This window comes from Macaca fascicularis, chromosome 4 (assembly GCF_037993035.2).
Source record: "Macaca fascicularis isolate 582-1 chromosome 4, T2T-MFA8v1.1".
Classification (NCBI taxonomy): domain Eukaryota; kingdom Metazoa; phylum Chordata; class Mammalia; order Primates; family Cercopithecidae; genus Macaca; species Macaca fascicularis.
This window is the reverse complement of record NC_088378.1, coordinates 17,386,843-17,531,021: the sequence shown is the minus strand read 5'-3', so window position 1 is coordinate 17,531,021 and position 144,179 is coordinate 17,386,843. Positions and strand designations below refer to the sequence as shown.

At 38.0% G+C, this 144,179-nt stretch overlaps 1 long non-coding RNA gene across 4 annotated transcripts; it reads left to right on the top strand.

Annotated features, from left to right (window-relative positions):
* Positions 1–58,759: 58,759 nt before the first annotated feature.
* On the top strand, positions 58,760–141,645 carry LOC102138858 (uncharacterized). Of its 4 annotated transcripts, XR_010586201.2 has the most exons (6): positions 58,760–58,913; positions 59,067–59,177; positions 102,593–102,752; positions 126,547–126,686; positions 138,984–139,033; positions 141,444–141,645. It is a non-coding gene; the product is annotated as an uncharacterized lncRNA (long non-coding RNA). The 4 variants fall into 4 exon arrangements; XR_010586202.2 differs by lacking the exon at positions 102,593–102,752; XR_012434397.1 differs by lacking the exon at positions 138,984–139,033.
* Positions 141,646–144,179: the final 2,534 nt, after the last annotated feature.

Sequence of the window (144,179 nt, the reverse complement as noted above, 5' to 3'; positions counted from 1 at the left end):
GTAACATTAATAATGGGATCCTGGTTTCTTCTTGAAATATTTGTTTGAATGGCAGTATCATAAACTAGAGAATATAGGAATGGGAACAAGCTTAAGGGAGAAATTAATGATTTCAGCCTTGGACACACTGAATTTGAAGTATTACTGTTTATTCTGGTGTAGTTAGTCAGACTGTAGTTTAACATACAAATCAGCATCTCTAGTGGGAGGTTTGGACCAAAGATTTGAACTTGGAAGCCATTAGTAACTATGTGGTTCTTGAACTACAGGTGTACATAAAACTACACTGAGAGAGAACATAGGGATTGATAAGATAAAGCAGTGTGCATGGGTAATATGGGATGACTGTGCAAAGAAAACAGGTAAGAGCTAGACTCATCAAAATATAAGAAAAACCAGGAAGATGTGGTGAAATAGAGACCAAGTTAGGAGAGTTTTAAGAAGCAGAGGGTGATCAAAGTGGGGGGATAGGCTGAACTTCTGAGAAATTTGGAGATGGGCATGAGAAATTTAAGTGATAAGACAGAGAGTCAAGACAAAAGAGAAGGATTATTAAAAAGATGTTTATTGGGAGAGTCTTGTATATACTTAAGTATCCTTGGGGAGAGAAGACACAGAGTAAGGAACCAGACACTGATCCAATCCTTCAGTGCCTCCTATATACTGTTTGATCTGGTGGAACTTCACAGAGGACAGAAACTCAGAAAACTAGACCTTGACAGAGCAGAATCAGGTTGATCCGGTTTTACCTACCATAGATACTCACCCATAAAATATGTTGTCTTTCTGGTTAGCGTGTTGCTTGGGGGTGAGTTAGGTAATTAAATGGATTAGTGGAAGAGGTATGATCTAACTCTTTCAAGTCTATAGAATACATTGCTAGGGTCTTGGGAAACAAAGATCAGGTCGAGATTTAGGAAGGAGAGGCTGGGCACGGTGGCTCATGCCTGTAATCCCAGCACTTTGGGAGGCCGAGATGGGTGGATCACGAGGTCAGGAGTTCAAGACCAGCCTGGACAAGATGGTGAAACCCCATTTCTACTAATAATACAAAAAAATTTAGCAACGTGTGGTGGCAGCTGTAATCCCAGCTACTCGGGAGGCTGAGGCAGGAGAATCGCTTGAACTTGGTTGGCAGCGGTTGCAGTGAGCTGAGATTGCTCCACTGCACTCTAACCTGGACAACAGAGTGAAACTCTGTTTCCAAAAAAAAAAAAAAAAAAAAAGGGATTTAGGAAGGAGAATAGGCAAAGATATTGATAAAATATTAAGAGCCATGTTTATCATGAATGAATTAATTTAAAACTTGAATATGTTTTCTAAAACAACACATTGTGTTAAAATTTTTGAATTAAGCAAGCTAGTCTTGCCCTTTACTAACATGAATAATTGAGGGCTACTTCTTTTACTCCATATGCTTTCCTCTGATTCTCAAAATAAATGTTCAAGCATATGACTTTCTCTGAGCACTACTTTCTTTCCTTTATGGAAAGAAAAGGACGTTGATATTTAAAAAAATAATAAATCTGGACACATTTAGGTGTCAAGCCCAAGCAAGTAGAGAACAAAGGACATTGGGTAATGGAGAACCCATGTTTAGATAGAGCCTTAAGATGATTTAAAAACAATGGGGCCACATTTTTCTTTGTGCCTAAGACTATATTTAATGGTTTTTTTTTTGTTATACTGTTGAGGCAGGACTTTAAGACTTTAAGGGTACTCTTTCTGTGTTACTTTTTTGCAGGAATATTGTTCTTTACTTGTGGCAGATGTGTTTCTGAAAATTGGTAAATCAGATCTTATTTAAAAGCAGTAAAAGAGTGATTTAAAGAAATCCTATATTAAATCTATTTGTAAATTCAAGAGACATTTTTAAAAGGGTCTGCTTAGGATGTATTCATTTTGGCAAATCAGGTTTTATCAAATGGGAGTGGAGATGCATCTATAGCAGACAAACTCCTGCCATATTCAGAAATAAGAGAACTTTATCAGAGTTGCTTCCGGTCCAACTCTGATTATCAGTAATAGGTCCTGAAGATCAGAGCTGAGGTCTGCCAAACTGTTGGAAGATAAAGAAACCAAGATGCTTCCAGGCCATTTGTGAGGTGAATTAAACTTGGGCAAATATAGTTGAAGTATAGATGAGCCTCGAATATAATGGCCTGGAGGTAGACAATAAACAACTAGCACATGGTCAGCCTGAAGCCTAGTCATAAGAAGGACTTTTGGGCAAATGTTTAGGATAATCACATAATATAAGGGCAGAATAGAAAATAGGGATAGGCTTTGCAAACATCAGGATACCTGAAAAAATAACTGATAGAGTTCTTTGATTTCTACAATCTCTAAATTTCACTTTCAATGTGTAACTTAGCGAAGTTGGTCATCATATACTTTAATAGATTTATTGCTAAATTTAATGAGCATAGTTGTACTTCATTTGTCTGTTATTACCTCTATCCACTCTTCTCTCAATTTTTTCAGTTGATCTCCTTTTCTCTATTTTTATTCTTTGCATTAGTATTGCCCCCTGTCAGACATCATTATGACATGCTTCTTTTTTGAATATGACTTATTTCCTCCTCTGACCTAAAATATACACTTTAAAAGAAATTACACACATCTTTTTTATACATTCATATGTATAAAAATATGTACATATTTTTTAGCAATACACTGATCTAGGTGCTCATTTTGAGTTCATTTTGAGTTTCCTGTTTTTAAAGAATAACAGAGTATTTTTCCCATGCCTTAAAATTAATGAAGGTCTTTCTCATCCACTAGTCTATTTGTTTTCACAACTATCCCAAGAGGAGTTCATGTGAATTTTGATTTTCAGAGGAGAAAATGGATGCTCTAGAAGGTCATACAACACTGAGCAAGTAGACCATCAACCCATAGGTCCTTTGAATATTCTCTTAGGAAATCTTATGACTAGGATATACTCTCAAGTACGTTTAGCAAATTCCCATGGTTAGTTTGAGATAGCCAGGAAATTGGGAAAAGAAAGTGACTAAAGGAAGAATAAAAGCAACAGTAGCAGTACTAGCAGTAGCACCTTAGGCAACTAATCAGATCCCTGGAAAAATCCCTGTTGATTACAAGACATCAACCATTTCCCAGTCTTTACCAGGAGATATTTTTAAAGAGTCAGACATCATCAAAGCATGATAAATAAATAAAGAGTCTGACATTGCAAAGAGGAGAATAAACGTCCTGAGTGTGTTTAGACTTAGGCAGGGCAAACGTGGTTCAGCCTGGCTTGTGTGGCATTTGGCAGCTTTAAGTCTTCTGATTTAATTAACTATAAGGCTTGCAATTGTGCTTGCACACACACACACACACATATAAGCACAGATATACAGATGGTTCCAAACTTACAATAGTTCAACTTACAAGTTTTTACTTTATGATGGTGTGAATGCAACACATATTCAGGAGGAAAAATACTTCAAGTGCCCGTACAAGCATTCTGTTTTCACTTTCAGTACAGTATTCAATAAATTAAGTAAGATACTCAACACTTAATTATAACATAGGCTTTGTGTTAGATGATTGTGCCCAACTTTAGGCTAATGTAAGGGTTCTGAGCACATTTAAAATAGGCTAGGCTAAGCTACGATGTGTTGTAGGGTAGGTTTATGAAACGCATTTTCAACTTATGATATTTGCAACTTACAATGGGTTTATCAGAGAATAATCCCATTGTGAGTTGAGGCGCATCTGTATATAAACACGGGTATATAGATGAACACATCTATTTAGTGAAAATAAGACTTAGAGATAATATTGGTTATTTGTAGTCCATTAATTAAGATTATCTAACAATTACATTTTATATACCTAATTCTCTTCTTCCAAATACTTGATATAAATATTAATTCCTTACACTGGATTAATGTAGGTTAAATATTGGTAAAATCATGCACTAATTGTATTGCTTGAATGCAGTCAATATGAAAATAGCAGAGTAAAAGAAAACCTAGGATGTACTTTCCTGGTACATGAAGATTTCCAGTGGAGAAGGAGTGGTATCTGTTTAATTAATTATGAAACAAATTCTCAGGAAATTATTCTCTCTTTAACTCCCACTGCCTTGTAACTGTTGATTTTGGCCCCAGTTGAGTTGGTTATGAAATACTTGATATTTACCTCTAGGCTGAAAGTAAACAGCCCATGGCAGCCATGTACTCATTAGTCAACACCCATGAAATAATTGAGGGGTGCTGAGGGGCAGTGGGAGCTCTCTTGATTACATCTCCAGGTGTAAAATCTCTTTAGCTCTAATTCTAGTGCTGATCTGAAACATGGTTCCGGCTCAAGCAAAACTGAGCTTCATGTCTAGGCACCTCCTCTGGGAAACATCATTAGTGTGACTAGTATCTCTGCTCAGCCCCCATTGCCAGCCGTGGAGTTCCAGGCAGGATGACAACACTTTTATCTCCCTAACTTACAGGGGCTGCAAGGAGAGCGTCAACAGACGTATAAAATCACAAAGTACCCTTCAAGGATGAGGGATTCTGAAAATTAGCAATCAGGTAATAAAACATCAAGATAAAATTAATAACTTTTCCTTCAAGCATGCACAACAATAGCAGCCTACATAGAAAAATTCCATTTGGATGAAAGATTCCAGGCTTATATTGTAATTCTTTTATTCTGATCTCTGAAAAGGAAACTCTGTCTTGGGCTTCCAGTTATTTAACCTGAATACAGGAACTAATAAGTTATGTTTGCCACAGGGCTAGACTAGATTGGCTGATGGACTTTCCGGAACCCCTGAGAAGGATAATAAAATACCACTACACACCCTCCTGTACATGGTGTAACTGGAACTCTCATTTTTATTGCTGGAGGAAAATGATAGACCACTTTGAAAGCTATTTGGCAGTTTCTAATAAAAAGACACCGTATGACTATTTCATTCCACTTTTAGATACACTTCTATCAAAAGACTTCTATGATAATAATCATAGCAACTTTATTCATAGTAGCCCCTAAATGGAAACAACCAAATTAGTCAGAGAGGATATGAAGACAGCTCTGCTTCAGTGTCTTGAGGGCCATTTTACTTCATGTTTCTTTTGTTCCTTTTTACAATCAGCAATGGTTTTGTATTCAAATATATAATTTCAATACATCAGGAGACAGCACCTTTAGCAAGGTAGTGTCCTCTACAGCCAGTTGAAGTAGTGATGAGCACAGAGTATGCACATGGACATGGTGGCTGTTCAGTATAAGCCTGGCAAAAGTTATATTAGGCCTGCTGGCTGAAGACTTTTTCTAGAACCCATGTGAAACCCTTTCTGGGGCTATCCTCCAAATGTATCTTTGGGGCAGGGAGTTCATTTCTAAAATTCTACATGAAAAAATGAAAGGATGAATCAGGGACATTGAGTATAAAAATTATTGTTACTTCAGATGTTCTCAAGATTGGTGAGTCTGGGTGCTTTGGACTATATTAAAAATAAGTTGGCATGTGTGTAATTTTATATATATATAATATGTATAATGTGTATATATTATATATATGTAATATATGTGTATATATTATATATATGTAATGTATGTGTATATATTATATATATGTATATATGTGTATATATTATATATGTGTATATATTATATATATATGTGTGTGTATATATATAATGTGTGTGTGTACGTGCTACTGGGCCCCAAAGCCAAGGTTTAATGAGTTTGACTAGGTGTGACAATCAATTTTATTGCTATAACCTGCAAGTAGTTAGCAAAAAACTTTCAGTTTCCAGGCTTTCTAAATAGGAGAGGTGAGGTTGCCAGGAATTTTGTAAATTCCTATAGAAAGTCCAGCACTGGCTGCCAAGAGATTGAGTCTCCATGGCATCAAACGGCTATGCTCAGTAGGAGGGTGTCCCGAAGTAGAGGAAGACTTTTTTTTATAAAGGCTTTGTGATATTCTCTGAGATATCTAGAATGCCTGTACTGAAAGGTTCCCACCCATGGAGTGGCCTAATAGCACCTTGTCAAGATAAAAACATAAAACCAGAAGCCTTCAAAAAGCCTATTTTCCCATCACTGGAATGTCTGGCAAATAAGAGGTGACATGTACCCATCAGTTCAATTAAGCTTTCCAAAGGAAAAGGGCAGAGGATTTACCTAAAAATGGGTTTTCTGGCCACCAGCTAATAAAGCATATCCAATAAATGAAAATTTAGCTTGGCATCAGTCTGAAAACATGAGTGACAATTTCTAGGGCATCAGATTCAAAACATAAACATTACTTATAATAGGAGATATAGGGAGGCAAGCACTATTTGTTTCCATTTCCATTTAGAATATATTCCTGATTTACAAAAGCTATTTTTTTATTGTATATTCTTTCTCAACATAAAAGTAAATTTTATCAAGACAATTAAAAACATAAAAGAAGATAGTATAATATGGTGGACAGATCATGAATATTGGAGCCAAACAGATCCAGATTTGAATTTTGCCCTCACCCATTGCTAGCAATTCTTAATCAGCATGGGGTAGGTTAGGATGTACAGCTGCTAGATCCCAGTAGGTGACACCAAATGTTTATTTCTCACTCATATTACATGTCTTATTAGGTTGGCTATGGCTCTTCTCTATGTCTTCTTTATTCCAGATCCCAAAACGAAGAAGCAGCTTATCTCTTTTTGTGGTTGAGGGCATTGTTGGCCTCATAGGAGAGGAAGAAAAGGGGCTTGTGGTGGACAATGTGATTCTGTTCATCACATTGTGTTGATTGTAATAAGGTAGATTAAATTAATGTGTCTTGACCACCTCTTCCATTCTTCAGATTGTCCTCACTGAGAACTCAGCACAAATTTCCCTTATAATCCCCTATTCCCTTAGAGTATATTATGTGTGTGGACAATGTGTTTCTTTTCATCACTCTAAACAAGCTGCATGGCTAAGCCTGAGTCAATGGGTGAGGATTGTATAGGCTTTACATATGGAGAGACCCATAGAAAAGGACAGAGAATATTCTAAATATAATATATTTCAGTAATCTTAGTAAAGTTGCTTCTTTAAATCTCAACATTCTTGAACTGTAAAACAAAGCTAATACTCTCTGATTCATAGAGCAGTCCGCGAGTAAACAGACGTAAATTATCTGAATTGAATACGCTCTGAACAAATTTAGCTCTTTTTTATTATGTGGGGGGTGTGTATGTGTGTGTGTGTGTGGCAGTAGTGATAAGGGTTATGATATTGCATAACTAGGATTGCAATGAACATAGGATTTTTTAAAATACGTGGTTTCTTCTTTTAATAGTATGTTTTACTTTTCTCTCTAGTAAACATCATTTTTTGAAGTATGCGTAATATCCTTCTATCATATATCATATATTCATACATATGAAGTTTCTATAGTTGGACATTTCATGAATTACTTAGTCGTCTCCTCCTGATTATTTATGTTGTTCCATTATAGGTTTTTTTTTTGTTTGTTTGTTTGTTTTTTGTTGTTTTGCAATTAATGTAACACAGTACTGAACATCGTTGCATGTATATCCTTTGCATGTGGCATTATTTATTAAGGCTAAGGTTCTAAAAGAATAATTAGGTCAAAGAATATGTTTCTTTTTAAAGTACTGGATACATATTACCAGTTTTTTATTTTTTCAGAAAGTTTTGACAATTTTTGACAAACATTTCTTATTTCCTTTTTTTTTTAGCTCGTTGCCAGGCTAGAGTACAGTGGTGCAATCTCGGCTCACTGCAACTCCGTCCCCCAGGTTCAAGCAATTCTCCTGCCTCAGCTTCCTGGGTAGCTGGGACTACAGGCACACACCACCATGCCCAGCTAATTTTTGTATTTTTAGTAGAGGCTGGGTTTCACCATGTTGGCCAGGATGGTCTCGATCTCTTGACCTCATGATCTGCCCACCTCGGCCTCCCAAAGTGCTGGGATTACAAGCGTGAGCCACTGTGCTCAGCCACATTTCTTATTTCTTCCCTTATGCGTAATAGTAGCGGATGGGGTTACGAGTAGGTATGGATGAGGTACTGAAGACGTGATATAAACATGAATTAAACCTTAAAGAAGATCTGACCTAGAGAAGAAAAATGACAGACAATTAATAAAGGGCATTGTGGCAAGAATAGAGGATAAACTAAAGCTAAGAGCAGCTAAGGTCAAATTACTAAATGGAAACAGTAGCATTCTAAAATCCTAGCCCAGAGGAATGATGCCTGCCTTTGTGTGGTAGTTGGTTTGGAGGGCAGGAAACAGACTAGTCCATGGCTTTAGGCATGTGTGGGCCTTTCCCAAGATCACAGAGCTAGTTCAGGACCTAGTATTTGAGTCTTTTGATCTCATAGTAAATGCACTTTGCACCACACACCACAGTGCTTCTCAAGTGAAGGCGGCATATTCATGGACGTTACCGAGTCAAAATACCACACTGGGCATGGTGCAATGAAGTGATGAAATGCGTGACACAGGCACGTGCTTCCTGAGGCAATGGCTGTCTACCTAGGCACCCAGAGTCAGATCAGGTGGATTTCAAAACAATTACTGAAAATTAGTTCTTTCTTAGTCCCTATGACTTCCTGCCAGTTGGTTCACTGTCTTCTGCTAACCTTCTCCAAATCATCCCTCTGGGGGTTCTAGTAGGCTATTGAATTCTCAAAACTGATACTTTTCTTGATGTTGCTTCCCACTGCCCTCCAACAAGTGTTTTGGATATCCCTTCTCATGCCCAGTGCACATTTGGCATTTATTAGTGTTTTTAAATGAGCATTACCATGCACCAGCACTATTCTAGCTCCTGGAATAGAGCTGTGAGCATACAGGCAGGAATCTCTTCACAGGGAGTTTACATTTTAGTGAGGGAAGACAGATAAAAATCAGTAAAATTAATAAACACAGTAATTTCAGAGAGAGGTATATATTATAAAGAAAGTATAGCAGGATGATGTGATAGTGATGGGAGATGGGCCATATTTAGGTTGATAGACAAGGAAGGACTTTTTGAGGCTGTATCTTTTTTTGATGCTGTGAAAATATTTGCTGAATTAACTTATTACATAAGCCTATTAAATAAACCTATAAAATATGGAAACAGAGGCAAAACGATATAATAGCTGGTTTGTTGATTCTACACTATGATACTAATACAAAATAATGCAATATATAATAAGAATATGCAATACGTAACCTGTATCAATGAGCTGCTTCTCCTTAGCGGTGCGTGGTTCCATGTATCATACAAAATTGCAATGAGTATGGCACATTAATGCAGAATTTCCATCTATTCCTGCACACAATTAGTATTAGTGTGTGATATTGCCTCCTATGATTTTTTTCTTTTTCTTTTTCTTTTTTAAAATTTGTATAAATTTAAGGAGTACAAGCAGGGTTTTGTTACATGGATATATTGTGCAGTGGTGAAGCTTGGCCTTTTGGTGTAATCGTCACCTAAATAGTGTACATTGTACCCATGAAGTAATTTCTAATCCCTTACCTTGCTTCTACCCAGGTCATACCATTGAGCTGACTGGAACTGCAAGAAGGAACTAACCTTAGGAAAACTGGGGTAGAGTGTTCTGTACAGTAGAAACAACAAGTAGAAAGTTTCTGAATCAGGAACAAAGTTGGTGTGTTTAAGAAATAGCAAGAATGGCCAGGCACGGTGGCTCATGCCTGTACTCCCAGCACTTCGGGAGACAGAGGCAGGTGGATCACCTGAGGTCATGAGTTCCAGATCAGCCTGGCAAACATGGCAAAACCCCATCTCTACTAAAAACACAAAAATTAGCCGGGCATGGTGGCACACACCTGTAATCCCAGCTACTTGGGAGGATGAGACAGGAGAATAACTTGAACCTGGGAGGTGGAGGTTGCAGTGAGCCGAGATCATGCCACTGCACTCTAGCCTGGATGACAGAGCATAACTCTGTCTCAAAAAAAAAAAAAAAGAGGCTGGGCACAGTGGCTCATGCCTGTAATTGCAACGCTTTGGGAGGCTGAGGCAGGTGGATCACGAGAAGTTCAAGACCAGATGGTGAAACCCATCTCTAGTAAAATTACAAAAATTAGCTGGATGTGCTGGTGGGCGCCTTGTAATCCCGGCTACTTGGGAGGCTGAGGCAGGAGAATTGCTTGAACCAGGGCAGCAGAGGTTGCAGTGAGCCAAGATCACACCAGTGCACTCCAGCCTGGGCAACAGAGCAAGACTCTGACTCAAAATAATAATGATAATAATAATAATAATAATAAAAGAAATAGCAAGAAGGCCTCTGTGGCTGGGTACTGATAAGGGACAAAAGATAATCTTAGAAACACAGGGGCCAGATCCTATGGGATCAAGTAGGTTATGATAAAGAGTTTCGATTTTATATTCATTTCAATAGGAAGATAATAGAATGCTAAGAAGATCACCACAAATGTTTTGTTTGAAAACTAACAATAATGGTAGTAATATAGCAACAATTCAAAAATAATAAACAGTGGTTTGGATTTTCTCTCCTCAGCCCTCACTCTCTTCCAAATAAGATGAGAAAGGCATCACGGTGCCAGGGAAGTATAATAATATCTGAAAGGGTGAAACATGTGCAGAGCCCTGAAGCATTGGCAGAGGCTGGCCTCATGGCCAGCAAGAGGCTAAAGGTGCCAATTACCAAAAGAGGGAGCCTAGAGATGGAGCAGACTCCTGGAATATGATGATGGAGGAGACTGACTCATTTTTGGGTATTTTATGAGTGAGTAGTCCATTGGAACATCCAGGTGGATTTTTCAGCAGACCTTTGGTAGGACAGTCTGACATTATTATAAAGAACTTAAGATAGAACTATAGATTTGGGAGCCCTAAACATGCACGGTGCTTGGCGTGCACTTTTTTGTATGTCGTGAATTAAACATGGTTTAGAAACATTGAACAGTCTATTTTTTGAGAGAGTAAAATTCCTATGAGGCAGTATTTTAGAAGATATTTACAATCTGGGTTGTAGTAACCAACAGAGTATATAGTGGCTACTACAACTTGGGAGCATCTCTCTCTTTTTTTTTTTTTTGGAGACAGAGTCTTGCTCTATTGCCCAGGCTGGAGTACAGTGGCGTGATCTCGGGTCACTGCAATCTCCGCCTCCCAGGTTTAAGCAATTCTTATGCCTCAGCCTCCTGAGTAGTTGGGATTACAGGCACGCACCACCATGCCTGGCAAATTTTTGTAGTTTTAGTAGAGATGGTGTTTCACCATATTGGCCAGGCTGGTCTCGAACTACTGACCTCAAGTGATCCATCTGCCTCAGCCTCCCAAAGTGCTGAGATTACAGTGTGAGCCACCGTGCCTGGCCAGGGACCTCTCTTCTTACCAACTGAACATGAGGCTACAAGGTTGACAGGGAAGGTGTACCTTTCTGTTGGTGTGAGCTCAAATTGCAAATCACACTTTTGGAGGCCAGAAAGTTGTTTCTTAACAAAAAATAAATGAGTGAATATTTTGATTACGTGAACTCAGGTCTGAGACTCTAGGAAAAAAAACATTCTGAGGTGAAGAAAAGAAAAATGACAGTGATAGTGAAGTTCAGGGGTCAACCAGCAAACAAGAGCTCACCCATGGAGTTGAACTTCATGCTGCTGACAGTTGGCTGAGCCATTAAAAAGGTGAAGAGGAGATTTTTCTCAGAATGAAACGGATTGTGTGATGTCTTTGTTCTAATACATGAAAACAAGGAGAGCTCAGCTATGAGACAGCAATATGATAAAGACAGCTTTGAAACCTTTTGAACAATTTTCCTTTAAATAATATATGCAATGCTACCTTTCTGAAACATTAATTTTTATACTCTTGAATGATGTCTCTAGAATGGTAAATATGTCCCTACATACTGAAAATAACTTTTACTAAATAAATTGGTTTTAAAACCATTTTGTACCATATTTTGTCTATTTTCTCTCTGTAAACTTGTGATTATCCATGATTTCCTTCTCCCTGTTACACTGGTTAAGCTAAAGCTAACAGTGAATATAGAAATCACAGTTATGGAAATGAATAGAATTAGTCAGGGCAACTCCAAAGAGCAGTGGTTCTTAGCCATGGCTGTGTGCTAGAATCACCAGAGAGATTCTTTTTTTTATTTCGTTTTATTATTTTATTTTAATACTGATGTCTAAGCCCACCCCAGATCAATGGAATCAAAATCTCTGGGAATGGAGACCAGGAATCAGTCATTTAAAAACAATCTCTGAAGTCATTCCAATGTGAAATTAGGACTTGAAACTATAAAGTAAGATCGGAACAGAATTGAGGACACGATCCTGAGAAATGTCCAGGAAAAGAGGGAAGAAGGAACCCAAATGGAACAAATTCCAGTAGATCTTAAGGACTGAGAAGAATCCTCTTTGGTTCTGCATCCTGCCTTCTAGGCCCACTGTGGCGGCATCATCACCTTCAGGGCTCTGCAGAGTGGCCCTGCCCCTTTGGCTTGGTGAGATTCCCCCACCCACAATATTCTCAGTGCTGGACTGTAAGCAGTGTGATGACAGAGATAATCATGTTCCTACAGTAGCCTTCTTCCTCTCATAATTAGTTAACTCAGGGGTCATCTTCTTTGGTAACTACCTGGAACTCTGACATCCTCCAGGGCCCAAGTCTTCCATGAAACAGCTTCCACCTGTCTCTTCTGCCTTGCCCTCCTACCCCCGACCCCACCGATTTGCCACACTCCACCTCAGTCCCCACATGTTTCTCAGCAAATTGAACCTCAGCCCCTCACAGTCAGGCTCACAAAGAAAATGTTGTTCCCAACGGATTAGAAGGATCTCTTAGCAACTCCTGCCCATGGGGTTGTAAATATTAATTACCCGCTTCGGGTCAGAAGGCTCTCACCTTCTTCATATCACCCAAGGAAGATACTGCAACAATGGGGCCTTCAAGAAGCTCCCTCTCCTAAGATGACTCAGACATTTCAATGTTCTCTGTGAAACACTCTCTGCATCTTCTTGTAGGAGACGCAGGGAGAAGGTCCTCAACTTCCTCTCCCTCACCCAAAATATGCAGTTGCATTTGCACTCACTAAAGGCCTTTCCCTCCTCTCTTAGGAGGAGAGTCCTCTCTGAGGCCAATTTCTTTCCCCATATCCTCTTAGCACACTCTCTCCTGTCTTCACAGAAAACCCACTTCATCTATTATTTCCAAATAAACATCTTCTATCTTAAAACAATGCAATAAAAGCAGCTTGGCTGAGTCTTCTCTTCTGGTGGATTCTATTTATTGTCTCCTCTCCTGCTCATGGTCTAGCTTCATTGCCCATAGTCTCTGCTCTTCATCCCCTACATCCTTAATTCATCCCTAAATCTTTATTTATTTATTTTGAGGCAGGATCTCACTATGTCACTCAAGCTGGATGGAGTAGAGTGGTGTGATCTTAGCTCACTGCAGCTTTGAACTCCTGGGCTCAAGTGATCCTCCCACCTCAGTCTCCTGAGCAGCTGGGACAACAGATGTTCCACCATGCCCAGCTAATTTTTTATATATTTTTTGTAGAGATGGAGTTTTGCTGTGTTTCCCAGGCTGGTCTTGAACTCCTGAGCTCAAGCGATTCTTCTGCCTTGGACTACCAAAGTGCTAGGATTACAGGAGTGAGCCACTGCATCCTAAATCATTCCTAAATCATGATTCTAGACCCCAATCTGTCTGCTGCTCATATGATCCTTGGAATTTCTCTTACTGAACTCGCTAATGAATCCCTTGTTGTTATTTTTAGTGAATGTTGTTCAGACCTTACTTCTCCCTCAAGCTCTCCCAGTTTATTCCCCTGTGTGGGTGGTTTTCCTTGATTCTCCCTTATATGATGGTTTTTTTTAGAGTTCTGTTCTTAGGCTACCTCCTTTCTCACTGACACCTTTCCAAGTTGATCTTATTTTCTCTGATATCTTCAAAGGATACCTGTGTGTGGAAGCGTCCCAAATCTGCATCTCCAATTCCCGGCTGTCTTCTCAGTCCAGACTCATACTCCCACTGAACAAACACCTCTCCAGAGCTTCCATAAGCACCTCCAACCTAGCATGGAGAAAACTGAAGTCAGCATCTTCCCCTTCTCTACATCCCTCATGCCTTTACTTCTTCCTGTTGTATTTAGTGACAGTGCCACCATCCACGTAGTTTCCTCCAACTGGAAACCTGCCAGGAATCCATGATTTCTCCCTCCCTCGCATTTTCCTCCTCAAATTGGTTACCTCAAACCTCAAACCCATCTCCCCTTTATTTCTATTGGTAGTCCCCTTTCATAGGTTCTTATTACTAAGTCTCTCTCGATAGAAATAGCCTTCTAACCCTCTTTCTTATCTTCAGATTTTCTCACTTTAACGTATCCCATACTGCTAGTGGAGGGAAATTTCTAAAATTCAGCCTGACTGTACCCTTAGCTTTTAGGTAATAGGCAAAAGCCTTTTCGAAGCAAATAAATCCTCTCCTTATCTGGTCCAGCCTCAATTCTTACCACATTCTTCTCCTCCTTTCACATCCTTCTCTCTTTATTCCCCCAATTCATACTTACTTTTCTTCGAAACATTCAGAGCTACTTGCCCTAAACTGGCAGTGCTTGGTTTTGCATTTGCACTAATACTTTCCTCTGCCATGCACAGGGATTCTCTCTATGCTCCTCTTCATATGCTTCTCCGTTCCTCTGCTACCATGAGGGATGGCTGCCCTCCCTGACGCCCTGGCACTCCGCACTGGCAACGGTTGTAGGTTCCGTCACACACTTACAATTTTTTACATGTCCATCTCTGTCACTGGTATTGAAGATCCTGGAGGAAGAGGCTAAATCTGATTTTTCTCTGTCTCCAAAGCTGGGATGAGGGCAGTGTTGGGCACAGAGGAGGTGTTGTATGAATGTGAGAAAGTGCCACACATTCATATGGGTACTGATAGGGGATGTATTTGACCAGGAGGGGCCTTGAGGTGCTTCTGGGCTCTCCTCTGATTCGGAGGGCTGTGACAACTATGTAGTCTTGGAAAAACTACTTTAAAAATGGTTGTAGTGTTGATCTTGGTTTATATAGAAGATACTGAGAATCTCCCAGTACCAAGTCTTTTAGTACACAGTAGAAGATAAATAAACATTTGACTAAAATTAATGAATGAACAATGTTGTAACTTGAAATATTAGTTCTGTTTTACAATAGCCCTGGCAAGGAGAATGCCTCATTAGAGAATGAAACAGCTGGAGTGCAAAGGATCAAAGGAGGAATATATTTCTTCAAGGTTTTTCTTTTCCTTTTCTTTTCTTCCCCCCCCCACCCCTCTCTCTCTCTCGCTGAGACAGGATCTTGCTCTGTCACCCAGACTGGAGTGCAGTGGTGCAATCATGGCTCATGGCAGCCTCAACTTCCTGGGCTCAAGCGATCCTCCCACATCAACCCCACAAGTAGCTGGGACTACAGATGTGTGCCACTATGTCTGGCTAATTTTTTTTTTTTTTTTAAGAGATGGAGTCTCACTATACTACCCAGGCTGGTCTTTATCCTCCCACCTTGGTCACCCAAAGTGCTGGGATTACAGGTGTGAGCCACCGTGCCCAGGCCCAGGTTTTTGTTATAGTAGAGTTAAAATTTATTTGATGTTTGGAAACTTCCCATCTTACCTGAAGCAATCATTTGCTTAACATTTTTTTTTTTTTTTTCAGGGAAGTTCTCATGTTGATACTAAGTGTATTTTTTTTTTTTTTTGTATGTGTGACTGTTGTTTGTTTTCTTACATTTGTGGAAAGGAAATATTATGTTTACTTCTTACTTCAACTTTCTCAGAACTCCCTACAGTACTCAAGAACATGCAACATGCAGAAGTTAACTATTTCCTGACAAATCCCAGAGCACATGCTCACACAGACAACAGGGAAGTCAGAATGACAAGACAATTTTAGGTAAACATGTCTATGGTTGAGATTTCATTTCCTCAGAACCCAGGCTTTCTGTGTGCTAATTTGATCACATCTAAATGAATGAACTTTTAAAAATTAAAATATTGGCTAATCTAAGATAAATGTTTTGAGAAAAATTAAGACTAAAGCTGATTATTGATTCATAAATTTAACAACTTGATCAAATATAGTAATATATAAAAAATTCTTCACAAAAAGAGAGCAGATGTATTACATATGTATTAGACATAATTGATACTGTGTTATTTACCATTTTTTTTTTAAGACTCTAGAGTTGTTTTGAAGAAAATCAATGACTGAAAACATGCGAAGAAAGCTTTTATTCTTATTGTGACTTGGATGTTACGTGAAAATTGCAGCATTATGACTAGTTCTCTGGAACTGGTAGAATAAAGATGATATGTGCTATATATATTAACCATAATTCTCATTAAGCGAATACTTCTTTTCATAAAACATTCAAATATATTGGTGATTGTGATGTTTCTTTTGCCTCCCATACTTTAGTGTCAAAAAATATGTACTATGCTTTCTGGATACATATTTCCGAACCAAGATCTCTCAGCATGTAGATACACAAAATTATTGATTATTATTAAATAATATTTTCAAAAGAAAACAGACACATCCAAGACTGGAAAGTGGAGAAAGGTAAAGACAATAACATTTCTAAAAATATAAATTCATGAGCCCCATTCAATCCCATAAAAGTGGACCCAGGAAATCTATATTTTTATGAGCTTTCCAGGTAATGCTGAAGCATAACCAGGTTTTGGAAGCACAGGCGAGAACACTTTTTGTCTAGAATTAATTTCAACATCTGCCAGGATCCTTTACAGCACCAGGTATGGGTGCTAACCAATGTCCCTGGCCAGCAACAAGGGAGAAGGGAGCAAGTGTTTCCCTCTTCCTTCCCTCATATGATGGTAAATGAGTCTGCAGTAGGTAGACATTAGCCGGCGTAGCACCTAGCTTGCCCAACTTGGAAATGGCAGCTGGCAGCTGGTGGGAAACATGGAAATTCTTTTAATGCAATTTATTATTTCAGAGTTGAGGAAACATTTATAGAGATATTAAGTTACTTGGCAAGGTCACACAGATAGTTCTGGTAAGATTTGGAAATAGAACTCAGGTCTCCTGAGACCTTATCCAGTGCTTTTCTCATTAAAAAAAAAAAAAAAAAAAAGGCTCTTTGCAATCAAACTTTACCCTAATTTTCCAGCCTCATTTCCTATCACTTAACTCTTAATACATTGTTAACTTTTCCTCAGAACTCCAGGCACTTCATAATATAGTTGTAATGGCAGCCCACAGCCCATTCTTTCTTTTGGTAAAAGGCTTTGACTTTTCCTTATGAAGCCATTTATCTTGGTTTGAGTGACAGTCACCGCAGTCCCTGACCTGATGAACAAGGCATGACCCAAACCAGGATGTGTGAAGACTGAATGAATAGTTCAGGGAGGCCATAGACTCATCCAGGCCAGTGACAGTCAGTCAAGGCATTTTGTTGGAATCACTGCAATAGAGGGAGTTTTTTTTTTTTCTTTTTCCATCATGGTCCTTGTGGGCAGAAGGTAGCCTGTTTTTGCTGGAGGCGAGATTTGGCAGCAGGTGGGGAGACCATGTCAGAGACTAAAGCCATCACAGAAGAAAAAGTCAGGCAGAGAAGAGACACTGATTTCTGATGTCACCACTAGAGTATCTGAATCCAGTTACACCGTGTCCAGAACTATTCCTGAAATTTTCAGGGAATGCATGCAATAAATTGACTTACAGCTTAAGCCAATTTGATTGAAATTTTGTTATTTGCAGATAAGAGAGATATTTAGTAAAATGCTTGATTCTGTCACTTTGTAGCCTCTCTACCATTGCATGATAATACCAATCCTCCATTTTTCCTCTTAGGAAGCTATTTGTTAGAAAAGCAATGAAAGAGTTACTTGACTTGTTATGTTTATCATTCATGCAAACCAATTGCTTGGATATGAATAAACCTTTCCTGACGACCATTATGTTACGCATGTGGGAAATTGATTTTTAACTGCTAAAACACTGGCATAGGCTCCTGAAATGTCACTGAACAAACAAGAATTTTTGCCTTTGTGGAGTTTAACATTTTATGCTGGAGATCGTTGAAAAAACACCATGAAATAGGCCAGGCACGGTGGCTAAAGTCTGTAATCTCAGCACTTTGGGAAGACAAGGCGGGTGGATCACTTGAGGTCAGGAGTTTGAGACCAGCCTGGCCAACATGGTGAAACCCCGTAACTACTAAAATTACAAAAATTAGCCAGAATGGTGGCATGCACCTGTAATCCCAGATCCTTGGAAGATTGAGGCAGGAGAATAGCTTGAACACGGAAGGCAGAGGTTGCAGTGAGCTGAGATCTTACCACTGTGTTCCAGCCTGGGTGACACAGTGAGACTTCATCTAAAAAAAAAAAAAAAAAGAGAGAAACAAACAAACAAAAAACCCCATGAGAAACTAAGCATTAAGTTTATTCTGTGGGTTAGAAGATGAGATGAGCTATGTTACACAAAACAAAACATAACAAAACAAAAACAAAACAGGCAGGTTTCAGGCTCCAGGCAGGTCCCCACAGTCTTAGGCTGCAGTGAACCCAGAATCCAAACCTCCAAACCTGCTTTAGTGGATCCAGAGTTCAACCCTTTCATAGTATACTCTGGTGCCTGAGATTCCCAGGACTGCCTCAACAGATCCAGGATCTAGGCTGGCACTTGTGGTCCCAAGACCCTAACATGTCCCCAAGGACTCAGGCTCCTGGCTGGTTCCTGAGAATCCAGGTGCCAGGCCCCATCTCAGTGCCAGGCAAGTCCTTGTGGAATCAAGCTTAAAGCTTACACCAGCACTAGCTTGGCCCTTATGAATGTGAGCCCTAGGCCCACTCCATAGACCCAGGCTCCTAGCCTGCTCCCATAGATCCAATCAACATGTCTACCTTAGTGGATCCTGGCACCAGGCCAGCTCCCATGTACCCAGGATCCAGGCCCAGTGCTTCAAAATCAGGTTCCAGGTTGGTTTCTGAGGACTCAGGCACCAAGCCTGCCCAGCTGCTGACTAGTCACCAGGCCAGTCTGCCTGAGGACTTAAGCAGCAAGATCTCTCACAGATCCTGTCAGAGGGCACATAGAATCTCAGCCAGCTGACTGTTAAGGCCTTTCCCTGATGAAGCCAATCTATAAGGACTGGAATAGATGGCTACTTCGTCAAATGCATAGACACCAACACATGGCCACAAGGATTATGAGCAATCAGGGAAACTTGACACTATCAAAGAAATAAAATAAACCATCAGTAACTGACCATAGAGAAATAGAGATTTGCAAACCACCTGAAAAAGAATTGAAAACAGTCATCTTAAAGAAGCTCAGTAAGCTACAAGAGAACACAGACGACTAAATAAGATCTGGAAAATAATACATGAACAAACTGAGAAGTTCAACAAAGAGATAGAAACCATAAAAAAGAACCAAATAGACATTAAGGATACAATGACTTAACTAAACCATTCTGTTGAGAGCTTCCATAGCAGATTCAATTACAGAGAAGAAAGTAACGAGAGCTAAAACACAGGTCATTTGAAATTACCCAGTCACAGAGAAAAAATAATTAAAAATAGTGAAGAAAGCCTATAGTAATTATGGAGCAGTATCAAGCGAACCAACATACACATTATGGGATTTCCAGAAGGTGTAGAGAAAGCAGAAGAAAGTTTATTTAAAGAAATAATGGCAGAGAACTTCCAAGATCTGGAGAGGAAAATGAACATTCAGGTCCATGAACTACAAAGACCTCCAAATAGATTAAATATAATATCAAAACTGTATAGTACTGGCATAAAACAGGCATATATTCCAATGGAACATAACAGAGAGATTTGCTGTACAGAGAAGTAAATCCAAACATTTATAGTTAAATGATCTGAGACAAAAGTGCCAATAATACACAATGGGGAAAGGACTCTCTTCAATAAATGATGTTAGGAAAATTGGATATTCACATTCAGGAGAAAGAAATTGAACACTTGTCTTACTGCTCATACAAAAATCACTCAAAATGAATTAAAGACTTAAACATAAGACATGAAATTGTAAAACTACTAGAAAAAAATACAGGGAAAAAAGCTTTTTGATACTGGGCTGGGTAATAAATTTTGAGTATGACTCCCAAAGCACAGATAGCAAAAACAAAAATAGATAAATGGAATTGCTTCAAACTGAAAAGTTTCTGCATAGCAAAGGAAATAATCAACAGAGTGAAGAGCCAACCTATGGAATGGGAAAAATATTTTTAAAACATACATCTAATAAGTTATATGAAAAGCTCAAACAACTCAACAGCAACAAAATAAATAACCTGCAATTTAAAAAATGGACAAATGATCTGAATAGTAATTTCTCAAAAGATACACACAAATGGCCAACAGATATATTTTTAATGCTCAATATCATTAATCATTAGAGAAATGTAAATTAAAACCACAATGGTCTATCACCTCACAACTGTTAGAATGGCTACTACCAAACTTTGGGAGGCCGAGACGGGCGGATCACGAGGTCAGGAGATCGAGACCATCCTGGCTAACATGGTGAAACCCCGTCTCTACTAAAAAATACAAAAAACTAGCCGGGCGAGGTGGCAGGCGCCTGTAGTCCCAGCTACTCGGGAGGCTGAGGCAGGAGAATGGCGGGAACCCGGGAGGCGGAGCTTGCAGTGAGCTGAGATCCGGCCACTGCACTCCAGCCTGGGCGACAGAGCGAGACTCCGTCTCAAAAAAAAAAAAAAAAAAAAAAGAATGACTACTACCAAAAACGTGAACGACTAGTATTGGAGAGGATGTGGAGAAAAGGGAACACTTGTACACTGTTAGTGGGAATGTAAATTAGTACAGCCAGTGTGGAAGCAGTATGGAGTTTTCTCAAAAATTAAAAATTGAACTGTTATATGATCTGCTTCTGGGTACGTATCAAAAAAAAGGAAATCAGTGTATTGAAGAGGTATCTGCACTGTCATGTTTGTTACAGCAATATTCACAATAGCTAAGATACGGAATCAACCTAAATGTCCATTAAAGGGTGAATTAATAAAGAAAATTTAATACACACACAGACACACACACACACACAGAAAAGCTATTGAGCCTTTGGAAAAAAGATAAATTCTGTCATTTGCAACAACAAGGATAAACCTGGAGGACAGTATATTAAATTAAATAAGCCAGGTACAGAAAGATCAATACTACTTGATCTCACTTATTATGTGGAATTTAAGAAAGTCAGACTCATAGAAGCAGAGTAGAATGGTGGTTGCCAGGAGCTGGGGGGTGGTTTGGGCCTGGGGTAGATGTTGGTAAAAGGGTTTAAAGTTTCAGTTAAATAGGACAAATACGTTCTAGAGATCTATTGTACAATACGGTAAGTATAATTAATAGTAATGTATTATATACTTTTAAAATAATTAAAAATAAAGACATTATATATTACATATATATAAAATTCCTATAATAAAACAAAGCCTCTGAGTGCAGTGTTGAGATAGACTAGGGGTAAGGGTAGAAATGGAGGGACCATTTAGAAGGTTACAGTGGATAATGTCTGCAAGTGTTTGGCTCCACTCACCCATTCTAAACTCTCCTCTTTACCAAGGGGCTGGAAGCTTGCAAACTACTATTCCCTGATTCTTTTGCCAGCTAGTTTCCAGAAAGGATCTGCCAATGGAAAAACGTGATAGAACAATATAAATTCAAGGAAGGGAGAAGTCATTTGTCCTGCATCTGGTAGTACCTCCAGTTGTGCTGGTGGTAGGAATAGCAAGTACCTGAGCATCTAGAGGATAGAAAATCACCAAGTGATATGGAGAGAAGTGCAAATGGAGTGTATTTGGACCAGAAGGGGGTTTGTGCATGGGGAGAAAGTAGGAATTCAAGTTTGGAAGTGTTAAGTTTGAGATGACTATTGGATATCCAAGTAGGGATGTCAATAAGTACTGGATAGTCTGGAATTCAGGAGTGATGTTTAGGCTGCAAGTATACATTTCAAATTAGTGATGTTATTTAAAGCCATGAGATTGAGTGAAGTCACCGAAGAAAAAAGAAAATGCCACCACTCAAATCCTGAGGATCCCTGACATTCAAAGCTTAAAGAGAAAAGGAATCCGCAAAAGAGTTTGAAAAGGGTGAACAATGAAGTAAGAAGTAGACCATCAAAGAAGAGGCAGTGATTAACCTTGTCAAATCAGCGGATGAATCAAATATGATGAGGACTGAGAATTGACAGCTGTATTTAGCAATGGAGGTTATGGGTAACCTTGACAAAAACAGTTTTTATAGAGTGAAAGAGAATGTGAGAGTAAAAATCCTGGCAATAGTTTATTAATTCACTAATTTATTAAAAAATACTTAGCATCTGCTTTGTGCCAAGCACTGGGGATTTGAGGTGCATAAGAAAGACACTACCCCTATCCTTTTGTAGCTTAGGATATTTTACTATAATAAGAGGCTGTGATTTCACACAGGGATAAACTTCAAAACACTTATTATGTGTGTGCATGCGCACACACATGCACACACTTGAAAAAATCAAGCAAGAAAGAAAGACATAGGCTAAAGGAAGTTTATTGTGAGGGCTGTAGGATACATTAGAGAAGGCACTGCCTCTATGAGCTAGGACTTGTGAAATGCTATTTATATTTATCTTAAGAGTTGAAGCATCTGGCATCTTTAAAAAGGGATTATTGACTCTCTTCTTGTTTTTATTTGGAGAAGTAGTTGACCAGGTGCCATAATTTGATTTTAATCTGATTTTATCTCTGTAGTGCTTAAATAGTTTAATTGCTGGTTTGATCAGACACCTAGAATATGAATTGCTAGAAAAATAACACGTTGCATTCTTGTAGGCAGAATTGTTTCTATGGTTCTCTCTCCTGAATACAAGTGGTTACTCATGGCTCTCTAGGGACTAGGACTTGCAAAACAGTATTTTTTTCATCTAAATATTGTTTGATGGAAATCATGTAAAGTAATATCTGAAACCCTAATATTTTCTTGGATAAGTTTTGGCATGAAGTTCTGTGCAAATTAAAACAATTGAAATTGAAACAAAATGTAAGTGGTAGATACTCCAATGTGTTTCATTTTAATTTGGTCCCTAAATATTAGAAATAAGAGCCCTCATAAAGTACAGAAAAACTTTTTTCTCATATATGTTTTGAGACAGACACCCAGGCTGGAGTGCAGTGGTATGATCTCGGCTCACTGCAACCTCTGCCTCCAGGTGCAAGCTATTCTCCTACTTCAGCCTTCTGAGTAGCTGGGATTACAGTTGTGCACCACCACGCCTGGCTAATTTTTGTATTTTTACTAGAGATAGGGTTTTGCTATGTTGTTCAGGCTGGTCTCGAACTCCTGACCTCAAGTGATCCACCCGCCTCAGCCTCCCAAAGTGCTGGGATTACATGTGTGAGCCACCATGCCTGGCCTCACAAATATATTTAAAGTGCATCAATATTTTGAGTTTTCTATTTGCAAACAGGTAATCATATAAAGACACTGTTAATGTTATATAACCAAATGCTCTAAGATCATTATGAAGTCACGTTGTAATAAAGCTCTTGTATTTTGTTAATTCAGGCAATGAGGTCATCCTGCAAAGAACTCCCTTGATAAGCATTGACATAACCCATTTTGAACTCAGTCTAGGAGTTTTATTAACTAGTAGATGAATACAACTTACTCCCACATTCACAATCTGAAGCAAAATGATCTGTATTACATATGTGGGCATTTCAAGAAGAGATTTCCTCACTAGAAATTTTTTATCAGGCAATAGGGGAATAAATGAGAAACTATGGCACGATTCCTTAAAAACAAGCAATTAAATATTTTGAAAACTGTCTATAATCAAAATGATTAATTCCATTATGTTACATATCTAGAATAAAATATAAACTCCAAGTGGTAACAACACAAAAATTACTTGATGAAATCAGAAAACCCCAAACTTCATGGCCTTGTTTTGGCTCAGATGACTTGAAATAACTAGAGACATAGCCCCACTTGGTCAAGGTATTTGACGTGTTTTCTTAGATTCCAGTAATTGAGGCTATAGAATTAGTGGCTGAAATGAATATTTCTTAGTTTTTGTTTGTTTGCTTGTTTGAGCTCTGTTGACTTTTCTATTGGGAATTGTTTCATTTTTTTCTATTCTTTTTTTTTTTTTAAATTAAATCCAATCAAACTTACAGCATCCCCCTCTGTTCTTGAATGAAGAAGAAAAGTTGTTTCCAAGAGTATCAGGCATTAATTTGAGCTCATTTCTGTCTTTACAAGTAACTCCAATCCGGACAGTTTATTAGCTAATGAGACGTAACATTATTCCATTTGTCAAGATTAGATTTGTGAGGAAAATTGCAGAAATAGCCTCCTTCTTCACTCTTTGCATCAACATGGTGATTAATTCATGCTTGGCAGGGTGTTCTGCAAAGCCAGAAGCCTTCTCAGGCTGAGAAATGGCTCTGAACTCATATCCATGCGTGCGTACTTTGTTGACAGGATGAAAGTAAACCAGGATTTGAAAAGGTCTTTTCATTATTTAAGTGGGAGAGAATGATTTTCACTAGTTACATTTGACTGCCTAGAAAGCATAGCATATTCATTTTTGATAATAAACACCGTGAGAGCAGTTTCCAAATTTTATTTCTCAAAATCAAGGGGTTCCCACAAAGTGAGATGGGGACAGGGAGAGGGGAGGGTCAGATGCATATTCTGAGAGCTTACTTCCTAATTTCAAGCTTTGTTGTTCTGCTTTCAGCTCTTTTAAATAGCAACATGCTACATTTGAAAACAGCACTATAAAGTGGACTTGCTGCTTTAAAAATTAGTTTGCTACCTGAAAAGTTGTACTGTATAAGGAGCAGCAGGGTGAGGAGAGAATCTGAATCCAGATGTGGTAGAATCTGCTAATTGTTCTAAACTTCTTTTTAGTAATTAACTTTGATCTTCCAGCTCCCCTTCAATTTTAGGTGGCCACAGGCCATCCAGCTAGAAGCTGTATTTCCCAGCCTTCCTTGAGCTGGCCCTGAGTCATATAACTAAGTCCTGATCAGCGAAGTGTGAGCAAAAGTGGTGAGTGTATATTCTGTAATCCTTCTCAAAAAAAGGAAGCTAAAATTGCCCTCCATATCCTTATTGCTGGCACTGTCACCTTAGTCCCTAAGATGGCAGCCATAAGTTGAGGATGTCGGAGCTATCTCACCAGACTGTAACTGCTCCTTTTGAACTGGGATGTGAGTGAAAAATAAAATTCCATGTTGTTGACTCTTCGGATTTTGAGTTTTTGCTTTTTTTTTTTTTTTTTTAAATAGCATCTCAGTTTTTATCCAAACTAATGTAACACAGGCCATGCAAAGGAGTTGTGAGGTCAGTTTTATTGGAAAGGCTGACTTAATGGAATTTAATCTTCAATGTAATTGAGTCTAATCTCATGTTTACCTCGAAATAACATGGTATAAAGGTATATCACCTCGATCAGTGCTGTATAGGCTAAAGTGGACAGATTCCAGTCATTATTGTCCTTATTATTTGACATGGCACGAAGTAGAGCAGGATTATGTGTATAAACACAGCTATACACACAAACGGGCAGAAATTAGAAGTGGAGGTGGCGTCATGACATCCATGCCTAGCAGTTAGTGCACTACCAGGGGAAAGTATGAAAAGAAGAGCCATTTCAGTAAAGCGGCAGCTGGGAGGAATTTTCTCATCCTTTATCATTTTGTACTTTTGCTGTCTCTTTCCTATAAGCACCTTCTGAGGCTTCACAAAGTACCAACAGTTATCCTACCCACACCAGAGGTTTCTCATGCTTAACTGCTTCTCCAGCATCTAACTATGATCTCTTCTCCAAGGTTTTCTCAATGCTTATGATAAACCTATCCTCAGATGTCCTATAATCATCTCAAACTGAACACATTAAAACCCAAGCTCTCTTTCTTCTCATAGAGGTTGCTTGCCCTGCCTATTGTCTGTTTATCAGTATTACATTTTTTTGGACTGCTTCTGAGATTTCCTTTGACTTTTTTTTTCCTCCTTCATCTGTCTAGCCAATGTCAACATTTCCTTATTTTCTTCCTCTAAAGTCATTTTTAGATTTAACCATTGCTCTCTGTTTTTGTGGCCAACCCCTATGCTAATAAAACTAAAACATATTAGATCCTGGATAGAGCTCACAATCTTCTATGTGGTCCAACAAAGGTGGTCACAGGCAAATTCTATTTCCCCTCAGTGTCAAGATCAGAGAAATGCTGTTAGCATTTCATTTTCTTCCTCAAGAATCCATAATGCGTGGCTCCCATTTGACTGTTACCTATAGCTCACAATTGCCTTACTTGACAGACTTTCCATGATAAGATCCTAATGAAATGTGGTCTAGGGCAGTGGTTAAGAACACAGGCTTTAATGTCCTACAGGCCTGGCATTAAATTCTAGCTTTACTACTACAGGCTCTTGTATGGACATTTTAAGTCTCAATACATTATCTGTGAAATGATGCTAATGCTTCCTTGATAAGGCTTTTCGAGGCAAACAAAGCAGGAGGCTATCTGTAACACGTGTAGAAAAGTACACAGCACACAGTAGGCACTCAATTCATGTGCTTACTGTTATCTTCTAGCCAGAATTTCTTCTGCTCCCATCCTCTGTATTACATCCCTTGGTTCTCATGGGCAGCATCCTCCCTCTTCTTTCCTTAGCACTTGTAGTGGCTTCCATTCTTAATTCCCATTTAAGGTCCTACTTCCCTCAAATAGTCTTCTCGGAGTCCCCTTATTTCTCTAAGGCTGAATATGTTTTCGTTTATTGTCTGTAGCTATAAGGGGGCAGATATCATTCTTAGGATTCTTCTCCACTCTCTCCAGCACCTGGCAAGTTTTGGTCACATATAATCTGCTCAACATCTATTAATGGAGGTATTTAAAATAGATGGCTTTGCAAACATTATAACAAGCTTTTCAAATTTACTATTTTAAGAAAAAAATTTTGGAACTCATGTTCTCAAGTGGCTGTGATATTGTTACGACCTCCCTTTTCCCCTTCCTTACACTGTTTCCTATGTGACATGATTCAAGAGTGACTCATCACGTGATGGTGAAACAGCTAATCTAAGATAGGAGGTTGAGTATTACAGGGAGAAGAGGTCAGTGGGGAGAAGAAACCATAAAAAATTGAAAGGAAATAGAGATAAGGAAAAGGACATGAAGACTTACTGAGCAAACATCAGATACTATGCTGAATCCTTGATATCGACATTAAATTCCAATAATAAGCCTGAGAGGCAGTCATTATCACTATATCAAGAAGCCTTCTATAAGTGAAACACAACACACATATGAAAGTGTGTATTAAATATAAAGTCTGTATTGTGAAGGAACAGTTGTTGAGCCACCATTGATCCAGACATGTAGTGCTCCCAGGAGCCTCTGAGAATCTCTTGATTCCATTTCAAGGCCTAATGTTCTCTGGACTACTCAGAACACAGCAGATCTGTGGGAGAGTTGGGTAACTTCCAAGTTTCCTTGCCCAAAGGCTATGAGGTTTCAGGTTAACTGGGTGCTATGGACTGAATTATGTCTCCCCTCTCCTTCCCCATCAGTTCATAAGTTGAAGCCCTAACCCTCACTGTGACTGTATTTGGAGTAGGGATGTAATTAAGGTCATAAGGGTGGGACACCAATCTGATAGGATTAGTGTCCCTAATCCTATCAGAAAGAGCGCGCGCTCTGTCTCTCTCTGCCATTTGAAAACACAGCAAGAAGACAGCCATATACAAGCAAGAAAGAGGGCCCTCAACAGAAACTAAATCCTGTCAGGACCTTGATCTTGGACTTCTACCTCCCAGAACTGTAAGAAATAAATTTCTGTTATTTAAGCCTCCCAGTCTGTGATATTTGGTTATGGCAGTCTGAGCTGACTAATACACTGAGGATGGTTTATCAGAGTCCCCAGCTTTGGTACACCTTGGGATTAAAATTTTCACTTTCTAGCCTCTATGTATGCCAAGAACTCAGCTCAGTTTTGCCACAGTTTTATTTTTAATAAATCAGCACATGACTTCAGAGCAAAAGTAGCTTTGAGTTCTGGCCTTACTCTCTAGGATCTCGTCTTCCAGATTTTCACCCAATAATTCCTCAGTATCTTATTATCTCTTTGATGCTTTTAAGAAAAAAAATTATCATCATTTTAAATATTTTGTCTGACTGCTTGTTCTCCATAGGAGTGTAGATCTGAATTACTTAGACTATAATTATTAGAAGGAAGCTTGTCATTGCATTTTGCAGATGGAGGTGGAGCATTTGGTCATCATTTCTGTGGATAGAGAAACCGAAGCCGCAGATGGAGAAACCGAAGTTCAAAGAGATGTCCATCCAGTAGATCTGATTCCAGTTTGATCTTCTTCTGAATTTTTTTTCTCATTTTATTTTGTTACGTAGACTGACAAATGAATTTGGTGGAATTTGGCTATAAGGTTAAGGTATTGAGTAAAAATGATAGAAATCAATTTCTTTTTTGCCTTCTTAGTTATCTGCCTTTTCTTCATTTTTTAAAAGAGTTCTTATTTTTAGCCGTGGTTCACAACCCTTCCTATAACAGCATTAGTAAATTGAAAAAAAAAGAAAAATTAATGAAGGCTGTTGGCATTACTGACTATACATTGCACACGAAAGAAAACTGGGTTTTTAAAAATCATGTACCCAGGTGGTAAATTATGTAGTTATCTCTAAAGGAGCACTTAGCCAATGTGATCTCATTAATCCTCACAACACAATCTCGATGTCTCTATTTTGTAATAGTTGCAATTTACCAGTAGGAAGTAAATAACTTGACTAGAATCTTGATTTTAGAAACTCTTCGTTTTTGGAACCTCTGACTGTTATGCACATGTCTGGTCTGCCTCTCCATATTGAAAACTTTGTAATTTATCTAGTGTATTACTTTCCTAGGGCTGTCATAACAAAATACCACACATTGGCTGATTTAAAGAACAGAAATTTATATTCTCACAATTCTGGAGCCTATAAGTTCAAGATCAATGCATTGGCAGGACTTCTTTTGTTTTCTAGAATCTTGCTCTGTCACCCAGGCTGGAGTCCAGTGGCACGATCTCGGCTCACTGCAATCTCTCCCTCCCAGGTTCAGGCAATTTTCCTGCCTCAGACTTGTGAGTAGCTAGGATTACAGGTGCGTGCCACCATGCCCGGCTAATTTTTTTTTTTTCCAGTAGAGACGGGGTTTCTTCCTGTTGGCCAGGCTGGTCTTGAACTCCTGACCTCATGATCTGCCTGCCTTGGCCTCCCAAAGTGCTAGGATTACAGGAGTGAGCCACCACACCCTGCCAGCAGTTTATTTTTTCCCCGAGGCCTCTTCTCTTGGCTTGAAGATAGCCACCTTCTAACTGTGTCCTCACATGGTCATCCCTCTCAAGTGTGGTCTGTGTCTTAATCTCTTATTACAAGGTCCTGTCGTACGGTATCATGACCCACCTAATGACCTCATTTTAATTTAGTTACCTCTTTCAAGACTCCTTCTCCAAATACCAAATACAGTCAGACTCTGAGGCACTGGGGGTTAGGGCTTTCACATATGAATTTTCTGGGGGACACAATTCAATCCATACCATTTAGTGTGACATTCAAAAGTAAAACTGTATATGAACACTTTGTAAGAACTAAAGGAAAGGACATAAGCTGTAAACTGGGAGTAAAGGAATGGCACAGGGATGGTGTTAAAGGGTTGGGGTTAGGGTGGTATTTAAAGAGTTGGGCTAGAAATTGCCCTTGGTCTGATGTAAAATGAAATGTAGAAATAGAGGCAACTCACTCATAAAACCAGGCCAATACTACAGCATTTCTTTTGATAAATATAAACAATTATAAGAGTATTCTGCTTCATTTGTGTGGACAATTAACTGTACACTATCACTTTTCAGTAATAAATAAGTGGTTAAATGGCAAGTTGTATTATAGGTTTTTGTGTACTCTGATTTGAAACTGAAAGAATTGGACACTGTAATATTATTTCTTATAACTATATGAAGGAGAATAGACACACAATCCAAGATTAACAGAGTTTCTCTAAGCCCAGACAGTTTCTCACACTCCTAAAAAATAAAAAATATTTTTATTAAAATCACACATCCTTTTGTTTAAAGGGTTGCTTGCATGTCTGGTATCTGCACACCAGAAATGATGCATACTGGAGCTGTGCCTTTACCCTGGAACCCCCTGAACTTTGGATGGAAAAGTTCACAGATACAAAGCATGCAGAAGCAGGAAGCTCAAATTGCCTTTCTGCCCGTCTTGATAGCTGGGGAGTGAATTTGTTTGTTTGGAAAGCTGAGATGATCACAGTGGGGCAACATGTTAACTTCCTCACACTCATACAGCAAGAAAAAACGACTGCTGAACGAGATGAGGGCAACTCTGACAACGTCCATCTGAGAGCTAATTAAAAGGAAAAAACAAAACAAAACAAAACAAACACTAGGATAGCATGAAACATATCAGCCAAACATTTTTCTACAGCCAGAATCCAAGAGAGTCACATGCTTTTCGTATTGGAGGAAGGGAGGAACTATGTCAGAGCAAATGTTCATGAGGAATGAAGAGCAGATCATGGTGATTCATAGTTGCATTGTCAAATTACCTGATAACTTTTACTTTCGCTTCTGTTATCAGGGTTACGAGATAGTTCAGTTTCTAAGGAATGTCTGTGTTACTACAAGACATTTCACAGTTCAGACAAATATCTTCCAGTGGCTACCCAAAGACCCGTCCCCACAGAAAAGACCACTTGGTATCAAGACAAGATTTGGAAATAAGCGGAAATCACTGCATGTTTCCATATTAACGAGAAGCAGCAGCTGAACATTAACAAATGGAAGCACGAAAGGTGGCTGGTGAGACCACTGGGGGCTGTGCAGGCCCCAAACAATTTACTATTAAGTACAAGCTAATGAAGTAGTGCTTTAGATTCTACCAGACACCAGTGATCCATAGGAAGCTAAGAGTGCGAAGTACTCTTTTTCTTTCCTCTTTATAATATGCCAGCTCACATTATAATGGTAATCAGTGATGGGGTTATTAAAGAGAGGTATTATTAATTTCAGCATAAAGCAATATAATTGTAAGAAGTTGCTAAATTACTCATACATATTTTGATTTTAATGTAGTTTTGTGTCTGAATAATATTATCAAGAGCAGAGGGTTAAAGAACAGAGGCTGTGGAATCAAACAACCTGGGTTCAAACTCTTCTTTACTTACCAGCCCTGGTATTGTGGGCAAGTTACTCACCCTTTCTGAGACTCAGTTCTCTCAGCTGTAAAGTGGGAGTAATGTAGTATTCCTCTCATTGTTGTAGTATGATGTTATGTTAAAAGAAAAACTTTAGACAAATTAAATTTAACAGAGTCTAATTGAGCAAAGAACAATTCACGTATTGGGCAGTCCCCTGAACAAGAATAGGCTAAGAGGGCTCTGGGGCTGCCACATGGTCAAAGTGTATTTATGGACAATACATGGAAATGAGGTACAGAAACTGCTGGATTGGCTACAGCTTGGGTTTTCCCTTACTGGAACATGATTTAATCAGTCCGCTGCCTGTGATTGGCCAAAACTCTGTGATTGGTACAAGAATAGGTTACAGTCTGTTCACGTGTCCAGTTGGGTTGCAGTTCACTATGTACAGAGACATTTTTAGGCCAAAGTTAAAATACGTAAGAAGCTTTACGCTAAACTAGATTTAATAGTAATTTAGTGTTGTAAGCAAAGCAGATAGATTAAAATTGGTGTTAAAAAGATGTTGCCCAAGGATTTCTAGTTTCTGTCTTTTCAGTAGCAGTTTTCTGGTACATACAAAATATTCTCTAATTGATGCAAATTGTGACATAGGTATGTTTCGGAAAACTACACATAGTCATGTAAATAATTTTTCCTGGTCCTGTGGTCTGGATTTTGTCTTCCATTGTGTCCTAACCAGAAGCCTTAGCTAAGAGCTGAGAGTTTGTAAAGGGGAACGCTCAGTCACTGGGGCAGAGGGGTATATTTTGGCAGTGGAAATTCTTCAGCCCCTTTCAGCTGGCTCCCTGCAAGTCAATGTGGAAAAGGTGTGACCTCAAGGGTGTGTGGCATTAGGAGTTGATGAAACTGTAAGGTAGGCATGGGCCATCCAATTGAAATTTTAATAGCATTCATTGAAATTTAATGAATTGGCCATTCTTTGATAAGAAAATGGTGAGAATCTATTACAGGGGAGAATTCAAGATTCACATAAAAACTTTAAAGGAATTTGGTGTTTAAGGTGGGGATAGAACAAAAGTATTTCCCCGTAACATTAAAGCAATGCAAGGGAATTTCAGAAAAAGTTCATTCTACAACACCTGGGTCAGTGACCTCATCTCCCACCATGGAGGAGGACTCTTAGCTTTTACAAGACTCATCTTAAAGAATTAAGTAGTGTTTGTGTGATTACATTTTTGTGATGAGAAAGAAAGTTTTTACCTTTGATTGTGCTTTTTAAAAGCTCATCTGTTCAGCTAAATGGTTATTAATTATTAGTCTTTACGCTTGTTAATTATATCCGTTATTGGTGGTTATTATATTGTCTTAGTTTTTCTCATCCTCTTCCTTCTTTCTTATAGCCAAACCAAGAATTAACATTATCCTGGCATTTATGGGAGATATATAACTGGCAATCTTCAGACTACATTAGGCAGCTATGATCTCTTATGAGGTATTTCATGGATTTTAGATAAATAGATAAAGAAGAGTAAATTTTCTATTTTTGAAGTCCAAAACTTTAATTAGACACTACAATCACCTTTTTAAGTTTAATTTTTTTGGGGGTGTGGAGGAAGAAAACAAAAACTGACAAATAAATCTGTCTCTTTGACATAACACCTTGGATTATTATTATTATTATTATTATTATTTTACTTTTATCTTTTTGGATGGAGTCCGGCTCTTTCACCCAGGCTGGAGTGTGGTGGCGTGATCTCAGTTCACTGCAACCTCCACTTCCTGGGTTCAAGCAATTCTGCCTCGACCTCCCAAGTAGCTGGGATTACAGGCCCCCAGTACCACATTCAGCCAATTTTTGTATTTTTAGTAGAGACGGGGTTTCACCATGTTGGCTAGGCTGGTCTTGAACTCTTGACCTCAAGTGATCGGCCCACCTCGGCCTCTCAAAGTGCTGGGATTACAGGCGTCAGCCACTGCACCTGACCCACCCTGGCTTATATTTTAACAACCTAAAAGTTTTCTCATATTTGACCCATGACTTGATTGACCTATTTTTAAACAACTGGGAGTCTTTATTTGTGATTCTTTTTTTTTTAAAAGGTCGATTTTAATGGCTGTGTGTAAATGGACTAGAGCAGGGTTCACAAACTACAGTTCATTGGCCCAGTCTGGCATGTGTCTTGTTTGTGTTCAGTCTAAAAATTAAAAATAGCTTTTATCTTTTAAAGCATTCTAAGAAAAACAAGCAAACAAAGGACAATTGGCTACAGAGATTGTATGTGGTCCACACAGCCTAAAATATTTACTCTCTGGCTTTTGACAGGAAAAGATTGCTGTCTCCTGAGCTGAGGGATTGATTACACATTATATTTTCTGTTAATTCCAATTAATGTACGCTCTTCTCCATGCCCCTGTCCAACTATCCACATCCTTTCCAGGTCTCATTGCTGTCTGATGATCCAGCCCCTTCCTGAACTACGGCTTGTGTTAACAAATAAACAAACACAGTATATCACTACCCATAGAGAAAACCTGTGGTTTTCCTGGTTGTTTCATGGCTTATTACAGCAGCTTTTCAAATTCAATCTCTAACCTTTATGCTAATTAGAATTAACCTACCTTGAACTTGGATAGAATCTTGCTCTCTGGAGCCATAATTAATGCACAATGTTATTCAAGAATAATTCTCATTAGTGTGTAGTAAAGAAAAGCAAGAATACTGAAGTTTGAAATACTAGTTAGTCCTCAAAATACATAAACATGTGCTAGGAAGAAATCCTTCCATAGTGAGAGAGAAGATATGACAGAAACTTGGGAATTAACAGGTTAGAGAAAACGACTTTCGCTTTTAAAATGGAGATAAAGAAGGGTAATTCAGAATGTTGGAAAACTGTAATCTGCTATGTGTTTTACTTTTTCCTTAAGTGGAAATGGACATGTGAAAAACACAATTCTCTTCCTGCAGGAAAACAGAAAACCAAGACCCAATTACTCTCTCTCTCTTTTTCTTTGTGACCAGTAGTAATCTACCCCTTACAGTCCAGAACATGGGCTTCTGCTGACACTCTGACCCCACATATCTGACCTTTGTTTGTATCATTTCATGCAGGAAAATTCCTTTCGTTAACTGAAGAAAGGCAAACAGTCCAGTGCAAAGCAAACGCAGCAATTAAAGACAGTATGATCTAGAGCAAGCTCATGTTGCAACAAGTAAAAAAAAAAAAAAAAAAAAAAAAAAAAAAGTCAAATTAATATTGTAAACTGTTATCAGACTCCTGCATGTCTGTGAGAGGCTTTCTCTTGAGGTTTTCTCTTGACATTTTCTGAGAATTTCCTTGGTTATTTTCAAAAACTAAAAATAATTTTATGAATGTAAACTATTAAGTAATAGGTTTTATTTATGAATGGGTTACATCTCAGTTCATTGCTTTTGCCATGCTGCTAACTGCCCAATTATGTTTCATTTTGACATCAGTCTTAATGTAGAAAATGAAGAAGCAAATAATGCAAGTAAAGTTTTTACATAGACAGGCAGAGTTTGGGCAGGTCCCTTAAAAATTCTCTTAGGACTTTGTGCAAATGTCCAACCAACCACAAAGCCATTCCCGGAATATTTCTTCTTGTCCAGCTCTAGAGGATTCTTGGTTGTCACATGGTCTCGGAGAAACGCACGGCCATGTTTCCTTGCTAAGAGGCCCCTTTCCATGATGCTGGCTGTAGCCCTCCACTGACCTTTTGTGGCGGTGACACCCACTTCCTGGCCGCCAACTAACAACATCCTCGATCCTTCTTTTAAGAAAACAAATCTCAGGGAATGGATAACCAGCCAAAGGAAGTCAGGAAGAAAGCGAGAGATTGTAACAAAATAAAAACATAGAGCAATCTTGGTAACTTCAGAGAGAAGACTATAAAATATACAGCTTCTGGTCTATCCCTTTACTACCAGATAAAAGTTTTAGATATGAACGGATCTTGTTACAGAATGTATGATTAGCAAATAAGCCATTGTTTTTCTTTAATACACATTGCTACAACAGAACTGGCAAAGCACTAGACCTGGAATCGGAGATCTGGATCTGAGCCATTTAGTGGTTGTTGAAATGATGTTCTATGTGTCTGAAGATGTGAGGAATTGTGTCTTTTTTCTCTGCTTCAGGTTCATCCTTCTCATCCTCTTGCCACTATCTCTTCTAGACCCCTTTGCTGCAGGTATTGATGGGAGATTGGAAGTTGTAGGGGTTGGAGGGAGGAGAAGGAGAAGCTGCACCATTCATATGTTGCCATATATTGTCCTGGAGCCACACATATCAGCACATGTGCACATGCACACAAGCACACATAAGCACAACCTCTGGCAGCCCCTTCAGTATTATTGACTTATGACTGTGTTTAGAATAATGCCTGTGGCATAGAATGTTCTTGATGGTTGTTAGCTATTCTTATTATTGTTTTATGAACAAAAGCGTTCCCGCATCAGATTAATTTGGGAAGGCTTTCGTTCCTATGAGATTTACAATAAAAGTGATAAAAAGTGTTTAATTAAAGAAACCTGTTTAACTTTATTTATTCTAGCATTCCAAAACTGTTTATTTCTAAACACACCAGATATTATCTTGTAAAAGTGAGGTCTATAAAAGATGTTTTAGAAAATGCTCACCTAGTCGGACATCTGGAGTTCTCAGACAGTATTACCTGGTATTGCCTCTTTACTTGTTGTGTGACCTCAGTGGGCTTCCAAGCTTCAATGAATCCCCTTTTGGTTTCTCTATTACATTGTTATTGCTGTGGTGGACACACCTTAGGATGACCCCATTGGAATACTAGTTAGTGACCCATGCCCTTATATGATCCCCTTTCCTAACATGTCAATGTGTTTCTAAACAAAGGAATATGGCAAAAGCCATGAGATGTCTCCCACTTGATTAGACGATGTTATGCTGTAAAGGTGATGGGTTGTCACTCCCATGTTTACATTTTGTTATATGAGACTTCATCTTGGCAGATGTATTAGTTCATTTTCACACTGCTGATAAAGACATAGCAGAGACTGGGTAATTTATAAAGGAAAAGAGGTTTAATTGACTCACAGTTCCACATGGCTGAGGAGGCCCACAATTATGGTGGAAGGCAAGGAGGAGCAAAGCCACATTTTACATGATGGCAGGCAAACAGAGAAAATGAGAGCCAAGAAAAAGGGGAAACGCCTTATATACAAACATCAGATCTCGTGAGATTTACTCACTACTACGAGAACAGTATGGGGGAAACTGCCCATGATTCAATTATCTCCCACTGGCTCTCTCTCACAACACGTGGGAATTATAGGAGACACAATTCAAGATGAGATTTGGGTAGAGACACAGCCAAGCCATATCAGCAGATGAGAGTGAGAGAGACAGAGAGAAAGAGAAGAGACAGAGAGACAGACGGAAAGAGAGAGAGGCTCTGCTACTGACCTTAAAGCAAGCTGCTGAGATGTGAATGGTGTGAAGAGACAGCGCGACATGGCAGGATACTGTGGGCAGCTCATAGGACCTGAAGGCATTGGTGATACAGCAGTATGGAAATTACTTCTGTCAATGACCACGTGAGCTTGGAAGAGGACTCCAACTCTGGAAAGGAGCACAGCTCATCTGACACTTGATTGTAGCCTTCTCAGATCCTGATCAGAGGACCCAGCTAAGCCATCCCCAAACTCCACACTCACAGAGTTTGGGGATGGCTTTTTTTTTGAGAAGGCTCTCTTTTCTATTATGTTGTTTTGAGTTACTACATTTGTGGAAACTTTCTATCATTGCATTAGAAAACTATTGCCTACCTAAAAATCTATTCACCCCTCTTTCTTCATTACTAACAAAACCTAGATTTCATTCAGAATGTCAAGCTGACCAGTAAAAGGATTTGTTTTCCTGAATCTTTTTGCTGAAGAGTGGACAAGGTGACACATTTCTAAACAACGAGTTCCAAGTGGAAATCGGATGAGGATTCTTGAAGACTTGCTTTCCTGAGAAGGTAGAAAGATACACTGGTGCTCTCTTTTTCTTCATTTTTTCCCTCTGAATATGGACCTTAGGTAGGAAACTGAAGCTGCTGTGTTATAAAGCAGACTCATAAAGTTGCCAGCCTTGTTAAGCCACTAAACTAACACCAGTCTTCACCTACTTACATAGATCTTGTTACCTTGAACACATAGGAAAGAGTAATTGATGCACACATCAACTATTTGTTATGTTGCACACATATTGATGCACACAGACTATTTGTTATGATGACTATAAGGATGTGCAGAAGTCCTAGTATCATCTGCATGGATTTTAGAGGATTCAGCACTAACTATCCCTTTCCCCTCACCCGAATTCAGAAGCTATTGAGAGACACACATATCCACAAAAGTCAGGCAGTTGGAGAGGAAAATAATCCCCTATTTGTTTAAGCTGCTGTCTGTTGGATTTTCTGCTATGAGAAGCTGAACATGTTCTTTAATGGTTTACATACATGACTGTTGTAAAAAATTCATGGAAAAATACAAAGCACCTGGAAAAATCCCTGTCAGGATGAGTCAGCCATTCTCCTCTCATCCGTGTACACACACACACTTTTACTCTCTTGCTTCCCTGCTTTTTCACAGCACCCCCCCCCCATTCAACCCTCTCTCTCTCTTTATCTTGCCCCATTTCCATTCCTTCCTTGACTTCTTCATGCAACAAATATTTATCTAGCACATGCTAATTCCTGATGCTGTGCTAGGTACTAAGGATACAAATGTAACCAGTGCATGCATATCTTCATCTTCATATTTCAGTCCTTGCCTCATTAGAATGAGGAGTTTAATGATGGATTAACTGCCTACATTTTAGTGTGATTGAGTTCCATTTGTGATATCAATATATTTGAATTTAATGATTATTCATTTTACTTTTTATAAATACCTTCACTTGCAGATAAAGGAATTCCATCCTTGCTTGCATTAGCAAGCAAGTGATGAAGGCTGTGTGGGGGTTGAAGGGTACATGTGAAAGCAGGTGGCTGGCTATGGATGAAGGACGCTGTTACCCTTTTTGTCAATAATTTCTAGAGCCTGGTATATGTTTTCTGACAGTATCTTCCTACCTCCCACCTACCTGGTCTCAGGTCATTCTCTCTCCTCGCTGCCAAGTACACTCCAATTCTGCCCTTTTCCTCTTCTCTTCAGGCATCAAAAGTTTGAAAAACATGGCTTACTATTTTACGCACATCTAATTTTTCTTACTGCATAATACTATTGTTGTACCATGCCCCTCTTCTCTGGGACTGCCACTATTATGGGTCCCCGTCTTATTTCTACCTTGTGTAATAAAGACTCAAATCAGGACGTGTAGCAATAGAATTCATTTTCTTTATTAAGAAGATATTTCTGTGCCCTTAACTAATTATTCAACACATTTTCCATTTTCCATGCAGCCTATATGATTTGGTTTGACCTATTTCAGACTACAAGCCAATTGAAGACAGATAGAGTTTGATGCAATTCACATTGTGTTATGTTTGGGAAGTCAACAACTAGTGACAATTGGTGGCAGTGATGGGCTCTCTCTGAAAGTCACGAGAAGTAGGCCTAAGATCATTTAAGGTCTAACTAAATATGCCTAGTTCTTTCAAGTACTCTCTACAGAATGAAATGGAAGCAAACCCAGAGGAAATAAAGAATGTTTTTAGTTTATTTCTGGGGAACTTAAGATACAGGTATTTGAATGGCCCTACCACTATCATCCTAAAACACATAAGAAAGAGTGACTGATGCACAACATCTGTGTAACATAAGACTATTTGTTATGATGACTACAAGAATGTTCAGGAGTTCCAGTACTACATGAGTGCATGTTAGAGGCTTCAGCACCAACTCTCCCTTTTCCCTTGCCTGAATTCAGAATCTATTGAGAGACATATACATCCACAAAAGTTAGGCAGTTGGAGAGGAAAATATCACTGTTTTCACCAAGACTGTCGGGGGACCTGATGCTTGGTCTCTCAACAAGGTGGGCTTGCTAATACAGTCATGTGCCACATAATAATGTTTCAGTCAATGACAGACAGTGTATATACCATTGGTCCAATAAGATTATAATGGAGCTGAAAAATTTCCATTGCTTTTGACATTGTAGCCATCATAAAGTCATAGTGCAATGCATTGCTCACGTTTGTGCTGATATTGGTGTAAACAAACCTATTGCCTTGCCAATCTTATAAAGGTATATATAACACATACAATTATGTGCAGTCCATAATATTTGGTAATGATAGTAAATGACTATGTTACTGGTTTATGTATTTACTACACATATTTGTTATTGGTATTTTAGAGTATACTCCTTCTAGTTATTTTGTTTTTCAGTGTTAGCTATAAAACAGCTTCAGGTAGATCCTTCAAGAGGTATTCCAGAAGGCATTGTTGTCATAGGAGATAACAGCTCCATGTATGCTATTGTTCCTGAAGACCTTCTGGTGGGACAAGATATGGATTTGGAAGACAATGATATTGATGATCCTGACCTTGTGTGGGCCAAGGCTAATGTGTGTGTGTCTTGGTTTTTAACAAAAAGTTTTAAAAAATTACAATTTTTTAAATGGAAAAATATTTATACAATAAGGATGTAAGGAAATAAAATATTTTGTACAGCTGTACAATGTGTTTGTGTTTTAAACTGTTTTGACAAAAGAGTAAAAATATTTTAAAAATAAAAAAGTTTATAAAATAAAAAAGTTATAACAAGCTAGGGTTAATTTATTATAGAAGAAAGAAAAATATTTAAAAATAAATTTAGTTTAGCCTAGGTGTACAATGTATGTAAAGTCTACAGTAGTGTACAGTAACGTCCTAGACCTTCACAGTAACTCACCACTCATTTGTTACCAAAACATCAGGGGTGTGGTCTAGGTCCTGCTGCTCACTGCACAGAAAGCCAATTGCTGAGACAATGGATATTGCCAAGGAAGAAGACTTTAATTAATTGCTACAGCCAGGGAGATGGAAGATCAGTCTCAAATCCATCACTCTGGACCAGTAAAATTAGAGGCTTATATAGCAGGGAAGAAATGTAATAATGCATGGGAAAACAGGAATTAGGGAGGGATAAGGAAGAGGAATTGGTCAACGGAAAGCAGGTGGTCAGTTGGGCAATCATGATGGGGGTGAGGGGTCTGACATCTTATCGTCCAAATGAAGTGATTTGGTGAGTTTCAGCTCCTTGCTACTATCTGGGAGGTCTGATGGTGGGTTTCCTGAGAAAGGAACTCAAAGAAAACAAATATAATTTTCTCAAGTTTTAAAAGTGGGAGGATCCATTTCTATGTTTAGTCAAGGAAACCATAAACATCAAATGTATAGGACAACTGAGTCAGTTTCACACTAACATTGACCCCGAGCAACTTCCAGTCCTGCAAGCTCCATTCATGGTAAGTGTCTTATATAAGCACACAATTTTTTATCTTTTATGCTTATTTTTACTGTACCTCTTCTATGCTTAGATATGCTTACATACATAATTCATCACCATTATGTTACAATTGCCTAGAGAATTCAGTACAGTAACATGCTCTACAGCTTTGTAGCCTAGGAGCAATAGGCTATCCCTTATAGCCTAGACACGTAGTAGGCTATACCATCTGGGTTTCTGTAAGTATGCTGACGTTTACTTATGTTTGCACAACAACAAAATCACCTAATGATGCACTCCTCAGAAAGTGTCCCTGTTGCTGAAAGACATACAACTGTACTTCAGAGACAACGGCAGCTCTGGCCAGCTGCAAGCCCTGCCATAATGGGGGCCTAACCAGGTGATGCTCACAGCTTGGAGCAACAGAGCAGGTTGGTCAACTCTGAAGGAAGAGCACACCGCTTGATTCCTTGTCTCCAATCCACCCACAGACCATTCACTCTTCCCTCCAAAGCAGAGGGTTGAACAGTGCTACATCTAGAGTGAAGGAAATGAGGCAGAGTGGTGCAGGGTCACATGCTGTCTTTATTTACATTTTTGTTACTTTGTTCATCATATTTTTTTGCATTAATTTTGTTTTTTTAAATGTTGTATTAGAAACATTATTTTTCTTGATTATTGAGTTTTTTGATGCCTCCTCAAATTTTGCACCTGAAGTGAGTGCCTCACTTACCTCACCCTACCCCCAGTTCTGAAAAACACTCAAAGGGTAACACTAACAAAAGCCCTTCCGGTTAGGAATATAAGTAGCAGGGGATATATACCTACCTGGCTGGATGTTTAGTAGCTTAATAAACCATACTCAATTAAAATTGTGCTAAGATACTTAAGTAGTTTGGGAAGCTTTTCTTTTTTTAGTCATTGTGTTGGATTTCTCTTGTTAAAAAAACAAAAAGCAAGCAGGCGTCAGAGATATTAGAAGGTGATGTAATATTTAATGATGCTACCAGATAAGATTGGTTCTAATGGTCCACAAAACAAAATTCTTTAAAAGAAACACTTCCTATGCCTTAAGATCTAGAAAATATTTGAATATAAATATTATATATAAAAATATATATTATATAAAATATATATTATATATTATACATTACATATATAAATATATATTATATATATATTATAAAAATGTAAATGCATGGTTGGATTTGTGGAATTTATGCATGAATGTATTCGACTTCAGTCCATATCCATCACAGGACGTTCTGTTCTTTTGACAAGTGTGTGCCTGCCTTTGGAATTCACAACACATTCCAGGAAAATCATATTCTAACTGGCTTGGTTGTTTACTTGGAATAGAGCATATTTGCACCTCATTTTTCAACTCTTTCGTTTGTTTACATTGAAGCAAAACATTCTCACACAGGAAGAGAGTAGATACTGTTTCTCAGTGGAGGGAGGAATTCTCTTTTCAGGGTCGGGAATTTCATGGCTGCAAAGCTAATTATAAGGAGACTGGAGACCAGTCCTTGAGGCTCGGTGTCTGTGTCTCTGACCTTTGCCAAGGGCAAAGTGTTACCACAGACATGTCACAAGATATGCAAATGATAGAGTCTGACTTCAATAGTATTGTTAGCTTGTTTTTTGCTGCTGGTACAGAGATTCTCATCATAAGTCACTCTGGTGGATTTGAGAGAGCTCTGTTCATAAAGTGAAATAGCCCAGTATCAAAATCCTTACCCAATTAAGTGTGGCATCTTAAATTCTCACAGCTACATTTTTTTTTGTAATGGAAAACCTTTCACATTTGGGCAAAATCTAAGCACGTCATTGACCCAAGTTCATCAATTATACAATTCTGTAAGCTTTGATGATTCAAAAACATTATTTCAGGTCAACAGTTTGCTTGCCTCTAAACAAGATCTAATAGCATGGCTACTGGACCGTGTTTAGTCAATTACAAAAGTCTAACAATTCAAAAGAATTATTCTAAGTCTATAGCTTAGTTTTGGGTGGCTTTCACTAACTGAACACAGACTGCGCTGTCCAATGTGGTAGCCACTAGACCCAAGTGGCTATGGGGCACTTGAACTGTGACTTGGCTGAACTGAGATGTACTGTAAGCATAAAATACACAAGGAATTTTAAAGACTTAATTGAAATGATAACATTTTGAACATAATTCGTTAAATTAAATGTGCTACTGAAATTGATTTTACCTGTTTCATTTTACTGTGTTAAATGGTGCTACTAAAAAATTAAATATTACATAGGTAGCTCACATTCTGTTTCTATTGGACAGTGCTGGTCTAGATGCTTGGGAAGTAAACACCTTGGAGAGAGACTTTGATATGATTTGTGCATTTGTACGTCCTTTGATGTATTCCAGAAGCAGCATTAATTTACACAAAACCCCTCTGAGGAGGCGAGGACATGCCTCTTACTAATACTTCAAGAAAAATAACTTCAAAGGGTATTGTCATCTTAAACATGATTCATAAGTCAGAGAAAACCTTGGGTTCATGTTTCAGAGGGTGAGACATGCAGGGTCAGCTGTTTCCCTTATTACTAACTCTTCCTCATGTCTAATTTAAAAGCAAAACAGCAAAAAATCTTGGGGAGGGAAGTGGTTGTGAATTTGGGGGCAAGGTGCAGGTAGTCATTTTCACAGAGCATCTAACATAGAGGAGATGTTTTCTAAATTGAAATCATGGGATATGAATCAGCCCATGGTTCTGGATTGGAGGAAAAGGACCAGAAAGGAGAAATCAGCAAATGTTTTCTAAATTGAAAACATGGGATATGAATTTAAATCAAAGCCTCATGGTGCCAAATTACTGCTGGCTCTATAGGGAGCCATGGTGCAATAGAACTAAAGTCCTTGTTGCAGTGACATGATTCCTCTTTTACCATGGCACAGCCACGGAGTATGGAGTCACTGGGAAAAATGCCAGGCATAAGGAGTCTCAGAAATAAATAGTATAGGGAGGATTCTGAAAGATCAGAAAAGGTTACTGGTCCAAACACATCGGGAAAGCATGTAAAATGTCTGTTGTTAGCAGAATTCTAAAGCATTGGGAGGAAAAGATCCAAGATGACGAACTCTGGGTTGACAGAAGAGAAATTCCCAGAGGATGGTGTAGGCACAATGTACCTAGGCTTGATGGATGTGTAGGTGATGGTGCCATGGTTTCAGCCTCGTGAAGCAAATCTTGGCTCAACTTCGGGCCTCTGATCCACGTTCTGCCTGGGTGGTGACTGGTTCTGGGCTCTATGTAGGTCTAAGCCTCCACGTGCCAATAGAAACTGACTTCACTTGATTGCAGATAGGATGAGAATAGTAGCTGAACTTAAATTCAGACAAACTTTGCATGGGTTTGGAGTTTTGCCACATAAAATTTGAGCGACGCTTCTTTAGTTGCTCAGTTGTGGTTCTGGATTGGAGGAAAAGGACCAGAAATGAGAAACTTCCATCCTCTTATGGCTCTTCTCACCACTAATTAAGACAGCAAAATTATCTTTTCTAACATTACCGCAGCTACTAGGTGATCTAGATGTGTGATTAAATACTCCTCTATTCTTTATGGGTTTTGCTCACTTTGAGGAACAGAAATAAAAGAAAAGTTTAGGCATATGGGAAGTTATATGAAAGGACTACCTGCTTCCACGATAATAATATATGAAATAAAAATTGGGAAGCTGTTGTCTCAAAATGACTGTAGAATATCAGACTTAATAGCGGTTCTTTTTAGCCTTGATACTGTATAGATGATGCCCAGAAGCATAAGTAGTTTTATGTACCTGATCCTGTGCCCCAGTTTGGGTTGAAATACTGGCTTTCGTGCCTTACTGATTTTGAAAAAAATGGCAAAATTAACAGCTTAAGTAGTAACTGCTAAAGAGATGTGATTGCTCTGCTGCTCTATGGGAACTTTTGTGCTATTACCATTGGTTTGAAATCAAATTGGTGACCAATATGTAGTCTAACAGTTGCTCTGTGACCATCAATAATAATTTCGTGATTTCAAATGATCAGTGAAAACGTTTTTCTCCTTCCAAGAACCTGAACCATACCTTCTTTCTTAACTTCTGAGCAGGCTTGGTCTGTCTTAAAAGAAGGGCCTGTCTTTGCTAGAGATGTGACTCATTAAAATAGAAACAGCTCTCCAGTATGACAATTTAACACTCTTCCTCAGTACTGGATTTACTTGGAAAATGTACATCTTCAAAGTCTTGGTTATGGAACATCTGAAGAAGCACAAATACTTCTACAACCCATAATTGTCAGTTTAGACTATTAAAAAAAAAGTGCATCATTTTTTTGTGGATTAAAGACTTAGACCTCAGGCATTGAGTCCCCTTAACCCCCACCACCAATCTAGCAGTCTTATAAATACAACATAAATTCTCATGCACTATAATTATTGTGGTCAATGATGCTAAACCAAGCACATAGTTTTTCCTCAAACACATTCATAGGCAAGGAAAAAGTTGCCTTCATGACTCACTTTTAGAGATGAACCAACAAGTTTGGGTCATGTGAGAGCTGACTCACTCTTTTTCTTTGCTTCCGTGTTTAAGATGGGTTCATAATAGGGGAAACTAAGTAAGTTAACTCTCCATTGCCTTGATTGGGACTAAATTAAAAGAAACTAAAAATTAGGCCAGAATTTTCAAATTCTGAGGATGTCTTTACAATCAGTAGACTCCTTGCTTATCAAGTAGTTTATGACCAGATACCTTCTAATGTAATGTAGTTTTCTTGTTGTTAACAGCTTTATGGAGGTATAATTTGTATATCATAAAGTCCACCTGTTACAAGTATCCAATTCAATAATTCGTAATAGATTTCTATAGCAGAGCTGTCATCATCACGTTTCAGTTTTAGGACATCTCCATTACCCCTAAAGGTTTTCTTGTACTCATTTATAGTTAATCACTGCTTCCACATCCAGCTCTAGGCTAATACTGATTTGTTTTCTTTTTATAAATTTGCTTTTTCTTAACATTTTATATAAATGAATTACAGAGTAATTATGCTTTTTGCACCTGACTTCTTCTTTGAGGTTAATTTACATTGTAGCATGTATGGTAGTGCTATCCTTTTTATTGCTGAATAATCTTCCATTGTATGGATATGCCACTTAAAAAAATCCATTTCCCAATTGATGGACATTTGAATTACTTCCAGTTTTCAGTTATTACGAATAATGTTGTTGTGAATATTTACCTACATGTCTTTGTGACAGGTTTTTATTTTTCTTGCACATATTCCTAGGCATTGCTATGTTGTATAGTAAGTTTTCATTCAAAGTTTTATTTGTTTTATAATTAATTTTCATTTGTATTTTAAGTTCCAGGGTACATGTTCAGGATGTGCAGGTTCATTACATAGGTAGATGTGTGCCATGGCGTTTTGCTGCACCTGTCAAGACATCATCTAGGTATTAAGCCCAGCATGCATTAGCTATTTCCTGATACTTTCCCTCCCCTGACCCTACCCCCCAACAGGCCCCAATATGTGTTGTTTTCCTCCCTGTGTCCATGTGTTCTCATTGTTCTGCTCCTGCTTATAAGTGAGAACATGTGGTGTTTAGTTTTTTGTTCCTGCATTAATTTGCTGAGGATAACAGCTTCCAGCTCCATCCATGTCCCTGGAAAGGACATGATCTCATCCCTTTTTATGGCTGCATAATATTCCATGGTGTATATGTACCACATTTTCTCTTTCTTTCTTTCTTTCTTCCTTTCTTTCTTTCTTTCTTTCTTTCTTTCTTTCTTTCTTTCTTTCTTTCTTTCTTTTTTTTGAGATGGAGTCTCACTCTGTCATCCAGGCTGGAGTGCAATGGCATGATCTTGGCTCACTGTAACCTCCGCCTCCCAGGTTCAAGTGATTCTCCTACCTCAGCCCCTTGAGTAGCTGAGATTACAGGCATGCGCTACTGCATCTGGCTAATTTTTACATTTTTAGTAGAGACAGGGTTTCACCATGTTGGCCAGGTTGGCCTTAAACTCCTGACCTCAGGTGATTCGTCCATCTCGGCCTCTCAAAGTGTTGGAATTACAGGCATGAGCCACGGCACCCAGCCTGTACCACATTTTCTTTATACAGTCTATAGTTGGTAGGCATTTGGATTGATTCCATGTCTTTGCTATTGTGAATAGTGCTGCACTGAACAAACACGTGTATGTATCTTTGTAATAGAATAATGCATACTCCTTTGGGTGTATACCCAGTAATGGGATTGGATCAAATAGTATTTCTGGTTCTAGATCTTTGAGGAATTGCCACATCATCTTCCACATTGGTTGAACTAATTTATATTCATACCAACAGTGTAAAAGCATTCCTATTTCCCTGCAATCTTGCCAGCATCTGTTATTTTTTGACTTTTTAATAATTGCCTTTCTGACTGGCATAAGATGGTATCTCATTGTGGTTTTGATTTGCATTTCTCTAATTAGTGATGTTGGGCATTTTTTCATGTTTGTTGGCTGCATGAATGTCTTCTTTTGAGCAGTATCTGTTTATGTCCTTTGCCCACTTTTTAATGGCTTTTTTTTTTTTTTTTTTTGTAAATTTGTTTAAGTTCCTTGTATATTCTAGATATTAGACTTTTGTCAGATGAACATTCCATGCTCATGGAAAAGAAGAATCAATATCGTGAAAATAGCCATACTGCCCAAAGTAATTTATAAACTCAATGCTAGTCCCATTTAACTACCAGTGACATTTTTCACAGATTCAGAAGAAACTATTTTAAAATTCATATGGTACCAAAAAAGAACTCATATAGTCAAGACAATCCTAAGCAAAAAGAAAGAAACTGAAGGCATCACACTGCCAGACTTCAAACTATATCACAAGGCTACAATAACCAAAACAGCATGGTACTGGCACAAAAACAGACACATAGACCAATAAAACAGAATAGAGAACTCAGAAATAAGACTGCACATCTACAACCATCTGATTTTCAACAAACCTGACAAAAACAAACAATGGGGAAAGGACTCCCTGTTTAATAAACGGTACTGGGAGAACTGACTAGCCATATGCAGAAAATTGAAACTGGACCCCTTCCTTACATTTTATACAAAAATGAACTCAAGATAGATTAAAGACTTAAATATAAAACCCAAAACTATAAAAATCCTGGAAGAAGTTTGGGCACTGTGGCTCACACCTGCAATCCCAACACTATGGGAGGCCAAGGCAGGCCAATCACTTGAGGTCACGAGTTTGAGACTACCCTGGCCAACATGGCAAAAACCTGTCTCTACTAAAAATACAAAAATTTGCCTGGCGTGGTGGTGCACACCTGTAATCCCAGCTACTTGGGAGGCTGAGACAGGAGAATTGCTTGAGCTGGGGAGGTGGAGATTGCGGTGAGCCAAGATCTCGCCACTGCACTCCAGTCTGCCAACCGGGTGAGACGTTGTCTCAAAAAAATGAAAACAACAACAAAAACAAAAAGAATCTTAGGAAAAAATCTAGGCAATACCACTCAGGTCATAGGCATGGGCAAGGATTTCATGATGAAATCACCAAAAGCAATTGCAACAAAAGCAAAAATTGACAAATGGGATTTAATTAAACTAAAGAGCTTTCTGCACAACACAATAAACTGTCATCAGAGCGAACGGGAAACCTACAGAGTGGGAGAAGTTTTTTTTTTATTTTTTTCTTTGAGACTGTCTCACTCTGTCGCCCAGGGTGGAGTGCAATGGCACGGTCTTGGCTCACTCCAACCTCTGCTTCCCAGGTTCAAGCAATTCTGATGTCTCAGCCTCCTGACTAACTAGGATTACAGGCATGTGCCACCACACCTGGCTAATTTTTGTAATTTTAGTAGAGACGGGGTTTTGCCATATTGGCCAGGCTGGTCTCCAATCCCTGACCCAAGTGATCCAACTGCCTTGGCCTCCCAAAGTACCAGGATTACAGACGTGTGACACCATGTGGGCCTTATTTATTTTTTAAATAGAGATGAGGTCTTGCTGTGTTGCCTGGTATAAGTCCATTACCAAACATATGATTTGCAAATATTTTCTTCTACTTTTTGGCTTTCCTTTTTTATTTTCAAAAATGAAGTACAAGTGTCTTTAATTTTGATGAGGTATAAATATTTTAAATTTTGATGAAGTACAATTTGTTAGTTTTTTTCTTCTGTGGATCATGATTATGGTGACTAAGAACTCTATGAGTAAAGGAAAGGCATGAAGATTTTTCTTCTATATTTTCTACTGGAAGCTTTCTAGTTTACCTTTTTCATTTAAATTTGTGATCAGTTTTGAGTTAGTTTTTGCATATTATATGAGATATCTTAATTCATTTTGGCTGGTATAACAAAATACTAATGATTGAGTTGCTTATCAACAACAGAAATGTATTTCTGACAGTTCTGGAAGCTATGAAATCAAAGATTAAGGTGCCAGAGATTTTATATCTGGTGAGGGCCTGCTTTCTGATTCAGAGATGGTGGCCTTTTCACTGTAACCTCACATGGTGGGAGGGCCAAGGGAGTCTCTGAAGTCTGTTTTAGAAGGGCACTGCAGTAGTCCCTGCTTATCTACAGGGAATATGTTCCAAGACCCCTAGTGGATGCCTAAAACCATAGATAGTACCGAACCCTATATATACTACATATTTTCCTATATACACATACCTACAATAAAGTTTCATATTTAATTAGGCACAATAGGAGATTAACAACAATAACTAATAATAAAATAACAATACACTTTAATAAAAATAAGGTGAATATAATGTCTCTCTCAAAAAATATCTGATTGTGTTGTACTGCAGGTAACTGAAACTGTGTAAAGCTAAACCATAGATAATAGGGAACTACTATAATTCCATTTATGAGGGCTTCCCCTTTATAATCTAATCACCCCCTAAAGCCTCCACATTCAAATCCTTCATGTTAGGGATTAGAGTTCAATGTATGAAATTTAGAGAGATACAAATATTCATTTTATAACACAAGAAGGTAACAGTTTTAAGGTGGTTTTTTTTCCCCCAAATATTCTTTTGTGCATCTATTGAGATAATGTGATTTTTGTCCTTTATTCTACTGATACGGTATATTACATTAGTTGAATTGTATATTATGACCAAATGCATCCTAGGAAATATAAGTTGAGTTTAATATTGAAAATCAATTATATGTTTCTAGATTCAGTTTGCTCATGTTTTGCTAAAGACTTTTCATATCTGTGTTCATGAGAAACATTAGTGTACAGTTTTTTGTGTGTTTATTTTTATTCTTTTGTTCAGTTTTTTATTTGCTTTCTGGGGGATAGAATTTGTGGACCTTCTCATATAGTGGAGGTTGGGAGGCTGGAAGTTGTACCCTATCTGTAATTACATGCAGGAAGTTCATGCAATTTACATGATTTAAAGTCAAGAATGAGAGTGTAAGCAAACATTTTGAAGTAGAAGGTTTTACCAAGCTAAAAAGAGTGACCTTAATGAAGCAGAACATGACTTTTTTACTAACACTATATAGAAACAAACTAAAGCCAGAATTATTTCTTTCCTTTTACAGGAGAACCTTTATGAGGCTGGAGACCTAGAGCTGAATCAGGTACACACCTAATGGTATGAGTGAGAGTTTCAAATCCATTCCACACTCCACTGCAGCTGACAATAGGCAGCATCAACAGCTGAAAGATGAGAGCTTGGTTTTATATTTTTTTCATTTCCTTTCACTTGCTCCTTGTTTTCTTCCTTGTCAAAGCAAATCTAGCTCACCCTTGGGGCATGTCATTTTATCAAAAAAGAAATTATGGGTTTTCCCCTTTCACAGTTTTCAAAGCTACATCAGTGTGTCTGTGACTTTAAGTGATTTCTGTTGAGTTACCTGCTCCTGAGGTAACTTATGAGTCAGGCAATAGTACTTTTAGTGACATTTCTTCTCATAGCCCAATTATTTTCTTCACCGCAAAGTACATCCAAATACTGTTCCTAGAACACCTATAAAAGCTGGTGCTTCTCATATTTTGGAAAAGTGCTTTGTGGTAGGCAGAACAGTGCCTCCCTTCTCCAGTCCTACCTAGGTCCCCAGACATGTCCCTGTCCTAATCTCTGGAAACTGAGAATATGTTAGGTTACATGGGAAGGGGAATTAAAGTTGCTAATCAGTTGACTTTAAAATGGAAACATTATCCTGGATTATTTGGGTGAGCCCAGTGTAATCACAAGGGTGCTTAAAAGTAGAAAAGGAAGACAAAAGAGGTCAGAGTAGTTCCATGTGAACAGAACTCAGCTGTCCATTGCTGGTTTTGAAGATGAAGGAAGAGGACCGAGTGCCATAGAATGTAGGGATCTATGTAGCCATAGAATGTAGCTGGGAGAGGCAAGATTCTGTTCTAGAGCTTCCAGAAAGGAACATGTTCTGCTGACACCTTGATTTTGACCCAGTGAGAGTGCATTGAACTTAGGGCCTTCAGAACTGTAAGATGATTTATTTGTATTGTTTAAACCCTAAGTTTGAGGTAATTTGTTATGGCAGCAACAGGAAATGAATATATACCTGTTCTTGTTGCTTCTCATCATACGCCTTTAAAAAAAAAAAAAAAAAAAAAAAAAAAAAAAAAAAACTGAGGCCGCCCTTACACAGCTCCTAGTAGTGCTATTCACATAGAATGCCCTCTTGTGCCCCCATGCGTGTCCCTCTAAGTCCCTACTGAATACTCTGTTTCCTTACTTCTGAGGTGTCTCCACTGTGAAGGGATCTTCCATTAGAGCAAGACTCCTGGCCTCTCTCATCTCCTTTACACACTGCTTTTCTAGGGTGAAGAGATGGTCTTTCTGCTTGGAGTGTTTAGAGAAAGGAACTAGACCTTCCCGGAGCAGCATCTTGTTTTTGGAATCCGGTTGTCTGCAGGAAGCACACAACCTGCTCTGTCCTTTGTGATTAGGTGTGTAGATCTGCCCAATTCTGGACTGTAGTACCCAAGTCACGTCTTCAGATCTAGCTTTTAGGGTAACAAAGGTGAAAGCTTTTCCAACTGCTAGATTCCTCTTAATTAGTCCCAAACTCAGGTAGGAAAGAGGGGTGATGTTTACTGGACTTCTCAAACTTCAACACAGTAAAGCTCCAAAGGGATAGTTCAAAGCACCTCCTCTTCAATATATGAAGAAAGAAATCATTAGCTTTCTTCCCAGCCCTGCTATTTTCCAATGATTTCTCATCTCATGGGAAGTCCAGCCAGTTGCCTAGGCCTCTGTCTCCCCTCTTTTCCTTTTTCACATCTAGTTAATCCCCAAGTTTTTGTTAATATTTTTCAAGTTCAACTACTTTCTTCAATCTCACTACCATTGCCTTGGTGGACACCCTCGTAACTCAACTCCTAGATTACTGCAATAGTTTTTTGTTGTTGTTGCTGTTTATTTTTGTTTTTAATTCTTCCTGTTTCTCAAAGTATAAATAACAGATTTTCTGCATCCAAATCCCCTATGTTTGAACCCAACCAGTCCTAGTGAAAAAGAATTGTAGGTAATTGCTATGCATACCAAAGGCTGTGAACCCCTGCTAGCCTCCTTCCAGAAAATGTAAAGTAAAAACCTTACACTTTCACCACAGTGATCTTTCTACAGTGCAAAGCTGGTGATAGCCTCTTGCTTAAAATTACTCATGTGTTTTCCATTGGCCATAAAGACACAGTCCAAAATTGACAGTGTGACATACAAAGCCCTCTCATGCAGACCTGACTTGTGCTCACAATCGCACAACTTTAGTTCTTGACATAATTTTGTATTTCATTATATGCCCCAGACAAAAACCTGTCACCTGCATGCTCTTAATTGTCCATGTCATTTCTGCTCCTTGTTCTTTTGCTCAGCCTGCTCCTTCCACTCAGAGCAACTCCTCTAACTCCCACTTCTTTGTAACTAACATCCTCTGGAAAACCTCTTCTAAGCTCCTTCTTTCCCAGGCTGAGTCAGCTGCTCCCACTAAATGATCCTTTCGTCTGTCTCAATCTTAGCACACCTCACATTTTGTTCTGTAATTTTCCAATATATTGTCTATTTTCCTTAAGAGATAGTAAAGTTCTTCAGGTAAAGGAGTATATCTTGGTTTTTCTTTGTATTTCTAGAACCTAACATAATAACCGGTACATTATAAATGCTTAATAAGTTTTGATTTGATATACCATGTGTTTCAAAAAGCTATCAAGAGCCTAACTTTAAAGAAAACCAGTCTACTCAGTGTATAATGGATGACCCGGGATAAGCATTTTTTTAAACGATGGTTCAGAGAATAAAAGATTATTAGATAGACCCTGGATTCAGCCTCAAAGCATTTCTTCAGTTTGTAGTCTAGGAAGACATTAGACTACATACTTTGCATGCATTTTCTCTTATACTCGACATGAAATATTCTCATGAGAGGGAGATACTAATGAGGTCCTGTTTCATGCAAAAGACAATCAAGACTTAGGCTTAGTGACCTGACTGAGCCATATAAGCCATTTTTTAATGGAAAAGAGTTCAGGTCATCTTTAAACCTAGCATGAATGGAAAAGAAATTATAGCATCAAGGAACACATTTTAAAATGTCCAATGGGCATTGTTGTGTGCTAGCAATATTCTAGGAGCTGTGAGTCTATCAAGGTAAAAAGAGACCAAATTTCCTGCAGTGATGGAGCATATATCTTCTAGGTAGTTATATCATCTTCACTAACACTACTACTTTAATCAACATTTTAAAAAACAATAACAACTTTGAACATTTGACTCACTTGGGACAGTGAAGAAAAGAAAAGATAAAAATTTCAAGTCATGCAGCCATGGGAAGACCTATTTTTTTCCTTCATTTTTCTCTAAGTGATATCTAGGAAATGGGAATAGATTTTCATGTACCCATTGCAGGCAACATGCAGATTGTAATCTAAACCTGGACCTGGGATAACTTGTTGGCCATGATATTTATCTCTTCACTAGAGACACTAAGCAATCTAAGCAATGCCCATGTGTGCAATGTCATGCTTAGGGAAGCATCAGAGAAAAAAGGACAGTTGGAAACAGACAGAAAGGTGGTAGGGAAATAGAAAATACAGTGAGAAAGAGAGGGAACAAGGATATTGTCATTGATGAAGTACCATATAAGGATACTCTCTATGCATCCTGGAAGCAGGGACCTGACCATACTGATCACTAGTGTGTAACTTGGGATCGAGCAGAGTGCCTGTTACTTAGTTGGTGTTCACTAAGTGTATTAGAAAGATAACTTATTGAAAGAAGTCTATTCATTAATTCAAAAATAAATCTGTTGTGTACTCTGATATTCTGGCCATAGGGCAAAGCCTTGGTCCCTGCCATTAAGGGATGCAGAGAATGTTTGGGGGAATGAAACATAACCAAATTATTGAAGGAAAAGCATGATGAATACTATGACAGAGAGATGAACATAGTGCTATGGAAACACTAGAAATAGCTACTTGCTGCATCTCAGGACTTGGAGGAGACTTTGTAGAAAATGTGGCATTTTAAGCAGAGAAGGATATTTAAGGCATGGTCTGAAGGGAACCAGGCATGTCCTGGGAATAATAAGAATGTCACAGTAGCTAGAGATGGAAAACATGGATAAAACAGGCTGGGGACACATGTGGGGCTAGAAGGCCAGGCTAGCAGTTTGCATGAGCGTCTTGGGCATCTGAGAGGCAGTAGGGATCCACATTACCCCACTGCTCTGCTCTGCTCTGCTGCCAGAGCTGTCTTCTTAAAAATGCAAGTTTTATGATGCTAGCCTTTTTCTTGAAAGCCACAAAGTATAATGAATTACGGGCTTTGGTAGGGTTCAGGATATACTACCCCAAAATATGACACCTTGACATTTGAGAAAATAGCAGAAGTGGAAAAGTCTCTTTGACGTTCTCTGGACATTCTCCCCTGAAACATTCCATAAAAGAATTCTCTGACCTACATCTACAGTAGGTTGTAAGACCTTCATTCCAGAGGCATTCTCCCGAGGCCCAGAAGAAATGAATGAAGACACAGAAACATATCAAAGAATCTGAACCAACTGGCCTTGCTAAATTCCCCTGTTTATTACCATTGGGTCATACCTACTTGTCTTCCAGTGATACTTCTGCATGACTAACCATAAAAACACACAGATTTCCCTGTTTCCTTGGGTCTTCATCTCTGACATTTCCTGTGTCTCATGCAACTTAACACTGCTTTAAATCTGTCTTTTGTTAGAGTGATCTTGGCCATGAACCCACTCATAGGTGAGGAAAAGAATACTTTTTCTCCCCAACACTGATGAGGTCTCCAGATATACACCAACGTGGAAGTGCTATTAGGAAGCATTAATCCACATGGGTTATTGTGGCAATCAGCCTCTAGCATGGCCTTAACTCCGTCTCCTGGTATCCATGATCTGACGCAGCTCCCTCTCACACTGTATGAGGATAAATGTGCATGACCAATGCAGTACAGAAGTGATGGCATGGTATGTTATTTCCAAGGCTAGGTCATAAAACATTTTGTGCCTTCTGCCTTGCTTTCTCACTGAATTATTTGCTCTGGGGGAAGCCAATCACCATGTTGTAAGGACACTCAAGCGGCCTGTGGATTGCTCTGAGTTACAAGAAAATGAGGCCTCTTACCAATAGCCATGTGGGGAAGCCATCTTGGAAGTGGATTCTCCAGCCCCAGTTAAGCATGCAGATGGTGGCAATCCTAGCTTGAATCACATAAAATCAGAGTTAAAAAAGACTAGAGGCTGGGCGTGGTGGCTCATAAATCCCAGCACTTTGGGAGGCCGAGGTAGAAGGATTGCTTGAGGTCAAGAGTTTGAGACCAGCCTGGGCTACATAGGGAGACCCCCAACTCTAAAAAAACAAAACAAAACAAAAACAAAAACAAAAAAAAGGCTGGAGATTAAGTAGGGAAGACACTGATAATTGGGTCCAACATTTCCCATGAAACTTGAAGAGATTTGTGGAATCCTTTTCTACTTCTATTGATCAGAATTGGCACCTCTTTATTATGCTTGATACCAAGAAATGCAGTGTTTGGTCCAAGCTTGCATGTCTAGCTAATTAAAGTAAAATCCATTTTCTGACTGCAAGTCCAGGGCTCTTGCCAATAATGTGCTACCAACCATACAAATGACTTACTTTTACCTCTTTAATTTAGATGATATACCCACCCACTTGCTGACAATCAGTCGTTCAACTTGTTAGGAATTACTCATCTAGAAAGAAGATCGTATACTGCTTAAGAGAATGGGAGATAGTTGGAATGCTAATTGTGTTAGGCAGAATAACAGCTCCCAAAGACATCCAGGTCCTAATTCTGGGAACCTACGAATGCTGCCTTATATGGTAACAGGGATTTTGTGGATGTAATTAATGATTTTGAGATGGGGAGATTGTCTTAGATTATCTAGGTAAGTCCTACATGTCATCACAAATATCCTTATAAGAGGGAGGGAGAGGAATATTTGATAAAGAAGAGAAGGGGATGTGATGAAAGAACAGGAAGAGGAAAGGGGATGTGATGCCAGGCCACGAGCCAGGGAATGAGGACTGCATCCCTCCTGGCACAGGTAAGGAAACAGATTTTCCTCCAGAGCCACCAGAAAGAGCTCTACTGGTTCTTTGATTTTAGCCCACTGTACCTGATTTTGGCAGTCTGGCCTCCAGAATTGTAACAGAAAAAGACTGTGTTATTTATTTATGCATTTATTTATTTTGAGATGGGAGTCTCACTTCGTTGCTTAGGCTGGAGTGCAGTGGTGCAGTTATGGCTTCGACCTCGACCTGCAGCCTCGACCTCCTGGGCTCAAGCAACCGTTTTGCCTCAGCTTCCCGAGTAGCTGGTACTACAGGTGTGCGCCACCATGTGAGTCTACTTTTTAATTTTTGTAGAGGTGAGGTTTTCCTATGTTTCCCAGGCGGGTCTTGAACTCCCGGGCCGAAGCAAAAATGTGTGTCATCTTAAGCCACTTGTTTATTATAATTTTTTACAGCTGCCATAGGAAACTAATTACACTAATCTTACCTCCCACAGATCCTACTTCTGTTAGTTTGTGGAAGATAATCTTTCTAAGACTCTGTTTTCTCATGTATAAAATGGGAATAATAAAATGCCTATTTCATAGGGTTGTGGTGAGATTGAATAAGGCCACTCATATAAAATGTCCAGCTTAGGACTTGGCATATAGAAAGGTTTTTGTTGGCTATGGATTTGGTCTAGACAAGAAGATTGCAACAAATTTTTCTTCTATTTGAAAACTCTGGTAGAGCACTAAGTAGCTCTTGGAATATAGAAAGGATTGTATATTTATTAACTATTCTAGTTTTCTCTCAAGAATGCTGACACCTATTTGTTTCTTCCTTTTAAACTGTCCTTTCTCAAGGGTGTTGACTGCAAGATGAGGCAAAGGCAAATAGGTAGAATAACTGAAGAATAACCCAGAATGAGACAACAAAAGAGGATTTTGAAAGGATTTCCTTGCCTATTATCTGCTTTCTGAGATGGCCACACAAAACAGGTGAAAAGTTATACTATTTATAAAGACCTCCTGAGAGGGAGTGTCTACAGCTTTTCCGGTAATTTCCCTTGGTACAAATGAAGGCTGCTCATTTTCAAAGAAAACTGCACTGTTGGCTACAATTCTTTTTTTTTTTTTTTTTAATAAAAAATTGGAACGGCATTATTTGGAAGCTGCTTGTTACCCAATGTTGCCAAAAAGATTATATTACAATGAAGTTATGTGTTAACTGGTCATGTTTCTAGTGCAGCATAGCTGTATAATTTTTTAAATTTTTCTTATCTTGGATTTCAAAATTCCCTATTTTTAAAAAGTGTATAGTAACAATATTTACCAGTATTGTTCATCCCTACCACTCAGTTTTCTGTATATGCTTGCATTTTCTATTTCCTGCTGATTTAGCCTCTGTACTCTGTTGTTTATAGGGACTTGTCATATTTGCATAGTTTAAGTGCTCTGTCATTTCTATCACAAGCTCTAGTGGGTAGGTACAACATCTATGTAGTTCGCTTGTGTAGTGCTTGGTGAAACACCTTGTGTTTCGTGATTGCTTTATGATGATAGAGATGATACTATAAAATAAAGCCAAAGTAAACTTTTAACAATAGGGTCCTCATTGGATGTCTCTCCACTTGTAGAGGAAAAATACTGGGGAATAACAATTGTGTCATCATGACAAACAACTGACATAGCTGAGGCCAGTTGAAGTCCCAGAGCAACCTTGGTCTTGTAGTCACAGATGACTTGTAAAAATAAATGCATCTGGCTCATTGACTTGAGTTCTTGTACCCAAACTGGAAAGGTGTGGTACCTGACACAGGAACAAAGTCTGTCTGAAATCAGCTGTCCGGGATGTCATTTTCTCTAGTGCAGAGACTCGATTGCCTAAATTGGTAGCAGAGGCAGATGTTTCCTAACGTGATCTGCCTTGGCCAACAGTGATTGATATCTGAGGTAGAGCTTACCTCTACCTTTGGGGCTCACTGCTTCACTGGTGCCATATAATGGTGGCAGTTTAACAGTAATCTTAGTAGGTCTTTTTAGCCATTTTAAAGCCACTGCTCCAAAGCATAAGCCAGGCAAAAAATTGATTTCCCTCATCCAAATGCCCCCATTGTTCAACATAGGGGAGACATTTTTTAAAAAGGCATCCCAGAAGGCGATTTTTGACCCCTCTCCAGATAAGAGGTTCAAGCCAGCTTTGTCTTATTGTGGGACATCAAAATTTGCTATATCACCTGAAATCCTCCTAGGTGATTTAATTCATTCATAGGTTCTAGGAGAGAAGATGAAACTTTCATTTATCCCCATGCTACACACTGACCAATACTGTGAATAACTGCTTCACCAAACTTTTGTCAATTTTGTTGCATTTTTTTCTGTTTACACGAGATCCATAGTGCTTTCTCATTCCCACAGTAAACACTGAATCCTGTTTATAACAGAAGGGCAGGATCTGTGGGGAGCATCCGCAAAGCGCTCCAGGCTCCTTTTTTCCTTTTCTCACAGACACCAGGAATGTGCCTTTGCACTGTTTTGCCAGCATCCTTAAATCATGATTAATTTAAAGCCCTTTCTCTCCTTGGTGAGGCCTGACACAAGCAACTGCTTTTCTGTCACATTGATTTTTCTGTCCTTGCAGATTCAGAGCCAGGGTTGAGTCCTCCTTACAGGGCGAGTTCTCTGACAAGGAAGTTTTGCAACCTAATTTACAGCTGGAGCCAAGCTTGTCAGTGAGTGCCAGAGGGAAACTGTCGCAATCGGCTGGCTAAGTATGCATTTAATAGTGTTTATCCAAGCGAGTTTGTGATTTCTTCACTCTCTCCAACAAATATGTTATTTGTAATAGCTATCTTCTCTCATCTAGGTGTTTGAAAAATGTCTCTAACGTGTGTGGGCTGGAACGCATTTCGTTTTTTCTGTAGGTATATTCATTTAACAAGGGAAGTCTCAGAGGAGCTATCAAAAACTGCTTGCCATCTTTCCAAATCATCTCTGTCTGCAGTGGCCATGTCTTAATCCTGAAGGACAACAAGGTAACCTTTTCAAATAAACATTTTCAAGGATGTTTAGAGGGAACCCAACTGCTGGCATGTAGAACCCCCTTCCAGTGCTTAAAAATAGATATATTGAGGGAGTACAACTCCACTGAGTTGGTGTACTTGAAAGCATTTGATATGTTCAGATGACTAACAATAATAAGCTAAATTGCAAGCAATGATCTGAATTTGTGTGTGTGTGAATATGAGTGTGTATGTGTCAAAGAGGCACTGTGTATCTTGTTTCTCAATGTTGTTGGCGGAAAATGAGGCACAGAGGGGTTACAGACTCCCAGTAGGTAAGCAAGTTGGTAAGGGACCTTGGCAATATTTGACCCTAAGCCCATCAGGTTTCACTGAGCTAACCTGACTCTGGGGAGAGTAAATATGAGATGAAGAAACATTTGATCATTAAATAAAAAGGAAGCACTGAAACAAATGCAATTGGTTGTATAAAACTTATTAATGCGATACTCCTGGTCTCAAGGAAGTTGACATGCAATAGAAAAAGAACATGTAGAGTATGGATTGAATAAACCAAAAATTATGTAGATGATGTAATTACTGTAATTAAATCAAAACAGATTGTGTATGCTGGAATTTATCTTATTACTCACAACATAATTTTGTATAATTTTTTAAAACTTGTCTCTTTTCCTTTCTGGTCTGTGGGTTTCTGAAGGACAAACCTCTTTTGTCATTTGATCCTGAAACCTCAGAACTTATGCTGGTCCTGGTACTAATGAGGACAGAAATGATTGAGCACATGAATTTGGTATTGAGTTTGACATTATTGTATCTCATTTTTTGTGGGCCTGGGATGTTTTCTACCTAATTCATTTATTGTTTGTTGTTTAAGGTGTTTGCATACTCAAAATATCTTTTTAACGTACTCTGCCTATACATAACATAAATACATTATTAACTTTGTTTAAAAAATCTTATCACAGTACCATCCATCAGGAATATAATGTGAGCCATGTGTAATTTAAAATTTACTAATAGCCATATTAAAAAAGGAAAAAGAAAATGAAGTTAATTTTTAATAATATGTTTTATTTAGCTGTATACAAAACATTATCATTTTAACATGCAAATATAAATTTATTAATATGATCTCTTACATTCTTTTTTTCTAGTAAATTTTTAAAATCTAGTTGGTATTTTACATTTAATGAACATCTTAATTCAGCCTTCAAACTTAATTGTAGACCACTGCATTTCAGTGCTCAATGAGCACGTGGCCACCATGTCAGCACATTTCAATAGTTCACAGGTCAACGTAGGGGACATTTTCCCCTCACTTAGCATTTGATCCTGTTATTATGCCCACTGAGCGCTGTAGTTTGGAGAAAACTCCATGCCTAGTAGCACACATGTAAACTGGGGTGACTAACATCCTAGTTTGCCTGAAATTGAGAAGTTTTCTGGGACAAAAGACTTGCAATGTTAAAACCAGGACAGTCCCGAGAAAAGCAGAATGGTTGGTATCCCACAAGTGAACTATGTTGGTCCAAACTATATGTCCCCTCCATCACTGTGATTTGTTCTGACCTAAAGTGTAGAAACCTGGCTGCCAGTTATGGGGTTTTTGAGGGAGCCACTGGGAGGAAGCACCTTACTCTCTGCTGTGGTTATTATCAGCTAACCTTTATGTCATGTGGGGAGAACCTGGCTGAAAGTATTACCTCCTTTGGAGGAAATCACAGTAAGAGAGAAATTGAGTTTCGGTGACTTATTTTTCAGTTCTTGGACCCGGTTGTGTCTGAACCTATCCTATTTTTGGACTTTTCAGTGAATTAATACGTTCTTTACACCTGTCTCCATATTGTTTGTTTAAACAGTTAAGGTTGCATTTCCATCATGTGAAATTGGGATAGTTCTAACTAATAGGTTTAGAAAAAAAAAGAGTACAAGAAATCTAGTTGGAATTCTTCAGGCTCATCAGAAACATAATCAGGTTGTCTATTTTATTTTAACACAGCCTCGTCGAGCTACTGTTGAGTATGTGTGTGTGTCCTCTCTTTTGCTGCCCAGGAACAGTAGGTATTTCTGTGAAGCAGGGGATGGAAGACAGTGAAATAGCTGCATGCTGGCAATAACCTATGAATCTGTGGGGATTTTGAAGAATAGGAAACAATGAAGACCTGCTGTCTTTCCTTTATTGTCACTTCCTCTGTTGCTCTCAGACTGTTGTGCTTTGCTTGTGTTGTGGGTGTTTTCCTCCGCCATGATGGCTCTCAGGATAGCTATAAGCTTCAGTCTAGGTCCTGGGGCAATCTACAGTTCATGAGATTCTCACCTATGGGTTAGGGACCCTTGGACTTTTGCAGAGCTGCAAAGTCAAGCACCATTTATTCTTTTTTAATCAGTGGATACTAAAAGTGTAATCTTTAGTATATAGAAAGATAGTAACAATTTTTGGTGATTTCCGAAGAAGACTGAGTAAGCATTTAATAGATAGATGCTACTGAGACACTAATATGTAGCTTGACATGGTTAAATGCCTTATGTGAAGCACACTTAACAAGTGTTAACACATCACATTTAAACTTCACAACAATCTTAACAATCTTATTATTCTTATTGCTTTGAAATAAAAAAAGATTGGGCTGGGCATGACAGTTCATGTTTTTAGCCCCAGTATTTTGGGAGACTGAGGCAAGAGGATTGCTTGAACCTAGGAGATCAAGGTCAGTCTGGGAAACATGGAGAGACCTCATCTCTATGAAAAGTTAAAAATAAGAAAAAATAGCTAGGCGTGATAGCGTGTGCCTGTAGTCCTAGCCACTCGGGAGGCTGTGGTGGGAGAATCACTTGAGCCCAGAAATTGAAGGCTATAATGAAGCCACTTGTACTCCAGCCTGAGTAACAGAGCGAGACCCTGCCTCAAAAGAAAAAAAACAATTGAATTATTACATTTTCTTTATTCATTGCTCATTTAACAATCTTCATTTTATACTATTATATTCTCAATGAATTTAACATCTAGTGGGGAAAATAGGTGTACAAACATGATTATAATACTGTGTGTGAGCACATTAACAAACACAGAGGGGAAGGGGAGGAAGGGTCTCCCATAGCCGATGTAGGTGCAGGGTACAGAGCATGGGATCACCAGAAAATTCCCTGGAAGCACGGTGCCTGAGCCAAACCTGACACATTAAAGCTTATCTGCACTATTGCAATAGTCCAGTACAAAATAACTTTTTCAGGAGAGAGATTCATTATCTTACAATGACAAATTTTCATTTGTTTCTCTGCATCATGGTAACATAAGTGACAGGATTCACTGATTTGTAAAGCAAAACAGTTGGATTCTTAACCCTAATGAGGCCCTTGGGCAAAATCTCTCAAACACTTGGGGCTAGACTTCCCTCTCCAACAAGTAAGGTAGGATCAGCAATTCATTCATAACAGCATCTCTTCCGAGCTCCACACCCTGAAGGCTTCAAGTTGTGGCCTTCATTTCCACCTTTGTTGTCCTTCTAGTAAGAGTCATTGCCTGGAAACCGCAGTTCAGAAGCAAGGCATCACAGCTAGGTGTAAAAGGAGCTTAGCTTCCAAAGAAAAAGCTTCCACTCATTTAATTCTTACCAATATCATAAAATCACCCATGATAGTTTCAGGGTATCTTCACTCAAGTATAGCCTAGGACAGGCAGTGAAGATGTGGTAAATTATTTTAATGGCAGCAGAGAGACAGGGTTTCACTGAATGCCTTGATCAAAGCATTATTAGATTCATGGTTAAAAAGTAGTGAGTTTCATCAGATATTCAATAAATGTCCATTAAATGCCTTCCTTTCAGGCAGATAAAATTCTTTTATGCTTAAAGATGCAAAAAAATAAAAAAAATGACACACACACACACTCATAAAACAACTTTAGAGTCTACAGGATCTCATTCTGCACTTGGGCTATGCTGCTTACTAACAGTATCTCCCTGGAAGAATAACTAGCCTTAGTTTCCACATCTGCAAAATGGAGGTAATAATACTGCAAAATGATTATGGCTTTTTGATGATGTAGTTTGCATAAATGGCCTAGCCAAGTACCCGGCACCCATAGGTACTCCACAAATGCTATTCAGCATCCCTTCTTGGAAATCTCCATGATTAAATGATATCTTATACAGCTGTTTGCAGGCTTATCTCCTGTTAGACTCCAAGCTGCTTAAGAATAGCGACTATGGGCTTTTTCACATTGGGTTTCCTGCAGCCTTGCTCAGTGCTTTGTACCTAACAGATGCTAAGGCATATTGGACACATCAGTGTATTACTGTAAAAATACAAATGACCATAGGTCTGGAAAGAGCCAGGCTCAGCAGGGTATAAAGCAGGCCTGGGGATACAAAACCCAGGCTCTTTAAAACCTTTGCCTTAGCTCAGCAAGGTTCTCAAGGGTGGGGTAATTGCAGAGAGAAAATGGCAGGCTCCATGTGCAGGCTTATGTGATTTAGGGCCACAGACTGACCTCTTCCTGGGGTCACCCACAAGATGAATCAGAGAAAGAGAGAACAGAGATGGGGCCAGCTGCTCCCAGATCCTTAGACATTCTAAATAAGGGGGAGAGACTCAGTCTTTTCTGATTAATCTTTGATGATTTATTCTTTGGACATCATTTAAAAGGAGCATTTTAAAGTAAATTAATTGAACTCTCATGACCTTTTACCCTACTAATATCATCAAAAGAAACTAGATCTTGAATTTTAAAAAGTTCTTGATTTATTTTCTGTGACTTACAAACTACTGAAGAACATCAGTTTTTATTTTTTGAAATTATAAAAACTCCAGCTTTTAAAGCAATAAGTCAAAACAGCCTGGTTTTGAAACATCTCAGTTTTAGCCACTGAGTATTGAGTGAAAGGTGTCATAGACATTGGTAAAAGATAAATATATAATTTAAGACACACAAAACTGAGTAAGTATTGTCTTCAAAACAGCCAATTCCCCTTCTCTCACACTGACCTAGATGGTATTCTTGAGTCCAAAATGACTTGGGTACATTCTGATTAGTATAAACCAGTTTTTTTTAAAAAAAAATTATTTTACTTTAAGTTCTGGGATATGCGTCCAGAATGAGCAGGTTTGGTACATAGGTATATATGTGTCATGGTGATTTGCCACACCTATCAACTTGTCGTTTACGTTTTAAGTCCCGCGTGCATTAGGTATTTGTCTTAATTCTCTCCCTCTCCTTGCCCCCAACCTCCTGACAGGTCCCAGTGTGTGATGTTCCCCTCCCTGTGTCCATGTGTTCTCATTGTTCAACTCCCACTTATGAGTGAGAACATGCAGTGCTTGGTTTTCTGTTCCTGTGTTAGTTTGCTGAGAATTATGGTTTCCAGCTTCATTTATGTCCCTGCAAAGGACATGAACTCAGTCTTTTTTATGGCTGCATAATATTCCATGGTGTGTATGTGCCACATTTTCTTTATCCAGTCTATAATTGCTGGGCATTTGGGTTGGTTCCAAGTTTTTGCTATTGTAAATAGTGCTGCAATAAACATATGTGTGCATGTGTCTTTATAGTAGAATGATTTACAATCCTTTGGGTATATACCCAGTAATGGGATTGCTGGGTCAAATGGTATTTGTAAACCAGTGTTTTTGTTTTTTTTTTTTTAAGTGCAGGAAGCAGTCTATTAATAAATTCTAAATCAATGATCAATGTAGTACTTTGAATCAGAATTTGTTAAATTAATTGAGTAATATAAAGAATAAAATAGAATGGAAAATATCTGGATGTACTGCACATAAGGATTCCAAATTCTATTTTCGAAACTTTCATCTGTAGTTTATGTATGCATCTAAAATGTATTTATGTGTATACTGAGTTAGGGTATACAACTTTTCCCTGAGGTTGTATCTCAAGAACTTTGGAAGCTGAAGAATTTGTCCAAATGTATGTTCCTTTTTGTTTGTAAATCACCTGATGATGGTAATATAGCTCTGGTCAACGAAAAGTCAAGGGAAGTCTGCTGGGGAAGGTAGACGTAGGGTAGGAGTATGGGAAAAAATTCTTCACTCAAAAGCATGATACACAGAGGAGATATGGTCTTTTCTTGTTTTCCTTACTGGATGTTGTCATGTCTGTATGTACTTCCTGGAACTGTGGCACCATCTTACAACCATGAAAGGAGCTCACATGAAATCATGTTGAACATAGCAGAGCAAGAAGATGGAAGGAATCTGAGATCTATATTTGATGTTAAGCGGTGATGTTAAATACTTAAATATCTCCAGAACTCTCTTACCTCTGGGCTTGTTATAATAAAAAGATAATAATCCTCTTAGTGTTTAAGCCACTTGAGTTTTGTTGTTCTCACTTTGTGTTTTTGGTTGCTGCCAGCGAAAGCATCCTAAAGGATAAAGAAAGCTTATTTCAGGAAGAATGAGTAAATCAACCCCTGGCATATAGGCCTGGTGGATGGAAAACTTGGAAAGGTACCTTGGGCCAGATCATGAAGAATGTTGAATTTCAGTGCCAAACATTGATACTAATATGGTACAGGCTTACAGTTCTGAGCACAGACTTAGAGGCAGAGTATCTGGGCTTGAATTTCTGTATGCCACTTGTTAGCTGAGTTTCCTTGAGAAAGTAATCAATTGAAGCAGTGTGTTAGTTAGTCTGTCTGCGGTAGATTGAAAAATGGGAGAAATTGAAGACAGTAAGGCTAGTTAGAAGACTGCTGTGACAGTCAAGTGATGAGCAATGAGTGTGCTCTGGAAGAAATCGAAGGCAGTAAAGCTTGTTAGAAGATTCTTGTGACAATCAAGTAATGAGCAATGAGTGTTTGTGCTTTGGAGATGGTGAAGGAAACACAAAGGAAGGGAAGAATGCAGGAGATTCTAGAAAGGTGGAATTGACAACAGACTGGATGTGGCCATGGGGCTGGGGAGGATTCAAGTCTAGCCAAATGATGTCAATGCTGGAAGTCTGGGTTGGGAAAAGGGTGGTGTGTGTGGTGGGTGTGAGTAGGAAGCAGGCAGAGGAGGTCACTTCCCCAGGTCCCCTTGGTGGAATGGTACTCTATTTACTTGTAGTTTCCTCATGCAATTCCCATGTTATGCATGATAAGCCAAAATTCAGAGATGTTAGGAAGCTTTTGAGTGATGTGGTAAATGACAAAACCAACATTTAATCCCAGGAATTGTTTACTTTAAATGTCTCCTCTATCCCTAATGCTTCTTGAGAGCCACACATGAGAAGGAGAAGAAATCAGGAAATCATGAGGAGGTGACAAGCTTTAGGAAGAAGACAGAGGCTTCAAATGACTGATTTATAGCCCAGATGGGAAATACAGGAAGAGTAGTGTATAGGGCTTAAAGACAGGTCTTTCTAGAATGATTTTTTTTTTTAATTGAAGAAAAATGTGGGTGAGAAAATGAAGGTGAGTATTAGAGGAGACAAAGGAGTATGGAGAATGGCTGGGAGGAAGAACAGGAAGGAGAGATGCAGTGAAATCCAAAGGAAGGGTGCACAGCAAGAGGTGAGGTTCGTTCCAGTGTCACCACTACAGATTAAGGGAAGGAGTGACTGAGAAAGGGACATTGAAGACAATAACAAGTGGATTTCTGGTAACTTTCAGGCAAAACACTTTATACTCTTGACAAACAAAAGTGCTAGATTGTAGGATCTAAGGATGAGTCGGGGGAGCTGAAGATACTACCGATAACTGGAAAATGTGTGTGAATTAATGAAAAGACACAGGAAAAGTAAAGATCTGACAACCAAGGTAAGATCTTTTCCTGTTTGAAGTAGAAAGAATGACAGATAGTTTGACGATGCTTTAGAAAAATAGAGGGAAAGAAGGGAGAGCCATAGCAGTGAGAGAGAAAGGGATTGAGAGGAAAAGAGAGGGAGGGAGGGAGAGAGAGAGGGGAAGTAGAGAGGGAGAGAGTGCAAATGAACCTTCACAGAAAGCAGGGAGGGGCTAGCTATGGCAAGAAGATGAGCAAATCAATTCACCTAGAGTAGGAAAATATTTGAGAGAATTAGACAGTGAGTGTGGAGATAATATGTATAAACTGCTTTGCAATACAAAAGATGTTAGTAGAACGAATAGTGAGTAGCATCTAGGGGTCAGGGAAATTATAGGTTGCAACTTCTTGCAACACTAGCAACACTAGCAATTCCATTAAAGACTCCAGGAGAAGGGGAAGAGAAAATGGAGGGGATGTAAAGTTTACAACCAGTGACTCCAGAAAATGGTACAAGGGTATTCAAAAAGCAGCACTGAATGGTGTTGGAGTCTGTTCTCCTGTAGCAAGTTCTGATTGCTGGTGAAGTGCCCAGCACTCTAGTTTGACCCTGCTCTAACTTGTTGGAAAGTCTTAGGTCTTTGTACCAGAAAGACCTTAATTACATATATATATATATATAATGGGATGCATCGGCTATGGCTCTTTAGGGTTTTTCTGTGGAAATTCAAAAAGATGACATGTGATGATCATGATGACCATGACACAATGACAATAACCATGAAGACTATGATAAACATAGTAAAATTAGGTTGATGTAAAAGTAATTGCAGCTTTTGCCATTTAAAAGCAATGACAAAAACCACAATTACTTTTGCACCAACCTAACAGTAATAGCAACAGCATCTATTACAATCCATCTATTACTATTACAGCATCTATTACTGTAGTCTTTTCCCTCCCTCCCTCCCTCCCTCCCTTCCTTCCTTCCTTCTTTCCTTCCCTCTTTCTTTCCTTCTTTCTTTCCTTTCTTTCTTGCTTGCTTTCCTTCTTTTTTTCTTTCTGTTTTGAGATGAAATCTCACTTTGCTGTCCACCCAGGTTAGAGTGCAGTGGTGTGATCTTGGCTCACTGCAACCTCTGCCTCCTGGGTTCAAACAGTTCTCATGCCTTAGCCTCCCGAGTAGTTAGGATTACAGGCATATACCACCACACCCAGCTATTTTTTTTTTTTTTTTGTATTTTTAGTAGAGACAGGGTTTTGCCATGTTGGCCAAGTTGATCTCAAATTTCTGGCCTCAAGTTATCTGCCCACCTCAGCCTCCCAAAGTGCTGGGATTACAGGGTTTCTATCATTTTTCTATGGTGGGTCAGATACTGTTCTAGTCTTCTACATACATTAACTTATTTAATCTTCCCATCAGTTCTATAAGGTTCCTATAGTTTTTCCCCCTGGTTTACAGAAGAAACTTGGGTATCCTGAATTCAGTTGCCTAAGTTCAACTACTACTAAGTGACAAAGCCAGGATTCTAAGTAGCCTGGCTTCAGATTAAAAATTTTAAAAATGTAAAACCTTGTATCTTGCAAGGTATTATTATAGAAGAAACAAGACATAGTCTGAACCATTTTAATCTGAGAATGTATTTTGAATGTTTTTTTTTTATTATATCACATACCTCTTTTTCTAATTCCACTAGGTTCTTAATGACATTGTGTCTCCATAGTCCCCACCCCCACCTAGAAAACAGTGCCTTCCATCTTCATGCAGCTTCCCAAGGAAGATGAACCTCTGATGTTGTTTCTTGGTATTTATTTCTGTGAGCAGCAGCATGTGTCTCCTCTGATGAATTACTCCTAAGAAACAGGGATGGCAGCTGCTGCCGTAAGCTTTTTGGCCGACCCTGATCCAATTGGTATATCAAAAAAGATGATTGAATTAAGAGGAATATAGCTAGTTAAAGGTTACAGAAACATCTTCACCATATCACACAAATGTGGAATCAAATTTTGAATGTGTTTCCTTAGAGTATGACTTCTGCCTCAAGTAGTCCCATGCTAGATTCCAAACAAATTGTATTGGGTAGGTGATATTTTATATCAAGAGCTGTACAGCACCCACCAGAGATTCCAGACTGCTAATCAAAGGCTTACTAGGCTGTTGTAAACAGTCCACAGTGCTTAGTAGGAAACCATTGCTTTCAGGACTGCAACAGCTTGTAGAAGATTATTTGCATTACCTTCAAATTCAATCGGCTGAGTTTGGGATTGCTATAGCTACCTGGAATTTGATCAAAAAAAGTTTCAAGAAATTAAGTCAGGGTGAAATCCTCTGTTAGAATCATGAAAACAACAAGCCGAACAGGACTGAATCTCCACATCGTGTCTGCCTTCTTATGGGGTAGTTGGGGGCTGTGCTGCATTGACACAAGGCAAATTTGGAGCTGGTCATGCTAGAGTCAATAGATGATAAGCCGGTGCTCTGCATTCCTGGTGTTTGTAACTCTTGTAAAGTGTTGTCAGATTTTGTTTTTTGTCCAGTTTCTCCACATCCTATCATATACAGCCGCAATCTCAGACACGTGTTCTATGTGGTGGACAATAGCACTTTTAGACTCTGAAAAGGTACACTTTCTCTTTTTAACCTTGTCCACTTTAGAGAAGCTTCAGTACAAAAAAGAAGCTATTGATTGAGAGCCATAGGAACTAGAGGGTAAATGGTAAAAACAGTGTGGAATCCATGCAGCAAGGCCAGCGATGTCGACATCAGCCCACACAGCAGTCTCAGGGATGGGTCAGCTACCTCATGCTGTGTCTTCAGTGGTAGGACAATTCAGGCCTGCATGAAAGAAAGTCAATGGCAATGTTAAAGGGCCTTAGCCATCTGAAAACACAGCCCTGACTCCTAACACGGCAGTGCTGCTTTCTGGTTAGGTTTCAGCTTGCTTCGAACACACGTTTGTTTAAGATCTAATTGCCATACTTTTCTCCTAGGATCTACTCCACTTTTTGTCAAAAATGAAATATTACATCAGACTTTTTATTTAAAAAAAGAATCTCTAGTGTTAGGCTACAAACAACATACCAGAGACTTGATTCTGGCTCTCTGAGATCTTACTCAGAATTTATGAGAACGCTGTGGTCTTTCTCTTCTGAATATTTCAGGGGGCTGCTTAGTTTACTTACAAAATCTACTTGAAGATGTGTGCAAGTCAAATTTTATTTTAATGAATGGAACAGGACCTTGTTTTTTTTTAAACTAACATTTTCACTAATTTAGGAATGAGTATTATGGTGCAGGTTTCAAATTTGTTCGTTAATATCAATTATTTAAATACCATCTTCACAATTTTTGGCATATCATCATACTACTCTACTGCTATTTACATATTTTTAAATGATTCTTTTCATAAATAAAATTACATTTTTATTGAACCTTGTATTAAGGGTTATAGTCCTGAATTCACAGATTTAATGTGATACATGTATGTATAAATGTATACGTATATACACACATATATGTAGTATTTTTCTGAATACACATTATAGTAAAGATGGAGTGATCACAATAGGGAACATATTCGTTCAGCTATCTTGTAAAATCATCCTGTATTCTAGCAGTGCTAAGTATCCTATCCTCTTTGGAGAACTCTGGTTTATGTGTTAAGATCTTTTTTATTTTTCCATATATTTCTAAAAAATACCAACTAGAAACTTACATCTTCTTTCTCTTCTGTTTTTATTTAAATTTATCTCCCAACTTTTAGAACACATATGTTTACTGTTTGACTAGTCACTTTGTTTTTTTTTTAACTCTTAGACTTCCATGATAAGAAACTACAGTACAGCTTTTGCCAAAACCTGCCATGTCTTAAGGATGTCTAACATTGCCTTCAAGTACAGTTAAAGTTCATAAAGACATACAGAAAGCCATCTTTATTACTGTCACTGAATTTTCATATCCACAGACTGGAAATGGCATCTGCAATTCATATTTAACCTGCGAGTGCTGCTGCTGTGAACCATTTGCTGAGCATTTCTTCTTGTATGGAGCTGAAATCCTAAGGTTGTTAGAATGATTTCTTCCCCATGAACAATTCTAAAAAACTATTTCCTATCTCCCCCTAGCATAGTAGGTAGGAACACAGGTTTTTGAGTTAGACCTGGATTTGAATCTTGTCTCAAACCTTTGGTAGTTTTATGACTTTCTGCAATTATTTAACCTCATTCAGCCTCAGTGTCCTCATTTGAAAGTCAGATAACATAAAGTGCTTGGAACAGTCCCAGGCATGAAATAAACATTAAATTAATATTGTCTATTATAATTATCAAGTTAGGGGTACTCTCCAGGAATGTGATAGGAAGGAAGTAGGGGGGCTTTTCTCTTTCTTGAAAATAAAATCAGCATAGAATCAGGAAGATGAGGACAATTTGAAATACACATGAACTTATACCCTATGCTGCACTGGGGCTATTATCTGCTCTAAATATTAAAATAAAATTTTTGGTCTAGAACTATTTTCTTAGATGTTAGGTAGTTTTATATATGAAATTCACTTAGTATGCCATGTATTTTCATGCTCTGAAGGTCAAACTAGGTTTGCTTTATAATATATTCTGAAATTTGCATTATATTATACCCTCTCTAGACTTTTACAACTGATCCGCCAAAAGAGTTGAAGTTGTGACTGAAAGCACTTCCTTGTCTCCATGTACTGTACTCTAGACCTTAGATCCAGAAAAGATATGCTTGATATAGTTCCAGTCCTGAAGTGAACCCTCTAAAATCTTCCAGACTTATTTTGGTTAGAATAAAATCTGAAACAAATACATATTTGTACAATGTATGGTGCCTTTTTACAAATACCATAATATCTGTGCTTTTCAAGATCAGTACTGTTACAATTTGAATTCTCTGTAAAGGCAGAGGATTGTCTTGGTTATCAATGCCTTCTTGGTCTTTCAAAATTATTAATTGAATTGTGGCACTTCCCCGATTAAAATTCTTTACTGACTTTCCATTGCATTGGATAAAAAACAAACTGTCCCCTTAGCCTTTAGGGACCAGAAGGAGTTGGACTCATTCTCACTGGAGGCGACTGTCTCAATTCCCTACTCTCCATCCAGAAGAGTCTCTTTCAACTTTTGCAAACTCTTTCCCACCTTGGGCTCTTCACACACACTGGTTCCTAAATTTGTAACTTCCTTTTAGATTTATTTATTTATTTATTTATTTATTTATTTATTTATTTATTATTTTTTTGAGATGGAGTCTTGCCCTGTTGCCCAGGCTGAAGTGCAGTGGTGCTCTCTCTGCTCACTGCAACCTCCGCCTCCTGGGTTCAAGTGATCCTCCCACCTCAGCCTCCCTAGTAGCTCCCTAGGACTACAGTAGCATGCCACCACGCCCAGCTAATTTTTGTATTTTTAGTAGAGAAAGGACTTTGCCATGTTGGCCATGCTCTCTCACATGCCTAGCCTCATGTGATCCGCCTGCCTCAGCCTCCCAAAGTGCTGGGATTACAGGCATGAGCCAACATGCCTGGCCCAAATTCCTCTTATTTAAAATGTCACATCCTCCCCTTTGCCTTCCCCAATAATCTTATTTAAATAATTCCCTTCTTTTCCACCACAAACCCCATCCTCATTTTCTAAATCTCAACAGTCACTCAGTTTCCTTAGTAATCCTTATAGTTTATTTATTCTCTTTCTAATTGTCTGTCTTTTATAAATGATGAGCTCTATGAGGTCACGGTCACATGCCTGTGATAACCCTGCAGTGAACGTGGCATGTGGCAGGTATTCAACAACTATATGTCGAATGAATATGTGAGCTTGGGGGAAACAATGATAAATGTTCCACATACTTATCACCATTGGTGTAGAGAACAGAAAGAGACAAAACTGAAAATTTTGAATCCAGATTACAGAAGGGCTCATTAAGGGTATTCTGTAGTAGATTATGATCAGTGTTTTTGAGCAAGAGACTGATGCCATTTGGTTTGTGTTTAGAAGGATTATCTGTCAAAAAAAAAAAAAAAAATAGCAGACTTGATCGTAGTAGAAAAATAGCCCTAGGGAGACCAGTAACAGTATTAGGTGGAAAAGACTGGAAGTAAGAGAAGGGTTTTGAATAAGGAAGAGTGCTGATTGAAAACCTTAATAAACTAAAGCAAATAGAAAAAAGAGGAAGCACATTTTTTTCTTTTGGTGGCTAACTCATTCAAAATACGTGTTTCAAGGTTATTGGGGAAGAGGGTATGAAAATATTATTCTCCACCACAACTCTCCACCCCAAAGAGATTACTTTCAAAGACAGAGCTAGATGTAGTATAACATCATTGCAGTGTTTTTGTTCAATAGAAGGTCTTCTGGTCATGTCTAGGATGAGAAAGTTAAACAGTTGTTTGGTTAGTTTGTTTTCAGATTCTTTAAAATCTCCCTATACAGAGCCACATTAATTGACATGTATTTGATGTTGGAATTTTTTTAAATGGAGCATTGTGGAAAGGGAGGGCTGGGTTTCATTCCTTTGGGAAAAGCTGTCTCAGTTGATGGAACAAGAATTTTGAGTCAGAACTTTTAGGCTTAACTCCTGTCTCTACACCAGCTGGATAAAATTAGACCAGTCATCTAACCCCTGAGAACTCTATTTTCTGATCTATAAAATGGAAATGAATTCTACCCTAACTCACAGTAAATACTTTTAAACTATAGGCTGCTCTACAAATTCTAGGGACCTGGATTCAAGACACTCTATATCTTCACCTTGCCCAAAGAGCTATATATCAACATTTTAATTTATATTATACCCAGAAATTAGCAGAAGAGGATTAACAAATATGAGAAATGGAGAAACTAGAATACATCAACCAGGCGAGTGTATCCAAGGGATGGTGGACAAGTAGTGGATCACCTGTGTGCTATATACCTTCCTTTACACTTAAAATCATCAGGGAATTGTCAGTACCGATACCAAATTACCAAATATTGTTTTTATTTTGTTTATTTGTTTGTTCTTGTTGTTGTTTGGTGAATTTGTGAGGGTATGGTAGGTATGAAGGAGGGAATTTTCATATTATGTTATCATTGTTACTAACAACAACATTATCAGTATAAGGCAATGGTTTCTAAACTCTCTTGAGTCTAGAAATTCTTGGAGTCGCTGATGAGAGAGATGGACTCTAAGAAAATTTTCATGTACATCTTTCCCACACCTCCACTATTTTGATTATAAATCAAAGGATTCACAGACTACCTGAAGCCTCTCTAGAGACAAAGCAGTCCAATGAACCTCAGGTTGAGAGACCTGGCTATTAAGTAGCAAGTGAATTTTCTATTTACAGAGTCTGTTTTGCTTTTCTTTGTTTGTTTTTGTTTTATTTTCAGTGGGCTTGTTCTCATGTGTAAAAAAGGTCATAAAGTGTCCGGCATTGTGCTAGGAATGTCCTCAAACCTTAATGCGTCTAGTCCTTTTAGTAATACTATTGGGTAAGGGAGTTTGTTGTTGTTTGTATAAAACTGATAAGAAGAAAGACTCCTGGCCAGGTGTGGTGGCTCACACCCATAATCCCAGCATTTTCGGAAGCTGAGGGTGGTAGATCACTTGAGGCCAGTAGATCGAGACCAGCCTGGGCAACACAGCAAAACTCTGTCTCTACTACAAATACAAAAATTAGCCAGGCATGGTTGTACGTGCCTGCAGTCCCAACTACACTGGAGGGTGAGGCATGAGAATTGCTTAAACCCGGGAGGTGGAGGTTGCAGTGAACCGAGATTGCACCACTGCACTCCAGCCTGGGCGACAGAGCAAGACTCTGTCTCAAAAAAAAAAAAAAAAAAAAAAAAGAAAAAAAAAAAAGAGGCTTCCGGGTTGTAGTAGCCGCTATATACTCTGTCGGTTACTACAACCCAGATTGCAAATATCTTCTAAAATACTGCCTCATAGGAATTTTACTCTCTCAAAAAATAGACTGTTAAATGTTTTTAAATCATGTTTAATTCACAACATACAAAAAGTACATGCTGAGCACTGTGTATGTTTAGGGCTCCAAATCTATAGTTCTATCTTAAGTTCTTTATAATAATGTTAGACTGTTCTACTGACATTATTATAAAGGTCTGCTGAAAAAATCCACCTGGATATTCCAATGGACTACTCACTCATAAAATACCCAAAAATGAGTCAGTCTCCTCCATCATCATATTCCAGGAGTCTGCTCCATCTCCAGGCTCTCTCTTTTGGTAATTGGCACCTTTAGCCTCTTGCTGGCCACCAGGCCAGGCTCTGCCAATGCTTCAGGACTCTGCACAGGTTTTACCCCTTCAGATATTATTATTCTTCCCTGGCACTGTGATGCCTTTCTCATCTCATTTGGAGGAGAGTGAGGGCTGGGGAGAGAAAATCCAATCCACTGTTTGTTATTTTTGAATTGTTGCTATTATTACTACCATTATTATTAGTTTTCAAACAACTACATTTGTGGTGATCTTCTTAGCATTCTAATATCTTCCTATTGAAATGAATATCAAATTGAAACTCGTTACTGTAACCTACTTGATCCCATAGGATTTGGCCCCTATGTTTGTAAGATTATCTTTTATCCGTTACCAGCTTCCAGCCACGGAGGCCTTCTTCTTGCTCTTTCTTGCTTGCTTGCTTGCTCTGCAAGACTGGAGTGCACTGGCGTGGTCTTGGCTCCCTGCAATCTCTGCCTCCCAGGGTCAAACAATTTTCCTGCCTCAACTTCCCGAGTAATTGGGATTACAGGTGCGTGCCACCATGCCCGGCTAATTTTTGTGTTCTTAGTAGAGATGGAGTTTCACCATGTTGGCCAGGCTGGTCTCGAACTCTTGACCTCAGGTGATATTCCGCCTCGGCCTCTTAAAGTGCTGGGATTACAGGAGTGAGCCACAGCACCTGACTGAGTGCAGGTTTTATTAGGGACCCTTGACTACTCGATGCCTTTCACCGCAGAGCTAAATTTGTCTTTTAGGGGATAAATGCACGGCTCAGCACCATACTGGAGGGGCTCACTCAGCAGAGAGGAGGAACGATCACTCCTAGGATACTCTCTCATCTGGGGTACCTTACAGTGTGTCAGAGCACCCCTGAACCCAAGGCATGTGTATGTGTATATATATTTTTTAAGACAAAGAGTTTTGCTATTAAAGTATTCAACCTGGAACAACAATGAAAAAGCCTAAGTTTCATTGAGATGAGACAGATTTCCAAAAATGTTCTTTTCTAGGTCATTAGAATTTCCATTTCTGACCTAGAAAAGAGATGCATATATCTGTATTTTCTCTTGTGTCATTTGTAATAATAGCTGTTTAACTTTGATAACACCTGTAATCAATTTTCAGGATGGAAGCTGTTTCTAGAACATAAAAAAATACTGATATTCTTTAAATAAACTAAGTGCATAAATGGTTCAAGGGCTAAAATTGAGGGATTCTATGTATATGATTCATACTGATATTTGAAGCAATTTTACAGAAGTGCATATAATTGAAAAAGTAGCTTTATTTGTGTAAAATCAAAGTATTTATTAGCAAAGTCCTCTGAAATGTTCATATAAAAAGTAACTATAGGCACATAAAATGTCATTATTGTTATTATCATCATTAATAGCTAGCCTGGTACTTTAATGATTTTCTTGAAGTTTCCTTATCGGAATTAACTTGTTGGTATGGATTGCAATTAGCATTACAGACTGCTGAGTCATGCTAATTCTCAGAACAAAAAGAAAGCAAACCAAGCAACACCAAACCAAAGAACTCTTTAGGAGGAGCAAATTTTCCATGCCTCAAGGATAATTTCATATTTGTTTATACATTTACCCTATTATATCAATTAATATCCTAGAAGTAAAGATTGTTCATATCAGAGTAAAACAAAAATTTTGCTAGATCTCATAATACAAGATAATTCTAGGTATTTGTAGATAATGGCCAGGAGTTTAGACTGTATTAAATTTGAATTTCAGCAAATTATGCTCAAAGAAATGATACGATCTTGTTCAAAGTCAGAAAACTCAGTGACTCTGAAATTTGTTCTTTGGAGTAGATCCATATGGACAGTTAATACAATTTAATGCTTATCTGGTTGGTGTTCTGGAAAGCAAACTTGGTTTTTCTGCAAAGAAAAAACCAAATTCCAAAGAGTCACATAGTTTTTTATTTTCATTACACGTTGACATGTTGCTCCATTTTCTATCTTTTTATGGGCATACACATTTTGAATGACAACATGGTCAGATAAAGTGATAGTTTCCCTGAAAGAATGATTCCACCTCCAAGGGAAAAATTCAACTCAGAAAAAAAGGAAATGGTCAACAACATAGAGCAGAAAATATTACTTTCAAAGCAAAATTCTTACTTACTAAAAAAAAAAGAAAAAGAAAGAAAAAAATCCTGTTAGTTACACAATGATAAGATTAGTTTAGGAGAAGTATCATGTAATTGCAGAAAATATTACAAGCCATTTTTGATGAGTTTCCTTGTTAACAGGTCTTGGATGGATGATTTTACTACTCAGATGCTGAGTTGCAAGTCTCAGCAACTGAAACCCAACAGAAAAAAACTCCTGGGGAGTGGAGCACATTAATCAAATAAAACTGCAGATTAAATCATGTTTTAGGTGGGAAAAAACATCTTTTATTTAAAAACTGTTTTATCAAACTTTCAAAAATTGATAATTTAAGAATCCAGGGCTGGGCTCAGTGGCTCATGCCTGTAATCCCAGAACGTTGGGAGGCCGAGGCAAGCAGATCACTTGAGGTTGAGTTTGAGACAAGCCTGGCCGACATAGTGAAACCTGGTCTCTATTAAAAATACCAAAATTAGCTAGGCGTGGTGGCGGGCGCCGGTAATCCCAGCTACTTGGGAGGCTGAGGCAGGAGAATTGCTTGAAGCTGGGAGGCAGAGATTACAGTGAGCCAAGACTGTACCACCGGACTTCAGCCTGGTCAACAAGAGTGAAACTCCATCTCACAAAACAAAAACAAAAACAAAAACAAAACAAAACAAGAATCCAAAAGTATTTAAGGATAATTATTTAAATAATAAATTTGATGTGTAAGACTGTAGATCTAAAATGGCAGTGCTTTGCAAATTGAAATATTCTGATGTATACTTCAGAGCTTGCAAGTTCTATGAGAACTTATTTACTTAGTTTTTTCTTATTTTACTGAATTAAAAAATGTACATGTTCCTTATGCCAGATCACCTAAGATTGCTATGTAGATTCAGGGTCTCTATTTGTGTTACTGTTGCATCAGTGCTGAGAGATCATCAAAGAAGTTAGTATTTAACTCTTAATATCCTGGGCCCAAACTCATGTCAAAATATCTGTCTTAAGGTAAAAAATTGAGATGAGTTCCTTTTGCCAGTATGATGATACAACTTTTCTTTTGAAACAAGAATGTACAACAGAAGAACTATTTAGTTGACTAAGATTTTAATTCCTTATTTAAAAATTTAGACTTTGGTCTGACGCCATCCATAAAAATGAATTTGGGAACGTACTGTTATGGAGTAATGAAGAAAATTTAGGAGTGACTTACTACATAAATAAATAAACTATTTGTGGCATGTGAAGGCCAAATGATATCATGGAGATGGTTTTATCATAACTGGTTAGAGAGAAGTAGTGGTACTTTGCGGCCTTCCCTTGTCACAGAGAAGTGCAGACATGCTGAACTGAAAAGAGCCCCACCCGAAACAGGAGGCAGGATACTCATGATATGCAGGCTGTGAGGAAATGTCAGTTGGGGATCTTGCCTTTATATGTGTAACAAGGCATTTTAGAAAAGTGCAACAGCAATAAATGCAAAAGTAAATACAATAATTTTTTTAAATTTAGTGATATTTTTACATTATTATATTTTGGGATTCACTATTGAATTTTATTGACAATGGACCGATGTAAAAATAAGTTAATTATCAAACTTTTCTCTTTTGAAAGTGATTGTACAACACTGAAGTTTGAGGAAAACTGATATAGGGAAATTCAGTTTAATTTAGATTCACTCTTGGACAAACTGTAAAAGCTGCTTGAAATATGCAAATAAGCAAATCTAGATTTCTTCCCTCCCTTCCTTCCTTCCTTTCTTCCCTCCCTCCCTCCCTCCCTCCCTCCCTCCCTCCCTCCCTCCCTCCCTCCCTTCCTTCCTTCCTTCCTTCCTTCCTTCCTTCCTTCCTTCCTTCCTTCCTTCCTTCCTTCTTCTCCCTTCTTCTTTTCTCTCTTTCTATTTGCCCCTCCTCCACTTTCTTTTTCTCCTTCCCATATCCTCTTATGAAAGTTGAGACTGGCAAGATAACAATCCCTTTTTAAATTCTGGATAATACAGATGCTTATTTAGCAAGCTAAGAAAATTTCTAACACAAATGTAAAATACATTTTATTTTTTCTTATATGTTCTAATTTAAAGGATCAAGAATGGTGTGAGTTTCAGGACGTTTGGGCCACCTTATTTTTTCACCGACTTAGATCTTAGTTATGTGAAGACACAGTAAGTTGATATGTAATTACAGTTCATTATGCTTCAAAGATCCAGGTGTTCCTGCAATAACTTACACTGAAAGACTTAACTCTTTAAAGAGCTAAATTTAGCTCGATGAATAATGTTTGAGAATACACGTGTACAGGACACTGTACTAAACCCTGGGATAACAACATAAACCAGGGGTTTTTTCAGCCACTGAGCAACTTAAAATCTGATATGCAGGCTACATATATTTTCCATTAAAATTTAACATATTTGTGTGTTTAATGTTATGCTACTATTGTTTTATCACTTAAAAATCTTTTCAGTCTTTTTTACTAGAGTTCAGAGCTTATGAGAGATACATTTCTATTTTACTAGTTTCACAGCATGAGAGAAGTGGCATCATTATCACATACGACATTTTTTGTAAGATGAAAATATCCTCAGACTGGGACTCCTGGATAAACTGAAAGTAAAATAAGTAAAAAGTAAAACTGTGATGAAAGAGGTTTGAATCCAAAACAAACTTATTAGCCAGTGTTGAATGACAAATGATAACAGCGTTATGTCCTTTCCAGGGCTGGTGGCAGGAGGTAGGAAAGTGTGGAGCCCAGGTGAGAGCATCAAAGGTCCAGGCAACCATGGGTGGTGAGAGTCACTCAAGAGATTTTCCTGAAACTTCTTTCATCTCTGCATTAAAAATAAATAAGCAAATCCAAATGGCACAGAACTAAAAAAATATTAAAAGAACAAAAACTATAAATGAAACGTTAAAATCATATGGCCTTTAATTATTTTACTTTGATTTTTAAAAAGGATGCTCAATATTCATGGAAAGAGGAGTATATAACTCACTTTTAACACATGATATTGTAAAATGGTTATTTCAGAGGCACAAAACCAAACCAAACCAAAAAACCACCTTCCTGCTACTTTTACTTAAACATGTGATAGAATGTGAAGAAGGGCAAGGACATTTGCAGGCAGAGTGAAAGTAATGGGCCTACCATACCATATTCTCTTTTTTCTTTTCCTTCCTTCCTTCCTTCCTTCCTTCCTTCCTTCCTTCCTTCCTTCCTTCCTTCCTTCTTTTTTCTTTCTTTCTTTCGTTCTTTCTTTCTTTCTTTCTTTTCTTCTTTCTTTTTCTTTTTCTTTTTTTTTTTTGACACAGTCTTCCTATGTCACCCAGGCTGGAGTGCAGTGGTGGAATTATGACAATCTTGAACTCTTGTCTCAGCCTCCTAAGTAGCTAGGACTACAGGCATGCACCACCTTGCCCAGTTAATTTTTTTTTTTTTTTTGTAGAAGTGGGGTCTTATTATGTTGCCCAAGCCGGTCTTGAAGTCCTTGACTACAGTGATCTTCCTTCCTCAGGCTCCTGAAATGCTGGGAGTATAGGTGTGAGCCACCACACCTGGCCCTGTATAATTTTTAGATTTGAATTTGTAAAGTGTGTCTTGATGGATACTAGCATCATGGGAAAAAAATCTGGGTTCAAATAAATTTGAAAAACTTTGGACTCAAGAAAGTTAAGCAGACTTCTTTCCTGCAGGACTTCCTTGAGACTTTAACATGCGGCTGTGCAGTGTAATTCCCACAGTGTAGTTCTCCAAGAGTTGACCATGATGTGCTGCATCCCAGAAATGCTTTTGGAAGAGCTCACAGGGAAATCGGGTCCTTGGGACACAGTTTTAGAAAATCGTATGTTAGTATTGAGCATGTGAGAAATGCAATTATTGTTCTTTATTTTAGAAGAAATGAGTGTATCTCCTATGGGTTCATCATGGAGCTGAGCACTTGACACGTGTTGCCTCATTGTATCCTAATCTCTGTGATGTAAGTGACATTATTCTCTCCCTGCCACATCCCTCTCTACTCTCCCCTTCCCAACTTGTAGATTAGGAACCTGAGGATCTGAGAGGTTAGATATATTGTCCTAATAAACTGGTAAGATTTAGGGTTACATTAAAATTATTCATAGTTCCTTAAAGGCTTGAATATTGGAAAAGCTTGAATTGCAATTGAAGACAAGGTGAATAAGAAATGGATTTAATCACATACTAGGGTCATCGCTTAATTCAAGGAACACCGCTGTGTGAGACTTTGGTAGTGCAGTGAAGATGTGACACCTTCTTAAGAACTTAAGGTGTGGTAAGAAAGGCAAACCAAACCCTTAAACAACTCATTTCAATGAAATATGGTAACTGATTAAGAAAAGCACACAAATCTCTTTGCATTAGGTAATGATATTCTCTCTCTTTGAAGTCTACAGCGAACCAGTGTCCTCATTCCCACCCTTCACACACCATGAGCATCGAGACTGAATTCCAATGCATGTTCCCCGTGAAACATTTTTGGGGCACCCCGGTCTCCTTCCTTGTTTAGAATTAATTGCCCTCTACACCATGCTTCCATGGCACTTTCCTTTTCCTCCATCAAAACTCTCATTTTCGAAGTCTGAATTCCATTATAATTTGTGGTCTATCTGTTTTATCTTCCTCCCAAATTGGGAGTCTCCTTGGAGATGACATTGTCTTAGATGTTCTTACATCCACCACTTATAGTGCTTTGCTGAAATACAGCGGGTCCTCATTACATGCTTTTGTTTGGTAGGTTGCATCTTTGTTTTTGAAATAAAATAAACTTTTTTTAAAGTTAAATTTTACCATTGTTTTAAAATCATTAATAATCTGAACTGTAGCATCAATAAAATGCTTTGAGGCAAAAAAAGGGTAAATTTCCTTCCAGGACTTTTATTTATTTATTTATTTATTTATTTATTTATTTAATCTTCCATCGTTTCATCATTAAGTTACAGCATTCACGGAGAAGTCAGAAGGAGTGAGGCATAAACTATCTAGATCATTAGGAAACCCATAAAAGTCTTCTCATGAACTAATAATCTAGTTAGTTTCCCAGGCGATTTTAGCAATTACGGAGATAAAATGGAATATTAGAAGGAAGTTCCCTATAAGCGGTTAGTACCCGGTTTTTTAGAGATCTTTAGTTATAGAAAGTTCCAGGACCATCTAAGTCAAGGCTGGGGAAAATAGGATTATTTTAGTCAGCCATAATTACATCAGCAAGAATATAAGTATATACTTTTGTCAAATTTTGTCCAGACTTTGTAAGATATTTAAATATATAGAAACACCATCATTATCTGTTTATGATTTGAAATTAGTTGGTTAATTAATAAAAAGGAGTTGAAGTAGAGTCACAGCCATGCTACATATAATTCTTGAACATTTAGGATAGAAGGAAAGCCTAATTATTTGTTCTTAAATGATCAGTTTTTGAAGTTTAAATCTATTATAAATCTCACATGTTTTAGTCTTTAAAAACTAGTTGACAAACAACTAAATAAACTATCTCAGGGTAATTATAGCAATAAATATATACAAGTAGGTATATAATCAAGTATATTATACAAAAATATATAATCAGTCCCTTTAAAAAAAAATAGGGATTGGAAAGGTTTATTAAACCTGTAACCATTTTGGATTTACTTAAGCCAAATTTTAAATCTAGATATTCTCTGAGAGAATGATTTAAAGCAGGGATAAGCAGTTTTTCTGTGAAGAGTCAGATATTAGATACAGGCTTTGTAGACCACATAGTCTCTAGAGCAGCTATTTAACTCTGCCATTGTAGCACAAAGACAACCAGAAATTATAAGTAAATGAATAGGCCTGGCTGTATATAAAAACAACAACAACAAAAACCTTTATAAAAGCAGGCAGTGAACCTGATTTACAACACTGATACTGCTATACGTCAATATCACCTGTGGGAAATGACAGAAAGTAGGAGTGGACATCTGTTGTTTTATATGCTCAAAACAACAGTTACCTTCTAGGAAATGCTCACTCCACACTCACACTATGATGCTGGAATTTGAACATTTTCTTTCTCCTGATTAAGGGGAGTCTTCCTTTCATTAGGCCTAAACTGTCACGAGTTGTATTTCTGTTTCTTGCTCTCAGGAGGTACTACCAGTACTAGTGAGAAGCTACCACTGAGTTATACATGAGGCTGGAAGTGATCAGGGGCACAGTGGTCATTCTTTTAGCTTACTTGGCTTGACTCAGCTGAACACTCCAAGTGTTTGCCTCAGGCCTTCGAATGAAGCTTCCTGAAGTTGTACAACGCATTGAGGCAGATGAATCTCTCAAATGGAGATGATTGTCAATGGGCAATCATGTCCCCCATGTTGCCGCCTTCAAAGGGCTATTCGGATAACACCACCTTTAGGGAGACATTTGGTGTGCTTTGCCTATGTACAAACCATAGGCTGTGAACTGGGCTTGAACATATCTCCACATTGTACTAAAACATACATCAGCTTGGCCATTCTCCAAGAGTTGTAAACATCCCCATTCCTCTGGGAGGCTTTTGTAAAGAAGAATTTTTTTTTTCTCATAATAGTCATTGGTTCCCTTTCACAATTCTGAGCAGCATAGTCTTTGGAAAAAGTTCAGCAGAAATGAATGGGAGACACCCCAAATGGGCCTGTATCTTCTTGTCACTTGGATCATCGTCTGCTCTTGACTGCTGTGAGACTCTTTCCCATCCTCTCTCCTGCAGATGGTATATTGTTGGTGTATTTCTGTTTAAAATGAAGCATTGAGCAACTTGAATCTCTTCCTAATTTTAGAGGAATGCTATCACTTGGTTATGGGGACTGGGTGGGTCCCAAATAAGATATTACTGGTCAACATTTGCTGACTTCTAAGTGCATACAGCTCAGCATGTTGCACATTTATTGAAACAACTCTGCAGCTTGTCAAGCTGCAATTAAAGTTCCTGCTGATTATTTCACTGAGCACTCCCACTGAAAACAATACTCTGGGCTGATGGGACAGAAACAAGCGACTAATGTGCATCCAACATGAGGATAACTAAAAACAAGTCAAAAATAAAAGCTGGCAAGGGCTCTAATTATTTGTAGGTTCTACTGTATGGTTATTTAAACATACTCTATTTAATGAGATCTGTCAGTCATAATTGGTTTAGTGGTTAAACAAAAGAAATGACATCTCTACTTCATTGAACCTGAATATGATTGCACCACATCATAACAAATGATGATTTATTAGGGAATTACCAAGTGTAAATATGAAGGTGTGCTATTTTATTTAATCCTTACAATAATCCTCTTAGGTCAACACTGACTCCATTTTGTGATGACGAAAACAGGTTTAGAGAGGTCCAATAACAAGCCTATGGTTACACTGGTTGTGAGGGAGTCAGCATCAAAATCTAGGTCAGTCTGATTCCAAAGCCTACTGTAGGCTGTAGATAATCTATAGAGGCACCAGAAATAATGCCTATTGCCTGAGAAGAACAGAAGTATCACTAATTTACTGACCTTTTCTAATGGGGACCATCTAAGACCAAGGTTACCCTATACTGGTGTCATGAAGTTTGCATAAATACATTTGCTGAATACATTTGTAAACATAAAACACACAGCTTATCTGAGAACCCTAAATTTATGTTTTATCATCTAGAGTAATAAATGTAAAAAGCTTTCCTCAGTAAATTCTCTCTCCTCTCCTTGCTCCTCCCTGAGGACATTTGGCCATATCTGGAGACACTTTTAGTTGTTACAAGTGGGTGGGGGCTGCTACTGGCATCTCATGTGTAGAGGCCAGGATGCTGTTAAACATCTGACAACACACAGAACAGCCCTTTCCCAATAACACATTTGCTCCCTAAAATGTCAACAGTGTGAAGTTTGAGCAACTCTATTCTAGAATGATCTGGGAATTCATGGCAAAACAGTGGAAAGATGAAGAACTGGACCAAGCAGAACTATACATCTCACATCTACAGAGAACACGATCTTATTTCTAGCAGCAATCACACATCACCCCCTTTAACACATGTTTCCCTCAGAACTGGTTCTGGTTTGTCATGAAAATATTGTTAGAAAGGTAAACTGAAAGCAAAGTGGAGTTCCAACCTTTCAGAGAAGAGAACATTGGCAGCCATGTTCTCTCTTCTTATTCTATGTTCTGGAACTGCTGTTAGCAGCCATGTTTTCTCTCTCTCTCTCTCTCTCTCTCTCTCTCTCTCTCTCTCTCTCTCCCTGAACATTTCTTTTCCAAAAAATGGCAACTTTCAAACTATGTCTCTTCTTTTGAAACACAGCATATGCTTGTTTAAACGCTCCATGTGGCCAGAGCTCCAAACATAGGGCTTTTCACATTTGTTTCTCATCATTTTTGACAATTAGCCTCCCTTATTTCAATAAACATCTCACTCTTAAAGAGTAGTTCTTAAGTGCCATTTATCTTTTCCTGGGTGGAGTAAAGATTTCCCATGAATAAGCATTTCACTTTTTTCTTTTTTCAAAATGTTTTTCCAAGTGTTTAGCTCTGTGAACAAACCTACAAGGCAGACAAAAAAGGATGTCGTGAGAGTTGAACATCTAATTCTTTAGTTTCCACATTAAGGAAAGCCCCCTGCCTCTGAGAACGGTCATGACTTAACACTGAGGATACAGTTTAGCGTCCATACAGGCTTGTTGGGCAATTATCCAGAATACAGAATATTTTAACATATCTTTATGAATACTTGATTTTAGTAACCTTTCACTATATTAACAATTTCAGAACTGGAAAAAAGAATAAGAGAAAGTTGAAATAATTGAAAGTTTTATTGGAAACAAACATTGACTGGTATACTGTTTCTTGTAGGGACCAATCAATTGAATCAAATAACATCATCATTTCTAAGGTTGGGACAAGTATGGAAACATATGATTATTTAACTGAGTTATAAATATCATGTTTTGGGTCACCTGGACATGGAAATTATGGAATCACATGAAGGTTATGGAATTATCAACTTAGGGGACTCCTGCTATGGTGTTTGAGATACTGCTTATAAAGCAGAAGAAAATTGGTTTACCAAGAGACATTAAAAATACTTAAGGCCCACAGGTATAAGATCAAGCAATAGTATTCCTACTTCAGTCTACCTTCATCAAACCCAGACAAAACAATGAAATCCACTCTTTCTACTTCCTAATTCTTCACTGTCCCCATAACAGAAGCATCTTTTGTGTTTATATTCCTTGCCCCCCCAAAAGAGAAAGTCTTCAATTCAAGACATAATGTTACCTTGACCTTATTATGAATGGGTACACAGAGCAAAATTTGCCTACGGTGGGCCCCCGAGTTGGCCCTGACACTATTCAGTGAGTGAAATGCTTTTAAGTTTATTAGCTTGGAAGGCCATTGGTTTAGACTGAACAATAATCTTTTTTTTTTATCCCATTGACCTGGCTGGGAAACAGGTTTTCTACATTTGTGTTGTTTTCCCCCACTAAATCAAAGTGTGTGTGTGTGTGTGTGTGTGTGTGTATAAATGTATAATAAATTATTATAAAATGTGTAATCAATTATATGACATGTAGCTAAACACAGACAAGAAGTATAATATGTATCAAGGCTGAACTTACATATTCTCCAATATACTTCTCACTTTAAAACTGATTAACTTTCCCAGTCTACCTAATAAGTTTCATTCTTTTCCTGTTCATCTGCAATCAAAAGGAGGAGACTGAAGCAGAAATCTAATCCTTTTATCTCTATTACACTGTGAATTTTACAAAGAGGTATTTTATAGTCTGGGTTTCTTGGGGTGTGATTTTATCAGTTTGTACAGCAGCTGCTCCTCCCAGGAGAAATTAAGTCTTCAGACTTCTGGTTGGCAAAGTCTTTGAGTCCTCTGCTGTGCTCCCCTTGGGGGAGGGAATTGTCTCAGGTTGATCTACAGTGACTTCTGTCACTGAGCAGTGCACTACTGTTCCAGGAGAAACTTGCCAGTTGGCAGCCAGACATGAGTGGTTTGGACAATTAGCAGACTTCTGTTCAGCACTTGGTCTTACTGACTATTGTAACTGCAGAGCAAGCATGTTACCTGGATGAGGTAGAAATTCAGGCATGTGAAGCAACTGTCCAGGATCCAATGACAACATCATGGTGGTCCAGGGGCAGTGATTTAGTCCTCTAGTCCAATCTCCGTAAGTCCTCCAAACATACCAAATACACAAAAAATTTAAGTCAAAACAAACAGTGGGCTGACTATGCTTACAAATTCAAAACAAATATGTGTCCTCTTCCAAACAGATTTTTGCCTATAAGCTCTTCTTACATTGAAGTGTGGAAATTGCCTATGCCAATGGTCTCGGAGAGAATATTCCTCAGAATAAAAAATAAAAAATTGCGGTTGGTTTTCAACTTGTTAACTGATATTTTTCTGGTAACACAGAGGCTTCTCATATTGTATGACTCCTGAACAAAACACTTCACAAAAGTGAAAAATCTACAGAAGTTTTACAGACTCTGGGATTTTAAGAAGTTGAGCAAATACTTGTCTGAATATATCTTGGATAACCAGAAAGGGCATTTAGGATTAAAATAAATTATTAATAGATGGTTGGTAAGTATGTAGAAAAAGAAGTGATGTTTAGAAATTGCGTGGATTCACTGAAAACAAATCCCACCAGGAAAACATAATTTCCTATTTAAATAAAATGTGTAAAGTGATAGATAAAAATGCTACAGGTACAGTGTTTTATTTTAGTAGGACATTTGACAGAGTTTCAGTTAAGGGGGCTGTTGTATGATGAAACAATCACTGAACTTAGAAAAGCTACCAACTCTCCCACTTACCCATTCTAAATGCATTGATAAGTCATGTAGCTCTTCTGAAACTAAGTTTTGTTTTTACTATGAAACAGACATATTATTTATGTATTTTCAACCTTATTCCAAAATTAGTGAATGCTTGACAGCAATGTTATATACTGTAGCCTGGATGAAACTCTAGTTAGATGGACTCACAGTGAAATAAAGAACTAGGCTCAAGGACTAGTGACCAATGGATGAATGTCTACTTTAAGTGCAGGTTTTAGTGGATTTCCTATGCAACTCTAAATTTTATGCTGTTTAACATATTATTGATATATTTTATAAAGATGTACCAGTGATAATTTTTAAAGCTGTACAATAATATGAAAGGATAACTTCCAAATATAGAATCAAATTATCAAGTATTTTATAGCTATAAAGCTAGACTTACAACACAATGTCAGTTTCATGACACATAGTCATACAGCTCTACCTTTAAATTACAAAATACCAGTAACATTATAACAGGATGGAAGCTGACAATAGCAGTTCAAAGGAAAAAGGACTGAAGAATTTAACCAAATATAAGCCAAGTGGAAGAAAAATTCAGCTGATTTTAGGAACTCTTTTCTTCCTCCACTTGTGCAAATATTCCACTTATTTCAATTAAACAAACTGTCATTGAATTTTATCATTCTTTGTCCTTGAGATACTCACATCTACCTAGGAGTAACTACACTCTTACGTGAGCTGTGCTGTGATAAAGGTGTGTAAGAAGGAATGTTGGAGCTGAGAACAGAACACAACAAACAAGACTTTTACTCAGGTGTATATACGTGTATGTGTGAGTGTGCTGGTATAGGTCAGTGCAAGCTATTGAGGCAAGGCTATGCAGGGTTGGGTCCTGAGAAACTGACTGGATTTATTCGGCTGAACCACATGGGGAAGGGCATGAGAGAGAGAGAGAAAGAGAGAGAGAGAAGGAAAGAGAGAAAGTCATGGCATGAGAGTGCATGACATGTGTTAGGAGTATTGAAAAGTTTTGTATGGCCAAAGTATACATTTGTGTGTGTGTCTGGGCTAGGTTATGAAAAACTCTTAATACAATAAACTGTTTGAACTCCATCTTTCAGGTGATGGAAAAAATATCACAGATTTTAAATTGGGGACATCATCAGGTTTGTGTTTGAGAAAAACAACTGTAAGGGCTCTGTGCTGCAATGACTGAAGTTGGAAACAGGGGAATCTGCTAAGAAATAGGTTAGTCTGGAGTTTTTGGTTGTAATCTAAAATGATCTATTTTGAGCATTGTGGAGAATTGATTGGCTCCTATATCCAAGAACAGAAGTAAAACTGGTCTTAATGACTTTTTAAGAAGCTGTGCCATTTGGAGTTTCTTTTCCATTTCTTATTTCTATTTCTTTCTATGTTAGCTTCCTTTTCTGATGCAACATTCTTTATTAGGCAAAATCTGTGATTATAGGCAGCTGTTCAGCCAGAGTTTAAAAAATTTCCTCTAAAGGCTCTGTTGGCAAGCCTTGGGTTGTATTTCAATCCATAAACAAATCACAAGGTCAAGGGATGGGATGTTTTGATAGGCTTGCAGCTCACCTGCCTTTTCAATACCTTTTCCAACTTCTTTTTTATTTTATTTTTTTATTTGAGACGGAGTCTCGCTCTGTCACCCAGGCTGGAGTGCAGTGGCGCGATCTCGGCTCACTGCAACCTCCTCCTCCCGGGTTCAAGCCATTCTCCTGCCTCAGCCTCCCGACTAGCTGGGACTACAGGCACCCGCCACCACGCCTGGCTAATTTCTTGTATTTTTAGTAAAGACGGGATTTCACCGTGTTAGCCAGGATGGTCTCAATCTCCTGATGCTGTGATCCGCCGGCCTTGGCCTCCCAAAGTGCTGGGATTACAGGCGTGAGTCACTGAGTCCAGCCTCAACTTCTTAATTGATAACAAAACTCTGAGTTTATGTAGAGACGTTGGGAACCAAACTTCATGCAATTGATCATGATTAATTTTAGCTAAGCATTACAATCTGGTTCTTTATTTTCCCAGTTTTTTTAATTTTTAATTTTTAATTTTTTTGCAACTGGAGCTATCCTCGAAACCTACTTACTTCCAATGAGATTCTAAGGAAAGTGTGTTGCAGAAGTTTCTAAGACACCGTTTTCTCTCTTGATAGAGGCAGTTGGATTTGGTTGCAGGCCCTCTTTCCCCCTTCTCCTTTTCTTCTTTCCATTAGAACAGATATAATATCTCGAGATGTAGAAACCAACTAGTACCATGAGTTAATACATATGTGGGAAATTCCAAAGGAATTGCAAAGACATAGGCCCTAATTTTTTGAGCCACTATAGCCAATGTGAACAAATATCTCAGTCTTGTTACATGACAAAACCTCTTTTTTGCTTAAGCTATTGTTAGACAGTTTTTGATTGCTTTTAGGTAAATATCTTTCTAAGGGTTGTAATACTTCTAGCCAAAATAATATGGTCATGGAGATGAAGCCACGCATGAAGTTGGCAACTACTATTCAGAGCATATGTCCAGCAGGATGAGGGAGAAGAATCGGCTTCCTTCGAAAAAGAAAGTGCGTGTAGCACAGAGGCAATCACGGTAGGAATCACTGTAAATGGGGCAAAATCCCAATGTGAATTTATTGTAGACATCTTTGGAAGAATCACTGCCTTAGCTCAAGAACTTTAAAAAGGGACGGTGGCAATGGGACTAGAGAGGAAAGAAAGTGTATGAGAGTCATAATAGAGGAAAAACTCAAAGGGACTTCATTCATTTTAGGTTTACTGTGACTTAGTGCTAAAGAATATGCTTAAGTAGAGAACAATAATGGCTAAAACCTATAAACAGGTGAAATTTTGGTCAGCAGTGATAGAAGTATAGAATCAAACTCAAGGAAATTTAAAGGACTAGCTATTTACTTATCTATCTTTTTCTATCATCATCACCATCATTTACCATCTAGCTTACTAGATATCAAGTTAATAATCTATTCTTTCTTCAAACGTTGCTTTTAACAAGATACAAATAATTAACAAAAAAGTGGACATAATAATTAGAGAAAGGAAAAAGGGCTGTGCACCAAACATGCCTGGCGTGAAGTTCAGTATACCTGCTTGGGTGGTCCACTGGACTGCTGGTCCAGTCATTGAATGAGGAATGAAGAAAAGGGGTTCCTCTTAAGGCTAGCAGATAACTAGGAATTGAATCCCTTATAATGTTCACAGTATGTCTATGCTATAAATGCAAACCAGATACCTACAAGAAGCACAACTATTTCTGATATGCAACCAGAGGGGTTTCTCCTAGGATCCTCAGAAAGGCTATCATGTAAATATACTTACAGTCAATCTGGGGACAGAAGTATTTCTCATAATATCCTTCAGTATTGGATGATGGTATAATACCAAGTAAAATTCAGTGTAAGCTTTCCTCTGGGTTTAGAGCCAGGTAAATTAATAGTCCTGCTCTACTCCATCATGGTCAAGTATGTCTGGGATGCTATGTTCATTTCCGGTAACTTGATTTTATAGAGGACAATAGCCAATTGTGCAACAGTCTGTACAGACTATATTCTTAATAGATGCTTGCTGAACAAATAAATGATAAAATAAATGCATGAATGGTTGCAGAAACCAGACATATCTTACGGTACAAGAGAGATCTCGTTCCTTTCAAATAGCTTATAGTCTAGTTATGGAGACAAAGTACAAAACTCACAGGAAATAGGAACATATACAAATAAAAATAAGAAAATGAACAACAATGAAAGCAATATCTTATGGTGATAAACATTGTTTGGTAAATTCTATCCATCTATCTCTCTGTCTATTATCTATCTATCTATCTATCTATCATCTATCTATCTATCTATCTATCTATCTAAACGAGTTTTCGAAATAAATGTTTGCTACATAAATTTGTGAAAAATGTAAAACATAACAGTATTTATTTTGATATTTCATTATAGTATATGATAGAAGAGGAAACAACAGGAAAACCAAATGGGAAAAGTAGAACAGGCAGAGATGAAGCTAGACCTAAAGTCTCCAAATGTATGAAAAATTATAGATTATGTAGGTCTTTCATAAATGAGTAAAACATAAAGCAAGCTTCCAGCATTTGTGAAGAATGACTCTTGGAAACAGATAGCATGCAAATGTGGTATGAGTTTATGTATGTATCTGATCCTGAGCCAGGAGCAGATTCCAAGCGTAGCCACAGAGCTGGTTGCACATGTGAATGTCCTGGAAAATCCAGCCCTAATTCTATTGCCCCAAGTGGCTCAGCCTCTGACTAAAATCTTCTTGGAAACATAAATATTCAGAATACTGCAGAAATCAGAGCAATTTATAGGATTGTTTTTCTAGAGAGAAATGTTTTAATCATTGTAGCATATCAGATTAGTATTCCACAAGAATTGGTCACCATATTCTAAGTAAAATTTTAATAGTATTAAGAATCATTTACCTTTCTTTTAAAGCATTTTAATAGTTTCCACCTTACTCAAACCCACAGTTTATTTTACAGGGAAAGAAAACAGAAAGAAAATGAAAAGAGTCAGCCATTAAGGGAGTTAAACTGAAGAGTCCAGCCACAAAATTCCAAGTATTTTAATGGCTATTTTTGGTTTTCCTTGGGTTTTGAAGAAAAATTTGCTACTTTTGCAATTTGAAATCAGATTAGATTGCAGATTCTATTATATTTAGAATCAGAGATTCACAAAGCCTTTGGGTGAGAGGAAGCTTTGGAAATCCCACCCCCAAGAAATCTTTTTCACCGGCTAGCTGCTAGGCCCTTAACCAATCTCCAGCCAAGCCCTTCCAGTGATAAGTACCTCATTACTGCACAAGTTAGTCCACCCCACTGTTGAATGTATCTGATGGCAAAAAAAAGTTCCTCTTTAAAAAAATCCAAGTGCTGTTCCCCTTTTCAGCCTGTGAATATTTGTGAGATTGTATTTCCCTTAAAACTCAAATTATGATGGCTTTGAGTCCCTATGAACCCTTGTGAGAAAGTCTCTTTTTAGATCATTTCTCAGGTACTTTCTATCCTGCCCAGAGTGCTGTTTTACACATGCTTCCCTATGGATGTCACCCAGATTTTCACCCTGGCCCTCTTGTCAATCTGCCGTGATACTGGCTGGAACTCTGATGGTTCTCATAAGACGGCTGCTCTGCCAGGCACAGCTGGCTGTGACTTAGAGCCACAGTTTGGAGCTTCTGAGCTTCGTTTTGCTTCCATTGTTAGCAAAGAACAAAATCTTCATGACATTCTCTATAGCAGAGGCTGTAACTTTCATTGAGATTTGTCAAAGGCTTGGGATCTTTTGCTATTAGATGTGGTTTCCCTTGAAGCCTGCAGGCCATAGGACTGTCACATAGTAACCCCCTCTATAACCCCAAGATTTTTCCATGCGGCAGGGTCAGTTTACCCTCACTAAACAGTGTCCTTCAGTCACCTAATTGCTAGGAAAAAAAAATTACCCTTCACACCAATCTCAGGCCTGCATAGCTCTATCCACAAACCTGCCTTCTTCTAGATAATTATCCCATGAGATCCAAGAACAATTATGGTAAATTTGCAGTAGCTCAGCATTAGCAATAATTTCCTATAGTATAGGTTGTTCAGTTTCAGATAATGCTAAGTAAAGGTCATTCTATTAGGAAAGGTTCTTGTTGCATCTAACAGAAAACAACTGTGGCAAACTTAAACAGGAAAGAAATTTGTATAGAAGGAAATTAGATGTAGAGGCTGCCTGGCACAGCCACCTCTGGACACTTACGCCAGTCATTACTGCCAGACTGTATATTTCCTTCACTGCCAAACCGTAAATGAAGGTTTGAAGTTTGCATGACAATGAAAGTGTATTTTTGCTATCTTATACAGAAGCCACTAGAATGTAGTTGCTGAGCATTTGAAATATGGCTAGTGCGTCTGAAGAAAATAATTTCTAATTTTATTTAGTATTAATTTAAATGAATTTAAATAGCCTCATGTGATTATTAATTATAATATGAGGCAACTCATCTCTAATCTATCGAGCTTTTTGTTTTGGAATTGTCAGTCAAAATTTTTCCAAGAGCCACTTTTCCAGGTGTAAAAAGTGCCACCTATACTTACATTTCTTGTCTCCTAGATCTCTATATTTGGCCTGTGGGAGAGATAACAGTATAGAGGTCATTGGTTCGGTATACAGCATCCTCTCCAAAAGCATTACCCACCAATCATTGGACTAAGATGGCTTTAATAGGCCTTTCCTTTGTTTGACAAGGCCAGAAGCCCCTGAATGATGGGGTCATTATAAGATCCGTGGGTCCTTCTATGTCCATAGGGATTCAGCTGAGTTTTATGACACTGAAGCCAGACTTTCTAGGTTAGAATTTTGGCTCCGCCACTTCCTTAAGTTTCAGTGACCTTAAGTAAGTCATTTATGCCTCAGTGTTCTCATGTGTAACAAGGTTATCATGAAAGTGTCTAACTCAAAATGTAGACAAATTTATGTAAGGCACAGAAGAACATCTGGCATGTAGTAAGCTCTCAGTGAATATTGGCTTTTAATGTCATCACTGCCACTGGCACCCAGATGATTTTGCAGTATGAGATCCAATGCATACTCATCAGTTTTCCTGTGAAAACAGGAATAGGTATGTCTACCAAATTACTGTGAGTCTTAATATAGACTTTAAAAGTTAAAGATGCCAAAAGACATTGTTAACTCCAATGAGCTGACTCTAAGAAAGACAGCTGTTACCTTATTAGATAGCTGAGAATTTGTTTAAAAATTTTACCTTCTAGAAATAAGTAATAAGTTGTTTGCTGATAAAACTTCTACTTCATATGTGAAATAAAAAAAAACTTGAAAGTCTTCAGATTTAGGGTAGAGAGTGGAAACACACACAATGATGGAAACAGTGCCAATGACAGTAATTTGTGCTGACTCCAAAAAGTACATTAGTGGCTTCAAAAATTATTTTTGTCATTATATTGATGGTTTCTATTTTTTATAAAAACAGAAACCAAAATGCAGAAAAGAACTCCAGCACTCAGATTAATACATGGAACACTACAGCGATGAAAGAAACTATGTTCGTCATGCATCGAGATGTGTTTTCATTCTTGAACTTTACTTGGACCTCACTGTGGGCCTTCAGCAGCCAGCATGTAGCACTATACAGTCCTGTCTTCTTTTTTAGACAAGTTTCTTTTTCTCCTTTGCAAAAAAAAAAAAAAGTAAAGAAAATACACAATAACGATAACACTAATCCCTCAACAATAATTTCTTTTCTAAAAAGAGTTCAAGAAGAAAAATAAAAGGATCTTGCTGTGTATATTTTGTATCTACATTGAATTATCTAGTCTTCAGAATTTTCCATCTGGTTTTAAAAACAAACATAACAGATTTTAGTTCTCTATTATGTTATAAGCAACAAGTGAAAGAGTTATGACTTACCCACAGGGGGGAAAAAAAAACCTGGAGAACTCACTTCATATGAGATCAATAATGCTGCCCTCATGCATATGTATATATAAATTTTGCAAGTCTTTTACACAGATGTTTCTCAAATGCCACTAGCTCATAGAAAATAACAAATCCTCTAGTTTTCTAGTAACCAAAATCAACAAGACACGGAATCTTCATCAGTCAAGAGCCAAGTACTTTGAAGTTTGCATACATGTGTTTAAACCTAAACACGTGTATTGCATAGTATTACTACCAAATTGGATATATTAAGGTTTACAACTTCATCGATGCAACTAAACAGTTTTATGCAATTTTTAGGATGATAGAAAGCTAGTGAAAAAAAGTGATGTCTAAACTGAGCCTTTACTTTTTTTGTTATGAATTTCCTAAAATAATATGATATTTTATATATATTTCAAAATAGGATGTGTGTCTTGAGTTGACTTTCGGATAGTAAAGATGAGCTTTCCTCAACACATGTGCCTGAAGGGTCCATGAATGATAGCACACATTTGTGAGACAGCTGGCCAAGGTAAGAGGGATTTATATTCATGCAAAGGCAGTATGTTCAAATCAGGATGAACCTACAAGTTCATACTGGAACCACATTTTACCCAACCATGTGGATAAATCTGAATGTGAAATACTTATATTTACTTGGATTTTCCACAATCCTTTTTTGAAATGAAAATCCAGAAAATTCTACCAATTCACCCAGAATTCTTTGCTTTGACATGGTAACTACTAGAATCAACAAGAAGTGCTATAGGTAGAGGTCAATTTGTCCTTGTCCAAGAAGACAGTCAAAGGACATAGTGGTAAAGAAACTAAGGAGTCCTCATTTCTCTATCTTCTTATGCTGAACTGCAACTTGATCTCTTCCCATTTCACTCTGTATTAGAGACATCATGTTGTTTATGTCATTAGGATATCTTTCAAAGACAATGGGCAGTGAGGTGAGACCACAGCAACCAGTGTTTCTTCTTCCTATCAATTTCTTCAGATGTAAACCCTAAACACAAACCTTCCAAAGAAATCTCATGTTAACTTGCCCTTTCCATTTACTTACAAATCTCTGCTTCTTCCTTCCTCGATCCTGTTTTTCACAAACACTTCAAGAGCTAGAACAGTCTCTTGTTAGTGAGGGAAGAGATTGACATGCTATTCAAATGAGTTACTATTCATTGATGAATGAGTGATGATGCTGAGTTGCATGATGAACTCAGCAATCAGTGAAGGTTACTGGGCTCATTTCCTTTTGTTTTGGAAATAATAAGAATACATTATCAAGGAGAATTATATAAACATATATTCTATTAAAACTCCAGGGACCTGGTAAAGATCCAACCAACAGAGAATTTTCTGAATAAACCATAACCTTGGGGCCCGAGAGGACCAAGTCCAAGCTTTCAAAACCAGACAATCAGACTCTCTTTTAAAGAGATGTTTATGTAATGTTTTAACAGTTATTTGGGGAGTAAAAGTTTTAGCTGGTTATGTGGCTATTTTCTTTGTAACACTACCAGTGGATTGTTTACCTAAATGCCTTATTGACTAATTCTTCTTTTTTCATATATCAAGATTTAGAGATGCATACAAACACCAATACATGCCATGCATGCAATTTGGTATGGTATCAATGTCACATTTGAGTGAGAATAGCTAATTTTGGCAATCATTTTGCAATCTGATCATGATTGACTTCTTAGGATTTTTCTTTTTTCTTTTTTGACAAGATCTCACTTTGCCACCAAGGCTGGAGTGCAGTGGCACAATCTTGGCTCACTGGAACCTCAACTTCCTGGGCTCAAGTAATCCTCTCACCTCAGTACCCCAAGTAGCTGGGCCTAGAGGCCTGCACCACCACTCTCAGCTAATTTTTTGTATTATTTTGGAGAGACAGGGTTTTACCATGTTGCTCAGGCTGGTCTTGAACTTCTGAGTTCAAGCAATACACCCACCTCGGCCTCCCAAAGTGCTAGGATTACAAGCGTGAGCAACTGCACAGGCTGCATACGGATTTTTAATTTTTAACACAGGCATTTAATCTCCAGTTTAACCATTACCTATTCTTGGGTAGGAATGAACCCCAGTGTAGCGCTTCAAAACAGAATTCTAAGTATCTGTGATATTCCTATTCCAAAAATATCCTCCTATTCTAAAGGAAAATATGGTCAAAATATTAAATCTATTCTTTAGAAGGTCACCTGAAGTTTACTCTTCATTTAACTTCTCCTCCCCCCTGTGCTCACTGCCCCATGCTGAGGACCTTTAGACAAAAGCATCATGGTGAATCAAACTTGCAGTTCAAACCCTGAAAGATACTTTATTAAAATGGACAACAGATGTGAACAAAGAAAAGAAATAGATCAAAGATGTGAACTCCATTCATGAGGATATTTGCAAATACAAAGCATGCAGATTTTTGTTATTTTTAACTTTCATCAATGCAACCTTCTGGGTGGAGGAGGAAATAACACTGAAAAATAAAAAAGGAGGGAGTATGCAATTACGAAACAGAAAGTCTTGTATCTGTGGAGTGGAATGGATTTAAAAGAAGACAACTCCACATACATTTGAGCATCTTATTTATGTAGACACTGATGGGGATGCTGATGGCACGGGCAGGAAAACATACCATGATCGTCACCTTCAGAAGCCCAGCGTTTAGGGGAAAAATCCAAATTACAAAATAACTATAATAAATGCCAAATGCAAAAATTCAGAGATACAAATTTTTTGTTATATATATTGATAGAAACCATTGATATACTTTTCAAGAAATATGAATTGTTTTCATAATTAAATAATAAACTGAGCAAACTGTAGCTATTGCATAAGAATTGAAACAATTTGGAAACAAAACAAGTAATTGTTGATTTTTATGATTTACTCTATCCTTGTGCTGGAGAATCAAAATGAAGTAGTTCTGTAGAAGCAGCAGCGGAAGACACAGATAGTAAATTTGGAGCCTGTGATTTTCAGTACTTTGCTGGATTGCTACTTACAGTCATTTCTTACAACTTTAAACTTGGCCATGTCTCTCATTCCTTACTGACCAATTAACATTCACACCATGAGTTCTAATGCCTTTTATTTGCTATTTGGCATTCTGAAACCTCAGTAACTACTAACACATTAGTACTGCTTAGTCCAAGCTTCACAATTCTTTCAGTGCAATTTGGAGATTTCTATTTAAACACATAGTGGGGTTATTGGGTACTTGTTTACATAGCTTTTATTTTTTAATAAAGTGTTAAGGCCAGGACAACTGTTAACTGAGTCTCAAAATGGCCTTTTAACAATGGAGAATGAAGAGAATAACGGCACTTATTTTTTTTCTGCTGGCTATTAAGCAGATATCAGGAGACTTCAGATAAAGAACTTTACCTTCAGTTTTCTATAAACTGAGATATAGAAGAAAATGGAGAAAATTATTCGGTTCTTCTTTACTTTAAAAGCCTACTTTTCATTTTAAGTAACATCAACTAGTTTAACAATAATAAATATTATTTATTTTAGAACTTTGAAAACATTCTAAGGTCTATGGGAAAATTTTGAAGTTTTTTTCTTTTGATGAGATTATTTTTGAGGGTAAAAATAAAGCTGTAGTTCTCCTTCCTGCACAATGATCTCAATTGGCAAAGACACCCAAAACAGGCCCAAAAGCCATCCAAATTCTAAATTGTAAAACAAATTAATTAGCCTTAAATGCTTAGAAATAAACAGGTCCAAACAGGTCCAAAAACTGCCCAAATTCTAAATCAGAAAACAAGTGAATTCGCCTTAAATATTTGGAAAACATATAAGTTACAGTCAGTCTACAATGTAAGTGAATCAAATCGTATTTTTATGCACTGGATTTCTTTTTGGTGGTGGACAGTCACACCAATTTTCATCAATGAAGCAAGTCTAAAAGTTGCTTCTAAAATTTTATTTGTCCAAAGTTAGGCCACGAAATGGAAGATAATTTTATTTTTTATTTCTCTTATTTTGAGGAGCTAGGGCTAGGAAAAACATACCTAAATAAATATAAAGAAACCGAAACCCAGTATTTTCTGATATTAAATTATTTCTATGAAAATGTAGATTCCATTTTAGAATAATCTGCTTTGTAACATGGCTTCCAGGAACATATTGTGCTAAAATTATGATGTGCCTTTCAGTAGTATTACTTCACAGATAAATACATTGCTTAATTGGAAAGGGTAACATCTAGCTACTTACCCTGATGAAATGACAAAGGACGTAAAGTAAAAACAAATCAATAACACTTCAGAGTGATCAAATCATTTTCAGAGTGAGTGGATGAATTCATAAACAAAATGAATTTGAAAAGGAAAGTCAGAACACAGGAAAACAGGTAGCTATTCAGGGTCAGGAGGCTCACAAAAGGAAGTTAGAGTTGGAATCCAGCCTAACCATCAAGTGCTTTTCATTGTTTATGACGGTGAGGAATAGAGTGAACAAGAGCATATAAAAATGACAAATATAAAAAGAGCCCACTTTTTTTTCCTAGTTACTTTTAACTTATATCTTCCCACCATATATATATATTTTTTAAATCCTGTTTGCCTACACATAATAAAATTGTCTAAAGTGAATGTAACCTGTTCTTTTCATATTCTTAGTCTGATGAATATAGCAATATTCCAAATAGTTATCCAGATTGAGGAGCTGGGATAGAAGGCAAATAATGCATCTCCATCAAGTAAGCCTTTCTATTAAAGTAAAAACACAGTTCAACTAAGCACTGCCCCTAGTAATGTAGTAAAAATTGTGAATTATGTAAATTCTAATGCATTAAATTAGAAATTGTTCTCTTTATTATGAGATATCATGGAAGCTGATTATAAACGACTGCTATTGAATGTTGAGGTGAGAAGATGAGACGACATGAGAAGATGAAATTTCTTTGAAGAATTTAAATTATGAAACACAGTCTTCATGCTTCTACACGATAAGAAACAGTTTGGTTCCAACTGCTTAAAGATAGGAATTGATCCACTGGTCTTTCTTGTCTCTGTAGTATGTTTGATTTTTTTGAATGATCTTAATACTTGTGTGCATTGTTTTTCAGTGACACATAAAATTGAAAAGCAAAAACAAAAGTTGGAAGTGAGAAAAAATAGATACTTTGTAAATTCTTATGTTTCATAATGAAACAACAATTATCAATAAAATAAGCAAAAATTTTTCTATTGCACATCTGTGAAAAGTGAGAACACCTTGTAAGTTTGATAGAATGTTATTTTGTCTGTGATTATAATAATAGAAAAATGACATATATAGTTTTTATGCCTTCATTTCTTTCATTTCTCTCTGTAACTTATTCTAATAATTTATTTTTATTGTATTTTATAAAAGTGTATGCGGTAAATACATTTAAAATCATAGACAGTTTGAGACGAACTGCTCTATATCTATGATTTTCAGACCTTAAGCTGCATATAAATCATCTTGGAATCTTGTTAAAATGCAGATTTTGATTCACCAGATCTTGGTGTAACCAGAGATTCTGCATGTGTAACAGGTGCTGTGTGACAATGACGTTGATGGTCTGAGGACTGCACATTAAATAAGAAGGCAATAGATCACTTCTGTCATTCTTTAGATAACATTTTTAGTTGTTATAGTCAACTAGACACTCTTACTTTATGGGCAGTCTTTAATTTTATACAAAGCATATAAAGAATACATAGAACTGCAGAACTGCATAGAAACTTCATAAGGTCAAGGCAATATCCCTGCAGTGACCACTGAGTCTCATGGGCAGGGTTGCTCCAACAATGTCTTCTGGGAAGTTCTGAGCTGGTAGAAGTGGACCCTGGTTTGAGTGGTGAGCAATCTGGTAGAAGTGGACCCTGGTTTGAGTGGTGAGCAATCTCAAGGATTGTTCAAAGAAAAAAACGAGGCCAACGGAACTTTGAAATTTGTCAGTAGTGATTCCCTGGGGACTTAATCCATGACCATTTCCCCTGATTTTTGAATGCAGCTTGAGTTAACGGAAGTCCTTCCACCCCACATTTCCACTAATGTAAACCAACCTGTTTTCTTTTTCTATAGAATTATTAGCATAAAATCTTTTAAGTATCAATGCAAAATTGGAGATTTAAGGCATCGTTTTCTGATGTATTCCTTATGTTTTGAAGTTAATGTGTGATAAAAGCCAGAAATATTATAATTTCTTTATGAAAAGTATGCAATTTAATAAGTATGGATGAGACCATGATGTTGAACTAATATAAATATGTCCCATAAGTTCTAGGTAGTTTGTAGGCTATGCAATGTTTGTACTATACTAAGTATATTCAGTTAAATGCAAAAATACAACCAAGAGAATTTTAAATGAAAAGAAATAAAAACAGAAGTATATGAAGTTTGCAAAGTGATAATTAAAGAGTAGTATTTCCTGATTGCAGACAGTATACAATGCAACATAAACAGAAAGTGGTTAGATAATGGCTTTGAATATGAACAAAGAAGTGAATGCAAATATAAAACTTATCCTAACATAGCATGATTCACATAATTCCAAAGAAGCACATTTTCTCAGTGTTACCACGCAAAGTTCTGTATGCCATCTTGCTCTATAAAATATATTGTTGTTATTCCATCTTCATACTTATTTGCAGTACTGTTTATTGTAGAAAGAAAACAGAAGGCAAATCCTAAACAAATATGAAACATTTAGGGAAAAAACCTCAGTTTTATTTTGCATATCATTTATAATATTTGAAGGAAAAAATGCTAATACTGTGAAGTAAAAAGGTGTTACTTTTTGTTTATCTTTTCCAAAGAGCTTTCTTCACATTTGTATACCTCACAAAACTAAACTTTAATAGTAATATTAACTGTGGCATACTACAATAATTCTGACTCTCAAAGCAAGCTTAAGAATCAATTATGGCCTAAACATTTATTTAAATATGTGTGGCTAGATATGGTGGCTCACACCTGTAATCCTAGCACTTTGGAGGGCAAAGTGAGAGGATCACTTGAGGCCAGAAGTCTGAGACCAGCCTGGGTAATATAGCAAGACACATCCCCTCCATCTCTACAAATTTTTTTTTTTTCACTTACCAGGCATGGCGATGTTCACCGGTAGTCCTAACTACACAGGCGGCTGAGGCAGGAAGATCATTGAGCTCAGGACTTCAAGCTTACAATGAGCCACAATGGTGCCACTGCACTCAGCCTGGGTGACAGAGTGAGACCCTGTCACTAAATAAATAAATAAGTATGTGTAAGTATTGAAAAAACTTACTTTGCTTATAGCAATTATTTGCTGTTATTTGAAGAGTACTTTAAAAATGATGATAAAATAATAGTAATAATAATAATAATGATAAAGATTTTTTAGTACCTTTATTTCTTTGGTAACTATAAAGTACATCCTCATTTAAGGAGGCCGAGGCGGGTGGATCATGAGGTCATCCTGGCTAACACGGTGAAACCCCATCTCTACTAAAAATTCAGAAAATTAGCCAGGCGTGGTGGCGGGCGCCTGTGGTCCCAGCCACTCGGGAGGCTGAGGCAGGAGCTTGCAGTGAGCCGAGATCACGCCACTGCACTTCCAAAAAACAAAAAAACAAAAGTACATCCACATTTAAGGAAGTAACACATTAACATTTCCAGGAAGGACATATGACATTATTCTTTCAGGTCTCCCTCAAAGTCAATTGGAGTTACATATTTTTACAAAATGTGTAAAATAAAATATTTTTTACTGCACGTGATTGCCTTTTCTTTCCAAGAGTAAATCAGTGAAATCTGATTATTAGCCAAAGCGATAGAGTGCTTTCTGTCAAGCCGCTGTCACAGATTCACACTGGGAATTAGGGAACACACAGAGTTAGCAAGTAAGAAAACAATCAACTGCCTACCTGTGTTCAATATTTTCATAGGATATTTTGAAATAGGGGAGGCCAGAAGAAATTGGAGGAATATTACGGTTTACTTTGACCTAGGATTTTAAAATATCTGAGGAAAAGAATACTTATTTTGGATTGAATAATAATTGTAATTTTATATAACCAACTATGCACCTTCTGTGTGTATGTGTGTGTATGTGTGTGTGTGTATGTGTATGTGGGTGTGTTTGTGTTTCTTCATATAGTTGAATAATCACTGCCCTTACTTTTAGGTAGCCTATAGGTATTTTCATAATTTAATGTTAAGACATAGCTTTCAAAATCTACTTTTACTGGAATTTATCCTTGATTTCTGGGGGAAAAAAAAAAAGCTATTCTTTACAGTAATCAAAGTCAGGTTGTTGTGCCTGTATCAATTTATATCTTTTGAGATCCACTGTTGGATTGGTAAGTCTTGCACACACAATCATTGTTTTAGAAAATGGTGGGATATCTTCTTGAGAATGTCATTCTGTAGTGACGAACTTAAAGTTTAATGATGTTTTCTTTTGACTCTTCTTCCAATCTGTCCTTCAATTCTCCATTTCTATTAACCTAGCACCTTGGGTGTTATAATTGCCATGAAAAAGATAGTTGAGGAAAAGACCACTGTGCATGATTAAGATAGATATTAACGTGGAAGAATAAGTGTCTCCCACAAAGTTTGAATATACCAACAGATGTTTTATTCATCAAATGACTAACCCTTAGTACGTGAAGATTTTTAGAAGTCAAGCCGAGGTTAACTGAGAATAGACTTTTAGACACAAGTTCTGTGAAGATAGTTCTTAAGCCCCGACTCTGCCAATTTTATCATCTTCCTCAGTATTTGTGATAATTGAGAATAAATTCTAGTCTACTGTTTATAAATCATTGACATAAAACATGTACTCAGTGAATAAATTGGACCAACCATTATTATGCATTGTAATTTTTCTCCATGATTTAATATTTTTTTTAGCTCCTATGGTATGCATTGTAATGATAAAAATCAGCATTCCACTTACATGAGGCAGGCTTAATTTGACTCAATATCCATCTGTGGTAAACATTTACATTTTCAAATATACCCCAACATTTGAGAGGAGAAGACAAGAATAAAATTGTATATTGGACATATGCTGTATGTCTAAATATTTAAAAGATATAAAACCAGCTATTAAACTGGTAATTAAATTTGTTTCAATCCTCTTATTTTGTCAAATATACTTATTCAAAAAAGAATTTGTGCAAAGCTATTATTTTTATATATTGTAATTTGAGAAGATGTCAAAGACTACTGGGTTTGTTACTGCACATATGTGGATACCCTCTTGATAAGCCAGGTATGTTCAGTGAGTAGTAATATAAATGCATAAATTACTTATTCTAGAACATTTCAGCTCTAGTTATTTTGCTATAATCAAAATTTTTACATGATTTTTCTGTATTGACAGTAATGAGCTTTTTTAATAAGATATTAAAATTATCCACAAAATGTAAATTAAAGTAAATGTAAAACAGTAAAATTAATTGTCATATATGTTTTCAAAGAATATATCTCTTAAAATATTAAGTTTATTTATTAAACATTACAGGACAAATGCAAGTTTTAATTTATGTACACCAAAAGTTTTAAGAAAACTATTTGAATACTTTTCATGCCTGTAATCCCAACACTTGGGGAGGCTGAGGCAGGAGAATAACTTGGAGCCAGGAGTTCTTTACCAATCTGCAATGTAGTGAGACCCTCTACAAAAACAAAAATAAAAATAAAAATAAAAATAAAGCAGCCAGGCATGGTTGTGTGCCACTGAAGTCCTAGCTACTCAGGAAGCTAAAGTGAGAAGATCACTAGAGCCCAGGAGTTTGAGGCTAGAGTGAGTTATGATCATGCCACTGCACTCCAGCCTGGAGATTCTTTTTATTTGTTTAAAAAATAAGTTGAAACAAACATTTTGTTAAAAAAATATTCTAGCATTCTGTACGCATTTAGTTGCCGTTGTAAAGAATTGCTAGCATACCTTAGGCGTGTTATTTAACCAACATATATACAAATGTAAGAGTAAAAGTATCTTTAGAAGTATGAATTAGGAAATAAAAAGAAGAAAAGAAGAATAAAAATGATGTCTTCAACGCTATTGGGAAACCATACTTCATTATGCAAAAATCTACTGAATTCATGCTATCCTCTTTGGCAAGTTAATTCATTTTTCTTATCTCTTAATGCATCTGCCTCCCAAATCTTCTCTGCATTTTGAAGCAGTGTGTTTATATCTTCAATGTTGGTGCTACGGTTTGAATGTGCTTTCTCCAAAATTCGTGTGTTTAAACTTAATGGCCAATATGATGATGTTAAGAGGTGGGCCTTTAAGAAGTGTTTAGGCCTTGAGGGCTCCTCCATCCTGAATGGGAAGGGAGGCTTCGTGTGCTGCCTTCCACCAGGTGCAGACACAGCCTTCCTCCCTTCTGGAAGATGCAGCAAGGAGAATTTCACAAGACACCAAATGCTGGTGCCTTGGTCTAGGACTTCCGGCCTGCAGGACTGTAAGAAAATAAATTTCTGTTCCTTATAAATATCACAGTTTGTGGTATTTTGTTATGGAAGCACAAATAGACTAAATTAGAAGGCACTGGCACAGCCCATACATGTTTGAGCACTGCTGCCTTCTCTTTTGAGAACACAGGGCAAGAGAGGTGGTGAAGTGTTTCCCTGGGGCCTGGATGGTATTAGTAAAGAAAGCGCAAGTTTAGGGTGCTGGTGTAGCTCAGGTTTTAGAACTGAGCTCTGCATGTTGAGTGACATAGGCTCTCACGTTTTCTAACATGAATTATTTCTGTTGTTTGTTATATGCAGAATTCTTTAAAATACAGGACCCAAGGCAAGAGGCCTTGTTGTCCAAGTTTCAGGGTACGTTTTTTGTTTGTTGTTTGTTTGTTTTTACATATGGTATGGAGGGCTTAAGAAATCAGTTTGGGAATTCAATATGCAATCATATTTAGTCAAGACATATTTTAATGATGGATAGGTCAAAATCACTTAAACTTAAATTTCTGTAAAGGAGGAAAGAAAGCTTCAAGTTGCTTTGTACTTACATATTAATTATCCCTTGATATCTGCAAGGCATTGGTTCCAGGACCCCTGTGGATAACAAAAGTTGCAAAAGCTCAAATCCCTTACATAAAATGTGTAACATTTGCATATAACTTGCACACATCTTCCTGTACATTTTAAATCATATCTAGATTACTTATCATTCTTAATACATCTAAATGCTACATAAGTAGTTGTTATAGTGTGTTTTAAAATTTGCATTATTTATTGCATTATTATTATTTTATTTTCTAAAAATATATTTGATCCATGGTTGGTTTAATAATCTTCAAATGTGGAACCCATGGATATGGAAGGCTGACTGGATATAATTTGCATTTTTAGGTATAATTTACACACTTTGGAGATAGATGGGGGTTTTGCAGAGAACCTAGACATTGACCATTAATACTTGCTGATCAATACCAATCAGTTACCTTCCCATTAGAAATGACACTATGTAATCTTGAGGAAATTCTTCTGAGAGAATTCCATAGGTTTTGCAAAATATTTTGTGAAGTCATGTTTCCATTTAATTATTGATAATTAACTTGATGCTCATTATAGTTACGAATTATAATTCTGCTGAGAAAAAAAATTTATGTAAGGGACAAGAAAGGGAAAGGAAGAAGAAAGTAACATTCTAGCAAGCCAAATGGCAAAAGTCTGGCAACATATAATATAAATCTGCCAAATACATCCTGCTGCTTTTCAATGTGGCCACCTGCCAAATAGCTCTGCATTGCATCCTCAATAGGTTTGACAAGAGGAAGTGAAAGGGACTGCACTGTAATGCTATGGCTCAATTAATAAACACTCATTCTGAAAACCTTTAATTGTTTAAATTGAGTATCCTGTCTGGTAGAATGTTCAGGCTTGTAGCTGAGCAAGATTAGTGCTAATTCTGATTAGGCATTTTAAAATACTTGTTTAAAGGACATCTCTTATTTATTAATTATGTGCTTAGCATCCATATTTTAGATAAATGGCAAAAAAAAGTACCAGTCTTAGAGGGTTGAGTTAGTAATAAATAAAACATAAGAATAAACTCCTGTTCCACATTTAAAAATTCATGATTCTGGGTTTAAACCAAACTAATTTCTTAAGAGTAATGTTTCTTTCAGAGTCCAGTACTTCTATTATTCCTTAAATCACTTTCATATATCGTTGCCCACGTGGGAAAAGTAAAACATTCTGCTTTTTAAATATTCCTAAGTTAAGATAACTTTAAATTAAGAGGGATAAAAACTTTATAGAATTAGGCACTGGAGAAAAAAATTCAAGAGAAATAGTACTAAGTATCCCGAAGAAATACACAGAATAACAGACATGTTTAACTTAAAATCATAAACTATTTATGATTATTTAATCCAATCATTAATTTTAGATATGAGGTAAATGAGGGCTTTGTGATTTCCAGTCCCATGTTCCTCTTAGTAAACCTTGATGTTCATCAGAAACATCTAATGGATGATTCATGTGTTGAAAGTATGGTAGCAGAAAGCCACATTTTCAACAGATAACTAACGTTATTTACAGGCATATGGTCCACGAATTTCACTTTCAGAAACCCTCAGGACCCAACGTTACTCCCCTGGATAGAAGACAGTATTGAATGTTGTGGTTAGAAGGGAGATGGTTGACCAGTAAAATGATGGACATGCAAGAAAATAAGAATGCTAAGATTTTTCAACTTCCACACCCTAAGAAATGGGATTGAAAATCAGTGACTTCAAATATAACACCAGAGTTTCCATTTGGGTCCTTGAGGTAGGCCACTTCCATTTTCCGTCAGCACCCAACATCATTCCTCCCTCCCTCCTTTATTTACTGCTCTGTGTGTATGTGTACATTTGTTAATGTCTGGCTCTCCCTCGATATCACGAACTCCTTCAAAAGGAAAAACTGTCTTACTTTTCCACCTGCTCAATTTTCTTATTGCTAAATGAATTATATGGTTCCTGTCTACTTCGCACTTAATTATCCCTTTTTTTTCCGCAATTTGCTTCACATTAGTTAGTGCAACTAAAAAATTTAGGACTACATTCTTTATCAATTGCTTTATGTTCAAGCAGACTTTAGGTCCTGAGTATCAAGTCCGTATGTGACACGTATCTTTATACCCACCGGAATCTAACACAGGGCTTAGCACAGAGTAGGCAGTTCATACTGGAGAGCAGGCCTTTATTGACTGATGAGGGTATGTGACAGGATTTGAAATCGTATCCAGTATACACCTTTTGGTAGCAGCTACTGAAACAAGGGAATGTTGCAAGGGAACTTAGCATGACAGGAGGTGGGAAAAAGGCAAATTGAGAAAACAAGACATTGACGTTTTGAATGAGTGAGAACCAAAATAAAGGACTGGTTCAAATCCACAGGTTAAACTCAAGGAAATACATACATACTTGTGCCATATAAACATGCATATATATAACATATATAAACATACATATATAAAACACACATATATTTATATATTATATATATAATAGATTGTTAATTAGGAAATCATATATAATTTTATTAAACTACAGTTTAAATCAATTGTCTAGCAATAATGCATCAGAGGTGCAGCAAAATATCTGAAAAGGATGAAGCGAAGGGAACTATTGTTTCATGTGAACATTACGTGCCGGGGTCTGGAACATATTTTATATAAACTCTCCAATTAAAGAGAAAAAATGTGGTTTTCTGTTAAGCTGTAGATAGCGCAAGGGTGAATACAACTCTAATGATGAGACTCAGATTTAAACAGATGCAGCAGTTCTGGAATTTCAGTTTTATGGGGTTTTGTTTCTCCCTCAATCTTAGAAGATATAATAGAAGACAAACATATTCGTTGATGTTCATTAAAAGAAAGCCTGACAGCGCTGAAAAGAACAGGTAGTGACTGGTCCCAGGAAATACTTTCTGTGATACAGTTGTAAAAATTGCAGGGCATGTGTGCAAACTGCAATTTATAAGCAAACAGAGAAATCATGCTGGGTTCTTTTACTTTCTCTTAAGATCATGAAAGAAAGTAGAAAAAAATAGATTTAGAAGACTTTTTTTTAGAAGTGAGTAAGTAATGTAGGAGAAAACAAAATGAACGTGTAGTTAAGAGCCATTATATTTTTTTTGGTGGGGAAGTCAAATTAATAGTCTTTTTTTATTCTAAGACAAATTTGAACTCTAATGGACCTTTGACTACATATCACCTATCAGGGGATTTTTTTAAAAACTATGTATCACTTATCAGAGGGATTTTTTGTATATATGTGAAGTGATTGATAGAATGACATTTTTCTATTGTTTCCAGATAAAATATGCCAAAAGTGTAACTGTTTTCAGAAGTTTGAAGTCACCAAAACATATTTCAGTAGATAATTTTTTAAAAGGATATTTAAGCCAGGGAAAAAAGATGCAGGAGTGACATTTTTAAAGGGATGGGGGTGTCATTAAAAGTTATTCCATGATAAAGGAGAACTGCATTGGTTTTCTTCTTATAGCAGATTCTCTCATCTATCACAATCAGTGTTATAACTGGGTTAGATAAAATGCAGGTATACTCTTGCTGCCTTCATGTTTTAGTTCCAACCAATCTCAGGATTTTTTTTTACATGTACACTAAATCAGTAGAGTAAAAGACTAACATTAATAAATAACTTGAACTTTCTTTTACTCTTCAAGACTTGAGCCAGCTTTAAAAAAATGCATAAGCCAGTCCAAACTTGGTAGATATCTCTTTTATTCCCTTAAGTAAATTTTCTCAACTGCCAAATTGAAAATTTTTAATTTATTAATGCTTGAATGAATAATTCACTCTCAGACACTGGACGATCCAAAACAAACAAACCAGTTTGTGTATTTAGTTATATGAACTTTTGAACGCACTGCCTCATAAATCCAGTACTTATTGAACCTAAAAAAAAAAAAAAAGTGCTGACCCCTATGGGCCCTGCTGTTAATTATCTCCCACTGCAGACATCATGTCTTTTCTTTACTTTTTAGGATTGTTTCTTCCTTATTAAATATTTTATATGTTTTCCCCTATTATGTCTGTGATGCTCCGCAGTAGGCATTGAATGGCTTTGGTATAATTTCAGTAATTTTTCCCAGGATATTCTGCTGTATCAGTAAAGATATTAGTTGTTATTTATTTTCTAATATAAATCTGTGGGAAGTATTGATATATTCACCACCCCCCCATGAGAATATTGGGCCTCAAGCAGGTTGATACATGGTCAAGATTATTTCAATCCAAAGTGTTGCACTTTTTTTTTTTTTTTGGCCTGCAAATCATTTTCTTTGCCTCTGATCACTCCTGTGCCCTGTGACTATCCAGCAGGCCTGATGATATTCTCCCTGGCTTCCGTTTTACAGATGCCTTGCCTGAGCCTCCGGTCTAAATTGGGTCCTCGGTAGACAGTACTGTCTTGATGACCTCATATTGGTATAACAATTTGGGATTGTAAACTTGTGTGATTGTTCACATATGTGTCATGTGCTATCCTGTAAAGCTCAGTGAGGGGAGGGATTGTAGCTATTTCACTTCCATTGCTGCATCACTTGGGTGCACCACAGAAACCGACAGGCAGCAGGGCACACAGTAAATATTGTTCAAAGAGTGAGTTAAAGTGAGATTTAAAACCAAGCCTGTACCATGGAAGTCACAGACACACTATTGCAGGAGTGATTGTGGTGTTTTTGTGAACGGTTCCTATACATGGATTCCACGTCCCGGTGGCTACATATGCACTATCCTGTACCTTATATTCTATATTCTGTACTGTCATACTGAAACTAAGTTGAAAGCTCATTGAAAGCAGATCTTATGGTTTCTATTTAGAGTAAATGAAACATGTAGTTAGTTGGTTGATCCTTCATAAGTACTTACTAATTGATTGGAAACTGATCTTAACATTTAATTTGTTACGGAGCATTCTTTATTTCACTAAAGCCATCTTCCTGACGCTGTTCTCTAGCATGCTTTGTTCTTCTGTTATAATGACTGATGATCATAATCAGAAAAGGCTATGCCTGGTGTTAATGCTTCATTTTTTCCCTTTTATTCACAGACAGTTGGAGTGATCAAGCTTTCAAATCCCTGAAAACGTGAACTGTGCTATGTCTGGGGCAGGCTCCATATTTTTATTATGTACCGCACAACTCTAAAAGCAACATAGAAATTCAGGGCACTTAGATTGAAAAATGAACACTTTCCACATTTAAAGGAGACTTACATATTTTTGGAGTTACATACATTCTTCATCCCATTTATAAAATCCAGAACCCGTGGTTGGGCATAAAGCAGGAGATTTAATACTCTTCTGCTGGTGGGTTTTGTTGATTTTTACTGCCCCCTCCACCCAGCCCTACCCTACCCCACTCCATCTCTTCTGCTCTTTTTGTTCTTCATAGTTTTGTGCTAACTTCAGAGCTGCAGATGTGCCATTGATCACAGATTTATATATATGAGCTAAGAACAGGAATGCTAAAATAATTTCTTTCTCAGACTTTAAAGATAGATGATAGGTCAAGATGCTTTACTTCATAGCCAAACATACTAAGGCACAGAGCAACATGGCAAGAATTTGAGTTGTGAGAGCCAGAAGTGCTTGTTCAGCACTAACAAGAAATAGGAGAACAGGATCAGTATAATCTCATATTCTTATTAAATTTAAAAAAAGAGAGAGAGTAATGCCAAGGTTATGACATGAACTGACAAGACCAAAAAAAAAAAAAAAAATCAGTTTTTCTGATGCTTCAGCCTTTGCAAGCATATGAAAGAATAATAGTAAAAAAAAAAAAAAAAAAGTCCTGTGGCATGAGTTATAGATGAAGTATCTGCCTTTAGCTTGGAATTTCCTGGCATTTTTCAGCCTGTGACACAGACTTGATGTGATTAAACAAAGGCTTTTCTCCAAATTTAAAGCTCCTTTAAAAAAAAAAAAAGCTGAATCTAATACTCTAAATTGTTTTTAAATGGGAGCAGATGCCTCTGTTTCTTGAGCTGACTTCCAGATTCTGAGAAATAAATGAAGAATGGGGGCTTGTTTTGGTAGAGGCTGAGAAAACAGTTGGCCATATTTGCCCTTCAGAACTTCATATCATCCTGCAGCTCCCCAGTGGCAGAGCCGCATTCTTTCACAGGATGGGGCTGGGGCAGAGGATGGCGTCCTGTGGATTGGATTTCCCTTGGCTTCCCTGAGGGCAGTCCCCCGAGGAAGCACATCCTGGAGGCAGATTCACCCAATGAACCACAGCAACAGCTCCTAGGAGAATGAAGAGTGTGAGTAGAGTATGTACATGCATATGGGTGGACGTGGTGGCCAACTTGGATAATCAATCTCTGAGGTTCTTTCTAGGCCTGACATCCTAGGATGCTCTAATAAAGGATGACCCCTGAGATGAGGCAGAACCCAAGACCGGGGCTGGCAGGGGGTTTGGAAATCACACTGAGCCTTAGCAAAACTCAGTTTTCTACTGAAAAAAAAAATACTTGAAAAATTATTTTTGATTGGAATCTATACTTTTTTTTTTACCTATCAATCAGACATGTTATTTTAGACTTATTATTTATAAGTAAGTACCATCCACACAGTTTGAGATATGTTTACATTGCATGGGTGTGTTTGTGTGTGTGTGTGTATTTGCTCAGTATCTTGTTGTAATTCTTTCTAAAGCCTGTTCACTCATGATGTAAAAATTTTTTTTTTTTGAGACGGAGTCTCGCTCTGTCACCAGACTGGAGTGCAATGGCATGACCTCAGCTCACTGCAACCTCCGACTCCCTGGTTCAAGCGATTCTCCCACCTCAGCCTCCTGAGTAGCTGGGATTACAGGCATGCACCACCACGCCCAGTTAATTTTGGTATTTTTAGTAGACATGGGGTTTTACCAGGTTGGCCAGGATGGTCTCCATCTCCTGACCTTGTGATCCGCCCGCCTCAGCCTCCCAAAGTGCTAGGATTACAAGTGTGAGCCAATCGCACCCGGCCTGTGATGTAAATTTTTACCAGTGAGTTTTTAGACTCTTGACTTCAGAGTCTGTAATGGCTATTATTGCATATATCAAGGCACAGTTAAACCTTATGTTAAGAAAAGCGTGAGGAATTGAAAATTGTTTTGCATTAAGATAAACTTTATTTTTTGTATTTTGTTTCACCACCTCTCACTTTTTTGAATATTTGTAAAGCATTCATTGAATAAAGAAATTTGTACAAAAATGTTGCATCTGGAGCTGTAGGGTGCTTTAAGAATTTAGGCACTAAAGATTGTATGGTCCTAGACACTTACACTTTAAACAGAATAGTATTAAGGTTGTGGTAAAAGCTCCTACAATTTATTTAAGGTTGTGCTTTAGTATTTGACCTAAAAGTATTTGAAAGCCTCTAAAACATAAAATCTGGAGGTCCATGGAAGAAGCTCGATCCAACAACCCTGTCACAGATAGTTTTGACTCAACTGCATGTTGGTGACCCTGAAGAATTAGTCATGGAAAAATAATTTCAATTTCTTCTAGTGACCTTTTCAAAATGATGAGCCTGGAACAGTTACAGACTCTGGCCCAAAAGAATCAAAGTTGAAGGTAGAGACGTTTTAAGGATGAACAGAGCAAAACAACTTAGCAGTGGGATATTAAAGGCAACATGAATCAAAGTAAATAACTTCCTTTTAATGTTCCCAAAGTGTTTTCCTTGGGGCCTAGTAGAGCAATTGCCAGAAAATGTGGCCTATAACATTTAGCTGTGGTCACGTCTGTCTCTCCAACATTCTGTTGGCTCCTCAAGGAAGGGAACATGGTTTAGTTCTGTCCCCTCCAGGACTATTGTCCCAAAGATGAAAACGCTGATCATTGAAATCATTTTATCAGTCTCTGAACTGACTCTGGATTTGAAATTTTTGCTCAGAAGTGTAACAATCACCTGAAACTTGGCACAGTCACACAGTTTTCTACCTCTACCTCTCCCAAGTCTGTTTCTTCCCCATTTCAATACCAGTTGCTCAGTGCGAACCTCAAAAGCTATCCTTGATTCCTTTTGCCATTTACTCTGTCTTCCATTCTCCAGCACCACCTGCAAAACGTATTCTGAAATCACCAACTCTTCTTTATCTCGATGTTCACTTTAGCTCAAGCCCGGTTGACTGCTGGGATGCCACATCCCAGTTTCCACACTGGTCCCTGTCTCAACCCAGATCATTTCCACATAGCAGCCAGAGTGATCTCTAAAAAGTTAAATCTATATGTATGTCATATCTGTGCTATACCCTCCACTGGATTTCTACCATACTTAGGATAAAATCCCAAATTATTTCCAAGGGAATGAGGCCTTGCATCCCCTGGCTTGTCTTCTTTGACTTCATCCCGTACACTCTGCGCGTTGCTCAGCATGTTACAGCTACATGGGTTTTCTCTCTGTTCTTTATATCCAAAGGTCAGTAAGACATTTTCCCTTTCTTCAGCAGTGTATTCTCTGCTCCATGAACCCCTGGGGCTGGCTCCTGCGCATCAGTCTGACGTCCATCTACATGTTTATTTCTCAGCAAGGTCTTACCAGGCCTCTTTGCCTAAGTTAGCACACACATCAACACCCCTTATTTTTACTACATCATTCTGTTTTCTTTTATTTGGAACATGTATGGTTATTAAGCACTATCGCTCGTTCATTTTTTGTGCTCGCTTATTTTTTGTTTTCTGCCATGTCAGCCACTCCCTGCTAGAACGGAAGATTCATGGGAGCAGGAATCATGTTTGCTATGTTCCTTATTGCAATCCTAATGCCTGGAACTCTACCTAATACACAGGAGGACTCCACAATCCGTGGGTGACTGAAGAAATGAATTCATTTGCGCATATCCAGTTCCATTCTTGAACTCTTCCTTTAGTGAGAAGCACATGAGAACCTTGTTAATATGAAAACTGATAATGGGGTGAGAGAAGAAAAGAAAAGCATAAAATATACCCTCAGTTTCCTTACCTGTCTAATCCACGCATCACCAGACACCAGAGAACGTGGAAAGTGGCCAAAAAGATGATGCAGGGATGTCTGAGCCCACTTTCTCATTTGACTTTCCTAGGTACTGTGGCCTGGGAAATAGAAATAATGCATTAGAAATAGAAAACAAAACAAGAAGTTTAAGGTTAACATTCAGAGTCTACTGCGCTCTCTTACTCGGGCTCACCTGAGAGCATCTTGGCAGGCCAATGTTGTTTCAGGAGCTCTGAAATGGGATTTCCTTGAGAAATGACCTTGAGTTTCTCTGTTACACACATGTGGAACCCTAGCCTTTGAAAGACACTTAGGTCTATGTGCTTGGGATATAACAAGACTTTACTTTTGATCTTGAAAAGCTTGAATGATATTCAGGAAAGCATGATGTATATATATATACAAGGAAAATTAAACAATGTTTTTGTTTTGTTTTGTTTTGAGATGGGGTCTCACCCTGTCAGCCACGGGGGAGGGCGGTGGTGGGATCTCAGAGGCTCACTGCAACCTCCGCCTCCCGAATTCCAGAGATTCTCCTGCCTCAGCCTCTCAGGTTCTTGGGATTACAGGCATGTGCCAACACACCTGGCTGATATTTGTATTTTTAGTAGAGATAGAGTTTCACCATGTTTGCCAAGATGGTCTCGAACTCCTGACCTCGAGTGACCTGCCTGTCTTGGCTTGGCCTCCCAAAGTGTTGGTATTACAGGCGTGAGCCACGGTACCCCAACAGAAACAATTTATAAGAAAAATTACAGAGTAACTATGTGTGCAAAGTGTCAAAAAAAGGATAACTTCAGAACTGATGGCTTCAGAAGCACAGAGCGATGACTGTGAGTAAAAGTGATTAGGGAAGTGTTCACTCACATTTACCAAAATATGTAAAACCACAGGAGTTGTAGGGAGGCTGGAATGAATGGTTTTGTGAATATACTGGAACTAAATATTTATCTTTTTTTTTTTTTTCCACAAAGTACTGTGAGATCAAAAGTTGACCTCCATTCAATTAGCAACAATTAACTAACACAGACTTTAAATTTTAAAATAATGAACTGTAGGATACGGTGTTTTTACATCATTGAATATTAGGATTTGTATAAGAAAAAAAAATCATTCCTGGTCCTATGTTCAGTTTTACCTTCATCTTTTTCAAATTATTCATAGCTTGATTTCAGATACAGATTATCTAGTTCCTTTATTCTCCTTTTAACATACGTGGTCCTCTTTTTCCTTTTAGTAATTCAGACATGAAGAGAAGCTCAACTTAACCACTTGGATTATTTTATTATTTTACTTTTATTTTATTAGAATGTTTAGCAGCTCTAAGAAAATCGTGGAAAGAGAGAAACTCAAAACCAATTATTCAAGCAATATTTTGAGGTTATCTGGTGATTTTCAGTATTTGTGCTCTTGATATTAACTAAGATCAACATAATTTTGCATTGAGTCCTGATTTACTACGGTTTATCAGGCAAGTTTTTGGAAGGTACTGTGGGCCTTTCTTCACAGCTCTTTAGTAAGATGCCCAGCCCTCTTCTAAGAGCTGCCTTTCAAAGCTACATGGGCTCTTTCAGATGGTTATGAAATCTTCAAGCAGCACTACCAGGACTCTTTTGGTCTAAACTAATAACATTTCCAAAAGAGAAATCTCATGACTTGAGAGAATGCAAAGTAAATGCTGAACAAAGGGAGTTGGTTAATAAAAGCTTCTCCACTGAAAGAGACAATGAAACCCTCGTCTGATTATTTAGACAAATTTGAGATGTTTCCATTTTCATTCATTTGCAATTCTTTAGTAGATAAATTTTTATCAATGATTTGTGGGCTGAGAGTTTCTAAAGTTGTCCCTGAATAAGACATTTGCTGGTCGAGTAGCTGTTATAGCTGAATTCTTTATCAGAAGGACTTCACTAGGCAGCTGAATACTTTATTGTCGTTTCTCAGTCTAGTTAACAAGGGAGAATAGTCCCCTGAGAAAAGCGTAAATACATATTCAACTTTTACTGTCGCAATTTAAAAGTGTTCCTGGAAATGCCACGGGCATTTTATGGATTATGAATTCTTTCAATGTTCAGTTTAAAATTTATATCATAACCACAATAGTGTTGAAGACCTTTAGAAAAGAAAACCTCACTTCTTCCTTAAAACCTATGTCTGAAACTGGTGAGTCTCTCCTTTATGGAGAGAAAAAAAATATATACAATTTATGAGTTTGGAGTAGAATCAATGCCATGTATATCTTAAATCATATTTATTTATACCTAGCATACTTATCCTAGCTTGAAGAGGTCTATGACCCCCAAATAGTAAAGTGGTTAGTGTACAGAGGGAACTTCGGAGCACATCCAGTGTGTGTTTCTCCTGGCACGTCGCTTCAGCTGATCCTCCCAGGGTAAAGGGTGGAGAAGTGCTGGAGGCCTCTGAGGGATGTCTAACTCATTTATTCTAACAGCAGGCAGCATCTTAAGATGACCGCCAATGTGCATCTTATTAACTTATCACAACTCAGGACAATTTGCCGGTTTCCAATATTATTCATTCTCTATAATATAATTTGTTATATTTATTTACATATAATACAATAATAATTCAAGCAAATATGAAATATAAAATATTTAATTTGTATTTTTATTTGTTCAATATATATAATTATAAAATAATAAAAAATAATTCAAGCAAAATTTTATTCCTATAGCAAGAATATCATTTCATTTTTATGAGAGTTTCTTTTCTTTTGTATGATCTTTCATATACAAGGTGTACCTTGAGAATAAATCAAAAAGTGAGTTTGTACAACAAAGCCATTTACTTCAAAGGAAAGCTCACGAAAAGTACTGATCAACTATAATGGAATTTTCTTTCTTTTTTAATATAAACTGTGGCTACCAGGACACACACCTATGGACACATATGTGTATCACATATGTATCTGTGTGTGTATATATATATGCATGTATGTATATATGTACACACACGCATGCATAACATACGTACACACATACATACACATGTATAGTCTTTTTTCCTCTGTCCTATAGTGGTAAAAATAAGGTAGACTTAAATTCAGAATACAGAAAGAAATGCTTGTTAATTTTTATTTTATTTTATTTTATTTGAAATGGAGTCTTGCTCTGTCACCCAGGCTGGAGTGTGGTGGCATGATCTCAGCTCATTGCAACTTCTGCTTCCTGGATTCAAGTGATTCTCCTGCCTCTGCCTCCCTAGTAGCTGGAATTACGGGAGTGCACCACCATGCCTGGCTAATTTTTTTATTTTTATTTTTAGTAGAGACAGGGTTTCACTATGTTGGCCAGGTTGGTCTTGAACTCCTTACCTCATGATCTGCCCGCCTTAGTCTTCCAAAGTGCTAGGATTACAAGCATGAGCCCCCGTGCTTGGCCTATGCTTAATTTAAAACTTTGCTTGCTAATCTGAAATTGAATTTATTTGCTAATCTTAAAATTGTTAAACATTATCCTAAAATGCAAGATCATTCTATATTTTCACATGGATTCACATGTTGAAGCTTCTAGAAGGTGGAGGGGAGGAACTATTTGGTGTAGGACAGTTGATTAGACCAATCGTAACATTTCTGTATTTTGAGACCCTGAGAGATATTTCAGTTCAGGGGTTCCCACATAGTGATAGGCTTATGTTTGGGTGGAGGGTAGAGCATTTTCTCTGTTATTTCTATAATGCAAGAATTTTAGTTCCCCTATTTTCCAAACTTCTAAAGTCAATGTTCCTTTAATCATGAGCAAGAATAAATGGGCTTCTATTATACACACATAAAAAATTCCCATTGTTTCTAATATCTCTCATTAGATATTAGGCAACATGGGGAATCAATAAAGTACATTTAATTTTCATCTCAGAAGTGAGAAAACTGGAACTCAGAAAAGCAAAGTAAATGCTCATGGTCACACAACTGTTAAGATAAATCTGGGATTTAAATGTAGGTCTCTCTGATTATAAAACTCATGTTCCTTCTCTTGTAGGATGCTGCCAGTGACCCCAGAGCCTTTTGTTTTCCTCCAATATTCTCAGTACTTTAGGTATTTAATTGTCCTTTAACATGTCTCTGAATGCACTCCAAATTTTGGAAGTACTGGTTGAGAGTGGGGCCTGGAGCAGTTTAGAGCCCTGTGATGAAGGGCAGGTCCCTCTCTGGAGGAAGTTCCTACCTGGGGCAGAGAATAACTTACAGCACAGTGCTCAATATTTTCAGAGAATTGTGGGTAAGATGAATATCAAGGTCAGGCTTAAAGTGGAGCAACAAGGTAATGGATACCTCAATTAGCAATCTGTGGCTCAGAGAGTGAGAGAACTTTAGCCTCAGCCACTGCATTTGCAACTGTCTGAGGATCCAGGAGGGAGGGTCCAGCCTGGGCCTAGAGAACACTGAGACATATCTGGGTTTGTCTAATGAGGTTGAGAAGTTGGTGGGCCACCAGCCTTGCTTAACGGGACGGTAGAGATTTTCACATTGGAGTTTTCATGTGGTGATGTGTTTCCTTAACCTCCCTGTTGTCTAGGGTACATGAACGAAGGCATTGGGGTGAGACAGGAAAAGCTGGAAGGTCTCTGTGAGATCATGAGAGGCAGGGATAAAGGGATCTGCAGTGACTCAGTGTGACAGTGTGGAGCAGAATGATCTCCTTGCCTCTGTGGGGAGGACAGTGTGCCCTAGTACACTATGGCTGGAAGTGTTGGGTGTGTCAAGCTCTGTTTCAGGTGGCACTGAAGGCTCTATGAGCAGTGGTGGCAGACTGGTGTGTTGGTGAAGAAGGAAAGCCTTAGAGCTCACAGCCATTGAAGGGGCACACCTAAGACAGCTCCTCAGACTCCCAGAAATGTCCTGGGGAGACTTTACAGGGGCTTCACTGGGATATGTGTGGGGAGGGCAAATTTGGGTTATTACTTTAATTGTTAGCCTAACCATGTCTGCATCATGATACTATAAGCCAGGGAACATTTAGTTCAATATTTAAGGAAATTCTTACTTTTCTCACCAGGTGGTGTTTTAAGTGCCTGCCGAACTCCATTTCAGGCCTATAGACTTAGGCAATGTAGGAGTGCCTCATTTCTGACCTTACAGATGACTCAAGTAGGGCCCTGAGAAACTGCTGAAAGCTTTACTTCATTTTAACTAATTCAGCACATATTCTGTGATTACTCTCAGAGAGTAAGGCCTTGTACCAGGAACTTCCACTATACCCAAACAGAATCTGCAGGCGTGCCATAAGAGAAAGCATGGTACAAGGGACAAAAGATAGCTCCAGAATCAAAAGACCTCTGTTTGTATTTCAGGGCACGTTATTTTGGGCAAAAAGTCTGATGTCTCTGGGCTCTCGTACTCTCAACTGTGAAATGAGAAAAGATTTTATGAATGCAAAATTGGGACATAGAGTCTGACAAAGGTTTCCTATGGGAGTTTCAGGTATGAGAATCAAACTAGCTCCTAGAGATTGGGTCTTACAATGCTTGACTTGGGGCTACAATTCAAGTGAATCTAATAGAAATGGTTTAGGATATTTAAAGCAAAGATTCCCCTAGACAATTTTGAATGAATTTCGTATAGAACCCCCCTCATGGTGGGGTTCTGAGGATCAAATGAGGCAATGAAGGTGGAGGATATTTTTAAAATGTAAAGCACCAAATAAATATTGACCAATCTAATTATTACACTTTACTACTTGTCCGGAGCTGCACGCCCCGGCCATAGCGAATAATAATTAAAGATTAAACGCCTGAGCTATATTCATTTCCACCCCACACCTTCTCCCTAGATTTACCTTCTTCCCTGTATTCATACCGCCATTAAAAGATGGCGCTCTTCCTGCTTCTTCTTCATTCTTTTTTCCCCGCGCCCGCGAAAAGACTACCTGACTGCGCAGGCGCAACATGACGTCCGACCGGAGAAACCGAGGCTTATCTGGCCACGCCTTCCACAATGAGGTCATTTCTGCCTTAGCCCAACCCCTTCCCCTCCAAATGTATATAAGGCATTGCATTACCGCCATTAAACGAGACTTGATCAGAGCACTGTCTTGTCTCCATTTCTCGTGTCTTTATTCCCCAAATTCCCACCCCCTCCTCCAGGGCCTACACTGACTATCCCGTGGGCCGGGATAACTACTCTGTATAAATCTAGACTTTTGCTTCGTATTTTAACCCACATTGCTACCTTGCAGACTTGAGACCCCAGGCCTGTCTCTCATATTTATGGAAGAATCTGACTTTCTGCAGTTCCAAGCAAGCCACTTTCCTGCTTCCTCAGGCAGTCATGGTAAGCACTGAAGGGTATAATACTCCACCCACTTATGTGGGCCATCCCTTTCCATGAGGCTCCATCCTTTTTATTTCTTAAGTTCATATGAAATAGGGCTCAAAGAAAAGTCTATCTCATTTATGGCCTTTCTCTTTTTTTAAGTTATGAGATTTGTTTGTATTATTTAAAACGTATTCCCTCCTTGTTATATACCATGGGCGTGACCCAAATCAAATCAGCGGTTTCTAGGCTTTTTCTTACCCAAGACTCCCCAGATGCCCTTTCTCTGTGTTTCGGTTCTGCTCCCTTTGGCCCTGCACTTCTTTCTGTTGCTGCACTCTGTGGAGTATCAGACACTATCCTGGCATGGCAATTAGGCTAATGGTTGGATTGTGATCGCCTGAGAAAGCAGTCTGGGTGTCAGGAATGCCCACATAACAAAATGTCAGTAAGTGCAAGGAGGGAAGAAAGAAATGAAACTCACAAGCCAAACTTCACCATTATTTCTCCTTGCAGAGCAAATAAATAAGGCCTGATTTCGGGAACCCATGCTTCGGTCCAGGTTCATAGTAGGCTCGTGGGCAACTAGAGGGGCAATACAGTTTTGGGATAAGGTAGCGTGTAAACTATGATTTTAAAAAAATGTATCCTGTGGTTTCTCTCTGACTCCTCCACAGTTTACCCTCTGAAAATAAAACCTTAGTGTTGAAAAAGTAACTGGCTATAAAAGAGATAAGTTTATTGAGAATTCAAATAGACCAGGGGATTTTAGGGTCATTGCTACATTGCAGAGGAACGACCCATCATTTTCTGGCATAGGTTGACATTGGTGAACGTACAAGATCATGGATCTGGGGACCACTCAGCTCCTTCTTCTTCTCTGTCTTCTGCAGTCCCTTCAGAGGAGAGTTTCCACCTTTCTTTTAGTGTTTTTGAGGCACTCAGATCATTAGCATTGTGTGTTTTCTGTCCTATGCCTTATATAACTAGAAGTTATTATTATTCCAGAATACATTAATGAAGAAAGTACCACTGAGCCTGGAGTTCTTCCTTTTGATTGTCTTTTTTAAAATTAGAAATTCCACCCTCACAGTTTTTGTGTAGATGATCCTATTTTCTAATCATTTTTTAAGCCTTAAATATTTAGTAGTGTGTAGTTTCAATCATCTCATTAGAAATTCCACTGATGTTTAAGAAACTTATCCTGGCTATCTGTCCCGTTGCCCCACTATCAATGTAGCAAAAAGCTGAAATGAGACAGAGTATGTGGGTGTGTGTGTGGAAGCCCAAGTTGTTTGCCTCCCTTCTCAGTTCCAGACAGCATATGGAATCCCCAGACACATTTTTTTTTTTTTTTTTTTTTTTGAGACGGAGTCTCGCTCTGTCACCCAGGCTGGAGTGCAGTGGTGCTATCTCGATTCACTGCAAGCTCTGCCTCCCTGGGACTACAGGCGCCCACCACCACGCCCGGCTAATTTTTTTGTATTTTTAGTAGAGACGGGGTTTCACCGTGTGAACCAGGATGGTCTCGATCTCCTGATCTCATGATCTGCCCGCCTAGGCCTCCCAAAGTGCTGGGATTACAGGCGTGAGTCACTGCTCCCAGTCCCCAGACACATTTTTTAAAGTCACATTTTAAACACACATTCCTCAAAACTGGACTAAAATGAACCGTGTATACTTAGAGTACCTGAGATCACACCATCTGAAACAATAGTGAGAAATCTGTGGTTAGACAATGGAAAATGATTGTAGGATAAAAATAGAATAGCTATTTATTTGTTATATTTTGTGTTGAAAAAAACTTCATGTCTTTCCTTTTTTTTTTTTTTTTTTTTTTTTTTTGGTAAGGCAAGATGCTTAACCCAGCATTTACCAAATTGTGTTCTGAGAAATATCAGTTTTTCTGGATGAAAATCAGAATCCACATTTTCAGTTTCATGGCCAAATAAGTTTGGAAGCACTGTTACACAAAGCCAATCACATTTCTGCACTGCTGAAATTGTCAAAACTTTAATAAGCTAACAGGTTCTGTGAATTCCTCAGTTGGGGGAGGTAGCCCATACAGAGTCTTCTTTTCCTATGGGGTCATTTTTAGGGCCTGTGAAACCACTGTGAAAACTGTGGAGCTGATCATTGGAGAGCCACTTATTAAGAGTGACTCATCCGGGCAGATTACAGGATGAGGACAACTAACAGAACAGCCACATTTACACATGGAAATCACTAAACAAACACCAATGGGACTCTTCATGGCAAAGTCTGAAAGTGATTTTGGTCTAAATTAAATGGTTTCCAAAAACTTATCTAGAGCAAATGCCTCTTAAATATGAAATACATGTTTTGTGTTCATAACTACTCCCTAGAAAATCAAGCTTTTAAACCAAAACTTATACAATTGGTCTGAAGAACTTCCTGCCTCCTTCTTAAGAGATTTGGGGAACATAGAAGATGACTTGAGGATATTTCCAGACAGTGACATCAGAAGAGAGGAATTAGCATGATGTTAGGTAGCTGTATTTAAGGATTATCTCTCTACACAGAAGTCAGTCCTTCTTCATGAGAACACCTAACATTTCCAGCACTCCATGCCGGCGCATATACCTTCAGGGCTGAGATGTGGAATTTCTAAGTTCCTGTTGGCACTTGGCTCGAAAGACTTTTCCACAGGTGCTGTCTGCCAGCCTGGGCTCAAGATGCACCTGCTGGGAAATTTCCAAGCGCAGCTTTAGGCCTCAAAGGAGCAGAACTTGACGGTGTCAAAAGACAAATGAAGTGGAAGCTCGTTAAGAAATGTTAATGCAAAAGCAATAATGATTAAGAAGCCTAAAGAAAATCTGGCAAACGTGCTTTTTAAACTAATACAGGAGGGAGAATTCCACAGGCATCTTCGTTGCCCATCTCTAAGGATGGGATTTTGAGAGGCATAAGCACTGCTGGGTTTAAAGAAAGAGTGATAATTCCAGCTAGGGACACCAAGGGAGGCTGAGGAGCCCTCCCTGTGGTTTCTTTAGCAAGAAGCCTCAGATAAAGACAATGTTCTCCATTAGATAGTTTTAAAGGCCTTGGGTACACAACCAGAAAATCACTGGAGAACAAGCCAGGAAAATCACCTACATTTTCAACCTCTCTAGTTTCTCATTACAGTTTTCTATTTTTTCCCCTTGAAGGTCATAAAACATAATGTAAAAACAAGGTGAATTATAGCAAAGCATGATCTAGGCATGCAACCTAATTTCTATAATATAAGAGACCTTTAGACTTCTTTGAAATAGGACTTTCCCTTTATTATGGGGAAAATTAAGGTAATATGAAAACTAGCCCTTACCGTTTTCAATTAGCTCAAGTTGTGACCATTTCCAACAATAATCATATCTGAATAATGTCATTCTTAAAACCACTTAGGCTTTGTCTTATGCTTTTCTGGGTGTTAGTGATATAAAAGATTGCAAGTAGTACATTTTAATTCTGAATCACCAGGAAGAATATTTTGGCTATGATATAATCATTATCTTTTTTTTTTTTTTTTTTTTCTGGAACACTGGTTCCCAGGCAAAATAAGATAAGGGGAAGGTGTTCAATTTTTGGTACTGAAAGTAATTATAATAAATGCTGTGACTAAATATTAGAATTCTATTTTATGTATTTAAAAGATATTGAAGAAACACTTTAATAATTTTGCTTATCATTTGCCATTGATCTTTTCAAATGTAAGAACTTGAGAGGCTGTTGACATTTAAGAATAAATAATGCAAGCATGTTCCGTTTTCTGTACATTTCACACTTTACCAAGTGAGTATATAGTTCATGTGATGACAGTTCTAGTCAAGGAATAAGGAATACTCATAGTAATGGGCAATTTCATTTTAAATGTAAGCATAACATAGACACATTTTTATCTTTGTTTTTATGTTACTCAGGAAGTCCTATAGCCGACATGTGCGGGAGACAGGGAAAGACAAGCCTAGGGTCCATCCTTCAAGGACTTTATAGACCAGTTGGGGAAAGAAACATGAGTCTATGGGCAGTAAAACTATTAACAAAAAGAGTAAGTGCAAAAAAGCCAGATGAATAATAAAGACATGATTAATTAATGAAGTTCAGAGGAAGGAGAGAAAGAGAACCTTTAGCAGTGGCAGGATTTGAACCTGAAATTAAAGCATAGCTGAGATGATCTTAGTTGGAGATGTTCTCTCCAACTAAGATAATCTCTCCAATTCATTGCATGTGAGGGACAGAGAGATGGTTTGGGAAAAAATTCTGCAACAGGATATGATCACTGTAATTCCAGGCCAAATTAATAATATCACTTGTTTGAAGCCAATAATTTCTGTGGGTCAGTGAATGAAGAGCTGTAGATCTAAAAAGGAAAACTGTAGCTGGACTATGGAGGGCTTTCAGTGGCAGACCAATTCTGAATTTTCTAACATAAGATTTGAGATAGGGACATGATGATCTCAACTGTTTTCGGGAAGAGTGAGTGGTGTGTGAGAGAGGGAGTTGAGGGGCAGGAGGACACAGCCAGTAGACCACTGGTGTTAGCTGATAAGCCCAGTAAATTAGGCAGGGATGGTGAGAGAATAGGGGAGAAACAGGGAGCAGAATGTGGTGGAAAGTGAGAGTGAGAGAGTGGAATCTCTGCTGACTGCTTCAGAGAATGCCAGGAGTGGTTTGCTTTTCTTTTTTTTTCCCCCTTTCAGTGCATTTTTAGTCATGAGTTGACACATTCACTGGATCCTAAGTGAAGTCAAGAGACATTTGATCAGGTCCCCTGTTTTTAGTGAAGTTTGTTTATTCCTGTTTTACAGACATGGTAATTAGAAACCAGGAAGACTAAGAAAGGATCAAATTTGCAGCAGCTCAGTAAGTGGTAGACCAGGAACAAGAAGCCAGTTCTCTGGACTCTTGAAGCAAGGCCCTGCCACGTTGTCTTTCCCCAGGAGAAGAGGTATGACAGATGTGAGCAAAGGTCTTAGGTTGATTTTTTTAAACTGTGTGAATATCAGTGTCTGGTATTTTATTACAATAACTTAAAACATAAAACTAAAATCACAGCATGCTCAGCCGCAGATTTCCCTTCCAAAGCAAAGCTTCTGCATACCGAAGGATATGAGGACAGTTTTCTATTTCAAACTGATTTTTTTAAGCCACTATATATATAGGCTCTAAATGTAGAAGTCCTATAAATTCATTTATAAGTGAATTTTTTCTTAAAAACATGAAAGAAAAAAATCAATTTTAAGAAATTAATATGTGAAATGACTTGAATTTTTCTAAGGTTTCTTTGCAATGCTTTACCATTATTACAACTTCAATATCCTGCTTTAGCAACACTTATTTAACTAGTCACATTTTACTTTTATGGGGGAGCAATAAATGTAAAAGGTACATAAAAACCACAGCCAAATGGTTGACATCTGACCTTTAATCATCTTTTCAACTCTCCTTTAGCAACCCACCACCTCCTTTTCTACATATACATAAATACACAGTGTGTATGAACACACTTCCTTATTTACCACATATCATGATGTTGCTTAAGAAAAAAAAATGACTTTCTTGACCCTGGTCTGCCTTTTGTTTCTCCTCACATTTTTTTTTAAACTATTTTTACTATTTTCTGTTATTTGGTCTAACAAATTACCACTTTCTTTGTGATTAAAATTAAGACTGGAGCCTCAAAAAACCTGGTAAAAGGTGATTTTTTAAACTAGCACAAGACCAAGAATCAAGTAAAAAGTTTGTTTTGAATTTTGAAACTGCGTTATTATAAATAATATAGTTCTTAATTTTTACCAATATATGAGTAATTCTCTAACCTAAACTATACACACACACACACACACACACACACACACACACATTATATATTGATTATAAACAACAGGAAATATAGATAGAATCAGTAATTAGTAGGAAGGGACCTGAGAAGAGGCCTGATCACCGATCATTTGACAGATATGAAGGTTGAAAGACATGGCTAATGCCACATGGCTACTGAGGGCAGAACTGGAACAAAGACAGAACAGTCCCGGGCTTGGCCCTGTTCACTTACAACTATGCCTCCAAATATGACATCACTTGCAGAAAGAGAATGCTGTGCCCTGAACATACAAAGATTGAACCAGAATATCAAAGTGTTCATAGCAAACCCGGAAAAAGATCCCATCCTTGAAGCAACTTTCTCGATGGCTGCCCCTATTTCAAAAACTTGAGATGACGGGCAGCCCCACAGCACGCCTCCTCTGCCTTGTTTTGTCTTCATGTTATGAAAAAGGGTAGGAAAAGTCTGGAAACCTGACCCAGCTCAGTCAATAAAAAGTCTTTTGTCTGTGAACCTGACCACAAGTGACTCATTGACAGCCGATTGAAAGATTTTTGTCGGGAACTCCCTCCTATCTCTTAACAGAAATAAACAATTTGAAACAAAACTGAAGTATAAGGTGGAATCAATTCCCACTTCAAAATAGTGTTGTCTACTACATGTAAAGGTGTTTATTTCCTCCTGATGAAACATTTGTTATGGATTTACTGCCATTTGTATCCCTTTACCTAAATCCACCATTTGTTTTGTCAAAGATGGAGCATGAAAAATTCTTTACAAGATGTCTTAAAGTGCACCCTGAATTAACGGTTCAATTAATTTTTTTAAAAAACCTTAATTTTTTTTTGTTTCTAGCAGATGATTAATTGCCCTTAATTTCAAATGGTATTGTATTTTAATTTGTTTTATTAAAGTTCAAAATAAATTAGTAATTCAATTTTGTATTTTTATCATTTATTTTTTAACGCTAAGTACTTTTTTTTAAAAAAAAGGTGCTTATTATGTGTGTGTTGTATTTTCATTTCCACAGTATTCTTCCTTAAAATATATTAATAATTTTTGACCTTTTAATAATTGACTTCAAGTTAGAAAAACTAGTGGCATCAAACTATATTCAGAATTTATTGCTATAGCACTTAAACTCAAGGAAAATGCCAGACTCAAAAATTCTGACAACGCAAATTCATTCTAATCAGGCTTTGTCTCTGCCCTTTGTAAGAATTGTAAGAAAACTGGAGTATCTTCTATGTTAAATATTCTGAAATATGGTCAGTAGCATCCATCCGTGAAGTTAAAAGACTTCATCGTATTTACTTTTGATTTTTAAAAAGGGCATGGGCCCTCTGCCTCTCCAACTTGAGGTATGAGAGGATCCACAAATGAAAACACATTATCATCATTAAAGACTTGGAATTCTAGAGAAAATCTCATCCAGAGAGACTTAAAATAATGAATTACATTTGGTCCTTGTGGTTTTAGTGATGTGATACTTTAAAATGGCTTAAAGTCACTCCTGTACAATCCCCATACATGTTTCAGTATTTATCATCAAATCCCCTTTAATTGCCTATATTCCTTTAAGATTCTGCTATACTATCTCACTTGCTATGAGCAAGCGCTAAGCCTCCAGCCCTGGGCAAGCAGCTTGGGCAAGTGATTCAGATGAAGGGCTTGATTAACAGACTCTTTGCAGTTCGCTCTAACAAGTCAAGCATTTCCTGGACACCCGCCCACAGATTGTGGGACTATTTTTAGTAGCTCACCTCCCAGTAAATGTAGCTATTAGATATCCAGATATCCCTGCCTCTTTCAGATGCAGTAAAATAGAACATAAAAGGGTGTAATTGAATGATTACAGCTAAAGCCTGTAATCAGGAGCCATAGGGTCTCTCTCTTTCCCCTGAGCGCTCTGGGACACAGCCCTAGGAAGGCCTTGTCCCTCCCCACTGCCTGGGGAAACACGCGTACCTTGCACCGGCAGTGCTGGCGCTCTGCAGATGCAGCCTAACCTCAAAAGCAGGCGCCCTGCAGATGCAACCTAACCTCAAAAGCAGGCGCCCCGCTGATGTAGTGTAACTTCAAAAGCAGGCACCTTTGGGACTGCTTTCTGTTCATGCATGCAGGGTAGCGAGGAAAGGCAAAATAATTCACATATATGGACATCTACTTGTGTATTTATGTGATTTTTCATAGCCATGTGAGGTAGGTAGGTACCATTATTTTCGTTTTACTAATGAGCAAAGTTTACTGCTATGGTCTGAATTTTTGTGTCTTCCCAAAATTCATATGTTGAAATCTGATCACCAATGTTATGGTATTAGGCAGTAGGACCTTTGGGAGGTGATTAGGCCATTAGGGCAGAGGTCCCATGAATGGGATTAGTGCCCTCATGAAAGAGGCTCCAGAAAGCCTTTCCTCTTCCACTATGTGAGGACATGGCTGGAAGATGTCATCTGTAAACCAGAAAGTGGACCCTCACCATCCCTGAATCTGCTGGCGTGTTGATTTTGGGCTTCCTAGTTTCCAAAACTATCAGAAATAAGTTTCTGTTTTTTATAAGCCACTCAGTCTATGGTGGTTTTGGGGGGCAGCCTGAATGGACTAAGATATTTACCAATCAGCCAAGTTGAGCAATTGCCCGCAGACCTGTGGCTAACGAGCAGCAGTGTCAAAGCTGGGTTTAAACTCAGCCCTTTTACACTCTGCTCTTTGATGGGGGACAGAAGAGCAGACTCTATAACTAGGGTGGCTGAGTAATTTATTGTCCAAACCAAGACTTGTCTAAGAAACAAGTGGAAGTGCTTGTTCCACTGGGACAGCAAGCCTAACCTGTAAGGGTCTTGGGCGAATCAGGATGTGTGGTTGTCCTGTCCCTAACCCTGCCTTGCTCACGCCAGCAGAGCCAAGACTGAAGATGTGTCCAGTTGAAAGTTTCCAGCCCACTGGTCAGAGTGGGGATAGCTTATACCCGAATCCTGCAATAGGTCCCTCGGGCAACAGGGAATGAAGCTTTTAAAAATATAATATTTAAGACGAGATTTTAGGCATGAAATTTCTATTTGATTTTACTTAACTCAAAGAGGATCCATCATGCAGAAAGTGTTACTTACAGCTGCGCCCCTAACTCCTTAGAGGCGGTGAAACTATATCATCGGACTGCCAGTCACTTGCATTAGATATGTTGAGATAATACAAAAATATCTTAACATTTATTGACTTTCCATGTGCCAAACAGTGTGCAAAGTGCTTTACTTACATTATCTCATTCGATTTTCTCGAATCCTCTATGAGGTAGGTAAATTTATTGCCCCATTTTACAGATAAGAAAACGCAGGCACAGAGAAATTTGCTTGAGAACACACACATAGTAAGTGGCTATGTGGCTCAGCTATATTCAGACGGAGGACTTCTGCCTCCAGAGTCTGCACTCTTCATTGTGACATGGGGCCGTGTGTGATGTACTGATCTTGGAACTAGAAGGGTCACAGAGCGGTGTGACCTCACAAAGCTTGTATATTATTGAAGAGAGGCTTTTTTATATCACCACATCTCAACTAACACCTCAGTGTTTGTTGGAAGACATCATGTATGTATTTTTACAAATCCTAAGTGTCAAATGAGTGACACAGACCACTCTGTCACGCCACGGTGCTTTGTGGATAGAGACAAGGTGGCATATGCTGATGGAATATATTGATACTTATTTTCTTAAATATCCATCTCATTCTCTCTGATAGCATGGGAAGCCTTGCAAGGATCGTCCTGCCATTATTTCAAGCCCTAGCTCTTGGCACGTTGTAGATGCAGATAACTCTGTGCTTTGTGACTGCGGTTGTCAATTCAACCACAGAGCATTCAGAGCAGAGAAAGTCTCTGGGGGTTACATGCAAGGGACTTGAGGTTGGGAAAAAGGCTTTGACAAAATGAAGGAGAAAGACGAAGGGTATCCCAGATGAGAGAAACAAATTAAATAAATGAACTCAGGTGGAAGTTTTGAGGGCAATGTAAAGAAACCAGGCTGTCTGTATTGAATTGTATTAAAAGACGGAATGAGAAAAGCAAGATTATGAGGTCTTTGATGTTAAGACGTCAATTGGTCCATATTTCATACAATAAGATCAGCCTCCTGACCTAGTACTACAGGGTGTTAGGGCCACAAAACAATACCCCAAAATGAAGGCCTCAGAAGCAAAAGTTTTTCTCCGACCTTCTGCCCACTGTCTCAGTCCCATTCTCCTCCAAGGCTAGCCATAGAAACTAGCATCCCCTTTGTCCCCCACGCAGGTCACAGAAACCAGAATCTCTTTTTTTCCCCCCCAAGACAGCCATGAAACCTAAAAATATTACTCAACCTTCCTCCACCTTTCTGTGTAAAAACTGGCCATAAAGAGATCATTTTATCGATCTTGTTGAGGTCATAAGACATCCATTCCAGAGAGAGTCCTGCCCCACCTCCAAAAAGGAAGGAATGTACACTCAAGAGAGACCAAGAAGAATCTAAACAAACAGGCCCTTCTGCGTTTTCCCACAAGAGAAAAGGATCTAATTAACATTTGATCATAACTTTTTGTCCTACTGTATTTCTACACTGCTGTTCATACTTTAACCTAAGCATACAAATTGACAATTTTTCTTGTATTTTTGGCTCTTCATTCTGAAGGCTCCCGTGTATACACATTAAATAAATTTGTATGCCTTTTCTCCAATTTACCTTTTGTGAGTTGATTTTTCAGTGAATCTTCAGAGGTCCAAGAACCCTCCCCTTTGATCAACATTTCTCCTTTTATTCTCACCTCCTTGCCCCTGGTAACCACTGTCCTGCTCTCTGCTTCTATGTATTAGACTTTTTAAGATTCTACATATAAGTGGGATCATATACTTTTTTGGTAGGAGGGACAGAGTCTAGCTCTGTCATGTAGGCTGGAATGCAGTGGCACGATCTTGGCTCACTGAAACCCCCACCTCCCGGGTTCAAGTGATTCTTCTGCCTCAGCCTCCCGCGCAGCTGGGATTACAGGTGCCTACCACCATGCCCAGCTAATTTTTGTATTTTTGGTAAAGATGAGGTTTCACCATATTGGACAGCCTGGTCTCGAACTCCAGACCTCATGATCTGCCTGCCTCGGCCTCCCAAAGTGCTGGGATTATAAGCGTGAGCCACCGCCCCCAGCCTGAGATCATATACTTCTTAATAACTCTTGAAGACATCAGTATTATTGGAGTTTGTATCAGTTAACATGGGCTAGGTTATGCCATAGTGCCAAAATACCCCAATGTCTCAATGCCTTGGAACAGCAAAGGTTTGTTTCTTGGTCACATTGCATCACAGTTGTGGATTGACTGGGGCTCTGCTCTGCATCACTGTGGCCCAAAACCTCAGGTAGAGCATCCCCTACCTGGAAACATGCTAGTGATGAGAGCAGGGAAAATGCGGGGCAAAGCACAAAAGGACTCTTAAGGCTTTTGCATGGTGGTGATCATATTGCTTCTGCTTACTGTTAGCTGCTGTAAATCACATGCCAAGCCTTTCTTCAAAGGTACGGGAAAGCATAACCCTCTTCCAGTGAAAGACAGTGGATATGGGAATGAATAATCCAGTCATTCACAGGGCCTAGTAAATAATAGATGCTTTAGAATTTAGTAATCTGAGGAATGAAGAAAATGCCAAATGATTCCTATATATATTTCATTCAGCAACTATTTGTTAGATTCTTTCAATATCAGGCAGTACACTAAGTACTCTATAATAAGACAAATAAATGGATAATATATTAATATATCCAAGTGTTTTCATTGAGAGGAACATGTTTTATTTTTCTGAATAAAGGTGTGTTTAAGTTAATTCATTTCCCAAAAACAAAGCAAAGCTACCCTGTTGCCTGTATTAGTTCCCTATTGCTGCTTGACAATTTATTGCAAGCTTAGTAGCTATAAAATACCACAAATTTATTATCTCATAGTTTCTGTTGGGTAGAATCTTGGCATGACATAGCCAAATTCTCTGCTCAGGGTCTCAGCAGGCTGAATGAAGGAGTCAGCTCGGGCTGTGGTTCTCATTTGAGTACTGGAGTCCTCTGCTAAGATCAGTGATTGTTGGACATATCCATTTCCGTGTAGTTGTAGGACTGAGGTCCTGTTTTCTTGCTGGTTGTTGGCCAAGGACCTCTCTCAGCTCCCAGAGCCCACCCTCAGTTCCTTACTATGTGGCCTCCATAGGCAGTTCACAGTATGGATGCCTGCTGGTCTTCCCGGTCAGCCAGAGCATATACTTCTGACTTTCACTCCTTCAATCAGCTGGAGAAAACTCTCTGGCTTCTAAATGCTCATGAGATTATATCAGGCTCACCAGATAATAGTTCTAATTTAAAGACAGCTTATTTGGGACCCTAGTCGCATCTCCAAAATTCTTTCATAGCAGCAACTAGATTGGCATGGATTAAATTACTGGGAAAAATGTGTGTGTGTCAGGGGCTGGGAAGCTTGGAGGTCTCTTAGAATTCTGTCTACTCCCTGACCTCACTGCAGAATGGTGGGTGTTAGTGTAGGAAAAAAATGTAGTAGTTTTTCCTCACCCATCACAAGGTTTATGGCTGAGACCCCATAACAAAAGACAGATTAACAAGAGAAAAGCATATATATTTATTTAATACAAATTTTATGTGACATGGTAGCCTTCAGAAATAAAGACCCAAAGAAACAGGGAAAACTATATTTTTATGGACAGTCATACAGAGAGATATGATTAGAGAACAAAAGAGTATGATCTAATGGTAGTAAACTGGGGGGAAATTAAGAAGGCCTCTTTGTCCCAATGCTTCTTGATATCTCTGTGACATTCCTTTTTCCAGGAATACAGAGGACTCCTCTGGAATGAGAGTTTTATGACCTATTTTCAGGGGATGTTTTATGGCCCACTTCAGGGGAAAAGGTACAAGTGGAATTCTTCCCATATCCTACTTCTGCTGTTTTCTCACATGCTAGGGTGCCATATTTTGGTGTAGCATGTCCTGAACTCTGTTGTTACTTCAACTTGCCTATGGCAGGATTGATGAGGTAGGGCCTGTTCTAGAGTCAAGTGGCTCTCCTGGGTAAGGACTGGAATTATTAGGAGGGGTATCTTTTGAGGACATTTGTAATGGGTTTGCTCGGTGACTGGTGAGACCCTAGTTCTGCGCTCCCAAACTGGATTCTCCATGAGTAACACTGAAATTGTTGAATACCTTAAATTCCTAGAGGATTACTGCAGTAGTCAGAGTTCTGGCAAAAAGCAGACACAATTTTCAAACTGGATAACTGAAGAGAGTTTAATAAAGGGTCATTTTTCTATTTAGGTGTGGGCAGAGTGTAGGAAGCCAACAACGGACCATTATTTCTCCTAGGCTGAAAAGGGGAAGGGAAGAGTGGGACTGGGAATCTGGAGACGGGAGCTGTGTGGAAAGGGCTCTGACAAGATCTATAGCCTTTGGTAGAAAAATGCCACCAGTCCATGGAAACTAGGCAGGGAAGTAGAGGGGAACAAATGGCTTAATCTCTTCCTCTAATCCTCTTATCTCTTGCCAAGAGGGCAAAAGAGCCTGTTGGTCCAGTCCTTAGAGGTCAGCTTCATGGGTCAAGAACAGGGTGGAGAAAGGTAGGGAGGAGATCTAGAAAGGCAAACTAAAAGATAGATAGCATGATTACTAAAGACATATTTCTTGGCTGTGGTCAGGGTCACAACTTCCTTTGTGACTCACAGATGAAGTCTCTTTATCTGTGCTTCATAGAGTGTTTTAGCTAGCTTGGTTATAACTCTATCCCATTATGCAATATCATTAACATATACGTCTGTCATTCCCGCTGTTTTGTGAGCTTCCTGAGAGCAAAGGCCATGCCTTATTCATCTTTACGCATGCAGTGTCTACGTGGTTGGCCCACAGTAGACGATTAATGAATGCTTGTGAGATTATGAAGATATTAAGTCAATGGTGAACAATTATCAAAGTCCTATAAGTAAATTGGGTTATAGGGCCATAAGCAAATGCACAACACTCTTACTGCTCTCTGAGATGTTCTATTACATATTGGCTGATAGAGTTAGAAGATACACTTACCATTGCTACAACAAATCTCCTGATACTATGAAAATTTGATGTTCTACTTTCATTTTCTGCTTAAAGGTCATTAGTTTCAGGTTGTACTACATGTTCCATTTAATGAGCACTAGAATCTATCAACAGAGAAGGAGGAACAGCAAACGCAGGGCAAATGAGACAGCTCAGAGCTACTAGTCATCAAACTCAGTTGGCTGTCTGCAGAGTGCAATGACTTTGGGATAAGACGTGATGCTACCTTTCCGCCATTATCACATGTGGTTCTTGTTGCCAAACAGGGAGTAGAGTGTGCTAAGTCTATGAAAAAACTGTTTTCTTCTGTTTTACTTTTTGACATTTTCAAAGCACTAGATAGGGATAAACGTGGTCAGCTTGATGTATGATTGTTTTGGTTCACATAGAATCATATGCTGAAGAATCACAGGGACTGACAGGGGAAAAATGTAAATGTCATAATTTTGTTAATTACTTTAGCATGTGTTTCTTCCACATGTCTGAAAGCAAATGTAATTGAGGGTTGTGGTTTCTGGGGCATAGCCAAAAGTACAATGTGACTAACAACTGAGGAAAATATCATGGTTTATCATGTGGTGGAGGATCTGTTATCTTTTTCTTCCCTCTCTGCCACAAAGTAAACATTTTCTAATATTTAAGGATGTTACTGGAGTATAACAGAAGAATTATACAAATTGAATCCTGGGATTGGTATTTTTATAAGGTAAGAAAAAAACATATAAAATGCAGTTTTAAGTTCAGTGACTGTTCCATTCCATCTTAGAGGTTTCTATTTTAAAAACTGGATTTGCAAACAAGAAAACAGCTCTTTCAATTCTTTAAACATTTTTAATGAATGTTTAAATGTCTTTCTCAAGCAAACAAATCTCAGGAAATTCAAATACTAGTATGAAACCATAATCTCCATTCACCTTGTTACTTCAAAGCCTAATAACTCTATTGAGAACTCCTGAAAACCAGTGGGCGTTCTGACCCCAAGGCTTCATATACTATTTCTTATTTTTATGACAGAAATTTTACAATTTCAAGGCAAGGTTAAAAAGCATTCTATTTTCTCTCTTAGGCAAGCGATCAGGTTGCTTTATGAACAAAGCAAAAGGCTGAGCTCACATGGAGCACTCTTGAAATCTTCCTGGTTTGGGATGGACTGCAAATGCTATTAGTATATTTCCTGGTATTTTGATGCCTATGAATTGCACAGTAATGAAATCTTTGAATAGCAAGCATCTGGTAGCCAGAGCCCACAAAGACTTTCCCATATTATGCAGAACCTTCTACTAGTTTTGAGACTGTTCTCTCGTTCTTTTATACTATATCTTTTTCTCTTCATTTCCCCACATGTTTGGGAGTCACAAGTGTTTTTGTCACATTTAGCACTGACTGTACATAGAACTGGTCATCTGCAGGTCCAGCAGGTTGTAAGAAGCAACTGAGTGATGTGTATTCCCCTTTCTCTCCCATATCAAACACCACACCCCTATCCCTGTCCACTAGCCCCATAACTGCTGACCGTAAGCTGCAGAAGCAAATGGAAAGTCTGTTCTACCAGTGGACTGAGGGGTGTTGGGACTCAGAAAACAATACCCCCAAATGAAGGCTTCAGAAGGAGCCTCAGAAGCAAAAGTTTTTATCTGACCTCTTGCCCTGTTGTTTCCTAGTCCCACTCTCCCTGGAGGACTATCGTAGAAACTAGAATCCCTTTTCTACAAGGCAGGTCATAGAAACCAGAACCCCTTTTCCCCAAAACCAGTCATAAAAACCTAAAAATATTACTTTAACTCCCTCTCCACATCTTTCTGTGTAAAAACTGGCCATAATTTATCTGATATACCTTGTTTGACTGTAGGTCATAAGACCTCCATTCCAGAGAGGGTCCTGACTCATACCTAGAAAGAAGAAACACATGCTCGAAGGGGCCAAGAAGAATACAGACAGGCCTTGCTGGCTTTCCTCACTCGATCTGTTAGCATGAGATCATACCCTTCCTGTCCAATCATATTTCTACACAATCATCCATACTTTGTTTAACCTAAGCATAAAATGAACAATGTCTTCTGTATCTTTGGGTGTCTATTCTGAAGGCTCCTGTGTATGCACATTAAATACATTTGTAAGCCTTTTCTCCAATTAATCTACCTTTTGCAAGTTGCTTTTTCATGGAAACTTGAGAGGACCAAGGGGAAAGCTCTCCCTTGGGCCCTGAAGAGGAAAGGTTCTAATGCGTTATTGAGAGGAGTATCAGACAAGAAAATCCAAATAGAGAACAGAGGAAAGAAAGCAAGCCAGAATAGGGGTTCTAGCTTCTTTAGGGAATTGAGTATGGGCTATGAATGGCCTGAAATATTATCCAGATACCTGCTTGTATTATTCCATACACTATTAATTTTTTTTTCCTGAAAAGAGAGTTAAAACTTACATTAAATGCAAAAAGAGTTTGGGCTACACAAAGTTTTATGGCTGATTATTGTCAAAAAAGTAAATTTAGTTAATTGATTTATATTTTAAAAATCCAGGAGACAAGGAGGAATGAAAGGAAGTGAGAAATAATACAAGTAGGATAAATAAGAAGAAAATAGGCACTAGAGAGATACTAACATTTTATTCCTTTTATCAGTTACTTAATACTTGGTCTGGTGAGATGGGATCTGGGGATAGACACCATTTCTACCAGACAATGTGCATCTGTTTTAGAGATGAGACAGTGAAGGCATAGAGAAGTTGAACAATGTGTGCCAGTTCACTTAGCTAGTCAGTATCAGACAGCCAGCTTTGGGGGCTGCGTTGCTCTCCATTACTCCTGGAAACCAACAAGCTCTCTTTCTTTCTTGATATATTTTACAAAATATATTTTTTATAAACTGGAGGATAAAGTTACATGCCAAAATATTATCTTTGGGTGTTGTGATTATGGGTGATTTGACATTTTATTCTTGTCAGCATTTTATCATAGTTATAATAAACATAACTGAACTATATAATAAAATAATTTTAAATTACTTTCACCTTTCTAAGACATTAGTTATCATGTTGTTAAATCCCTCAGGAGCAACCACATTTCTACTGAACAAAGGGCATCATCAAATAAAGGCTGTAAGAGACTTGGAAGAATTTTATATTCATTTATAATGTCCACTGCCATTATAATAAAATGTGGCTTGTTCATAGTAACTAGTGAGATTGCTTGATGAAATCAGTGCATCAAACACAATCATATAAAAGTAATTTCAATATAAAATTAGAATATTTATTCAACTAAATACATTTTATTCATCTAAATTAATATCCTTTAACACGTTTCCTTGCTGTGTCTCCATAGGCACAGTGAAACAGATGCTCATGGCAACTTCTGCTCCAGAAGCTTCCCAGGTAAAACTCATCACAGTGGTGATCTTCAGAGGCGGAGTCAGCCATTTGCTTGTTTGCTACAAGAGAATAAATACAACTGTTAGAAAAAAATTTCTACTTTTCCATTAGTTTGTCTATTGAGTCACTCTCTGTAGAAGCTGAGCAGTTCACCTTTGAGGCCAGGGTCTTGGTTAGGATTCTTTATTTCCAAACAAGGATCTGAAATTGAGTAAGTTTCCCCTTTCCCAAATCCCAAAGTATAGGACGCTCCTTCAACCAACAAACTCAGGATAAGGATCTCAGGCCCTTCCTCTAAACTAAATTCTCCTTATAGACTCTGGACTCTTCATAGAGAATGTAATCCTGGGTTGCCTCTAGGTTCTCTTCTTGAGGAAGTGACCATCTGGAGGATTTTTGGAAGGCAATTCCCTAGGCACTCAAAGTTTCATTTATGTGTTAGTCCAGATCACTGAAAACATGGTACCACTTGGAACACATTATCTTGGCCTTATTTTGAAGTATTTTTCTCCAGGCTCTAATGGCAGCCCTCAGTTCTGATCAAAGGATACTATAAAAACCACCTGCCCTCTGCCTGTGTTTCCAGGTGTCATCTACTACTTAGGCCAGAATATCCGATGCAAAATCTTACCTGATAAATTTCTTACAGAATCTGCACTAGAAAAGACAGTCTTGCCTGAAGTGATTTGTTTCTTTTTCTCTAATGATAAGAATACTTGTGGATGGTGAGGATGGGGTTGGATGTCTCCAGGGGCAGGAAATATGTCTTTCTACTAAAATTATCACAGGGTCGTCAGAGTTCCCAAGTTGATCAGACTCAGGGAGGCTGACTCACTCTTATCAAGCTCCTCAGAGTCTGACTCGTAATCTGGAATGCCAGTGTCCTCCATCTGGGGTCTGCTTTTCCTGCCGTATTTAGATTTGCTGAGGAAACATAAGAAGCAGAGCCAAGAGGGATGAATAATTTAAAGAGAAATTTCTTACAGAACCTAGGACTCAGTACATTATTCCAGCCAGAAAACATGCATTGCTTTTTCATTCAAGAACAAATTTTTCTTTTTCTTTCCAGGACAGTGCTAGATAAAACTGCCAGCTTCAATGGCATATATATATATATACACATATATATATACACACATATATATATATATATTATTTCTGTCACAACTGACAGATCACACTGCTATGGATTTTACCAATTTAAAACTCAGAGAACAAAATTCTTTCAAGATTGGGGTGTTGGAAAGTACACAACAATATTTTCCTTATTATAAAAAAAGATGTAACATTTCATCTCTTGTTGCTTCCGCTGCCGACAAAAAACAAAACAAAACAAACAAAAAAACAAAATACAATGAGAATGCTACAAGGAATTAAAATTTGACCATTAAACTACAAAGACATTTAGAGCTCCCATATTTGTGATATTTATCCCAATGTGCCCTTAAATATCTATTCTTAGATATATTTCTAGGGCTATAATTTTATTTAGCCTTTTACCTTTTTTGTTTTAATCGTTCAGTCTTCTCAAATCCTCTCTGTACAGAGGTGAGGTAAAGAATCCAAGATTCAGACAAACAAGCAAACGAACCAGCCATTTTCCCAATCCCTGTCTTTCATATATAGGAGTTTTTTATGGTCTGTTGGGTTAAAACAGAAGTACCCACTTATTCAAGTTTTCTGCTGGTCAAGTGAGAGATACCATAAATCTTATAGTAAAATATAATTTAAATTTGAAGAACATTATTAGAAGCCAAATTCTATTCTCTAGAATGCTTAGTAAATGCAGTATTATGGTTAACTAAATATTTTAACTGAGTTATCACTAATATTAGGTATAAATCATATATATTACATTTAACATGCATCATGTATATAATATATATATAGGGGTGTGTGTGTGTGTTTGTGTAGTATAAATAGATCTTAGGCTGAGATCTACACAGATTTTGCAGTTGTTCCAGATAATGAATCATTGGTGAGAGCTGGGAGAAAACTAACCTTTTGGACATTTACATTCTGGAATGTTTCAATTCTAAATAATTAGAGGTTTAAAATATTAAGCAGAGATGCATATGATATGCTATGTTCTGTATAAATTAAATAAAACAGTATGTGGTCTACATATATACACATTCTTATTCTCCTTGTTTTGTTGCCAATTTGAAATAAAGAAGGATATATTTCTTATGGCCCATGCATATAAATGTTAACTTCCTCTTGCTGCTTCCGTTTCTCTAAGAGTCTCAAGTCTCTATTTCTAGAAGCTTCTTGAAGAAAGCATTAGGAATAGATAATTAATTACATCCTTTTCCAAGTATGAATCTGTGAAATAAGGAAGAGCTGATGACCTAATACTGTTAACAAAAACAAAACACCACATGTTTGATCCCGTTTTGTTTTCCTATCACAGGAAACTGGGGAGGGAATCATGTTCCAGCAGTGAAGAACAAAGGCAGTTGTTTGGGGATTTACATATTCCATCTCCTACAAAGTTAAAAAAAGTTTTCTTTTCCTGAAAGACTACAATCAAGCTACAAACATGCATAATGGGTGAAGTGGATTAACAAGTTTGTGTCATGTTAATTATATATTTCAATAAAGACAATTTTGGAACTAGTTTTATGGATGTAAAAAATAAATTACAAGTTAACTACATTATATTGAGGATGCAAATAACTTTGGAAATAATTATAGGTGTAATCAGCCACTTGAAAATAAAATGAATCCAATTAGACATGAATGACAAAACATGATGGCAGAAGGTCTCCATCTTGATGCTCTTTTCTTAATCCATTCAGACCACTGAGGACTCACGAACACTGGTCCAGTAACTGAAGATAATGCTGGACTCACTCTCCTGGAAAAATCATTTTATAATTTGACAGCTTGGATTAATGGAACAATGATATCAATGAAAAATATTACATTTATTTCTTTTTTCATGGTTAGGAGTAGTCAATATAGTAATTTAGAGGATTTTTCAGGGCTGATGACTGTCCTTAGAAGCTTAGGGCCCATCCATGCCCTTTGTGTTTTCCCTGATGGCAAAATGCATACTTTTACCTGTGGTCAGCAAGGGCTGCCTGTTGGAAAAAAGGAGTGGTAGAATGGTGAAGATGTTGGTAGGAGAGGGTTATGTGTGGGCAGCACGGCCAACATTGTCCATTTCTAAAATCAGAAGGGCATGGATTCACATTCCAACTCTGCCACTTACAAGTTGTGCGATTTTGACCGGGTTTAAAAAGTGCTATCTCCGTTCCTCCAAACTTTAGATTTTTAGATAGCAGAAGGGAGAATTATTTCTTCCTCCTGAATCATTGACCAACAACACCAACACTGATTCAGAATGTAGAATATACTCGGTGTTTATCTGCTGCAGAAAATCTTCCCTGGTATGCTAGCTCCTTTACTGAAACTATTCAGGAAAGTATCAGTAAGCAAAGGAAGTTAAGAAATCATTACCTTACTGTCGTCATCAATGCATTCAGGAGTTGCTCTGCATTTGGTAAGTTATCTGTCTTTCCAGATTTAACACAAGTCACCCTGGCAGTGGAAAAAAATAGAAAACACCTGGATAACCAAAAGGGCCTAGGCAATCCTTTGTAATTCTTCGGACAGGGCCATCTGTATATTATTTTGAATACCCATAATAATATAACGAATAATTAGCACTGATTAAAATGTACGAGGAATCTTTATTCTCGTGATGCCTGTAGAGAGATTGTGGAGTTTCCCCAAACTGATAGTTTGTGGTCTTCACCACTTCTGAGGAAGCCAGAGTTCACGAAGTGCTCCCACTATGCCCCACACTGACCCAGGAATTGAGCTGGACAAAAAGTAAATTTTCTTCTAAAGAAAAAAAGAGTCGAAGGATAAAAATATTTTTTCTTCCAATTGATAACTTTGAGCACTTACTATATTCAAAGCACTATGCGAGACCACCTGGGAAGTATGGCATTGTATAAGACTCAATCTTTTTTCTACAGGAACTTCCTTTTTTCTACAGGAACATACATCTAGTGGATGGGAAGGGGCCCAAAAGTAACTTTAATTCCAGGTAGAATGAGGGTAAGCAGTAGAGGTTGGTTAGAAGTTCAAAGGTGGGGTCAGGAGGTGACGTCTTAGAGTAAGAGCATAGGGAACCTTGAGGAAATAAGTGGCATTTGAGCTAGACCTTGATAGATTATAAAATTTTGAAAGAGGAGTGGAAGAGGAAAGAAAAAGTAAGGACTTTCTTAGATGAAAGGAACAGTGTAAAAAAGGTAAGTTTTGCTCCCTTTCCCGTGGAAAATGCATGAGGTCAGAGACAGATGAGAGTGCGGAGAAGAAGTCAGAGTTAAGAGTAATCAAGATAGATGCAGGTGACTTCCCCTTAGGCTCTCACCATTTCCAGGCAAGCAACCCCTACAATTTCCAAAGGTAAGCTCTGAAATTCCATGCCTGAGGCTTTCTGTAGTTGCCAGAATCTCTGCAGCCCATTGCAGGGAAGGCTAGAAAGGTGGAAAAGTTAATGACTCTTGGAGACAGACCTAGGATAAAAATACTCTTGTTCCCTTCCCCATAGTTTGAATAATTTCGAGAAGTATTTAGCACTGTATTCTAAGCAACAGTGAGCCCTAATTACCCTTGAGGTACCCAGCTTGACAACACATTTTTTTATTGGCTTTCTTCCCGTCACTGTATCATCTCCATTCCCTTATTGACACTTCCTGAAATCATCTCCCATATAAACTATTTGCACTCCCATCCCTGTCTCAGTGTCGGCTTCTGGAGGAATGCCTACTTGCATCAGTTTTTTTTTTTTTTTTTTTTCTCCATTTGATGTGTAATGGAGATCTTACTCTGGATCAGATGTTCTAGAGTGAGTTTTCTGCCCAGGGGAAAGAAAATGTCCTAAGAGACATTTGGCAATTTCTGGAAACATTTTTATTTGTCACAACCAGGGGAGATGAGGTACTACCTGCATTTAGTGGGTAGAGAGCAGGAATGCTGCTAAAGATACTCCAATGAACAGGATGATCTGACACAACAAAGAATTATATGACCCAATATGTCAACAGTGCCAAGGTTGAGAAACCTTTCTCTAGATTTATCCAGTTTAGATGACAATTTTGCAATCTTGAAATCTTTATACTTTTCACTAGTT